Here is a 144,179-nt window from a genome sequence, read left to right as displayed (position 1 = left end):
GATAAACGACTGGTATGCATTATTTGGTCATTGTACATTTGAAATACTGAGTAAAGGTGGGTAGTGAACACTCTGGCCTGCATTACAGTTCGTACCGCACTATGTCTGGCTTTATTTTGTGTAAATAATCCTACGAAAGCTTTGTATTTATATGATCAAGAGGGACAAATCATGTATAGACCAAGATTAATTGTCTGCCTTGTACTTTCTGATGTAAATGTGTTTTTAAAACTAAAATGCAAAAAGGTAAAAATGAAAAAAATCTTTCAATGGCCTAACCACTACAGTTATTTTGTGTATTTTGCATCGAAATCTGAAGAACGTTACGTTTTACCATGCAGAAATGCGAAAACCTTTGTACAAGTATTCTCAAAGTATTTTTTTCTGTATATATTGTGCTAGCATGAATATATGTGGTGTGGATTTTATGTAAATACACACAATTTCTTTTCTTTTTTTCCTTTTCACTTAACCGCTGTGACATGTAATTCATTAATAATGCCTAATATTAAAGAAAATGTTTTATCGACAGATTTTTGTCTCCCTTTTCTTTTCTTTGCAGGTGTGATCAAGCCATTATTGTGTATTTTGTATAGACACAAAGAGCAATATCATCATGGAACTTTGAAATTGTGATTTCCAGCCCCGGAAAACTCATGACAATTAAAATAAATAAATCTTTAAAAATAAAATTGTGCTAACTAAGTGTGTAACATTAAAGAAGTACCAATTTTTTTTTTTTTTTTTTTTTTTACAAGATACAATGGTAATGGTATGGTATTTAGGACACTTTTAAAATGGTTTCTTTTTGTTTGTTTGTTTGTTTGTTTGTTTACATTTAAATAGACAGTAATACCTATTACCATCTTATACATGAAAAGATGTCGGAAAACCATGTAAATGCAAAGGTACGTGAACATGGTAATTTTTACACTTTTATTTCTCCCTGTGGGTCTGTTTTTAACAGTCATTTTATTTATAAACATATACCTTCTCTTGACTAAACATCTTTTGAATATCTTTTTAGATACGGTTAGTTTGTCACTTGTAATTTGTTGTCACAACGGAAGCCTGCTGTTTGACAATAATTTGAGAAGATAATATTTGTTTGAAATGTAAAATATTATCTAAAGTAACATTTTAAACGTTATAAAAGGCTATCAAAGTTTCATCTAAATGTTAACGGCAAAACAGTTACGAAACAAAACCATCACGGTGAACTACAAACATGGCGGTGGTGCAAACGACACGTCATCAGCCCTTAAATCGTCATCAGGAGAGTTCACCCTCAGAACCAATCAGAAGCCGCCAACTGGACTCACTCCCTGGATGAACAGAACACATCCAGTCAGACGAGAGTGCGTGTTTGGACGTCACGACACAGCCAATAGAATTACGAAGGGTGGAAACTTAACCAATCGTGTGTGAGAGCGGGCGGGCCTTTAGAATAGGAAGTGCAGTTGAATTAGTACATTGCGTGCTCCCGAACCGGTATCTTAAATGATCGTTCAAGACTGAGTCCTGAACTTTTTCATACTGTATTTAAGTAATTAGACGCGTTATTTTGCTGGTATAATGTTATGTTTAAGTGGTCTTTCGGTGGCACTGGCCCTGACGTTGGTGCCGAGCAGATGTGATGCTTTGAAAGATGGAGAGTGTGAAGGTGAGTACAATATATTCATGTCCAGTATGTTCACATTATAAACACGTGTTGGACAATTTCCTGTCAAAATCGTCTCAGATAAATTATATTTTTTAGTTAATTTGATATATTTAGTTTTACTGTTTCATATATATATATATATATATATATATATATATATATATATATATACATATATATATATTAGTATGTTGGCTCATATATTTTAAATATTTGTACAAATCCTAATATAAAATATTTTATATTTTAAAGGTATTTGTTATTTATTTGTATTGTGCATTTGTGGCAAATACTTTATGTACGCAAAGGGATTTTTTTTTTTATTATATGTTTATTGTCATATTCTAGTAAGCATTCGAATACATAATGTTACAGTATCAATAGAAACCCATGCCAATTAGCACACGCCTGTTAAAGGAATAGTTCACCCAAAAATGAAAATACTCTCATCATTTACTCACCCTCATGCCATCCCAGATGTGCATGACTTTCTATCTTCTGCTGAACACAAATGAAGATTTTTAGAAGAATGTCTCAGCTCTGTATGTTCATACAATACAAGTGAATGGTGATCAGACCTTTGAAGCTCCAAAAAGCACATAAAGGCAGCGTAAAAGTAATACACAACACCAGTGATTAAATCTATATGTTCAGTAGCGATATGATACGTGTGGGTTAGAATCAGATCAATATTTAGGTCCTTTTTTTTTTTTTTACTATAAATCTCCACCTTTGACCAGCCCCAACCAATAGGTGGCAGTATGCACGAAGAATGCAAATCACAAAAAACAAAAGAAGAAGAATGTGAAAGTGGAGATTTATAGTAAAAAAGGACTTAAATATTGATCTGTTTCTCAGCCACACTTATAATATTGCTTCAGAAGAAATGGATTAAACCACTGGAGTCGTATGGATTACTTCTGTGCTGCGTTTATGTGGATTTTGGAGCTTCAAAATGTTGGTACCCATTCACTTCCATTGTATGGACCGACAGAGCTGAAATATTCTTCTTAAAATCTTTATTTGTGTTTAGTAGAAGAAAGAAAGTCATGGATATTAGGATGAGAAAATTATTTTTCATTTTTGGGTGAACTGTTCCTTTAAAATAACACATGTTTAGTATATCCTATATACTATCCTGAGATGCTGAAATGTGAGCACACTTAAAAAATAAATTTAAAAAAAGACTAGTAAGATTTACTTAATTTTTATTTCGCAAGCTTATTAATTATTCAAGCCCAGTGCATACTGGGAACACCAGCTTTGAAAAGTTAAAATAATTGATTATTTACTAGTGAAATTTACTCAAATTAGAAAATAAATATAACAAAGTTTTCTACTTTAAGATTGATACATGATGACACATTGTAAATATCAAATATCAATCATAATTAATATTTATTTATAAGCTAGAGCATTCATTTTTACATGTTTGACTGTAGAACTTCATATTTTCAAGTTCACTCTTAAACTAACTTGTTCAATGTAGAAAGTACTTAATCTTTTCTGCTATATTTACTTCTATGAAATCTTTTTTTTTTTTTTTCTCGGTAGAGGAAAGATTGTTAATTAAGATATAGGCCTATAAATGACATATTCTGAAAATCATAAATGTGACCAATTTAATACTCAAATTTTCTAGTACAGCAACTACAAATAGTCAGGGAAAACCTGGAAAAATCGTGATTTCCAGACCTAGCAATTAGTAAAACCGTAGTGGACATTTCTGTAGTGAATTCACCTTTTTTCTAGTTATGCTCTGCTCAAATAAATGTAAGTTTTCACATTATTTCCACAGCAGTGCCACCTAATTTTGACATGTGAACTTTTATTTATGAATTTGGCATTACAGTTTGTGTGGGATTCCTGGATCGGTTTTACCAGTCACTTAAAGTCAACAACAATGTCAAGTTCAACAGTGAAGCCATTGAAAATGCTCTTCTGAAAGCTTGCCAAGAAGCCAAAGGGAAAGAAAACCGCTTTGTAAGTGTGTGTTTTGTGTGATTGTTTTATTCTGCATTATTTCAATGCATTTATACTGTATTCTGTTGTTGTGTGTGAAGTGTTATTATATAGGCGCAACAAGTGATGCAGCTACAAAAATAATCAATGAAGTTTCCAAACCGATGAGTTCCCATATGCCAGCAGACAAGATCTGTGAAAAGCTGAAAAAGAAGGACAGTCAGATCTGTGAACTGAAATATGGTATGTTGAAAAGTTCATTTGCTTATGAAAATAGTCTCCTACGTTGATTAATGTATTGCTGCTGTCTAGTGGTTGATCGATGTGGATATCAGAAACCAAGAATTTACATGTTACCATAAGAACTGTATGCCAGCATTTCAAAAATGGATTCTGTTTCCTCTAAACAAAAAAAATAAATAAAAAAATAAAGTGTGAAATACCTTGAAGTGTACCTTTGCGAAATACCTTTAAACAGCTTTTATAAAAATCCCTAAACCAATACCAAAATTATCAATTGCAACACCTCCCAGAGCTTTCAAGCTACATCCACCAAACTTGGCAGAAACCTTCAGACTATTCTTTCTTGGGTTGCCATGTCTTTTATAACTGATCGGACTTACGGTTTTCCTGTAATGGACAATGGAAAATCCTCAATCTCGTAGACTCTCATTGACTGTTCAAACATGCCAAGACTCTAATAGAATCTTTGTGATTTCAAACTCCAACTGTCGAAACTAACTAACTTTGCCACCTTTTCCCTGAACGCGGAAGCGCTCCGCGATTCGACTGTTTTCAGTTTCCGGTCTCCAGTGTTTTCACTCGCATTGGCGGATAATGCAACGTTTAAGGTATTACATTTGTAAAAATTGTCAAAAAACATGCCAATACTTCAGAGTCGAGATGACAGTTTTTTTTATAGACTGTGCCTCACCTGTGTGTAGATGACATGAAGTGATGGTGAGAGATAAGTTACGCTGATATCATTAATTTTTTGAGTTGTTATGACAGCCAACAGCTGCACAAGTTGAGCCTGAAATTCATTTTTACACCAAGTAACACTTAAATGGTTGTTGTTCTTCTCTGGATTGCTCATTTTGGCAGTTTTTACTTGGCGTCTCGAGACCAGAAATACAAAACAGGCAATTAGAATCATCATGGCGCTGCCCAGTGGTTGCTCAGGAAAACTGTGGATTAACTATATAGAACATCATAGCCATACCAAAGTCTTTCTAGCAAGTCAGTCCACTGTGGGACATCTTTGGAACACTCTCGGGAGGCTGTTTCCACTCATGCCAGTGCAGCTTCTATCTACTTGAATGGAGAAAGACCAAAATCTCAAAAACGGTTGGTCAAGATTACAATCAAAGAACATATTTCAAATCAGAAATAAAATCTGACAATACTGTTATCACAAATTGTGATTCTTTCCTGTTCGTGTAGCTAGTGTGCATGCATGTTCTAGAGTTGATTTACAGGTGATGTACAGTTGCAATCAAAATTATTCAACCCCCCTCACCAGCAATACATTCTGCTGATGTGAATTAAAACACATCAACTAAAACCTCAGTGAACAAAGTAAGTTTTTAATACACATTTGAGTGATTTTAGAACAAAGAGTTCAGTTTACCCAAATTTTAGAATAGAAAATAACTCATTCTCTCCACAAATGTCATGTCAAAAATATTCAAACCCCAAAGTCAGTCATTTGTGGAGCATCCTTTATCCTTAATAACAGCAAATAAATGTTTCAGGTAAGTGTTCTCAGGCTTCGGACACCTCACTTTTAGAATTTTTACACATTTCTCATGAGCAAAAGCTTCCAGCTCAATGACATTCTTTGGTTTCTGTGCTGCCACTGCTTCCTTAAAATCCCAACAAAGGTTTGCAATGGGATTTTAATGATGGACTGAAAGGGCCATTTAAGGACTTTCCACGACCTATCCCTGAACCAGATTTTGGACAACTTGGATGTATCCTTGGTGTTATTGTCTTGCTGGAAAGTCCAGTGATTACCAAGCTTCAATTTACACACTGAAGGCATCACATTTTTCATGCCAAAATGGCGTGATACATGAAAGAATCCATGGTGTCAGTCACATAGTCAGGATAGCCGTTTCCTGCAGCCGCAAAACACCCCCATAACAGGACTGACTCACCTCCATGCTTGACTGTGGGGATGGTGTTGTTCTTATCATCACCTTGACATCTTACTCCAGACGTACTGCTGACCCATGGGTCTAAAACTCATTTTCAGTTTAGTGTCATACATCTATAAAACCTTCTTCCAGGACTCTACAGGTCTTTCCAAATTCCTTCTTGAATATTCAAGTCAACATTTCCCTTGGTGAAGTTTTGCTTTCTTCCACACCACAAGAAGGTTGCTGCTGTACCATATAAAAAAAAAAATGTATGAATGTTGTTGCCAACTTTGTCTATTGGAAATTGAAGTGCCTTGGAAATGTACTTTTAGCCATGACCTTTCTTGTGTAATGAAATAATCTCCTCTATTAGCTTTTGAGACAGCTAATTTTTAATTGCATTTTTAACATAGAAATGCATTTTTGCTTACAATGCTAAACTTAAATTTTAAAACTTAAATAAGTGCCATTGCAGATTGATGACTTAATTTTGTTTTAAAACAATTACTTGTGTAGCCTTACATATTTAAGAAATAGCTACATGCAATAGGGGTTGAATAATTATGACATGGCTGTATTTTTAAAAAATCCTGCTATTTAGAAATATTAGGTTATATATTCACACTATGACTTTTAATGTGTCACTCAACTGATATAAATATAAAGTTTAAAGATTCTGGGTCATCAAAAGCTTACCTTTGTAAATCCTTACTGTCTTGTGGGGGTTGAATAATTTCGATTGCAATTGTATGTATCTAAAAAGTGATTGGCTCTTTAAAATGTAAGATGGGACTTTCTACATCAGCTGATCGTTGGGTGCTCAGAGCTGCTTGTTTTAGCGTTCCAATTTCTCCCATTCATTTTAATAAAAGTGGCCCATTTCTGCGAAATAATCTCTGGCTGTACCTAGAAACTAGCCAGAACACCCTAGCAATCAAATAGAACAGCTCAGCAACACCTAGCAACCATCCAGAACAGCCTGGCAATGCCTAGCAACCAGCCAGAACACCCTAGCAACCACTTGGTCTGTATGAATTTCTGTTGGCCTGTATAACCTTTAAACTGCAAATGCTTAAATCTATTTCAAACAGGGCTTTGCCAAGCTAATATTGAAGTTTGTCTTGACAAACGTAACTAGTCTAGTTGTAATTATTGTGCTTACAGTTTTCATGACCTCATATCTATTGAAAGACTTCATGGAATATTTGCACATTGAAAAATGAATTGTGAAATCAAAGTTCATTATGAATGTTTACCAGAATCTAAAATGATACACTTATTTCTTAAGGCCAAAGTATACTTCGGTTTTCCACGTGACGGAAATTTTGCCATCAGCTCAGAATGCGCGTAGCCCAGTTTTCAGTTTATCTACATATGCCTGCCGTTGACTGCACTAAAGCATATCACGAAGCGGTCGTAATGGATATGCGGTGAACACATCCATCTGGGAAAGGCTCAAGCACTCATGAGACATAACAGCACGCAGAAAAAAGAATACCCTAGCCTTAATTTTACTAGTTTGATTTGCCAACTTCACATTTACATAATGTATGATAACAAATGAGTCAAACTGACATTTATTTAACACCAAATGTACTCATTCCAAAAAACGCTCATGTGTTGACAAGGCTCTTGATAGATTTTACAAATGAGTTAAGAACTTCCTCTCATAGATATGTTTTTCTTCTAGATAAACAAGTGGACCTGAGCTCTGTTGACCTGAAGAAGCTGAAAGTGAAAGATCTGAAGAAGATTTTGGAGGAATGGGGAGAATCCTGCAAAGGATGTGTAGAGAAGTCTGACTTCATCCGCAAAATCAATGAGCTGATGCCCAAGTATGCGCCCAATGCGGCCAAGGCACGGACAGACCTGTAAACTCGCTGGAAATTATGGGACCCAGGCAGTGGCCAAAGGCATTTGGGGTGGAAGATTTGCGCTGTACATCTGACCAACCACCTAGCAGTGGGGTTCGCATTGTGTTGTCACTTTACCAGGTCTCCAGGGGTAAACTTCAAGAATTCAAATACACACATTTCCATGCAAATACAAGACCTTTAATTTATGACTTGCGACACATGCAGGCTAGTTTTGAGTAACATCCACCACAACCTGTGCTTGCCTCCTGATGTTATGGGTAATATATTTGACACACTTTGCATAGTTTGATTTGATATTTTTCTTTTTGAGGGTATAGGCTTTCTTAGTTGATTCGCATTATATGAAATAGCTGGGGGAGTCTCGCCTTCGAAATGTGTGGGCCACTTTGAGTGGACTTTGCTGTAAAATGTGTTTATTATAGTTATACTGTCTTTTTCATTAAAAGAAGAAAACAAATTTGTCTTGTCCTATTATTTTTTTGAGGTTGTACTTTGAACATGGTATCTTTTTACGCCTTTGTTGTGGCCATGAACTTTTGTATGTAAACCACATTTTATTATCCAAATTAAATTTCCCTTAGAGGATTAATAAAGCTTATTTGTCTACCTATATAGAATGTCATGTAAATATATTTGTAAAATCACGTTTCAAATACGTACTTGCACAGAATGTCGATTGATTTTACTGGCTGTATTATGTGGTCACACTGGCTATGTTGGTAATTGCGTAAGACTTACAAACTATATTGCAGAATCTGTATGCTGTGCATATTAAGCAAATTTTCTGTATTCATGCATACCCAGATAACCGAATGCATTTGTCAAAATGTGCATTATACAACGGAGAATACTATTGCAGCATTGCATATTGAATACTGTTTTACCTACTTTTTAAAAAATACATAGTAGGCAGGATACCATACATTGCAGTATGTAGTGTCCTTTTCCAAATATTGCCATTTTTACTCAGCTCTTTAATGAATGACACAATTATGAAAGTTCTTAATAATAATAATTTTGCGGCCTCAACATTTTATTTTTGATGTAATTTTTTTTTTTTTTTTTTTTTTTTTAATATCTAAATGACGTGTGTGTGTGTTTATACAAAACAATACAGTGTTGTTTAAAACAATTAATTATATGAACATGAGGTTTGGGAGCCAGGCCATTTCATAGTAATTTATTTATTTTCCCGTTTTTGCCATTTTATATTTATATGGAGGTTTTCCATAATTCACAACGTCACACGACGCACACAGACGTCATCTGAAGCTCCTCCCACTCATGGAACAAGCACATTCCTTTTGTCCAAGATGGCGGAATTGATGCAGCCTAGGCGACGCTAATGTTTGTGGATTTTATTTTTTTTATTCGTATAATTCAGCCTGCAGCCGAACACGTTTCCGTGCAAACCCTAGTTAAAGGCCTCCTCGCGCATGTGCAACATCTCTTGGAGATTTCACCTCGGAGCTGATTTTATATTTTTGCTGGAGCGGAGCATCACTGTAAAATGAAGCGGCAGGCCGAACGCGACGCGAGTCCGTCCAGGACGCTCGCCAAACGCGTCCGCGAGCGAGACCGGGAGCGCGAACTGAACCCGCCGCTCGCGCTGCTGCTCGCCGAAAGCCGAAATAATCACAAACGAAGCCGCAGCAGGGAGCGGGAAAAACCGCGGGTTCGAGAAGAAAGAGAGAGTCTCCACCGCCCCTATCATGAACTGGGTCTGTTGGGTCGAGCCCCGCTCCGAACAACAACAGTTCTGCCTAAAGGTAAGACCCCATCTGCAGACAAGGTGGGTACACGACTAGAATACAAGACACTACTTATAAGCAACCTTGGATCAACGCTTTCTGATGAACACATAGAGGACGGACTGTTTCATGAATTTAAAAAGTTTGGGGATGTGAGCATAAAGCTGTCTCATACGCCTGAACTGGGTCGTATCGCTTACGTCAACTTCCGACACACGGAAAAGGCGCGGGAAGCGCGCCACGCCAAAACCAGGTTGGTGCTGTATGACCGTCCACTTAAAGTTGAACCCATGTACATGAGGCGGCGCAGTTGCACGCCTCCTGATGTTAGTTATGTATCCATGCATGTTTCCACCTACACGTATAGGCAGCGGTCCCTTTCACCTGGTGCTGGGGGAAGTGCTCTCAGAGATTTGAGACCTAGACATTATGTGGATGGTGTGGGACTTAACAGGGACCGTGTTTTGGACTATTATAGTGCTTTGGAGGAGAGTCGTTGTGCATATGCATACCAGCTACCTGAGGATGACTTAAAACCAGAGGACGATCAGAGAGCCACTCGGAATTTATTTATTGGCAACTTGGATCATAACATTTCAGAGGTGGAACTACGACAAGGCTTTGACAAGTATGGAATTATTGAAGAAGTTGTGATCAAACGCCCTGCCCGTGGACAAGGTAGTGCTTATGCTTTTCTTAAATTTCAGAACTTGGATATGGCACACCGAGCCAAAGTGGCGATGCAGGGACGCATGATTAACGGAAATCCGATTAAGATTGGCTACGGCAAGGCCAATCCGACGACTCGACTGTGGGTGGGCGGACTTGGCCCAAATATCTCGCTGGCTGCTTTAGCCCGTGAGTTTGATCGCTTTGGGAGTATTCGGACCATAGACTACGTGAAAGGAGATAACTTTGCATACATTCATTATGAAAGCTTGGACGCAGCTCAGGCCGCCTGTGCGCAAATGCGTGGCTTCCCTCTTGGTGGTCCGAATCGTAGATTGCGTGTGGATTTTGCTAAGGACGAGGAAACAAGGCCATACCCTCAACAGTACCAGCCTCCTTTGCTCCCCCCTCCACATTTTGATGTTCTGCCCGATGGTTACGGACATCACCGCAGCTTGGAAAGAGAGCTACGAGCAAGGACTCGCTCACCATCGCACCCTCTGTTCATGGAGAGAGACCGAGAGCGCCTTTCTGACCGGGACTTGAGTCCGCTGAAGGGGCTTGAGCGGCGAGCGAACCCAGAGGTGTTTGGTCGGATTAAGCAGCGCAGTCGAAGCCGTAGCAGGGAACACTGGCTAAAGGAGCGAGACCTGGAACACGGCGTAGGGAAAAACTGGGAGGAACGGCGCAAACGAAGGAGCCTCAGTCCCATTGAGCGACCCATCGAAGAGCGCAGAAGGTCAAAAATCCGGGGAGGGGCACCCTCAACCCCTGAGGACAGCCCGGACCGGGGATGTGGTCGCCTTCCAGACTCCACTTCTGAACCTCTAAATCACACTCCTGACATCAGCAGACACTCCAGTGATGGATGTCCCCTGCAGGACGAATCTTTGCATCAGAGGAGAGACAGTGAACGTGATCGCAATCATCGCAAAAATGAGAGTGACCCTGACTCCCAGACTGACAAATCCAAAATGGACTCCAAAAAGCCCAGCACACTCTCTGAATACGCCCAGATGCTGAGTTGCGTATGGCATGGTTCTCTTGTCCTTAAAAACAGCTGCTTCCCCACAAACATGCACATGCTTGAGGGTGGTGCAAGCTTTCTAAACTCCCTCATGAGAGACAACCAAGCAGGCGGTTCCAAGATCACGCAACTTAAAATTGCTCAACGGCTAAGATTGGATCAGCCAAAACTGGATGAGGTGACTCGTCGCATCAAGCTGGGCAGCCCAGACGGTTACGCTGTCCTTCTCGCCGTCCAGGGGCCCATGGACAGGGACGCCCCTCCTCCAGAACCAGGCCTTCAGCATCGCCTTCTCCGCAACTTGGTGACATACCTCCGGAACAAGCAGGCAGCAGGGGTCATCAGCCTGCCCCTTGGAGGTCCAAAAGAGAGGGAAATGGGGGGCATGTTGTACGCCTTCCCTCCTTGTGACTTCTCGCAACAGTATCTTCAGACTGCTCTAAAAACTATCGGAAAACTTGAGGAAGAGCACCTGGTCATTGTGGTTGTTAAAGACTCATCTTAACACTTCTATTCCAACACTTCACTTTCCACAGATATTATGCATTTTTATTTTAGGTAGTTGTACCTTTTTACTTTAAAGGGATAGTTCAACCAAAACTAAAAATTCTGTCATCATTTACTAATGTTGTGTTCCACGGAAGAAGGTAAGTAGTACTGGTTTGAAGCAAGAAGGCGAGTAAAAGATTTTAAGAATTTTCCAGTATACTAAACCAGTGTTCCCTTCTTAAAAGGTTTTGAAAATTTGAATAACATTCCTCCATCAAGCTTTTTTTTTATATATAAAATAATACAGTACATTAGTTTTAAATTTGTTTTATGTCAAGGAATTTTAAATTTGTTTCTCTCAGCAGTGTTCCAAATTTTCATTGTGTCCTATTTACAAAACTTTTTTGAAGTTAAATCCAGAAGACAATTTGACTGAAGTTCTCCTACAGTGGTTCATTTATAAGGAATATAAAACAAATTGGGCCTTATTCCTGAAACAAAAAAAAAAGAGCATTACAAAATTCAGTGTAAATTGTTTTGTAAGGTCATTGCTGCGTACTTTGTCACAACCATTTAAGACCAATACAAGAATGGGTCTGCGAACGATTAATCTAATTATTTTTGCCTGTGTGTTATGCATCAGGAACAGTGACGGTATTCAAGTGCAATAATTATTTGTGGCTATTTAACTTCGTAACACATTCACCCAACAGTCCTTTCCTCACAAATTACATCCATTTGACCATTTTTACTTACCAGATGGGGGCCTAGACAAACGCAATGGTGCAAATCATATATAAATCCTTTAAGTAAATTGACTTGTGCAATTTAATGCAACGATTTATGTAAGAATGGTTTTACAAGCGATTTACACACTTGTTTGTTCTGCTTATGTTAAATGAATGCGGCCTAATGACTTCAAATTAGTTTTCTAATTGGTTTGTGGCTTTTTACTCTGCAACAAACTCACTCACATAACAGTTCTTAGCTTCTTCAGAAATATACAGTACTTGAGAAAGGCAGTTTTTTTTTTCTAATTCATGTCAGGTGAGGCGTTTGTGTCATAACTGATGGCATCTACCTCTTTAATCATGTAACGCATCAGGTATGTTCGACATAATGAAGATGACAAGCTGTCTTTGAGTCCACTGCAATTGTTTTGTGTTGTTTGTAATATGCAACAGAAGGTCATGTGACCATACGTGTATCTTTACTGATCAAGAACTGATTGGATTTATGGATCCAAACACACTAATGTTTGTAAACATTACGAACACTACGGTTTAAGCTTATGTAACGGTTTGTTTGTATACTGAAATGTCTGTTAAAGGGGTAGTTCACCCAAAAATGACAAATCTGTATGAGGGTTTGTAAAGGTGACGGAATTGAAACTTTTTTTGGTGTACCATCCCTTTAAGCCTTAAGTTTTTGACTGTCCTTCATTGAATGACTTTGCCATTTCATTTTAACCAGTGGTAAATTGAGGTAGTGTCCATTTTAAACAAGTGCTATTCTGGGAGTTTTAAAATGTCTAGCGATTGAGTTTTGTAATCATGTATAAACCTGAATCAAGCGTTATTTCTAGGTTTTCGCTATTAATGAAGGGATTTGAAAAATCCACCCACCAACACTACATCCCTTTGCACTGAACGGTTATTTCCCATTGTTTCCTTTTAATTGTGTTCTGCTATTTTACTCGCTCTTTTATTTTTTTTTTCTGTATGCAAAATATGTATAGCATATAAACATGCAAGTAAACATTTCATGTTCCTGTTTTTAAGTCTTACCTCTTGTCTTTATTTGCAAATCAGTGCGTTCTTTTTTAACATTTAATAGCAAAGATGTCAGACCTGCTTTCATAATGAAGATGAGCGGCCAACAAATGTGATTTCTCATTGCTAAGCATATGTCCTGTCTCCATAGTTACCTCTCCATCTCAAATATTGCCTACAAAACAAGTTGTGAAGGTTAAAGTGGTATCCAGGCAACTGCATCCATCATTAAAAAAAAACTTTCAGATTCCAGAGTTCAAATGAGGCCTAGCTGTGCGGATGCTTGAATAACCACTAGGTGGCATTGTCGTCATAAAAAAACAACACTTAACTCATCATATGAAACCAGCTCATCCCTGCTGTGCACGTGGGAAATTGCTCAAGGGAAAACAGTCATTGCTGTGCATATTAAACATGTGCTGAGACATTGTTGCCACATTTAAACCAATTCGAAAGCAGTCTTCATTTATGCGCCCTATGCCAGCATGCAAATTAAGCAGTTTTGCATTTGATATTTATGTTGTTTAATATGTAGATCTACATGACACCTTGAAATTAGCCTGGACTATATCCTTAATTAGCTCTTTTATCAATGGCAGATTGAGTGAATCTAAATTGAGCATTCTGCTGTTGTTGACCCCTGCTAGATGTTTATTCCTTAAGCTTTCCTGCTGACCCAACTAACTCAAGAAGCCTAAGAGTCACTTAATTGACTGGACCGCCTGCTCTCAAGGTGTCAGGCAATTCATGGAAATCAGTCATTTATAGTGGATTTTGTGTTAGCACATGTCCATTTGCCAACAAATGTACTAAAGCAGTCCTCTGACATCTGCTGTTCTGTGCTAGAGAACTGTAATTCATGGGTCTAAGGTTTTGATAGATAATGAACTGAATCAAGGCCATTGTTATTGTGATTATTTGATTAACAATATATACTTATTAGTGTAAGTATTTCGTTTTATAGTGCAAGGCATTTCCAATGTATTTTTGGCCATGCATAATAGCATTCAATATCATACGGTACAGGACGAGCATTATTTAATTTCTAACAGATATTTAGTTAGTTTACAAACATATAAACGTAGTATAAAAATAAAATCCATATATCATGTATATTAGCTAAATTACTTATTTGGACAATTGCTGTCAAATATTTTTGTGAAATGATGACTGCTAAACTGCGTAAAAGGCACAGCTACATTTGTTTGTCTTGGTAAAAAAAACAATAAAATAAGTAAATAAAAGAAAATAAAAGGCTATAGAAGATTATCACTGTTCATGCCCAGGAATTTTATTTATTTATTTATTTTTTAACACTGAACATGTTGACCTTTTGTACCAAATGCCCCAATAGCGGGTATATTGGAACTATATGGGGAAAGTTGTCACAATTAAACCTGTCATTAAACCAGTGGTGTAGGGTTAATGTGAACTTTGGGAGGTGAGGGCCCATTGTACATAGGGCCACTGTTTGTTCCTGGCAGGCAGTAGATGCCCTACCCAAGAGCTAAAACAAAAATATAATGATAGTGCAAATTTACTTTGGAGGGTAGAATTCACAAAGCTTATTCTAGTTTAAGAGGGCTTTGATCTAATGTTTAAAACCAACATAGACAAACTCTGCTAGAGAAAACCTACATTTGCACAATTGGATTTAAAACTCCAAATCTTATTGTTGCTGAGATGGCCCTTGCAACAACATCCCTGTGTGACAACTAGCCCTTGTCTCCCCAGTATTATTGGAACATCAGCTGGTAATTTTAAACTGGTCACTATTACACTTATTACATGGCTACATAATAAATAATAATAATAAAAAAACCTTGAAATTATTTTGTGTGGGGCGAAAGAGACTTCTAGGTTAAACGAGACGTGAAACTAACACATGGAAATCGCTGTCCTGGGACAACAGTCAAATATAGGGTTTTGTGGTCGTTATACAAAACTATTTTTCTGCTGATATGTTATGATTAAACAATAAGAATCAAGCATTCCAGAGATACATGTAATAATGTTTGTTAATGACATTAATAAAAGTTAAGATGTATAGATTTTTTTTTTTTTTCACTTATGCAGTTCTTCTGAATTTCTGATCCGCATCTTCTAAATTACACGGACACAAGATATTTTTAAATCTTCTTTCCAAACTTAAATTTAAAAGCACAGTGGAGGGCTAGACTGAATTCTCAAAACAACTATTTGTCACAGATGCCTTTTTTATTGACGTTGATGGATCCTTTGAAGCAGCACTTGAAAGGGTTTTTTGGAAAAGCATCTTTCCATGGTGTGCTGAGACAGCAGCTAGCCTGACCTGTATATGTCTAATCGTTTTAGTATGCGCTGTTGCAGTGCAATACATTAATGTCTACAGTTCATTTCAACCCAGTAATATAATATTAATCGAAATGGCGAGACAAACTAAAAATGTCACATTAAGGACTCGGGTACTTATCCAGATCATATGCCTGAACAACAATTCGTACCGACAAAATGAATTCTGTTCCTGTAACAATGGAACAGATTTCAGATATCCAAGGGCAAGAAAAATGAACTATTGAAACTCGTTTTAATGAGAATGCAATCATTAAAAATGTGTTTGAAATATTAGGTTGAGTAAACGGTGACAGAAAACCTGGGTGAGCTATTCCATTCCTCTAATTCCATCTCATTACCTAATTGTTTTGACCTTTTCTCGTCTCTGATCAATGCAAGGGTCACGAGTTTGTTCCCCCGGGCGAGGACAGGGCTCGGGTGTTTCGGGGGTTTGGCCAGTTGCTGGTAATAGTCCATCGACCCAGAGCACTTCACTGTAAGCTAGCCCGATGCTCTTACAGCCCAGGAAATGGAAGACAAAAGTAATGAAATATTAATGTGGAATCATGAGAAGTCCAATGAAATCCATTAAAGCAGGAAAAATCAATGAAACATGGCCCCACAGCATCTCAGTTCTGACCGGATCTGCCGATGTTGTATTCTTCATCTTTATGAACCCTTGGTAAGAACATACAGGAACAAACCAATTCTAAAACACAGCCTTTACTGACACTTGGGGCCTGCAACCAATTAAAGAGATTGTTCATCCACATTAAAAACTCTATGCCAAATTTCAAATTAACATCTGGGCTTGATGTTGACTGTTGTTTCTTATCATATATCCACAGATCAGCCAGAATATTTGACATCCAACATCAAAACTGATACCAAATCTGCTGCTGTAAACCCTATGATCCATGCAAATCATCCTGGAGTCATTTAGGTGGCAGGTGTGCCAGCACGGCTTCCTGGAAAAGCTCACTGGATATGGTGCAACCACAACATCACCAGCAGCCACAGTGACTCTTACGCCTTCCGGATGATGTCAGCTGAACCTCTTTGGAGCCTGGGCTTTGCATTCTGTTGAGCAGGCAGGCGGCCGGGTGGCTTTTGGCCATCGCTATCTGTGACATACCTACCTTATCGCTTTAAGCATTGTTGTACGACTACAAAGAAAGCTTCTCACCGTTGTCGAGAGCTTATGGCACTGTCTCACAAATCCAACTCAGTTAGGGCAGGGACAAGAGGAGGAATCTTCTCGAAACAATTGCCGGCTGTTTTATCCCAGTGAGGTTGCTGGTTTATTTTTAAACCATGAAGCAGCAGGCACAATAGAACAGGCCTATGCACTGTACAGATACAGCGCCTAAACAGTCTTCTTATTGCAGATGGGTGAGTCTCACGAAACATGCTCAGGTCTCATTTCACACCAAAATAAAAAATAAAAAGTCTATTTTCAGGACTATTTAGACGGTCTGCATTGTGACAATACTTACAAAAATTAAGATGTCCAGGCACTTTTTTTGTGTTATTCCCATATTTCTTAATGGTGATTCTCAATTGATTACCATTACTTATTTTTTCTTTTGTTCTGTGATTTTTGTTTTATTTCTTTTTTAAATCAGCATAACTTAAAGGTAGTACTTTAATAGTACTAATACAGCCATGGGGTGTAATTACTCTACAATTTATATATATATATATATATATATATATATATATATATATATATATATATTTTTTTTTTTTTTTTTATGTTATACAAATTTTTTTTTTCAATTACAGCCATGGTTTTCAACCAGTAAACCATGGAGAAGATATGTGTAAGTACATAATTTTCTAAAAAAAAAACAAAAAAACATGACTTCAATAACTATTGGAATTATTCTCAATTACTACTTACTACTACTTACTACTAATTACTCCCATTTACAATCTGTTACAAAGAAAATAGGTTTTATATAGGGTCCACGGGTGGGTTGAAAGTCTGGGTGGGGTCACGGGTGGGTTGAAAGTCCGGGTGGGGTCCCGGTATTATATATATATATAGAGAGAGAGAGAGAGATACTTCTGTCAAATGATCTTGATTGCAAATTAAAGACATTTAAAGATATATTTTTAATAAGAGATGATCACATTTAAGAAAAATCCAAGAAGCAGTTTGTGTCAACAGTTTGTTTTATGCAACACTGGTCTATCACTTTTTAGGTGGTCTTAGGGGGAGTGTATGGATCCCATCTCTAATTAGAAATAAATGTTTATAAAGCATGCTTTACAATAGGGAGACTGTCAGAGGGGAGCTGTTTGAACTTATGATACGGTTAGGGTTTTAAAAAGCGTAGGCAGTCTATAAAGCAGTTATTAGCTGCAATTAAGCTTATGTAATCATGAGTCAATGAACTCATGCTGTCAATGCTTTAATGAATAATTTAATAAATACTTTTTTATGAAGTCCTGGTTTGTCCCATAACCCACACATAGAATGGCAACAAAACTGCCTTTATAGTTGAATGACCTCAGATTGATGATCATTACAGTCATAGCACTGAAATGTAAGTTAACTTATGTTGTTGTTCGTTAATCTCTTGCTTTTAGTTTCATGTTACCTTGACGAGTGCTTTGACAGATAGCTTGTGCTATTCTTTTTTTTTTTAACCAAGTTAACATGGTCAGTGGCACAAATTAGCTTATTTAGTGACCTAGAGATCTTAAATATTTCTTATCTTTTTTTCATGTAACATTTCTTTGTTGACAAATGTAGAACTTATTTCCAGATTTAAATTAGATTGTGATTCCCGGATTTTCAATGTGGACTTCATAATATGACAATTTTCATTTTACACACCATCTAATACTTGCAGGAAGTATGCACTGAATATGTTTTGATGACACAGATTAACCTTAAATAGTCTGTGATAACAAAATGAAAAGAGGCCAATCATTTTGTTCACACAATACTTGTTTGTTGGACTGAATATATATATATATATATATATATATATATATATATATACACACACACACACAACGTGTAATGTTGTATTGGTAAGACAGAACAGTAACTTTAGCAGTACAGATCAGACATGTACATTGTTAGTTCATGATACCTAATTCATTTTCTAATGTTAAATACAACTCTATTGTAAGTGTTACCAAAATAACAAGTAGTCCTTTACATTAGGCAAGCTTCATTAAGAAAAAAAGTTATCTTATGTTATTAATGCACCTAACAATGCTGCTGACTGACTACTGATTTAGTTTATTATTTGTTTGTGTATAGAAAGACCTAAGATTTCCAAAGACACCCATTATTAAGTGCATATAGACACCAGTACATCTTTACATTAAAAGGTTTGGTCTGCTATTTCTTTCCCTGAACAGAGGCTCCAGGCGAGCAGATGGTGACTGGGGCTCAAGGTGCTCCACCTCCTCCTGTTTCAGGACCCTGATTGATCCTGGTTTCTGATTGTCCTCATGGAGAATCGGGGCGTGCATGTCCCTCTGGGACACTGGAAAGGAAACTTCTCAGGCCTTTGATTTGAGGTGAAGACTTTTAGGGTATTGGATTGAGGATCACTATTACAGAGACAAAGGGAGTGGGAGGGGTTTGCTGTCAGCACAAAGAAATGTCATTCAGCCCAGCTTAGTTCTGTAGAAGGCCTGTGTTGATAACCAGGTCATTCAGTGGTGCCTTTTACAGTTTGTTTTGCATGAATATGAATAGCTTGATAAATAAGCCTGTGTGTTCAATGGACTTTTCTGAATGAACATTTGGGACAGGCCCCTGTCACAAGATGAATGGATAATCACTTAACATGCACAGACCTCTGGCATTAGGCCTGTTTCACATCGCAAGCACAAGTGGCGTGTATTTATTTTGCTGCCCATATCAACAGGTGACAGCATTCACACTGTATATGCAAGCGGCACGCCACTACCTAGAAGCAGTGTAAGTGCAAGCATAATTTTGGCACTCAGTGGGCTAAGCTTAGCAGACAATACATTGAAAATACACACATTTTTCACAATATTTTCAATATAGGCTATATTGAAAGGAAATAAAAGTAATGGAAAAAATTACATACCCATTGGGCATTTTCATGAAACACAAGCAGAATCAATTTCTTTATAAATTGTATATTGTATGTAACAATAAATTGTATGTAAATCAATGAGACAATTTAGTTAAGAATTACGTCATGAACAATTTACACACAATTTACAAAAAAGTTTCATGAATAAAGCCCATTGTTTGAAAAAAAAAAAAAAAAAAATATATATATATATATATATATATATATATATATATATATATATATATATATATAATCAATGCAAGTTACATACCCAGTGAAAGGTACATAGACAGTTTCTATTAAGTAAATTTGACTGAATTTTGATGATTAAGCTGGAACTTTGAACCTAGTCTCATAGAATGAACTTACATTAACTATATTTTTGCATACTGACTTTTACATGCCACGTTCTGCGTTTCGCTGCAATTTCCTGGTGAAATGAACACTAGAGGCGCTACAACAACTGTGTGTTTTAATCATTTCCACACAAATCACGACTACAACGGCTGATTATGACATTATAAACGCATATTTTTCACACATCATTTGGAAAACAAAAAATTTTAACACTTGTGTTACAGACCCGCCTACATTTACACACTTATTCCAGCGTGATTAGCTTGCGCGGTAGCTCACCTCATAGTGTGTTGGACTCTTTGGACTCTGAAGACTGCAGTTCGAGATGAGTCAAGCACACAAGCTCACACATGAGATGACAGTGTCACAGAAGCAACACAAGTTGATGTGGTTGCTTCAGAAAGTGTGCTTTTTATTTCTCATTTTGGTTTAAGATGCTATTGTTTAGGTTTAGGCATTGGTTTAGAGTAAAGGATGTATGTTTTGTTGTTGAAGTTGATTTAAAACGATGTCCAAAGAAATGGTAGACCTGTCTTGACCATTGCAATGCAACAACTTTATCGATAAATATCTAGTATACATGGTATAGCAAAGTCTTTATCGGTTGACACTTTACACTGTCACCACGATATACCGTATATCGCCATACCAACCAGTCCTAATTTTAACGTAAATGTGATCTCCTGTCCATATGTAAACCAGATTTCAGAAAGTGTGCTTTTTATTTCTCATTTTGGTTTAAGATGCTATTGTTTAGGTTTAGGCACTGGTTTAGGGTAAAGGATGTATGTTTTGGTCACTTCTCATTTGATTTTAGATCACTATTGGTTAGGTTTAAGCTAAAGTTTTAGTGTAGGGAGGTTCGTTTTACTCATTAAAACCTCCATCAAATGTTCACCTTAAAACCATGTCTGATTATGACACCATTTTATTCGCTTTTGGTGCCCCCACTGGACACTGGAAAACTGCAGCCAGATGTGTAATAAGGCACGAAATTGCATTTTGCAAAACTGTTGCCATGATGAGCAAAGTAATGTTCATGAGACCAGGCTGGGAACTTTATAGCTACACTTTTGAGGTTTGGGTTCCTTTCATTGTAGAATCATTCCCATTTGGATAAGAGATGAGCGATATAAGCTAAAACACATTCTATTGCGATATTATTGATGATGCAATGTTTTTGGGTCAGTTGCGATTTTTAAGGAAAGTGATTCAAAAACTGAAATGTTCAAAGAAATGGTAGACCTGTCTTGACCATCGCAATGCAACAACTTTATCAATAAATATCTAGTATACATGGTATAGCAAAGTCTCTATCGGTTGACACTTTATACTGTCACCACGATATACCGTATATCGCCATACCAACCAGTCCTAATTTTAATGTAAATGTGATCTCCTGTCCATATGTAAACCAGATTTCATGATCAAGTTTGCTATTGTTGTCAGTCACCCACTCCCGATAACCATTTTATAATTTATTAAAGGAAATACTCAATGTAGTATCCCAGAAATCACTTTATTTTCTGGATTGAGCCACAGCTCTATTATGCAACATCAACACAGACAGTCTGTGCGTTTACAATTCTTTTTTTTTTTTTCATTGTTGAGCCACAGTCTTCCTCTGAATATCCAAGTACAATGACACAATGCGTTATTGAATAATTGAAGGAAAAATGTCCGGTGTGGTGGATTAAATACACATCGTGCACATAGACACACAACACTGAAGCTTTCACAATACATGACCTTTTAAAAAGATACATAATAGTTTTATTCCAACTGAAATTTAAATTTTAAGGTGCATTTAAACATACTGAGTGTGATAGCACAATGCGAGCCTGCTGTTGTAATTATGTTGCATCTGCGCCTACGCAATGCTAATGCTTGCAGTGTGAAACAGGCCTTAGTTGTCTTCATAGAAAACCCTCATTGTCTCTGATTGTAGGATTGCTATATAGTTTTCTGCAGTGTGACTCACTCTCAAAGACGCATAATTACAGAGACTACAAACAAACCCACACATTCTATGTGGTGTCTTATGGATCCTTTTAATGTATAGGAGAAATGTTAAAACAAAAGACTAATTTCAGTTTCAGTTATAAAGAAGAAAGAAAGTCATGGTTTTGAAATGACATGCCAGTGAATGATGACATGTCTGGGTGAAATGTCCCTTTAAATTTGCAGTAAAAAAAAAAAACAACAAAAAAACTGGCAACTCTGGTTGCCAAATCAGAGACAGTATTTTAAATTCTGAATAAATAAATAATAATTAAACACCTTTAGCACAGGGATGTTGATTCACATTTCAAAAGAAATATATTTAGTCCTATTGCATTTCCAGTCTAAAATGTCTCTATACTTCTAACACATTTTGTGGTAGTAAACATCGTGCCACAAATGCTGTCGATTGAGCTTATCTTGTATTGAACCCCAGGATATTCTTTTCAAGAACACTTTAGCTTGTTTGTCATTGGTGAGTCTTTTGCAGTTTTTTTTCAGTTGTGACTATTTGGTCATGCACAAATGGCTTACCTGCTGAAAATGTTGGGCGTTGGCCGGGCACTGTGAGCGATTTTAAGGGGAATTGGGTCATGAATATTAATGAGTTTGTGATGCCTTTGCTTAGCCTTTGTAGAGCACCCAGTCACGTGACCTTATTAATATTAATGAGCCAACCTGGGAGGGGTGCATTCACATTGGACCCTGGTGAGGCAGCTTAATATCTCCCTGCTTGTGAATTCAAAGCAAAGTATCAAATTAAACATCTGTCTTGAATAAAAAATGTCCAGTAATTCCACAAAAGTTATTGCGCAATGTCCTCTATGTATGCTGAATTTCGCCCAAAGGCTTATATCAAAGACACTGTTTTCTGCTCATGCAAAACCATTCCACTTTTAGCCTACTTACTATAAATAATATGGTAATTTATGGTAAATTATAATATAACTTATTATCTAATTTAAATATTATACATTTATGAAGTGTACATTTCATTGTTTTAAGAATTGGGAACACAAAATATCACACATTAAAATAACAGGCAGAAAAATCTGTCATTAATGAGTAGGTGGTTTGGGGTATTTTATGTACTGTATTGTTATCTCCCAAACATATTTACATTTTTTGCAAACACTAAAACTGAAAACCCTAAGATCCTCTTTAAAAATATTACACCTGATGGGTTTGCAATATCAATCCCAGTTGCCTCTTTTAATTCAAGCTGAACTCTGTGCTCTACATACATTTACAAATCAAGTCAACACATTGCAAAAATTAATTAAACCCATTAACAGGTCTTCTGCAAAATAAATTATTATTCCCCCTATTGCCTTTGATCCTCTGTTTTTGATCTTGGAGAAATCTAGGCTATTATACAAACCTTTAATTTGGCATTGAATTGCAAAAAAAAAAAAAAAAAAACACAATTACAAGGATGACTCAATTTTAAATGCCTGTTTGCAATGGATACACTCATGTAAAAAAGTGTTTGAAAGTGTAAAAAATGAAATTTTATAGAAATGTTCGTCAGTTTAGCAACTTTTTCACGATAGTTAAAAAATTAGGCCAGAAACATTAGGGGGAAAATTCACTAAACAGTTCAGCACATAAAACTGTTGCTGTGTCTGAATATCCATACTTCTTTACTATATAGTTTGCCAAAAACAGTATGCCAATGGAGTAGTACTGTATGTTCAAATCCACAGTATTCATGAAGCAGTAAGTGAGAAATGCCCTAATGACCTTCTATTTCTGGCGAGATTCTGAAGTGCAGATTGACTGGACACTTAACGATCCCATAATCCCTCGTGAGCTGAGGCAACGTCACATTCAAAACGCTGGATTTAAAAGAACGGTGGTGAACCGCCAGTCGGGCGGCTCTTCTCAACTCTAAGTGCTACATATGCCAAGATAATTGTTCCTTGTGCTTAAAGGGTGCTTGTTTAACAAAACCAGAGTGGATAGTTTTTGTGGTTGTTGTTCTTACATCATATATTCAGGTTATGAGACAATGCCCATGTCCCGGAATGAAGTATGTCCGAAATCTATTCATACTACTCGTGTGCATACCTAAAAGACTGTACTGTTTGGTGACACCAATGGTGCAGAAATTGCACACAGATCAATACAATCTGTGCCTCTTTTCAGAAATCTTTCATGTTGGGATTGAATGTGTAGATTTTATGTTGGTCTGTGTTTGCCTTGTTTATGTGCCATGAAAGTTGGCTAAGTTGCTGCAGTTTCCATTTTTGAAATTCTTTTATTTTCTTGCACTCTTAAATATTTCACAAGCTTTCGCATTCTCTCTTGAGAAGGTCACAATAAGTAAGAAATAACTGATGACAGACCATTGAATTATTGAAAAATAATCCACACCCGAGGTGATAATGCGGTCACGATGTGCAGCGGAGTAAATTATTCTGCTTATACCATGGTCATCACACATTAAGACATCGTTCAGGGTTTTATCTCAAGACATTTTCTAGTTTTCGCCCCTAAAACACTCTGATTAGTGGAACTACTTTCTTCCGCCATGTATTCAGTGTCTTACTTTGATGCAGTCCGAGCTTTCGTTGCTAGTTCGAAAATGTCACTTTAGAACTAGCAACGGAGGATTGCAAGGCTTGCGCTGCTTTACTGGAGCACTTACTGGAGTAACAAGGTAGTGCGCGCATGTGTATGTGTGTGAGCTTTTTTTTGAGTGATCGAAAGAGAGAAACTCAGAAACTGAGAGAGATTGCTTCTGGGAATACCTTTTTTGTTGCAGCTCTCATCAGACATCACTTCAAAATCACCAAGATGTAACTTTATGCACTTCTCAGCAGCAGCGAGTGTCGCCATTTTTGTGTAAAGCTTTACCGATGTAAACCTTAGCAACTGTTTTCAGCCCCACTGAGATGCAGGTGTGCGCTAACATTATGGCTCTGTTTTGTGTGTGTGTGTGTGTGTGGGTGAGACGAGAGTGAAAGAGAGAGGGAGCCCAAGGACGCTTTCCATCGAAATTGAAATAGATTTAGGATATTATAATACAGACATTTTTTGACATTCTTATCCTATGTACCTAATCAATGTCTTTGTTTTAATTGGTTTATTTTGTTGTGGTAGTCTGTAGGGCTCTTTGAAATAACTGAAATAATTTGATGAAGTGATATGGAACCGTTATGCGGTCAAGTCCTGGAACTACTTCATAGGCGTGCATTTACTTGAAAAATAATTGCACACCTTAGAACGTCCGTCAACCAATCAGAATCAAGCATTCAACAGACCCGTGGTATAACCCCAAATAATTTCTTTCTGGATAGCTTTGGGCTAAAAATACACTCTGCTTTTTGTGTAATGGGCTGAGCTGAATTTCAGTTTCCTTGGAGTTTAATCCGAATTTGATTGTTTTTTCCAAGTGCGTGGCACAAAGCTCATGCTTTCAACTACATGCCAGTCCCACTGGTGTCAGCTCCCACCACAGCCAAGTGACTATCACCATATAATTACTGGCTTCCATTTCAAACTACTTTGTCTCTTTAATTGTTGGTAAATTGTGATTTATTATTCCACTCACTGACTGTAGGAGGTGATCGCTTGCATAATTACTCTTTTAATGTATCCGCCTCAGTCCGTGGACAGTTGACATCAATGGACGACAGCGAACATGGTCGTTTCTGCAAGATGTTATGGTTTGTTGTGGGTTTGCAACACAAAGTTCTTTTGTGAGATATTGTGAGAGACTGTGTTCAGGGTGTCATTACACCCCCCACCTTCTTTCCTCGACAGAAAAACACACACTAACACACATACACAAAGGCAACAGAACCCCGCCTGTTAGAATTTGTTTGTGTTTGAGCAGCTGCAGTGAGGTGTAAGCTTTATTCATAGACTGCTTTCATCTCAGGCGGCATCGCATTAAGTGGCGTTATGGCAAGCCGCCAGTTGGGCGGCACTCTCAGCCCAGGTTGAGCTGGGATAGAAAGATACAGGGATGGCTGATGTGTCAGCATGTTATTATAGCTGACTTTGTTTATTATACACATGCATTTTGGTGATCGCTGGAGAAGTGCGCCTGGGCTATTCTCAAGGGCCCTTTCCTCAAAAATTAAAATACAATGTCTGCAATGAGTGACTTGTTCAAACAGAGTGGACATGTCTTATTTTAGACGGCTAATTTTAATGGCCTATTGCGCAATAGTTATTTAATTGGCTTTGAGAGGAAGCTAAACCTTGTAAAAATTTAACGCTATGCTTTGATAGAACAGAAAAATCTTCTAATGACAATGTGTTGGAACTCGGATTCTGCTAAATGAATGCTAAGCAAAGCTGATTTCAAGACTGTATTGAAATGTACTGTTTATTATTTGGAAGAAACATGTGATATGTGGCTAATTATAAAATAGAAACTTTTGATTTGGAAATTTCACATTTAAAGCTGTTGAAAATTAGTGACTGCACAGCAGTTGAATTGAATTCAGTATTAAAGGTGCACTCAGTAGTTTTTTCCCTATTAAAAAGTTTTACTCCTAAAGAAATTAATTGTAATTTTGAAACATATGTTTAAAATCATGACCACTCACATGAGATGAGGACTCTAATCATATCAGTAACCTTATAAAAGCTCTTTTATTCTATATGGGGCAGGGACACCCTCCTGGGGGGCTGCCAGTTTAGAAACACATGACCAGCTGAATACTACTAGCTTAATCTCAGTGACAATCTTATTATTGGACACTTTCACTCTTGGACTAAATTAATCATCAATGATTGTGAAAAGTGAATTTCTACAATGACATCTGTAACTGAAAAGTATTGATTTTGAATGATGCTGCATCCACACCATTAGGTCCACTAAGTCCAAAAGGACACAAACAAAAAGTTACTGAGTGCACCTTTAAAGTGGCAAGTCTACAAAATGAACTAAAGTTAGAATATTTGACTATATTAGCCCATGGCTTTCTTCAGTGCTCTCCATACAAACAACAGTTCCTCCCTTTTCTAGACACATGATTAGAGATTGAGACTAGCTGAGCTTAATGAGGGAACTGGTAAGGTAGCAACACTAAATTACAGAGACTTCAACGAAGTTTCAACCAAAGAAGTACAGAAAAAAGAAACAAAACAAACAATTCCACCAAAAATGAAACTAGTATCTCAGTTATTAATGGGCGCATTGTGTCCTCCCTCTATAGAAAGGAAACTGCAAAAAACAGTCTCTTACATGACAAGGGTGCTCATCCTAACTCTCTAAAACGGGGTCTACCTTATAGCCAGTTCACAAGACTTTACCATATTTGTTCTGACACAGATGCCTTTGAAGCCAAAGCTCAGACCTTATATTGGGATTTCAGGTCACGTGGATATCCTACCAATTGGCTGGATACTGCACTCGATAGAGTTAGTTCTTCAAACATTTCAGAACCACTAATTCATTCTCTGAACAAACTGACCCCCTCTCTGTGTCTACTCTAGGAGCTGAAATTTAAGGGACATGCCAATACCTCCATCTCCTCCTCTACATCCCTCACCAATGCCCAGGGAAACATTCTATGCAACAAATTTATTTCCTGTTCTTACGACGTTAAATGTAATGTTTTTACACACCCATGTACATCCAAAATGAATAAAATCAGACAACTGATCACCTGTAAAACTACACATATTGTACATATATATAATAATCTGTCCATGTCCCCTGTTATATATTGGCAAAACAAAACATGCATTATGCATGAAAATTATTGAACACATGAGTGCCATCAGTAGGCAAGACAACATCTCCTATTTTTCATCATTTTAAAAATCATTTGAAGTTCCTGGGCATTGAGAGGGTCCTTCTCCATAGGGGGGGATCGAGACAAGAAATTATTACAGAGAGAGAGGCCTTCTGGATTTTTGAGTTGAACTCTCTAGCTCCCAATGGCATGAATGAGGAGATGGACCTTGGTTGTTTTCTCTGATGTAATTTCTTCTGGTATTTTTTGTTTCATTTCTTGTGGAATTGTTTTTTTGTTTTTGTTTGTTTCTTTTTTCTGTACTTCTTTTGTTGAAACTTTGTTGAAGTCTCTGTAATTTAGTGTTGCTACCTTAACAGTTCCCTCATTAAGCTCAGCTGGTCTCAATCTCTAATCATGTGTCTAGAAAAGGGAGGAACTGTTGTTTGTATGGGTGAGCACTGAAGAAAGCTTCGTTCGCTGGTCTGGTTTTAACTTACACTGCACTTTTTCACTAAGCAAGTCTAAAAAAAAAAAAAGAAGAAGAAAAAAAAGAAATATACATATATATATATATATATATATATATATATATTTCTAGTTTGTTTAACATGCTCATATAAATTATTGAATATGATAACATTAGCTAATGCATTATGAACACACATGAAATAACAAACAATTGTATTTTTGATAAAATGTCATTATAAGTTCATGATACCTAATGAATTTACAAATGTTAACAAATAAAACCTTATTAGTATTGTTTGTAAATTATTACTATTACTATTAAAACAGAAACACTTTACAATAAGGTTGTATTCATTAATATTAGTTAATGATCTGAACCAACAATGAACAATACTTTTTAGGACTTATTAACATGATTAATTAATGCTGTAAAAATTTAGTTGATGCATGTCTTTTTTGTACTTTTTTTTTATCAGCTTTTGCCTTCACTAAATATATATATATATATATATATATATATATATGTATATATAGGCTTTATGGATTTCAATTTCATAAAAATCCATCAAATTGAATTGTGTAAACTTTAATCAAATTAAATAAATATTTTAAGTTTGATTCATTTGATTCATTTAATTTTTAATTAAGATTAACCAATTCAATTCGATGGAACTGTGTTATTAAATTGAAATGCATAAATCTTAAAAATAGGCTAATGTATTTTTTGGAGTGAATTGTTTTTTAAAAGTAGAAGTATTAATATGGTCATAAAAACTGCATGCATAATAAAACATTTTTTAGAAGGAGTATAGCATGTCACATATTTCAACATCCCAGGAGTATGTAAAGCACCCTTATTAAAGCAATAAATCAATCAAGGCCATTAATTGTTACCTTGATTGTCCCATGGCTGAACAACACCCCGTACCTGGTGTAAAATCACTGTAATGCATGGCCTTGAGTGGCTTATTACTTTAATTAAACACATTGTATATGTTTTGAGCTATATTTTAAGCTATTTTTTATTTAAAAAAAAAAAAAAAAAAAGCTAAGCTTATTTAAAATCTTAAATTTCAACTCTTATTAGTTTCTGCTTTCTTAAAAACAAAAGATTCTTAATAGTTATTGTCTGTTCTGTCTCCCCAACCATTAAAGTCAACATTGTTTTATTTCACTCAGCGAAGAGAGAACAAAAGAGGCTGGAATACGTTAATACAGTATTGGTTTTATTAATTTGTATGGCATTGATGAATGAAACTAAAACAGGAGTTTGCATTTATGCCAAGGCTGACAAACGAAAAACGTGTGAATCCAAACAACAGATCTCGGATAATTCAAGCATCTGAACAGTTTTCAAAACTCATCCAACTATAAGTTTCACTGTGAAGTGCAACAGTACATATCATTGCCACACTGTGTCATTTCAAAGGGTGTGAAAGGGTGGTTATGTGTTAGGCTTTGGAATGGGAAACATGGATATAATACAACATATATAGGTATGTAGATATATTATACATGGCATTGTTCATAAATCTGAGAGCATCATTGTCCTTGCCTTGGGTTCCATCTTTGCCGATAGCCCTTTTTCAAAGATGGTTTATTTAGGGCCATCTGTGATGCATGACACAGGATACTCGCAGAACCAACCCCCAAGATGTTTTGCATAGATGCCAAGTTAAATTCATGCAAATGAGTATGGGATAGACGTTTGAGAAAAAATATCTAAACAAACAAACAGTAACGATAAAGATAAAAATGACAAACACGAATCAAAGTTACACGACATCTACCAAATGAATGAGTTGGTGTAAGTGGTCACATTCAATTTTAGGACTCTAGGTTTAGAAAAATAAGTGTGATATTTCTATAGTTATTTAAAAAAAGAAAAAACAAAACATAGGAAGTCCACATCATATAATCTTGTGATCGAGGATAATAATGATTACTATAGCTACACTCGAAGCATATTTATGTCTAGGTCTGCTGTATATGTATGTTTTAGCACTCTCGAACCTATATTGCTCTATTTCAAAAGCCATCACCAAACAGACCTAAGCTGTTAACTGTCTGCTAGTGTGTGCGTGTAAGGGGCCAAGTCAACATGCAGCATTAGTTTCCGACTGGGGCAGTCACCATGCATAGTCATTTTCTTATCAGAAACGATGAAGGAATCCCCCTGAAACAAACATTACTTTCCGAGCTCGGCCACTGCCAGCCAAGTTTTGAAATGAAGTATCTAGCTGTAGCACATTCAGAATTTGGACACTTAATTATACCAGACTTCACCGTGGCATCATTCACTTTCACTGCAAAAAAACATGTCTTTAACTGTATTATTCTATCATTTTCCAGTAAAAATTATAAAAGCATCCTTTAAACAAGATACATTTAGTTTTTTAGAACTTGTTTTAAGAGTATATCATGAATTAAGTATTTGTCTTTCCTCGTTGGCATTTTGTTCCTTTTCTTTTTGATTTATATGTTTAAAATAAAAAAACTAATAATAAATTCAAAAGGGGTAGTAAAAATAAAACTTTGGAACATATTGTCTGAAAACAAGTCCTTTTATCTTACATAGTTTTGATTCTCAAGTAAATTTATCTTGCTTTAAGGAACTTGAGATATTTTTACTGGAAAATGATACAAAAATACAGATTTAAATAGTGATTTTTGTAATGATCCACAGAACAGTAAAGAAACACATACATAACTTCTAGATGTATTCGTATTTAAAATATAGTAAAATTTGCTCGTGGTTACTCAGATGTGTGTCTTTGTCAGTATGTGTGTAACCATGATTGAATAGAAGAAATCCAAAGAGATTTTTTTTTTTTTTTTTTTAACCTGCAGCCATTACAGAAAACAAACATTGACCATTAAAGAAAACACTCTGCACAATAAATAAAATAAATAACATTTCAAAACAAATGTGAACGAATCTTAAAAATGTAACACAACAGCAAGGTTTAGATCTGTTTTCGTTTTAAAAACATTTTCATTATTATTATGATTATTTTTTCTTCATATTTTGATTTAATACATCGTTTAAAGATTCCTAAAAAAAAAATCAGGAAGTTGTATACAGAAGCATTCACAGACATCATTGTATAAAAGCTGATACATAAGAGATTAGCATCAGTCAACAGTGTTCTACGTTATAAACTCTTTTACGGGAATATTTTGTCATTATCAATAAATAAGAGCAGACATTAAACAGGTGTAAAGATTTTGGGAAAATAGGAGATTAGGAATAGTCTATGGCTTTAGCGGCTATCCCAGCCAAAAAATAAATAAAAATAAAATAATAATACAATTAATAATAATAAAAATAAAAAAACAACAAAAATAAAACTCATTATGCCATTAGTTTCCTAAAATTTTTCAGGACTAGCTACAAAACCAAAAACACTGCAATAATTAATTTCTTAATCAGCATTTTTGTTTTCCAGTAAAAATATCTGAACATCCTTAATTCAGTTTACTTGAGCAGCAAAATTGTGTAAGATAAAAAGGAATATTCTTTGAAATTTATTTTTCTTTCCCCATTGGCAATTTTTTACTGGAAAACAAGGCAAAGATACTGATGAATAAAAATACTTGTTTTGCAGTGACGAAAATGAATTGGTACAGTCCCTCTAGACGGCTACATCAGGCTAGTAGAGAAGAACCCTGAAACTGTTCCTCTCCGGTTCTTGTCTCAGGAACAAAGGAGGTTCTTGGAGGGTCCTCTCGGCAAGCATCAGTAGGGCGCAAACTTCTGTCGCTCTGGTTTCTTGATGCCGTTGGCATTGGAGATCTTGGCGGTGTAGGAAGCCAAGGTGCCGTGGGCAGGGGCAGCAGCAGCGGCAGGGGCCGAGAGTGTCAGGAAGGGGAAGGATTTGATTCCCAGGAGGCTGGAGAGGGGGAGGGTATAAGGGGCGCCCAAGATTGGAGCATGGGGCAGGCCGCCCATCGCTGCCAGGGCTGCGGCAGAGGACGATGCATGGGGAGCAGTCTGGGTGAAGCTCATGTTGAGGTCTACAGGGGTCGACATGGAGGAGGACTGGGCAGTGGATTTGGCGGTCTCTAAACTGTACGAGGGAGGGAAGGAGGAACAGGAGGTGGAGGAGAGGAGGGTGGAGGGACGGGGGAGGGAAGGCGGATGGAGAAGGGTTAGAAGGTTAAATAAAAGACATGTTAAACAAAAAATTGAGAGAAATAAAAGGAGACCAAAAATCAGAAACGAAAAATCATAAGAGAGGTGTGTTTTGCTGGTGGTTGCAACAGATTATTTGAGGGGGGACCTTGGCACTCATGGGAAAGGAGCTGTTTAATTCGGGGTGATGGCTTGGGTAGGGGCTTAGGGAAAAGAAACAGAATGATTTCAATTTCAGTAGCATTTCCTTTATCTATAGCAAGTCGACAAAAGATGCATTTGTCAACATGTTACTCATTGCCAATGCATTAATGTTTGTTGTCACTAACAGCATACAATGGCCCCAAAATATTTGGACACTTAAGTTTGCATTACATAGCAAAATATCAAACCAAGTGCCATCTGCAAATAAATAATGCTAGAGTTTTCTTGACTGTGACAAGCTGATTTTTAAAGAGCACCTATTATGGTTTTTCAAATATTACCTTTCATGTAGTGTGTTATATAGCTGTTTGTGAATGTAAAAAAGTCTGCGAAGTTTCAAAAATCAAAGTGCACGACAAATGGAGTTATTGACTCCCAAATGAAAGAACCGATTCTGAACACCTGAAACGAGTCGTTAGTAATTCCAGACTTACTTCCTGTACTAACCCACGTAATTTGGTAACAAAAAACCCGCCTCTGGTCTTCATTGGCTGCTCGCGAACAGCTTTGACCCGCCCTCAAACACTACACTAAGCGGTAGACCAATCACAAGCGACTGGGACATCTGACCAATCAGAGCAGAGTAGGCTCTCTGAAAGGAGGAGTTTAGAATGAATCCTTTAGAACGGATCATTGAACGAGTCGTTTTTGACGCTGGGAAAAAAAGGTAATGCTGCAATTTAAATTATGAGCAAATTAAAGTGTTTTTTGACCTTGGATGCATGTAAATCTATTGTATGAAACCTTTAAAACAAAATTAGGCACGTTTAAAAACCATAATAGGTGCTCTTTAATACTGTATATCTCTATAGAATACTATTTCTTAGTATTTGACACGTCCCCCCTTTTGCTTTTATAAGAGTATGCACTCCAGCTGGCATGAACTCCACAAGTTTGTGCAAAACCTGTTGATCCATGCTATCCAGCATGATTTGAGAATGTCCCAAAGAGTATCTTTTGTCCTTGAATGGAAGCAAGGAAACTGGACCTTTTGTCTAACATGATCACAAATGTGCTTATTTCATTAGTGACCTAGAAATAGTGCATAATCTTAAATGCTTCATTCGTTTTACGGAAAAAATGTCTTTGTTTTAAAATGTTTAAAATCCTAAAATCATCTGTTTATTTCCAGGTTTAAATTAGACTTTGAATGCAGATGTTGTGAACTTCAAAACCCCACTGTATCTAATTTGTAATTTGAAACCTAACAAACTTCTTTTTTGTGAAAAGTTTTGCTAAAGTGTTGCACTACAGTATATTTCTTTAAAATAAATGCCACTTGCTTTAATATTTTGTTCAATAACGCACAGACAATCATACATTTTAAAATGCCACGCAAGTGTCCAAATGCTTTTTGGGGTCACTGTATGTTGAATTTGTGAAGTCAAAAGAAACTACCAAGTTGGGGGGTGTGTTCAATATGCAGAACGTTCTGATGCAATGCATTGAAGTGAAACGTCAAAGGATGTATACTTAGAAAGGGACACTAATTGGTGGTGACTTCTGCAGATAGGACTTCCAGGACATGAATTGTCATGTTTGATTTTAAGGGCTTGATCGAGCTGACTCATTAAAAATATATCGCAATGCTAGAGTGCCTTGGACTGCTCTGCACTGCAAAAGATCATTTTATTAATCAGTATTTGTGTCTTGTTTGTCAGTAAAAATATCTGAACATTCTTTAAAAAGATACATTTACATAAGCAAAATTCCATAAAATATTAAGACTTTTTAGAGAATATCTTGATTCAGATTGTATTTTCTTGTTTTAACTATAAATCTAGCAAAATGTATTACGTTATGTTTAAAGAAAAAAAAAAATTATATATATATATATACCACTGAGGTAAGAAAATAAACTTAATTCAAGAGATATTCTCTGACAAGTCATGTTAGCGTTTCATTTGATCTTGTTTTGCAGACATTTTTTACTGGAAAACAAGACTAAAATACTTATCAAGAAAATGATTTTTTTGCAGTGAGGGATCAGCGACAACCAAATACAGCAGTTATATTTCAACTGATGATAAAGCATTAAAAGCAATAATGTTAAGACATGAGCAAATCAACAAAAGCTTTCCCAGAATATCTTCAAACTAACCCCCCCCCCCCCCCCCCCATGCAAGATGCTTGAGTTACAGATTTCAAACAATATAATGAAGTGCTTCTCAGAATGAGTTTGACATTCTACACCAGTCTGCTTGTTGAACACACCTGAGACAGGCATAAATATTTCATCCAAGACCCAATTATTACTGACTGTCTGCTTGCTGACTCATGATTTGGTGGGAGAATTAATATATATATAGCTGTGCTATATACATGACTCTGTATCTATTAGGAACCTGCCTTTTTCTGTAATTTAATAAAGAATCTAAGAAAAAAACAGCCATAACAGCCTGTTGAATAAATAAGACACTCATTTGGAGTGGTCTAATTGGTTTTCTCATTATTATTCATAAGCGCATATGTTTGAGTCAAAAAAAGAATTACTACTCATTTCATTCTTTTCCTGATTCGAGCTAGGGCTGGGCAATATATTTACATTTTCCTGGCTATATAAAATTAAGCAACATTACAAATATTGCAATGTTTTTAATCTGCTGTTTTATTGGCCATTAAGTTTCTAGTTTTACAATCTCTTCTTGTTTTGCAACTCTTGATTTTAAGAGTGTTAAGACAGATGCTTTAATATAGTCTGTGATTTAAACTTCAGTAGCAAAGACGGTGTTAGTGTTGGTATGGTCGATTCATTGTTGTGAATCAGTTCAAATTGTCCATGTGAATTTACTGTATATAACTCAAAAATGTTCTCAGACATCTTAGTAGTTTTAGTATTTTAGAAGTTTTATTATAGAAAAAGGTACATTTGGCTATTTATTACTACAGAATGTATTGTTATATTGTTGCATATAAATAAATGATTTAAGATAATTTTACCTTGGGTTCAATTAGCGAAAAACATCTCACATATCAACTATCATCACAAGGCTGAAAAATATCCAGCTATATTGCCCAGCTCTAATTCAAACTTTGTACAAACTAAAACTATACAGTAAATTTATCTAGTTTAATCTCTCCAATGAGTATTCTACAAATTATACCTTATGTTAATTAAACTGACATTTTAAGTGTAGAACGATCATTTTCAAAATGCCTGGTTAAGGAATGGAACTATAAATTTTGTTACATTAGCAAATTAAATTTTGCCCAAGCATCAATCGCAAAGTCTTTGCCCAGGAACAAACCTGCCTGGAATGCACTGCTTTCTTGCCTGACACAACATTTGATCAAATTGCAACCGCATAGATCTTGTGGGAGAAAATTACAGTCTGTCTATGAGTCTGCCAAAATGCTCTGCCTTTGGCTCTAACAAGCTTCTAGCTTGAAACTTGGCCAATTAATTCCTCAGCTTGGCTTCTTTTCGCCACTTCTCCTCACTTTGTAGTTGTGCATTGCCTTTGCTCAAAAGTGCTTCTTTTTGGCCTGCAAACTCTGGGGATATTCTATCAGGGGATTTTCAGTCCAGAGGTTTTCATGAGTCAGGGCTTTTAAAAGGGATAGTGAGTAAACAGAAATTTGATTTTGGTTGAACTATCCCTTAAAATTGGGCATTATCTATAGTGTTACACCATAAAGAGCAATGCCAGATGAACATATGGAGTTGTCAAGTACAAACACCCTGGGCCTTTAATGAAGGGTTGAAGTCCAGGTTTGCTTACCAGGATGTGATTAGATACTGGGCCAGGTTGATACTGATTGGGGAGCCTGTGATTGTGACGTGTCGGTCACTGGTGCTGTCCAGTTGACTGCCAATCTTGATCTGAGCTCCTGATACTTGACGGATCTCATTGATTTTTGTACCCTGCCTGCCGATTATTGAACCAATCAGCTGTAAAGAAAAAAAATAGACCAATCAGATTGATGGATATGTCTCAAGCCAAAATGCAGTATTGCATATCAACATACATTGACCCCAAAAATTATTTGGACAATTTCTCCTTGTCAAATGTTAATAGAACACGTCCAAGCTATGAAGCCATTTCCCTCTAAGACACTGTAATATAACAAACTTTCACTGTGTCAGACAGCACGATAAACACTTTAATTGACTGACTGCTTTGAAGAAAACAAATTGTGTAGCTCTGATCCCACTTGTGGATGACCCTATAATTTCCTGGCGCTTGGTCAACTGCAATCCTGTCAAAATTCATAAAACATGACATACAATCCTACCGCCCATCTGTGTGGCTAAGTGACAATTGATTTTCAGAGAGAATGTTTGCGCTCTCATGCCCATATCTAATGCGTTCCTAGACAAACACTCCAATCTCTCTCTTTGTGCATGTCATATCTTGGCTCTATGTTACTGTGAATCCTCCTGAGCTCCGTTAAGTTCAAGGAGTCGAGAAGATGCCGGTTTATCTATGCATTCTCTTGGGTTTAAAATAAAAAGGCTGTGCCTGTGCATGGCATTGTTTCTGTTACATGCATCTGCTAATATATCTGCTTTTTCTGCAAATCCAGCTGGTCAGTTTTAACTGACAACAGGTGGAGAACTCCACTTTATCCTACTGTGGTGCATCAAGCTTTCTAAAACACTGGAAGCATGCACTACGCCCAAACACCCCGCTGAAAATATCAGCTTGTATAAACTGTATAAACAGCTTAAACCAGCCTAAGCTGGTTTGCTGATCTTAGCTAGTCTTCTTCGCTGGTTTAAAGGACTTTGGGGCACTTGTTAGCTGGTCAGGCTGGGAGACAATTTGGCTGACCAGCTAAACCAGCTGAACACAAGCTTGGCCAGTCCTAAAGACCAGCTGAAGACCAGCTTGGCCAGGGTGAAATACCAGCTAGACCATATTAAACCAGTTAAGACCAGCAAAGTGGTTTAGAGGGGTTTTGGACGCTTGTCTGCTGGTAAGGCTGGTAAACCAGCTGACTGACCAGCTAAACCAGCTGAACACCAAGTCGGCCACTCTTGAATAACAGCTGAAGACCAGCTTGGCCAGGCTGGGAGTCCAACTAGAGCGGTTTAAACCAGCCAAGACCAGTAAATTGGTTTAGAGTGGTTTTGGGCACTTTTCTGATGGACAGGCTGGGAGACCAGCTGGTCGACCAGTTAAACCAGGCTGAGAGACCAGCTTGCCCAGCTGAAAACCAGATTGGCCAGGTTTCATTAATTTTCATGATGGTCCCAGCTGACTTATGCTTGTTTGGTGCTAGCTCTTCAAACAACATGGTTTTTCTGGTGAAGCTGGTTGACCAAGGTTGTGTTGCTGGTTAAGATAACTGAACAACCTGTTTTCAACAGGAAACTACAACTGCTGTGTTCCTGGAGCTTTACTGTTAGAGCATGTCGCAACAACATGATCACACAGGAACTCGACATTTTGTTACTCAATGTTCTGGTACCCTGACATCAACCCCATTCAGCAGAGTTCCAGATGAGCACCGTGTTCTGGTACCATGGAAACCAGAAAGTAATTGCGTTCACATAATCAATGACAATCAATTTGGAGGTTACATTTTCCCTCTAAGGTAATATTTTCACTCCACTGACTGTTAGGTTGTGGTTTGGGTTAGGCCATATGGTTAATCAAATATTCATTCCTGTTGACTGTATTACATCATTTAAGCAGCAGAACTTTCGACTTACTGTCGCTGAATTCACAGTGAGATCAGTCTGGTCACAATCTCATGCCAACCGAAGTTCATGGGTTTGATTTCCAGGGAATGCACATAATTGTAAAAAATATACCTTGAATATACCTTGGCATCTGCCAAATGGATGCATGTAAACCAGCAAGCCAGTATCATGTGCTAAGTACCAGTATCTAAAGCATCTAAAACACAATATTCAGTATGCTGGTCTTTTTTTAACAGGACACACTGTATTACTCCAAATGACCTTAGTAGATACTCTAAAGAGCTGAGCTTGAAGCTGCTGTGGAGGTGTCCACAGCTTGATGGAAGGGGGTCAGGGTGTTTGGTTGACTCTTAGATCCAAGGGTCAAGCTTGGACAATGATAAAGTGGAGTGACCCATACTGTGATGAGTTAGTGGTTTATCATTCAAAGGACTGACAGCTTGTCTTGTGTTTAACCTGTCCCAACCCCAAACCCTCACTTTGAGAATGTGCTCCTATACAAAACATTCCTGTCCTTAGGAGTCACATGGACGTCAAAGCTCCTGATTCGTCACACTTTTCTCCCTGGTGCCGGGGGGCTATTATTGGCTCAGCTGATTGTGGTTATGGATGTGTAGCAGACTGCTACTCTGACGCAGATGATTCCAGAATGGCCTCTGCACCACACCACATATTTGCCCACTTACATCCTTCATTTCTAGAAATCTATGAATTATTTATCCATCACACACACAACCATCATTTGTGTTTACCAAATCATAACAATGAGTAAAAAATCTCTAAACATCCTTAGAACAAGGTACATAAACTTGAGGTTTATGCTTAAAAAAAAATTTAAAAAATAAAAATGCCAAGGGAATAACAAAATAACCTTAATTCAAAGGGAACTGTTTTTTTTTTTTTTGGTTGTTTTTTTGCATTCACCTCACAAAATTTGTGTTCGATTTATCTTAATCTTAAAGTAAATCGCTCTTGTTCAACAGGTGTTTAGAGATTTTTAATGGGAAAAAAAATAATTAACATATCTTGCAAGTTCTGCAAGTTGTGTGTAAAAATATGAGCAGATCTATAAAAGGCAAGGGTCAAATCTGTTGTGAGCAGAAGACAGGTACAGTATAGTACCCTTGCCAAGTTGGAGACAGTTCTATTTTAATCTCCACTGTAGGTTTTAATTTGTGAAAGTCTGGGGACCTGAGTGAGGACATGTCTCCTGCCAGCTAAAAGTGGTGTCGTCAAAAGTCTAGTCCGCCTCTCACAGAGTAGAGGTCTGCTGGGCTCTCAAGCTCTGATATCATCCCAATCTAATTGCAATGTGCTCCTGACAGTTTATCAGGGTGGTTCTAGACCAGCACTAACCAGCATAAACCATCCGGAACCAGCATGGCATTTCATGCTGATGCCCCTGCTGAAAAAAACAAAAAGGATTAAACTAGCCTAAGATGGTTTGCTGGTCTTAGCTGGTCTTCTAGACTGGTGGCTGGGGTGGTTTGCTGGTCTTTGAGGGGTTTTGGACACTTGTCAAGTCTGGTGGACGAGCAGGCCAATCAACTAAACCAGCTGAAGACCAGTTTGGCCAGGATAGGAGACCAGCTAAAGACCAGTTTGGCCAGGCTAGTAGACCAGCTAAAGACCAATTTGGCCAGGCTGGGAGATCATCTTAAACCAGCCAAGAGCAGCATGAAAATCTCCAACCCAGGCTTAATTCTTGAAAGTCTGGGGGCGTGAGAGGACATGTCTCCTGCCAGCTAAAAGTGGTGCCTCTGAATGGCTCGTCAACCTGTTACAGAGCTATCTCTAAGCAGGTAGAGGTCTGACTTATGCATCGAGCAGCATTTCCTGCAGTTTTTGCACACACAAGCTCTGATCTGATCCCAATCTAATTCCAACATGCTCCTGACGATTTAGTGCGATGGTTCGCCACGGTACGCAACAGCTTCTCTGTAGAGAGAAATCTGATTGCAAATGATAAACAACTAAGTCTGCCAGACGTTTGATGTCTGTTTGATGTTGCATTGCTTTGGAATCACATTGCTGTGAGGGTTTTTCAATAATACATGCTCTCCATTTCCCTGTTTAGGGGGTTTACGCAGGAATACAAATGTACATGCATGCTGAGTCGGCCCTTGATTGGAAAAATAAGTGCAGTTTCTTTGAAGTTTATCATGTATGGTTGCCAAAGTTTAGAAATGAGGTCTACCGCCTTATGAATACATTTAGGAAGTCAAGTTTCATTTAAACCTGGTGTCAATCAGATAAGAGTCTTAGTCTATTCATGTGCTTCAGGGTAATCGAGGATTAACATTTAAATGGAATCTCTCTAGATAATGCATCCACTCAATATGCCAGTAACTACACAAGTGCAAAAGAAACTGGTCCTTTGACTAGTCCATAATTTCTAAACATTTTTTAAAAGCAATACTGGAATACGAGGATACGAATTCTTGAACTGGTTTCAGAGAGATTGCGGAGGACGATATTATCTAAATGTGCAAAATACAAAGCAAAAACAAATTGGAATTACTTTATTCGAATTAAAATAAATCTGAATTTCAAACCCCAAACTATTACTTGAAGACAATAGTAGATCATTCCATCAAGTTTGCACATTTTAATGTCTTTAATAAATCAGGGCCTTAGTGTTTTAATAACAAAGTATAAACAATTATTTAAAAGCATGTACAAATCTGTGGATGTAGTTCTGGCTTCTGTAGGAGTGATAAACTGAAGCTCTGACAGAATTCAAAACCAGCAATTTTACTAAAAAAACAAACAAAAAAAAAAAACACTACTTTTACTAGGCCCAGTATCATACACCATACAACAAGATTGTTGCTGGTCAAGCACACGGCCTTAAAATAACATTGAGGGGAGTTGGAATTATAGATTGAGTGTGGTCAGAGTCAGGGCTGGGCCCTCGGCCAGTCCATTAATCCTGTGATCTCAGGGAGACGTGTGGGCGAGAGGGTGCCTCGCACAGCAGGCATGAAGGGAATGTCCTGCAGGCCCCTGGGGTGCAGGGTCTGCGCTAAAACCTACAGCCCAGACAAAAGGCTGTGGCTTTATTTACCATCTCTGTTTTGACAGCAGAGGAGCGCTAAGTATGTCAGTCAGACGCCACGACGAGATTGAACTGGTACTTGTGAAGCTCTTCAAAGGCGGGGGGGTCGAGGCAGACGAAGTGTTTGATGAAATATGAAAAGCTTGAGGAACTGTACTTGGTCATTGTTTGCCATGCGACACGCGAGGACAGTGCTCTCAAAAATGTCCAGAACACAAAAACTTTTCTAGAGCAACCAGGATTCCCGCACCATTTCACCAACAAGTTTCCATGATTGTCATTACTTGATAATGTATTTTTTTTTAAATAACTTTGTAGACACTGCATTCACAAAGAACAACTTCTAGCCCATTAAATATGAAATATGATATACAGTATACATACATTATATATATATATACTGTATATACTAGATAGATAGATTGATAGATAGACTGATTGATTGATTGATTATGACTTTTTAGAAATTGTATTCATTACCATGGCTTGGAACTAACAATTTTAAACTTCCCTGATAGGTCAAGGTTTCCTGAGAGGTGGGAACCCTGCTAAACTTTGACACCTGTCCTAGCCAGACACAATGCGATAAGATTCAATTCTATTAAATTAAATAATAAAGGTTTTTCCAAACTACTTATGTCAAAATTTATAAGATATGCACAAAAAAATAAAAAGAAGTTTTGCTCTTACATCATTTGGAATGAGAAGTTCTTGCGATGCTGTCTGGGAACTGGACTCCATGCCTGCTAGAAGATGAACATGTAAGTTAATGAACCATAGGAGAATTCAGTTTGTTTGTTTGATAGAATAAATGAAAGAGAAAGAAAAAACTTTCTTTCTTTGTGTTCTAAGAAATTTGATTGAAAGAAGCTCCTGAAGAACCTGTGCACAAGAATGTCTGTTCTTTCTCCCGAAAAGTGCATTTTCTTATGCCTCCCTCCTCTTTTTGTGTTTATTGTAAATGACACCCCAACAGAGGACATTCAGTGCTACACTTTAGACTGATTCTACGCAGATGTGTAGGGTGAATTGAGGTGAACTGCATTCATTTTGAACAGCACGGCATAACAATACTGACTCTGCTAACAGCAAGAGTTTGGGACAGGAGTAGCTGTTTGTATGAACAATAGCAGATGGGGGGAGCTTTTGAATCTTCTTCGATAACAGTGATAATTTTTCAATTGCATTTGGTGACACTAGTGGCACAGAAATTACACACTTTTAAATCTGTCTTTGAGGGGCTATAAAGGTTCTTTCGCACTGCCTGTTGATGTAAAACTTACTGATGTTCTTTTTCATCTATGCAACCCTGGAAAAACAGGTAATATTGTACAGCCAAAGGTGGTCAAGCTTTGGTCAATCCCTTAAAGTGGTGTTTTCAAACGACAGCACTAGTTGCATAGCACAATTAATGTAAACTGAATTTCGTTTAAAGAGATGCTTGTGTACATTTTCCAGCAATAATGGCAGCAGTATTTCATCAAATCATGGAGAAGAGCATTATAACCGGGCATTTATGCAGACCAGCAGTGCAGTTGAGCACGCGTTCGTCTCTTTAAAGAGATGTTTAAAGTGCCTGTATTGCAATGGTCAATGCTGTATAGTCCCAGTATGTCAGATTGTGCTAGTTTGCTGCATCAGTGTTTGCTGTGTTTGTATTGTTACATGGTGTGCATAATTCCTTTAGTGAATAGGGTGTTAAAACAATGCAGACAGTGTACAATTCATTCATAGTGATTTCCCCCATTAGTCTTAGATGCTAGAGTACAAACCCTTGCTCTCACTTCAAAAGACAGATTCAAGTGTCTTTTGATTTCGACAGGTCTGTTTGCAATGGAACCATTCTGTCATATTTTTTTTTTCTCCTATCTGTTAGCTGAACCTGAATGCTATCACCTAACGGTTAATGACGCACTCAGAGCTAGCCTGCCTCTCTTCTTCACTTCCTGTCTCAGTAGGAGGCCTGGCCGCAGTGCTGCCTCCCAGCCCAACAGGGGCCAATTTAATAGACTGAAACATTGCCCTGACTGATGAGCTTTTTACCTCAGACATAATTGAATTCCCCAGCCATATCATGAGTGGATGTGCTCTCTTAGTTTTAGCGGCAGGAGGGGCAACTATTACATTTGTTTCGACTTTTCAATTGCTCGGAGGGGCTTTTCGAACATCACATTAGCAGCAAAAGTACTTATTTACCATAATGTTCAACAGTCTGTTGGCTATAAGTGTTCGTGCACTTATTTTGCTCAACAAATGTTAGGAATCTCTGGACAAGTTAAAAGACTTTGCTGAACGGGGTTGTGTGGCATTCAGAATTTAACGGAATGCCTTTTAAATTCCTGAATTTCAGTTGATTTGAGGTAGCAAACTGAATGTGGAACTAAAATTTGAAGGAAGTGAAATGGAAAATGAAATGCAAAAAAATTCATATAAGTTTTACACGTAATTTTTCAGTACAATTTAGAATTAACTATAAACATGCTATCATACACACAACATATGGGGGATTTCCAGAAACATTTGACAAATAATTAAAATCAGTGTTTGAAATGCCATCTATAGAAAATTGTATGACTAAATAATCTAAATAATTACAATACTGATAACAATTTTAGTATTTGTGTAACATCAGATTACATTTCAGAAGTAATCTACCTAACATTGTATATATACTGTAAATTCAGTAAATCCCTCTTACCGTCTTTCCAATTAAAATTTCAATGCAACATCTTGTGGGATGTGGCCTATTCTATTCAAATTCCAACTTTTGAACTTAAAGGCACCCAATTTTGCCCAACCCTGCTAAAAATCTTGGGAATCTCTAGACTAGTTCATCGCTGAACAACTTGAGATGGCTATATAATTGGATGTCTGGTTGTGTGGAAAACAGAGCGAGAAAAGGAGAGAAAGAGTCCCTCCTTTTGCTTTAGCTCGAAATTTGTAATGGCTCTAAGAAGCCCCAGGAGCTGACTCTGAAAACTTGTAAAGCTTTGCCCCATTTTTGCGGTTGTAATCTACATGTGCCATACACTCCATGGAGCTCAGGTGCATTAACCTGAACTTGGGTGGCCTCTGGTGCTTTGGGAGGCATGTTTAAATCTAGGTACTTAAACTTTAGTACTCCAATGGAATTGTGACACTTCTTCGACTTTTATGCTGAGATTGAGCACTCCCTAAAGACTAAATGTGTTTCCCTCTTTATAAGAAACTCAGACCTCTTTAAGTGGACCAAAAATGAGAAAATGAACCCAGTTCTCTTTGCATTCACACTCTTTCTGGCTTTAAAAGCAGTCAAATCTCATTGTGGTGCATTTTAGTTGTGACTGGGTCTCGGTCTACTTTCCATCCACATTGTAGTTCTTTAGGAACCTGGACTAATACAAAATTATTTGTATTACTCTATTAATTGTTCTTATTAATCTTCTGATTATTATTACATTTTATTATTAAATATGTGATCATTTTATTATTTTAAGTAAATTACTATTATTAATTTAAAAAATACTCCAACATTAGCAATCCTGTTGTCATTTTTTCACTTTGATGTAACATCACAACACTCTCAAGCTTTCATAAAGGGCAGTCCTGCTTGTTGGACCAAGGTGGTAAAGAGTTGACTGAAGTGCAATCCCTGTGTATCCCACAATTTGTGTGATCTGCCTCCATCCCCACCCTTATCTTCTTCCCAACCCCCATCTATATGAAGATCTTCCTCTTCAAAGAGGACTCAGACTGGGAAAACTTACCAGGCAGGACCTGGGTGGCCATGGGCTGTGCCATGGGGGCAAGACCCTGCTGCATAGACAACTGATGCAACTTCGCCAACTGCGATAGAGAGAGAGAGAAAGGTAGATCACTTTAGTTTATGTGAAAGGGTTTAATTACTCTTATCAGAAACCACAGCTGAGGTTTGAGTCATACAGATCTTCATTCAAGCAAGTTAAACAGGCTCATCTAATTCACAGAAGGATACTTAACATTTTCTCAAGTTATTCAGTACAAGAATTTTCTCCACTTACCTCTGAGTGTGGAATGCCATATTGGTTTTGTACAGTATACGCCTGGAAAAGGAACAGAGACAGGTGTTGAAATGGACAGGTATTGGGAAAAACTGATTAATTTACTAATTGTTTGTGAAACACAGCGTGATAACTGATTTATTGGAGTTTTGTTGCTTTTAGTCCCATGTCTGAGAATTTACCCTAATTACTTTCTTAATAACCGTTCCTGGGACTCAACATCTTATCCAATTTTTGTGAGAATGCTAATTCTAAGTGCAATTTTTGTGCCAGCACAAAGCGCAGTGAGCATGGGTGGGAGTGTTTGCGCTATCAGTCAATGTATGCGCGCAAACTGTTGTTGTATTTTATGTTAATGAAGCGGCGCAAAAGCACTATTTATTACATGGTGTGCATAATTCCTTTAGTGAATAGATTCAACCAGCATAAGATGATATCATCTGCTGGTTGAATCTCCAAACTGCAAATGCAGGAACTGAGTTTAGACTTTGCGCCGAGAGCAGACATGGTGCTGAATCATCATAGCGCAATGATCTGTTTCTCAGGAAAATACCAAATAGTGCTTCTGTGCCGCTTCATTAACATAATATGATTTTTGTCAGTAGATCAATATGATTAATAATAATAATAATAATTTGTTCTGTATAGTGCCTTTCCAAAGCTCAAGGATGCTGTACAGAAATGAAAATAAAACATTAAACAGAGAAACATATAACAAATATACATAACAATACAATGAACAATGGGAGAGAAGCAAAGCATATTTCAAGCAGGTGAGACACGGGTTCGCAGGACGAGAGCCAACAATCCCAGAAGGGCCAATATAAAACACATACAACAAATACAGTACATTACGGCCCGCAACAGCGCAGGCGACAATACAGCCACAGAGCAGAGAATACATTGCACACAGCCCATTACACTACCAATTTCTTTTTAATGGGCTGTTTTCATTTATATTGACGTTGCTTGACATACTGTATATAATGAGGCACAGGTGGTGCAATAATCGGAGAAGAACCTCAGAATTAAATTGCACTTAACCCTACCCATCAATACTTTGCGCGCATGATTTCGCCAACTAACTTGCGCCTAGACTTAGTGCATCTAAACTTAATGGCCATGGCCATTGACTTTGTGCATCTTATGTATCAGATATCACTTCACTTAAGGCATAGCGCTCTTAAAATATGGCCCCTGGACTTATTGTGAATGATTCATTGGTGCAAGATAATCAAAAGAAAAGAAAAAGTAAATATGTAATACCTCACCTATGAAACAACTTTCCTTTTTAGCTAAAGCCCAATTTTTGTCAATTCAATCAATTCCTGATTGATAAAATAAAGTCATACCCTTCATTTTTTTTATTGAATATCCTGTCTCCCTCGGAATTCACATTACTGAATTAAATAGGTAGTAAGTTTTAAGACTTCTGTATGTTGGGGGCCTGTGTAGCTCAGCAAGTAAAGACGCTGACTACCACAGATGGAGTCGCAAGTTCAAATCCAGGGTGTGCTGAGTGACTCCAGTCAGGCTTCCTAAGCAACCAATTGACCTGGTTGCTAGGGTGGGTAGAGTCACATTGGGTTAACCTCCTTGTGGTTGCTATAATGTGTGGTTCTCACTCTCGGTGGGGCACGTGGTGAGCTGTGCATGGATGCCGCAGAGAATAGCATGAAGCCTCCACATGTGCTACGTCTCCACATGATAAGATGTGAGGATTGACAGTCTCAGATGCGGAGGCAACTGAGATTTGTCCTCCACCACCCAGATTGAGGCGAGTCACTTCGTCACCATGAGGACTTAGAGCTCATTGGGAATTGGCCGTTCCAAATTGGGGAGGAAAAAAAAAGAAGACTTCTGATACGGTTGGCTAAATTATTTCAATGTGAAAACTATCGGCGTAATTCCCATTGTCATTCATCTGGGTGGGCCAATTTGCTGAATATTTAATAGACGTTCATGTTATATATACAGAGGTGGGTAGTAACATGCTACATTTACTCCGTTATATTTACTTGAGTAACTTTTTGGAAAAAAATAATTTATAGTGTAGGTTTAAAAGTGTGTACTTTTTACTCTCACTCAAGTAAATTTCTAATGAAAACAAAATTACTTTTACTTCTTTACAATGGGCGGCGTACCTATCGTTACATTACGGGGTTTAATTTTAGTTAATGTGTAATTTATTGAGAGATTACTGAATGGGACTTTTACGACAGCGGAAGTTCACACAGCTGCGCGCGCTGTCACACACTGTCCCTCTGAGTCCATCACTGTGCAGCATCATGCTTTTCAAGGTGAAACACTATCTTCACTCCACACAGTGAAAAAGAATAGTTTCGTCATACAGTGCCTTCATTTAACACCAAGACAAGCGGTTATTTCAAGATTAAAATTGAAGCTCCAACTTATGTAAATTTCTAATGAGGTAAGTTGTGGCGATCATATGGCGAAGAGAGTGGCTGTGTCCGAAATCATTCACTCATTCACTATTTTCTATATAGTGAATGTCAGTGAGTGCACTATATCTCAGCAGTGAGTGAACAAAATGAGTGAGTGAATTCGAACGCTGACGTATACACCGAGCATCGGACCTCCGGGGCTGTCGCAGAAACAACATCACATATGAACTTTTAAAATACTTGGGCCTTACTTGTTATTTTTATGAAATAATATATTAATACAATAAATCTTCATTGTGTTTGTCATTTTTAATAAATATGTTAATATAAAAAGTAAACACATTTTATCAAATGTACATTATTGTATTCATTTGTTATACTTTAGTGTCTTTAAACTCCAATACAAGCTGGGTAGCGTTTCTGGGCGAATCATGCATTCATCCGACCAAAGTTATCATAACCTACATGTTTTAACTGAATATTCAAATCATCCACAGAATTATCATTTCCACTGTGTGCACTCTCCTGAGTTAAAATAATATTAGTAAATAAATAATTCAGCTTAATGGCAAAATTCTGTATAAATATAAATAAATAGTACATTTCAAAATGTATCTGTATTTTTTGCCTCACTATATGTTATGTTATTTTAATCAAGTAATGATTTGTCAAAAAGTAATTTATTACATTCAGCATGAAATAAAACATTGCAGGAGTGAAGGAAGCAGTAAACTCCCAACTCGTACGTCTTCCCCGTGGTGGATTATGGGCAATTAACTGTCGTCGAGTGTACATCAATTGTACACTCGAAATTAGAGTGCATTGTTGTAAGAATGAGTGAACAAAAGTAGGGAACGAGTGGCTCACTCAAAATTCAGACACTGCTACAAAATGGCGTACACCCGAAATAGTGCACTATATAGTGGATAGGGGGCGGTTTCAGACACAGCAAGTGTTCTGCGACCGGGGTTGGTGCCCTACGTAGGCTACGTACTCTGCGTTTAGAGAGCGGCGGTACTGCTGTACAGAACTAATGATCTAAATTCTTTCAACACTGAAAACTGTAACTACACTGAAATAAGAATCCACATATGACTTTTAAAGCTATGAAATAGCAAAAGTAGGCATTAATAAAGCATGATCTTGCTTTGGTTTATATTTCAGCATTATATATAATGTACTTGTGGGACATTGTTCCTGTTTTCACCATAATAATTACTAGAAAGGTTTCCAAACCTCTCTTCTCCTTGACAAATTCATCCAGATCTGACAAGAGCCCTTAAAGGGATAGTTTACCCAAAAATGAAAATTATCTAATCATTTACTCACCCTCATGCATCACAGATGTGTATGACTTCCTTTCATCTGCTGAACACAAATGAAGATTTTTAGAAGAATTTCTCAGCTCTTTTGGTCCATAAAATTCAAGTGAATGGGTGCCAACATTTTAAAGAAAAAAAAGTCAGCATAAAAGTAATCCATAAAACTCCAGTGGTTAAATCAATATCTTCAGAAGTAATGTGATATGATAATGTGTGGATGAGAAATAGAGAAACAGATCACTTTCACATTCTTCTTGTATTTTTGGTGATTCACATTCTTCTCTGCATATCGTCCCCTACTGGGCAGGGAAAAGAGTGTCTAGCAAAAAATGACAAATATTGATCTGTTTCTCACCCACACCTATCATATCCCTTCTGAAGATATGGATTTAACTACTGGAGTCTTATGGATTATTTTATGATTCTTTTATGTGCCTTTTGGAGCATCAACATTTTGGCACCCATTCACTTTGTATTGTACTGACCTACAGAGCTGAAATATTCTTCTAAAAATCTTCATTTGTATTCTGCAGAAGAAAGGAAGTCATACATATCTGGGATGGCATGAGGGTGAGTAAATGATGAGAGAATTTTCATGTTTGGGTGAACTACCATTTAAAGTGATAGCTCAGCCAATATTATATAGTAATATTCTGGCATTATTTCCCTACCCTCATATTGTTCCAAAACCATGTGACTTTCTGTATTCTGTGGAACACAAACGATGTTAGACAGAATGTTAGGGACTGACAGTCTCAGTCACCGTTCACTTTCAAAATATGGAGAAAAAAAATATATGTGAAAAACACATTCACTGAAAGTAAATGGTGTCTCAGCAAACATTCTGTCTAGTATCTACTTATTGTGGTGCATGGAAGAAAGAAAGTCATACGGGTTTGGAACAACATGATGGTGAGTGATGACAGAATTTCCATTAATAATAATAATAATAATAATAATAAAAATTCTGTAACACATGTTAAATGTGTATTATGTAATGGAATATAGGGGAGTTATCGACCATTATGTCATTTGTAAAAAGTAACAAGTTACTACTTGAGTACTCTTTTAATTGGATACTTTCTTAATCTTACTCAAGTAATTATTTACTATATATACAGTACTGTGCAAAAGTCTTAGGCACATAAGATGTTTCACAAAAGCATTTGTCTTAAGATGGTTATTTATATCTTCAGCTTTAGTGTGTCAATAGGAAATATAAATGTTAGACTTCCAAACATTACTTTTGCAAATAGAAAAGATTAGAACATCATGTCAGTCTGAGATTACATAAAGAGACAGCTGAGACAGCCTAAATAGATAGAAGAGCTTTGGCAAATTCTCCAAGAAGCTTGGAACATCCTATCTGCCAACAACCAAGAAAAACTGTGTCCAGGTGTACCTAGGAGAATTGGTGCTGTTTTAAGGGCAAAGGTGGTCACACCGAATATTGATTTAGCTTTTTTAATGTTTACTGGACTTTGTATGACATTAAGTGATAAATGAAAACTATTTATGTCATTATTTTTGAAGATATCCTCACAATGCAACATTTTTCACAAGTGCCTAAAACTTTTGCACAGTACTGTATATATGTTAATGAGCTCATGTTTGTCGCATCAATATCATGATTTGGGAAAAACCTGTTTTTGCAGCCTAGTTGCAGTAAATGTTCTCAGTGGACTAGAGAGGAAGCTTTGTGTTGTGAACATGAAAGTATGTCTACACAGTACATCAAACTCTTAAAAATTTTAAAACAGCAAATAAAATCCTGATTTCCATGATATGTCCCTTTAAATCATCACAGATGCAGCTGTAAAGAGGGCAGATAATAAACGAGGAGAACTCTGAATCAAGGCCTCAGCATCAAAGAGAATGAGAAGCCAAATAGCCAGACTCAAAAGCTATGCAGAATGCAATGTGCTGTTCCCATAGGTCTTGCATAAGCCTGTTCAAAAGTTTAAACACGTGGAGAAGAGAGAAGGAGAGAGAATGGAGAGACACAGAGAGAAAAACAGAGGGAAGGATAAAATACTCTAGGTGTATAAATGAAAAAGATCAGTGATGCAGAAATGGCAGTTCGTGTTGAAGACAAACCTTAGTTTTTGTCTCTGGCAGTTGAGTTAATGGAAATGATTGGTCACAGCTCTCAATGGCTCTCAATGTTGTTTGGGGGAAAAAACATGACCCTTCTTTGTCAGGACGGATTTAGCCTGTCTCTCGAGGTGAGTTTAGAGTCCTGAGGGCAGCTGGGAATAATTGGTACGTAATTGCCACCCCTTTTGCTATCTCTGTCCTCTATGTCCCTCTTTTCTCTTTCAATTTAAGCTGAACTTTTTTCACTAATTTTTTTGTTCCATCAGACATCTGAGCCTGAAAGCAAATCTATATCTCCAAGATTTATATTTATTGTGGGCATTTTTTAGGGGTGTAAGGACAATCTGAAAAAGAATCAAGATGTTTCTATGTGGAAAATGCAATTTTGAGAGCATTCTCTGTTGAATGTTAGAACAACGTTACACTTTATCATCAATTTTTATGTTGTTTTTATGATTATGATTTTGCAGTTTTGGGTAACAGAAAAAAGGGGGCGGAGCTTCCATGATTTAAAAAAAAAAAAAAAACCTCATTATTTCTTCCCTTCGTTGAGCTCAGCACATTGGTAAATAATGTAGAAAAGCATTAATCGCCTGGCTAAGGTACTTAACACTGTGTAATCCTCACACACACACGCACACATGTGGGGCCTTCATTAGCAAGAGCTGCCGTGATGCTGTCAGTCCCCTGGCAGACAGCACTTATATCTGCTCATTTAAGAGAATGCCAGAGCTTGGGCCTGCCACCTCGCTCCAGACAGCTCTCGAGGACAAGCATCGTGTGTACATGAGTGTGTACTTTCACATGGTGGCCCTTTTTAGCCCTCAGATCAGAACATCAGTCAGAGAGTACTGAGAAAGGGGTCATTCCAAACCTGTATGATTTTCTTTCTCCATGGAACACAAAAGAAGATGTTCTGAAGAATTTTCACATTTAAATTCACACTCAAACATATATAAACACAATATCAGTGTTTTGGCCTTCATATTTTGAGTCTCCAGGCCATGATAATCATTCTCTCACCTGCATGCTAAACTGCTCGCTGAGGGATGGGTGATGTTATCAACCCAGTTGAACTACTCCTGTTAAGCTTCAGAGCATTACACATACGCTGATGATTGTGAGCCCAAAACACCTCAGCGGCAAGTCGAGAGATTATCAGTAAAATATACTGTCACAGTACCCTGAAATGAACTTTCTACATCTGCATAGAATTCTAAAGCTGTGAACCATCCAGAAAGGATATTTTCTCCTCACAGAAACTTTAGTGATAAGCGCCTAGTACAGTTTGAGAAAAAAAAAAAAAAAAAAAAATATATATATATATATATATATATATATATATATATATATATATTTTTTTTTTTTTTCTGCCCTGTAAATAATACTTCCAAGTCTGCAAACTCAAAGAGCAAGATGAAATATCAGGATGGGGTGATTTTAAGGCCCCATGAAATGAATTTGTTAGTTTTGTGGCTATTAGCTTTGAGGCCATCTATAAGCTAGTGTACTCCTAAAAGTTGACAAAATTACCCCTTAGCAAATATTTGCATTTAAAATGTAGTCTTTCTCTTCCATGAAAACAAGCCAATAATATTGATGACTCATGTTCAACTACACAGATTTGTGTCCACTCAAATGCTCTCTAGAATGAAATTTTTGTTCCTCCCAATACCATCCACAACCGACTAGCAAATAGCAAACACTGGCCAAAATATTTTTTACTAAGTATTTTCCAGTAAAATCATCTAAACATTCTTAAAACAAAATAAAATGTACTTGAAAAGCAAAATTATATCCCATATAGCACATGTATATCACTGAGATGTCTACGTAAGAGTGTTTCATCTGGAAAGCATCTGCTAAACATCTTAAAAAGATCAGATTTACCAAAATTTAAAATTATAAATGTCTGAAAGACATCTGCTGAATGTCTTATTGAAATCAGAGAGGAAATGCCTTATAGATGTATTGCAGATGAGCAAACAATCTAAAAATGACATCTTGCAGATGTCAGCATGATATCATTGGATATTCCCTTCAATATGTCCTGCCAAATTTTCTGTTCACAGAATCAGAAGCAGTGCATGTGAAGCAATTTCATGGCATCTTTAATACTAAGCTATTCATTTTATAAATGTCAAAGGGCCTAAGACCACCTTGGGGGACACCATTTACTGTATCTAATGCCTGTACGGTTTACAAAACATTACAAAATCAAGTCCAGATTTTCCACAAAAATCAATACATTTGCAAGGGGTTGGAGGTAAAGCCATGTGCAAATGGAATGTCAACTACAAAAGCAAAAAAATCTCAAGTCAACAGTAATTAGTATATTGTCTCGCTCCATTGCTCAAATGGGGAGGACACTGGCTGCAACATGCGGCAAGAGGAATGACAGAGGGGAACGGAATTCCCACCTCCATGCAGGGGCGGAAGAGGCAAATAAAGAAAGAGTGGGAAGCATGTCTTCCTGTATTAGCCTTCATGGATAAATTATACTCACTTGTTGCAGATCCAGCCCTCCCTGAGCCACTGAGAAAAGCGGGTGAGACGCAAACTCTGATGTTTCGAAAACCTTAAAAAGGCAAATAGGGGACAGAGACACAAACCTAGGCTTCATTGCATGTCATCACTATTGTGCATATACATATACGCATGTGTATTAATGCATGTTTTGTTGTTATTGCTTTCATAGAACGCAACAGTGACCATTTTTCAGCGGCAATGGTTCCGGAAGTATTTTTTCCATTCATTCAAAAAAGAGTTTTGTCTTGAATGAAACCAACCAGTCCTGAGACGAATCTGAGATTAATTAGTACCTTTGATTAGTATGCAGTCAATGTTAAGCTCTCTTAGCGAGATTCCCATTTTCATGGGTACAGTGACTTTTCTGATTGGTTGAGATCTCTTCAGGATTCTGGGTAGTGTAGTTTTCTTTATCAGGAATTATGAAGTTGAATCAAGCTGACTTCGGGCTTCTACAGAAGCATGTCATTATTTAACAATGTAAAGCCCATTAAAGTTTTGAAAGTTATATGTGTAATCATTATTATAATTTTTTTTCTATGGAAAAAATGAATGGGATTTTTATTTTTTGAACCCTACTGTTGCGCTCTATTACCATTAAGCTTGATTTGCATACAGAGAGAAAGGCGTTAATGTGGAAAAAATATGTTCTCTGACATGAAGCAATGATCATTAATTTCATTATCAGACATTAATCTTGCTTGTGTCTTGACAGACTACTGAATATATCAAACAGACACTGTGTTATTACTACGCAAGTCAAAGTTTTTGCCACTTCGATTAATTACACCGCTGGTGAATGACTCCACAGCACTTTTAATGGTGAGAAATATTAATGAGTCTGATTGATCTTAATACTACTGTTGTTAATGCATAGGCGTGCTGATAATGAATAGCTATGTCAACATGAATAAACATAATGACTGCTCTACTCTCTTCTAGAGATGTGTTAGAGAATTACGTGAAGTGAATAATGGGACAAACAGATGGATTAATGAACGAAACAATAGACCTTGGTCAGAATAGATGCCATACTTAATTTGAAAACAAGGCTGTGAGGGATAGATGTACAGTCTGTTCAATGGGCATTCGATTCAATGTGGCAATTTACACAGTAATTCCTTCTGCATGTGTTTACTGAATGATTCCCATTAGGTCGTTCTGTTGTGTACATGGGTGTCAATCATTAAACCATCGAAACATTGGAAAATATGTCTTCCACAAAAGCAGACGGAATGTAGGAACATTTGGGTAAGACAATGCAACATGTTCGGCCTAGAGCAGAATTAATTTCTTAACTAAACTAGAACAAAACCAATGTTGATTATTCATAGAACCATTCTTGCATAAATTGTCACATTGAATTGATAGCAATAATTAATGCAAGGACGGTGTTGCAAACAATTTATAGAAACAAGCTAAATTAATGTCTGTTTAAATAATTCATAAAAACTTATTTTCTTACATAAATTGTTGCGTTGAACTAAAAGTGGGAATTAGGTAAGAATGGTCTTATAAACAATTTAATGAAATATGTGCAGAATTAATTTCTATGTAAATCGCTCGTAAAGCCATTCTTATGTAAATTTTCATATTCAGTTCAAGCCAACAACCAGGCCCGCATTAAGGTACTGTTCTGTAGGGCCCTGCCAGTCATGACGGGATGTTGTGAATGGCTAAGAATGGTTCAGTCAGTTCAATGCAACAATTTATGTAAGAATGGTTTATAAGAATGATTTAAACAGAAATTCATTTTGCTTGTGTAACTACATAAAATCGATTCCACGAACAGCTTTCACCGTTGCGCAACATCTTGGTGTTTAATACAGCATCTTCCACTCAACGTGTTTACATGCGCATCCTTCCGCGAACGTCGACAATGGAGAATAGGGTGGCGGATGCCATGACTTAGAACCCAACTGCAGCCACAGGCCCTGGGGCTTAAGCCCTGGTAAGACCCTGCCTCCAATGTAAGAGTAGTTTTACAATTTTAGTTAGTTTGGAAAACCATTATTACATAAATTGCAGCATTTAACTGAATCTGGCAATTACGTCCGAATAGTTTTAAAAATGATTTCTTAAAACCCAAGCACAACATTTTTTTTTATTTGTAGATCTTCGTAAAACTTGTTTTACATTGTCGGATTCAATATGGCAGTATATGTAGGACTGGTTTTATGAATGAATTACATGAATGGACTGTACTTCCATCCCTCACCACCTTGTTTTTGTTCTTCCTAAATTAAATACACCATCTAAGACTATTAAAATATGTGTTAGATAAAGACAAGAAGCTCCTACAGTATGGTATTATGAAAGTGTTAACTAATAATTGGGGCTGTATTGTTATAAATTGGTCAATGAATGTCACATTTATACATTGCAAGCTACAAAATCACTATATGAGTTTTGCAATACTTGGATAAAACTTTTGTTTTCAGTCTATGACATTAATGAGAACAGACACAACAAACAAGCTTCAAAAATATTTCATAACACAGACAGCCCCTCTACTAACACTGTTCATTGATGAACAGACTCACTTTATTAAAGGAAATAGAGGCTGCTTGCTGTCAGCTGTATGAAGCTGTGCAGCTGTACAACATTTGATATCAGCTGAATATCAACAGTTTCAGCTCACACAGCATGTTCAGAGGTGGGGTTTATGCTTTTGTAAATGTTAATTGTATCTGCTCTGTCCCAGCAATGATAATTTTGAATGAATAAGGATTACATTTTAGACACTTGGGCTTTGTTCACACTGCACACAAATCTGATTTGGTTTTGAAATCTGATTTTAGGACTGACTGTCCTCACTGTCATTTAGCAAGTCATGAAATCTGATCTGTTTGTTCAGACAGTGTAGTTATTTGGTATATCTACATGTTTCTCATAGTGATTTTTCAAGTGTCAGAACAACAGCAAGAGACATAAGAGCTGCCATTGTGGAAATAGAGGACAGGGAACTGAAAGATTTGCCTCATGTCTATCGTGATTTCTTGCCATTGTGCTGAACTCATAAGATGCATGAGAGAACATAAGTGACAGCATTTATGCATATATTTTGCATTCATGCACTATTCACATATTGTACTATGTAACATATTTTGCTCTATGAGGAAAGATTGAGCGAAAACGAGTATATTTGGTTCAGGAACTTTGAGCACGGTATACAGTATATACGTGTTGTGTCTCAAATGACAAAAAAACTACCCGAAATCTGACCGTTCAGATTGAGATGCATTCCAAAAATCTAATTTACTTGGATTTCGAACAACATCTGGATGTGGTTTGGATGGGGCTTTAAAACAATGGATTTCAGACTACAAAAAAGTAAATGCCAAAAAATCAAATCTTTGCTGGTGATTGAACGAAGCAAGAAACAGTTTAACCCAAGATAGAGCATTTGTATTCAAATGAATTAAAGAAATTAAAACACCTAATATGGCAGGTGTACAAAAAGAAAGTCCTGCCTTAAGGTAAACAACCCAGTCACCTTTTAGGTACAAATATCGCCAGTCTGCTCGAGAACGCACACACACATTAGCTGGACCAGCCTGAAAAATATTGTTTTTAGCTTTACGATACCATTGTTGTTTGATTTTACTGCTGATTTGAAATATGTTCCTTGAGTATAATCTTGAACAAAATCTTTTTAGAGATTTTAGTCTTTCCCCTTTTTTAAGTAGATAGGAGCTGTACTTTTATACTGCTCCATAGAAAATAGCTGCCCAGGAGCATTCCCAAAATGACCACCGAGTGGACTGCCTTGCCGTGAAAGGGACTTTGACAAAGCCATAGAATCAGGAAATTATGACTGCAATTGATGTAGATATACTGAATACTGACTACACTGTCTGAACAATTGGATCATCACTTGATGATGAAAACAACAGTGTTGTAGTCTAAAGTCCTAAAGATCAAATTTGAAAATAAACCAAAATTGTGTGCAATGTGACCAAAACCATAAACATACTCTCCACAAGTGCACAAAAGCAGATGCGAATGATTGCTCAACACACCGTAAGGGGGCGGTAGAGTTACCTTTCATTTTCTGTGCCATTTCACTAAATGCACTATTTTCCTGGAGTTATAAACATAACACTAATGCCTCCAATAGTGCCCCTTGTGGCAACACTGAGAATGCAATGCATACTTGTGTTACGGTATTTGAAAACAGCGATGTGTGAAATCAAGTTTGTATAGCTAGAAGCATGTGTGTTAACGTACTTGCATAGAATATGTTTCAGGTCTTAAAAATGAATGTTGAAAATGAGAAAAAGTGCACTTGGTACAATTGGTGAAAGACATTTTGCCAGGTTTTACCTGATTTCCAGCAAGAAGAACTGCACCTGGAGCAGGGCTTGGGCGGTATGGAATTGTAGCACCCTTTGGAGGAGACTGCAAACAAAGTGAAGCAATTGTTCATTTAAACTCAGGACCTTAAAGATTCAACCTCACTATGACTTTCATATTCATCTCATGTAGCAATAGCACTAAAAGTACTTGCGCAATTCAAAGTTTCTCTTTACCTAAGGCATTTGTACTGCATTAAGGACGGAGGGTCATTTGGTCATATTATCTTAATGAGTTGAAATGCTGACACGGTGCACAAATGCAATGCATTTATCGATCAGCTCTTCATCGGATCTCTTAAAAGCATACCATTATCCTCTCACAGGAAGTCATTAGGCTGGATTATTTCATAATGCTATTGAGAGCATTAATGCTTGCTCATGATATGGAAAACTTGCAATGAAATACAGAAGGGTTTCTAAACTCACATGCCTTCTGTGGCTTGGGGAATAAAGTGTGCTCCGAGCATGTTTTCTCTGGTTAACGTCAATGATGGAACAATGGAATTCTAAGAGCCTGTTGTTCAAAGCCAAATTATGGCTCTGTTCCAAAACCTAGTGAGCTGTTTTTCTACTTAGGAAGCTGCCTTCTAAGTCATCATCCAAACTGAAATGGAATAAAAGAACCATTTGGAACACTCTTCATATGCAGCAACTCAACATAGCACACGCTCCCCACAAAATGGCGCTAATCACTTTAGAACATTTGAATGAACATTAGCATGTTGCTAAGCTAACAAAGTAAACAAAACAAAAACAAAAAAACACTAATATTGGGTAAAAATTTTTTTTTATTATTACATTCAACTATTTTTATTGATAATTGTAAACTACTAAGGGAAGTGTCTGCTAGCTATTTCTTTTCATATGCAGTAATTTGATTAATGCAATCCAACAATAAAACATAAGAGTTCAAGAGGCCTGATCAGGGCTGATGTGATGAAAAAAAAAACAACAAAAAAAACAGTAAAACACATCCCCCACGACTGCCCAACCAAACAAAAAGAATCTTTTTAAATATTCATTGAGTGACTTTGCATAATTTGCATCCTGGAGCAGACAGCTGAGGACTTCTAAAATGGGGCATGTAGCCGTCAACAATAAGCCCACTCTTCCAGCCCTTTAATAATGAAACAGGAATGAGCAGGACACATGCAGTACAATTCCACTGCTTAAGAAGTCAAATCTTTTTCTTAAATCATCTGTATGCAAAGAAAACCATTTAAGAGCAAATCTATTTAAAGATCTAAAAAAGCATTACTCATAATTCATCATTACTGAAATTATTTTTAATGTGTGGTAAGTTAGATTCAAGTATTTGTCAGCTGCAAAAAAATCAATACAAAAAAAAATCCGTTAAGCTATAGAAAATGATTTCATACATTCTGTTTGAACCATATTAAAAGCTAAAACAGAAAGCCAGTATGCCGTCTTTGATGTATGGAAGCCTTTGAAGTCTTGCTGATAAAGAATCGCAGACAAAAGTCTTCCACTATAATTTTTCAAGGCCAATGCATGCATACGAATGCTGTTATTTAAGAAAATGGATCTGTTATACTGTAGTTCAATAGCTGTAGAGTGTAATTACCTCAAGTATTACAGTGCAGATGAGTTTGACACACTGTATAATAGCGTCCTGGCTGCCAGATATCGTCACTCCTCTCTCTGTGGAGTTAGGGAGCAGATCTCCCGCCACCTGTACCTGAGCCCCTGTTTTCTGCCACAGTAAAGAAGAACTGACCGTTAGTAAACACATTTGCCTAGTATCCAACTGGGGACCTATCATAGTCTCATATTGTTTTAAATGAAGGTAATTCAAATACTAAGACCTGGCAAACTCTAATCCAAGCCCTAACCCCACCCTGGTAAGAAAACTTTTAACACTCAAATTCAGATTTTTTCTTCTCCTCCAATAACTAACATCTCATCGAGTTTTTCGTTCCTTGCCACAGTCAACTTTGGCTTGCTCACTGGGGTCCTAAAGACAATTATAGCAAATAATAATGTAATAACAAAGCATAATCTAACAACTGCACATAATGTAATAAGTTAAATGTAATGAATGTTCATAATGTAATATTTTATCAAAATGTAATAAAATTCTGAGCATTTAATATAATAAAATTTTTCGTATTATATATATATATATATATATTCAAAATTGAATAGGTTATTCAAATAAGAGAAATATATGCTTATGTAACCAGCCCTGCTCGACCCGCTCTAAGCAGGATTCGAACCGCCGTCAGCTGGCATGAAACTGCTCAATGGTACTTTAAGATCATTTAAAAGATTAGACACTACAGCATGACTTTTTGTAAAGCTGCTTTGAAAAGATGTGCATTGTTAAAAGTGCTTTACAAGTAAAACTTGTTTGGCATGAATCATTTGTGAACCAGTTTGACCAATTGATAGAAAGCACCAACTCAAGAGAATGATTCTTTCACAACTTAGGCATCAGTATGGCTCGTTTATCTTAATTTTTCAGTAAAAATATCCTTAAAACAAGAAAAAAATTACTTTAGAGGCAGAATGGCATAAGATATTAAGTCTTGTTTGCAGAGAAATCTACCAAAATTTGGTGGGGTTTATGCTTAAAAAAAAAAAGTCAATTTCTTTTAATATATTATATATATATTTCTAATCATAAACCTTACTAAATTTTGTTAGATTTCTCTTAAATTTTTACTGGAAAACAAGACAAAATACTTTCATTTTTCATTTTTGACATTTCCAGGTTTTTTATGACTGTGGGAACTCTGCTTTGAGGCGGTCCACAAAAGCAGGTTTTGCTGCATTTTGCTGCATTTAGCTCCTAACTTTTAATTATTTTAGAAAATTTGTCTCCAAAGTATAGCTAGGTAAGAACACACTTATACATACAGTACATTCATACTCAAAAGCACTGAGAGTTTCTGTGAAAAACCCTATTATCTAAAATTTGCTTTACCAAATCTCATGAAGCAAAAGGAAAGAGCTAAAAACGCATTCTGCCGTGTTACTTGCCACTGCTAATATGAAAGCTTCTGACAACCCAACAAACTCACTCCCATTCAAAACTGACATTCGTGCTTTGATTAGCTTAACATACTTCCTATTCCCCAAACTCTAATCCACACCCACACCCCAAATGCATTAGCGAACACTCCACATTTAGCGCTGCGGACCATTCAACATTACCTCATACCATACTGACAGCCTAGAAACCATAAATGTAAAATAAATGGGCTTTTACTGGCATCCAAACTCATGAAATATGCAACGGAGCAAGCAGTCCTAACATATAAGTCCTCTATGGGCAGGAGGGAGAGACAGTGAATTGGAAAGCTTGTTATACTGGCACTCACCTCTCTGATCTCTTTGATTTTGGAGCCACCCTTGCCGATGAGAGAACCACACTGGCTGGCCGGGATGACCAATCGCAGCGTGACTGGAGGCTTACTGGTGACTGTGCCGTTCGCCACAAGAGCAGCCAAATCCTTGAAGGCCAAACACAGAAAATGGACAATATGTTTAATTGACAGTCCTGATGCAGCAATTATGGCATCCTACAAAGAGTTCAGATTTTGATTTGGAGCGGCATAACACAGTGGTTAAAGTTCTGGTGTGGTAACCAAAAAGTTTCAAGTTTGAACCCTGTAATATGGGATATACAGTATATGCTATCACCATTGTACCCTTGAGCGACAACCCCACACAACCTGAAAACAAAGTCCTGTTTGCAAGGTACCAGGTTGAAACTATGACTGCGGAAAAATCGAATCATTTGCCAGTTTGCCTAGTTAATGGCATCAAATCTCCATTCACTACCATTCAAACGCATCCGAATGCTGGAGACCAGAAACATACACGGAATTTTGCACTACGCTGCAAAGGAAAGTTCAAGTTTAGTTAATTATGATCTGCGAATCTGGATGACGAGATGACGGGTGACCAATAGTAGATAAAAACATCACACGCTGACCACTTTAGTTTTTAGTTTAGTTTTATTTTTTCAGTATATTTTATTTTTTATTTTTTAGGTCAGTTTAAGTATGAGGTTAAACAGCCATCTCTTATTGCTGTCATGGAGCATTTTCACAAGTTTAAAAGCCTATAATCACATTACAACAATAAACGGAAACTAAAATAATTCTCACAAAACCTGTCAAGAAAATGTCCTGGTCCCATTTTACTCCAAAATCAAAAGAAACAAATAGGAATTATATTTTGCAAATATACAGTTGTGCTCAAAAGTTTGCATTGCCTTGGAGAATTGGTAATATATGTACCATTTTTAAAGAAAACATGAGTGAGCAGGCAGAACACATTTCTTTTATTTCTTATGGGATTCATATTCAACTGTAGGTTATAACAGAATGGCACAAACATAAAACAAAACATGGCAACAAAGAAAAAAATGAAATGACCCCTGTTCTTCATACCCTTAGTTCTTAATACTGTGTATTGCCCCCTTTAGCATCAATGAGTCTTTTGTAATAGTTGTCTATGAGGCCCCAAATACTTGCAGGTGGTATAGCTGCCCATTCGTCTTGACAAAATGCCTCCAGGGCATCCAAAGTCTTTGGTCGTCTTGCATGAACCGCATGTTTGAGATCTCCCCAGAGTGGCTCGATGATATTAAGGTCAAGAGACTGTGATGGCCACTCCAGAACCGTCACCTTTTTCTGCTGTAACCACTGGAGGGTCAACTTGGCCTTGTGCTTAGGGTCATTGTCATGCTGGAAAGTCCAAGATTGTCCCATGCACAGCTTTCGTGCAGAAGAATGCAAATTGTCTGCCAGTATTTTCTGATAACATGCTTCATTCATCTTTCATTCATTCAGCCATCAACTTTCACAAGATTCCCCATGCCTTTAGAGCTCACACACCCCCAAAACATCAGTGAGCCACCACCATGCTTCACAGTGGGGATGGTATTCTTTTCACTATAGGCCTTGTTGACCCCTCTCCAAACATAGCACTTATGGTTGTGACCATAAAGCTTTATTTTGGTCTCGTCACTCCAAATTACAGTGTGAAGCGGTGAGGCGTGTCAAGTTGTTGTCGGGCATATTGTAACCAGGCTTTTTGGTGGCATTGGCGCAGTAAAGGCTTCTTTCTGGCAACTCGACCATGCAGCTCATTTTCTTCAAGTATCCTGGTACTGTGCTCCTTGAAACAACCACACCATCTTTTTCCAGAGCAGCCTGTATTTCTCCTGAGCTTACCTGTGGGTTTTTCTTTGTATCCCAAACAATTCTGGCAGTTGTGTCTGAAATCTTTCTTGGTCTACCTGACCTTGGCTTGGTATCAAGAGATTCCCAAATTTTCCACTTCTTAATAAGTGATTGAACAGTACTGACTGGCATTTTCAAGGCTTTGGATATCTTTTAATATCCTTTTCCATCTTTATAAAGTTCCATTACCTTGTTACGCAGGTCTTTTGACAGTTCTTTTCTGCTCCCCATGGCTCAGTATCTAGCCTACTCAGTGCATCCACGTGAGAGCTAACAAACTCATTGACTATTTATACACAGACACTAATTGCAATTTAAAAAGCCACAGGTGTGGGAAATTAATCTTTAATTGCCATTCAAACCAGTGTGTGTCACCTTGTGTGTCTGTAACAAGGCCAAACATTCAAGGGTATGTAAACTTTTGATCAGGGACATTTGGGTGATTTCTGTTATCATTATGATTTAAAAAGGAGCCAAACAACTATGTTATAATAAATGGCTTCATATGATCACTATCCTTAAATAAAAGACAGTTTTTGCATGATCAGTCATATTTTCAAAATCAATGCCAAAATTTCACAATTTCTGCCACGGTATGAAAACTTTTGAGCACAACTGTAAAATTACAACTATTTATGGGGCCACAAAGATGTTTTACATTGTGACATTATTTTCATGACAGTTACGTATATTTTACATCCCATTTTTCATTACCACAATGAGAAAACAAATATATATTCAAGCGTTCAGCTTCACAGACAAAGTATAGGTTTTCAGCTTCATAAACAAAGAGCAGGCTTTTCAGCTTCACAAACACCAAACAGGCTTTTCAGCTTCACAAACAGCAAACAGACTTCACAGATACAGAAGTGGCTTTTCAGCTTCATGCAACTCTCTCCCCCTCACTGGCATTCTCGGCGGCCTTTTCAAGCCCATCTCCGTCGTCACTGTAACGAGAAACAGGTGTTACGCATCATTAATCACCAGGTGATGGCCCTTACCGCTTCCTCTCTCCCCAGTGACAGACACACGACCATGTCCCGCGCCACATACCCCCACCGCTCGTCTCAGGCCCGGGCAACGTCCGGCCTGCCAACCACCCCCCCATTCCTGGAGAGGAAATCAGCCACAACCATCTGTGGCCCCGGCCTGTGGACCACCTTAAATTTGAAGGGCTGAAGTGCCAAGTACCAACGAGTGATCCGCGCTTTGGTATCCTTCATGCGGTGGAGCCACTGAAGCGGGGCGTGATCCGAGTGGAGGATGAAGGCCCGCCCCAGCAGGTAGTAGCGGAGGGTTAGGACCACCCACTTGATGGCAAGACACTCTTTCTCAATGGTGCTGTACTTAGTCTCTCTCAAAGAGAGCTTACGACTAATGTCCAAACCCTCCACCTCCTGTGAGAGCACGGCCCCCAACCCCCTCTCTGATGCACCCATCTGTAAAATAAAGGGGAGAGATAAGTTAGGAGCATGTAAAAGCATCCCACCACAGAGTGCAGATTTTACTTGTTTGAAAGCCTGTTGGCATGCCTCCATCCACTGGACCAGATCTGGTGCCCCCATTTTAGTGAGATCAGTCAAGGGACCGGTGACATCAGAAAAATTAGGAACAAACCTTCTGTAATAGCCAGCCAGCCCCATGAACTGTCTCACCTCCTTTTTGGACTTGGGACGTGGGTAGGCCGCTATCGCTGTAGTTTTATCAATTTGGGGACGTACCTGCCCATGACCCAAGTGGAAGCCCAGATACAATACTTCCACCCATCCAACTGCGCACTTTTTCGGGTTTGCCGTGAGCCCCGCCCGCCTCAGAAACCTCAGAACGGCTCTCAGATGCTGAATATGCCTCTGCCAATCACTACTGTATATAATAATATCATCCAAGTAGGCAGCAGCATATGCAGTGTGTGGCCGGAGGACCTTATCCACATAGTGGGAGCCCCAAACAAACCGAATGGAAGAGTGATGAATTGGTGTAATCGGAGCGGTGTGGAAAAGGCCGTTTTTTCTCAGGATAATGGAGTTAAGGGGATCTGCCAATATCCCTTAGTTAAATCCAGTGTCGAATAAAATTGAGCTGCACCCAACCGATCGAGCAGTTCGTCAATTCGGGCATTGGGTACGCGTCAAATTTACACACCGTGTTGACTTTCCAGTAATCAACACAGTACTGGACTGACCCATCACTCTTAGGTTCAAGAACAACCGGGCTCGCTCAATCGCTGCGTGATTCTTCTATTACCCCCATCTCAAGCATTGCCTTTAATTCGTCCCGAATCACCTTTTTCTTGTGTTCGGGAACGCGGTATGGCCGACTACACACTACCACTCCAGGTAGGGTCTCGATATGGTGTTGTATGTGGTTAGTCCTACCGGGAAGAGGAGAGAACACATCCGCAAACTCGTTTTGCAACCTGGCCACCTCCGTGAGCTGTGACGGTGGGAGGTGGTCTCCACAAGGGACCAGGGTGAATGGATCGGCTTTGAACTTCACCTCTGGCCCGAGCTCCGGACATGGGGACCACCTCTCTCCACAATTTAAGGAGGTTGAGGTGGTAAATTGGACGTGCCCCTCCTCTATCCGTTCGTTTAACTTCATAATCGAGATCCCTGACTCGCCGTGTAACCTCAAAGGGTCCTTGCCACTTGGCGAGTAATTTCGAGCTCTATGTGGGAGTAATACAAGTACTTTGTCTCCCGGTGCAAATTCCCATAGCTGGGCACCCCTATTATACAGCCGGCTTTGTGTCTCTTGAGCTTGGAGAAAATTCTGTTGTGACAACTGACCCAGTGTGTGTAGCTTTGCTTGAAGATCAAGGAAGGACTGAATTAAATTTTTGCTCTGGGAAGGTCCTTCCTCCCACGCCTCCCGTATGACGTCAAACACTCCGCGGGACCAGCGTCCATACAGGAGCTCGAAGGGGGAAAATCCAGTGGAGGCTTGCGGGACCTTCCTGACTGCAAATAATAGGGGGTCCAGCCATTTGTGCCAATTTCTAGCATCCTCGTGTACAAACTTATGAATCATGTTTTTCAGGGTTCGATTAAATCGTTCCACCAGCCCATCAGTTTGCAGGTGATAAACATTGGTGTGAATCAATTTAATCCCCAGCAACTGGGGACAGTGTATGAATGTGACATCCAACTGTTGCAAGTTTTAAGCATTTGCTGGTTATTCCTTCTCTACACTTTACCCGGAAACTGGAGCTGACATGTGCCCACACCCCCAACAACACATACCACTGGCCACTGGGGGCAGTGTTTAGCATTTCAGTAAGCACAGACCGATATTAATTAAAGAAAAGTCAACCTACTGTTTCCAATTTCACTATGAGATCAGTCTGGTATACTGCAGCAACTTTAACATAAAAAGCAACCTCAATACTTTCTGACTTTCAAGGTCCACTCGATATTAAGGCCCCAAAACTTACCTCTTCCCTGTTAATTGTGTCATGTATCGTCCCAAAAAATAAATGAATATTTATAGGCAAAACATTTTTTGGATCAAAGCTGGGCTAGACCTTAATAGAGCACCTTGTAAAATTCAACCAGTAATACTCATCATACGCTCAGCAAAACTAAACCCCATCACCACCTCAGGGGTTTCAGTGGTGACTCTTCCTTTATGGGCATAAGGAAACGGGCTTGTATGTAGTACAAGGAGTGAGAGAGGGAGATTCCTAACAGATGTTTAATGAAAGGCACCCTGCCTGCTATGAAAGAATATCAAATGCATAATAGATTTAGCAGGAGTGAATGGATTCATTATTACTTAGTGGAAGTAGAGTAGACATGCTGCAGGCAGGCAGATACACCTCATTGACTGGCAGTTATACAACTCTACTGATGCCATTAATAAAAAATATGGATGTGTGAAGCAGTCGTATGTATATATCTCTAAACGTCTTAATTTCTTTGTTTATGCATTTACTTTTTAATTTTTTTTATCCCTGTTAACTTTACTGACTTAATTACCTATTAAAAGTGAAATGTGCTATTTCAGTGCCGCTATTGTCACCAAATGGAATTGTGATAATAATCACTGTTTTCAAAAAGGTTTCCCAAATATTCCCCCAGTCTAAATTTAAGTTGTTCTTCACTAACCCCATCTCATGAGTGGTTGTAACAATAGTACAAGATGAGAAAAATGAGAACTGAGAATCATAGAGAAAAATTAACAAACTAACGAACAATGTTATTACAATGTTTCCTAAGTTTCACCCCTAATCCAAACCTAAACTTAGCCAAGATATTAATACAAAAATAACTTTTATGTACCATGGAAGAAAATACTGGTGTTTGGAACGAGGCGAGGAAAGTGATTGTTTGGTTTAAAAGTCGTACCTTTCCATACGAAACAAGTTGTACGATATATTACGATTTCGCCATCTCGTACGAATTACGAGTTGTTATTTTCTCTAAAATTGGATCATTAATAAGGCACAAATAAAAATCAAATATGTTGGCTAAGTCAATAATGTCAAATCTAACTGACTCTTGCAAAATTATGTCATGACTTTTATTCATGTGACATAGCTGCCATATTTGATTTACAGAGTTTTTCTTAATGATTTGATAGTGAATAATGACTTAAATTCCATTCTGTCCATCACACAAAAGTGATCATTTCAGAAGATTTATTGAGTCATATTGATTACTTTTACTGTGGTTTATGGTGTTTTTTTTTAGTCCTTTTTCAGTCTTGACAGCTATAAAAGGTTGAGTGAATAATTACATAATTTTTTATTTTGGGGTAAACTATTGCTTTAACAGTTTTTTTTTTTTTTGTTTTTTTTTTACAACGTACTGGGAGATTGAAGTCTAGCACCTGTTTTGTCAGAAAGCTGTATGTCCCTTTTCAGCAATCGTTTACTGGAATCACCAAGGGAATGTAACGCTTGTGGAGGCACATATTATTTTTCTGAGATTATCCCACCACAGACAGGCACCCCAGTGCTATGAGACCTACAGAAGATTTATGAAAACTACCCACGACTGCTTCACCCAGATGTTCTTACAAACGCAGTTTTAGAACTGCTGAGATTCAAACACACATTTAAGGGTTTGCATCTTTTTTATTGTGCATTTTTACTGTGAATTCTGATTTTCTCTTAAAATGAACTTAATATTGTCCATCATCTCACATCATATCAATATCAGCTAAAAATATTTATAATTTTAATGTTCACATATTAACAAAAGCATGTGAACTACATGACACTGCAAGGTCATTGCTCTGTGTGTATATTTGTTTATGTGTGAGAGTAGTTTTCCTGTCCTTACCTCCTCCAGTTTGATTGTGATCATAGTGAAGGCTCTAAACACACACTCTGTGGCGCCTGTGATGGTGATGATTCTCTCTGGGCACGAGCCTTCTGAGATATTGATACGTGCACTGCTCTGTACAGATGGAAAGATAGGACAAATGAACAGTCAGTAGGTGCTAAAAAAGAAAATCAAAAATAGACAACAAACAGCAACCTAAATTTATTGCCAAAGGGAAAACAAGTTTATTTTTTTCTTGACAAAATTTTGTTCGATTTCTCTGAAAACGAGACTTAACATCTAATGGTGATGTTTTGCTTCGCAAATACATGTATCTTATTTAATAGGATTTTTAGATATTTATTAAATGAAATAAGAAAGGAATGCATAAGTGATGTTTTCCAGTAAAAATATCTAAAGATCCTTCTAACAAAATCCATTTACTTGCGTAGCAAAATTGCATGATAATAAGACTTATTTTCAAAGATAATTTTTTTAAAATTATTATTTCTTTATTTCTTTATTTAAACATAACTAACAAAATTGTGTGAGGTTTATGCTACCAAAAAGTACAATTTGCCAGTGAGATAAGAAAAAGAAACTTAATTCAAAGAGAAAGGGTTAAATGTTTTTTTTATTATTATTTATTTATTTATTTATTTGACATACTATACACCTCACTATTTTATTTTTATTTTTTATATTTCTTTGAAAAAAAATACTGTATATGTTGTATGATGTTTTGATGTTATGAATATGGCATTTTGCTTATCAAGTAAATGTAACTTGTTTACTGTGAGTTTTAGAATTTTATTTCAGGAAAACAAGACAATAATATTGAATGAGAAGATTTCTTTTTTTTTTTTTCAGTATAAAGATGTTTACATGCATAGGTCATGTTTTTCAGTAAAATAATCTAAAAGATCCTTCAAACAAAATACAATTACTTGAGAATAAACATGGCACAAAATAATATCTTGAATTAAGTTTATTCTTCTTACCCAATTGGATTTTTGTTAAGTTTAACTCTAACAAAATTTCATGAGGTTTATGCTGCAAAAAAAAAAAAAAAAGGTAGTGTACAAACACAATTCTGCTGCTTAAGTCAATTTTTTTTTCTTGATTTAAGGATGTTTAGATAATTTTACTGGAAAATAAGACACAAAAATAAAGATTTTTTTATTTTTATTATTATTATTTATTGTAGTGTTCTTGTGACCTTGCATTTCTTTTTACCTCAAAATTTAAATTTTCAGGAGATGTTTGTGTGTGTTTTTAAAAGAGGCCTCTGGAAAAAATGCATCTTTTGAAAAGATGTTTGAAGCTGTTTGCACAGCAGTGTGCATTGTGTGTGTCTGTGTGTGCTTTCCGAAGCGCATAAAAGATTTTCAACTTTTTAGCCTCAAAAATGAAATATACAGTATGGACGGTGCGTGTGTGGTTTGCTTAGCTCTACTTCTGGGTCAAAATATGAAAAAAACCTCCCTTTAGGATCATTCAGGGACATCCTCATTTGACAAAAAACAACAACACAACAAAGATGCAAAACGTTTCCTTTTAGGGTTAGGGTGTGGGATAAGGTTATCTTTAGTTATTACAATTAGCTTTATTTACAGCAATAGAAGTCAATAGCATGTCCACATTTAACCAAGTAAACGTGTGTGTGTAGAGCACCAGCGCAAGACAACATGCTGATCTAATTTTACATAGATGTCTGTGTACATGTGTATATACTGTACATGCATTAATCTTATCATACAGTAGTTAATGGGAGTGTGTGCATGCATCTGTGCATATATGTGTGCGTTTTCACCATGTGTGTGTATGTCTCCTGCAGGGCTCTTAGTCTGTCTGCTTCACTTAAACTGATCTTTCTATCAGTCACACACAACTGCATGCACACACACGATACAAAATGCCTTCACTGAGAGTTGATGTCATAAAGCATGTATTAAAGCTCTAATTTGCAATGTCATTACTAAATGTAGGCACTAATAAACATGCCAGATTACTAATAAATTTTGTTGCACGGTCTGTTGCTTATGAGAGCACACAAATGAAATATTGTTTACGATTTTATTCTAGGCTGTGTAGCGTTTTAAAGGAATTGGTTATCTTAAAAATATGTAATTTATCATTTACTCACCTCCATGTCATTCCAAACCCAAATGGCAATCTTTTTTCTTTTTTTTTTCTTTTTTTTTGGTGGAACACCAAAGGAGATATTTTGAACAATGTTTACCACTGCTGCAACTTCCTAGTAAATCAATCAGTAAAACAACAAGTATCATTAAAATAGTCTATATGACTTATGGCTCAATATCCTAAGACTTCTGAAGCCATACAATGGCTTCGTGTGAGGAGCCAACTGAAATTTAAGTGTCATTTGTGTTTGTGTGTATTTAAAATTGCTGTGTCATGATTGGTAAAATTGGGCATTATCAAACTTGATATAACATGTCTGGATTTAAAAGTATTTTAACTTAAGTTAAAATATGCACATTGTATGGCTTCCAAAGGTTTGGAATTTAGCGTAAAATCACATAGATTACTTTTATGGTGCTTTTTTTGTTGTTTTAGGAGCTTTACAAACCCTGAAAAATAAAAATAAAAAAGCCAAACAGCAGCATGAACGTTCTTTAAAACATTTCCTTTTGTGCTCCATGGAAAACAGAAAGTTGTATGGGTTCGGGCAACATGAGGGTGAGTAAATGATGACAGAACTTTCAGTTTTGGGTGAACTATCTCTTTAAGCTCAATCAATTAATAATAGCAGATGGCAATTTATTCTTTTTCTAACATCGTGAACGGGCCCAAGAGGGAACCTTGCGGTATCCCTACTAATGCAATTGAAAAGGCCACACGTGATGGCTAGTGTTCACATTTGCCACTCCACAAACCATTAATTAGAGTAAAATAACACAGTTTCTTTGACATTTTATGTTGTTAGGAAGCACAAACCATTAGCCAAAGGCAAGGCAAGAGAGTGAAAGAGAGAGACAATATGTGGATTGGTTAGCTTGTGAAGGATTTCTACTGATCATCAGTGTCAAGACAAAATAATTTGTGTGTGAGGGACACGTATGCTAACACAAGTGTGGGTCTAGCTCTCTCCTTGGTAACCCACTTCAATCTTTATCAAAAAGCCATTGTTGATAGCAACCTTGAAAATACCAACACATTCATATGAAACTAATTAATTTACTTGTGTTCGATGCGTATGCGCATGTCAGAGGCCCTTGAGATGAAAGGCTTCATTTAATTATTCATATCATCTCTATATTCATGTCCTCAACAGTCTTTCATCTTTAATGTGCCGGGCAGTTGCTGTTTGTAGGATGTGCACTGTAAAAACTATTTTTCTTAATCAGTATTTTTAATCTTGTTTTCTGTAAATGTAAATCTGCTGTGTGGAGTATAGACTTTAGTCATATCTAAATACTGTATGTTAAAAACAAGATAAATGTTTTTGAGAGGCAATATAGCAAGATAATACTTATAGAGAATATATTTAGGGCATTATTTTAAGCATAAAACTTTCAGCATTATGTGAGGTTTATGCTTAAAGAAAGAACAAAACCATTTGCCTGTGGGGTAAAAAAATAAAATAAAAATACATGTTCTCTGAATAATATATTCTCTGAAAATAAGTCTTGTTATCTTTGTATCTGTTTGTTTAAGCATCAGAACCACCCCGACATATATTGGCTCAACCAATGATTTGAATTAAGGACGCTATGTGTTTGTTTTGACCAATTGCAGGCAGGGACGTTTTTAGTAAACCTGTTTGAAAACAGTTTTTATTTTAGCAATTCCATTGGTGACACAGTATACATTATATTATATATACTGTATATATTGGTGGTATGTGGGAAATAAGGGCGGCTTGGTGTCTTTCCGCCAGCTTGAAACCACATAAATCAAATCAAAATTTCATGTGGTGTGACGTCGTGCTAGCTTCAAAGTATCACCATCTGCTTTGCATGTATGATGCATGCTGGGAGGCTGAGGAAGACAATAAATAAGTATTTAGCATGTAGCTTACCTCCTCTCGTATCCTTTTTACAGTCTCTCCTTTCTGTTGGGGACAAAAATGAAAGACGATAATAACTAACTCAACTTCCATTGTCTTGTTTGTTTACTTGATGTTTTCCCCCAAGTGACTGTCTTTCACAATGTCCTTATAGCTGAGGATGAAGTGAGTTTGACTAGTTGAACAGATAACTCAACTTAATATCAATTCTACTTCGCTGCACAGCAATATGGCATCTGCATGGATAGGCCCCAGGGGAACCAGTTTTCCAATCGAAAGCTCTGCAATTGGACTGACTAGGGAATCAATAGTCCATAAATCACTTAGATGGTCTAAGATAGTGTCCTGCTATCTCAGACACAGGAGCTAACGTGTGCTGCAAAGACATGACTGCAGATTCAAATGCCTGCTTTTGCATGGTTGCATGTGCTTTTTGGAGCATCAACATTTTGGCACCCATTCACTTGAATTGTATGAACCAAAAGAGCTGTGATATTCTTCTAAAAATCATAATTTGTTTTCTGCAGATGAAAGAAAGTCATACACATCTGGGCTGGCATAAGGGTGAGTAAATGATGAGAGAATTTTCATTTTTGGGTGAACTTCCTTTAAGTTTTAAATAACTTAGTAGCATGAAAATTCCTATTGTCACAAGATTTAAGCGTGGTCTCAAAGAAACGCCTTTGGACGAACTATCCCTTTCACAGTCCCGTGCAAATACCACTATTTGCAGATGCTGATAAAATAATTGGTTGATTGGGTAACATAACAGAAATTATAATATGATGGTTGTCTAATGTGTGAATAATTCCATTTTCTGTGTTCCAGAAAGTGTTGTGTTAGGGAAAGTCAGAGGAAATGCCACATTCAGTTTGACATGAATGAAAGCAAGGTCATGAGGGTTGAAAGTACTGTCCGTTCAATGGGCTTTATTAATGAAACACAAGATTACGATAATTTATAAAAGAATGGTTCAAACAGTTCCTGAAACATGAGTTGAACATATCACAAATGCAGCAATTTACGTAAGGAAGGTTTAATGAACGTTTTATGGAACACAATCAGAAGGAATTCATGCATTGCAGAGGCAAAACTTTTACGTAAGAATGGTTTTACGAACGATTAATGAAACACTGGAAAATTGATTTATGAACTGCATATTTGTCAATTTACATAAGAACGATTTTATGAATCGAATCATAAAACACAAGCAGAAAGAATTTACTATTATTTATTATTCAACGATTTACGTAAGATCGGTTTTACAATTCGATTATGAAACAAGCAGAACAAATTCACGCCACACATATGCAACAATTAACGGAAGAATGATTTTACCATCCAAACATGAAACACAAGCAGAATGAATTCATGAACTGCATATGCGTCGGTTTATATAAAAATGATTTTACGATCGATTCATGAAACACGAGCAGAAGGGAATCATTAATCCCAAATGCGACAATTTACGTAAGATAGGTTTTACAAACGAAACTAGCAGAACAAACTCATGAAAGAATGATTTTACGATTGAAACATGAAACACAAGCAGAACTAATTCATGAATAACATGTGCAGCAATTCGTGTTAAAATGCTTTTATTGAAGAATGGTGTTACTAAAGAAGAAACTAGCGTGAACAAAAATTCTTTTACAAGCATGAAGCACATTCAATGGACAGTACTTCCGTCCCTGGCAGTATAGTTTTCGTTCACATTCAATTAAATATGTTGCCTACTCTGAGGTCTATTACTGCTTATAATTTACCATGCACCTTCATTTCTTTCGCCTGAAGATGCATTATGATTAGTAATCAATTCAAGTTTGCCCCCCTCCCCCGCAAATATCTCTAATGGAGACTTTTGTGATGGAGGACCATCAATAACAGCAGAACATTATTCTTAGTCTGGGTTTAATCTGTGTCCAGGAAACCAAGCGTTGGTGTATTGATTTCATTATGGGGAGATCTATCATATCCCTTCATTCATTTTGTGGTGCTTTGGAGAAAAACAAGACAACAGAGGATGTCAAAGGCATATCAGATTGTATAATTTAGCTAAACTTAAATTGGAACGTGATCAACCATTGTATCATCATTCCATAAATGCCATCCAAAAGCTTTGGGAGAGCTGCATATGATTACGATAAGAGAGCAAAATATTCAAATTAGTATGAAACTGTGGCATTCATTAATGTATCAAACAGACGAGAGGGCTTTTTATCTTTCTTTTTATTTAGGAATGTTACTACTACTGTGAAGTATACTAAACATACTCTATTCAAGTACGCAAACTCAGATGTGAATACTTTCATAATAAATTATGAATAAATGAGTTTTCATTTCTGGGTGAACTTTTTCCTTATATATATATATATATATATATATATATATATATGGAAAACAAGAAGAAAAAAAAAAAGAATTTAAAAATTCACTTTTCTGTGTTCCACTTAAGAAAGAAAGTCATTTGGGTTTTGAACAACGTGACAGGGTAAGCAGAATTTGAAAATATATCAGAATGACAGTACTTTAATTTTAGACAAACTACATTGAACCATCTAACACAGAGAAAAAAATGAAACCAAATAACAACAAAAAAACATCAAGACACAAACTGAAGATGCATCCAACAAATCTAGAATGTCAACAGATGGGACAACAGGAACGAAGATTCGCTCACCTTGCCTATGATGCTGCCAACCTCCTGTGAAAAGAGAAAGACATAGCAAATGTCAGCTTATTGATTAGCGAGCACACTCCCCAGTTGTCTGTCTGTGGATTTTGATGAGACAGGTCAAATCCATATTAAACCAGGATCCTGCAGGCCCTGGAAGCACTCCGTTCCTTTCCCTCTTGTTTAACTACTACAGTACGTGCTAAAAGGTGCTTTAAGGATTATCATGCATAGAATGTCTTTATTAACTGTTAGATGTCACTGAAATAGTTGTCCTGAGAAATCACACTTGTCTCTGTAACAAACCTAGGCACTGTAAACGTTACGGGAGCTTTTTTTAGCTAGTCAGAAAGCTATCTCATCCATTAGCGCATTCGGGATTGCTAACATTTATTTGAAGGGCGGGACTCTGGAAAGAGGGTGTGTAATTAAGAAAATGGCAAAAGTTTGCAAAATGTACAAAATCGCTGACAGTACCTCTAAAGTCAGCATGAAACGCAGTTTGTAACCCATTTTATACAACAGTTACTTTCTGTCCCCAAATCTGATTGGACGCACGGCATTCCAAGAGTGCTGATATACAATCCAAACACACTGTGACGCTTCACTCTTTGTATCAGTTTGCTTCTCTGTGTTCGTAGCTTTCCAAATAGTGGTGGGGACTTTATTTCATTGTTCATTTTGATTGCCCTGATTCATTTAGTGACCGTTTCTGGAGATTTCATATTTACACAGTAGGTGGTGACAAATGAGCGTCTTTTATGTTACTAGTGAATCATACAATCATTGACTTAACTGATTCGCTGTTCAGCACTGAAACAATGGAAGTAAACGAGAATGATTTGTTCACTTAAAAGATTTTTTGAAAAATACTAACTTGTTTCACAAACGAAACACCTAGTTTGAAACCAGCGTTTCGAAACCTTCTCTTGGAACTATTTTTGCTGGCGGAGAAGATATGAACAAAGTTAACTGGCCAGTGATTTCAATGATTTAATATTATTTATTTATTTGTTGAACAGTTGCATAAAAGCACTATCATGCTCGAAAATTGTGCTGTTGTTCCGTATTGCTAAATTATTTTCATAATCTGATGTATTTCTGAGTGAAACATGTTGTGCAACGAGAAAAAGCGAGACTTAAGTGTATCTATAGTGAATTGATTGGATCGTGAAATGTGGCCTCCTTATCACTGGTGGTAGGAGGGGAGGGGTTGAAAGTTGGAGGCGGAGCAAGTTGTTACATATTATTGAAGACAAGCATTTAATTTTTATTTTATTTTTTTTGAATAACATACACCAATGAATCATTCACCATAAGAGGACTAACATGTATTAAGAAATTAAATAGGGTACATTTTGCATTCATATTTCATTACTTCATGGGCTTAAAAAATGTGATGCATATTTTATGAGTGATTGTTGGGTAATATTTGATTTGTTGAGTGTTGCAACTGGCAAGAGTTGAGAAAAAAGTCTGAAAGACAATGTTATGGATCACGTATTTCCCTGTGACATCAGTTTCCAGAATAGATTTCATGTCTTCTGAGCTTTATATGAAGGAAATAAAGATCGCAAGAGCTGCTGAGAATGACAGGCATCGCTCTAATATGAATGATGTCTGTGTTTATCATCAGTGAAAGTGTCTTTAAAACATCAAATCGCAATCTGTTGATGGTGATAGAGAATTAAAGTAAACTGGCACATAAATCATATCAATGTGGCAGTATATTAACAGTTCGTTATATCTTCGTGGGTTTTTCATAACTGTTTTTAATGACTCATTCATTTTTACTGGCATGCAAATGTGAAAGATTAAGGAGTTTTTGGCGCGTGGGACGAAATCTGTCATTGGCAGTTTGTTCACAATTAAAAGCACATGTTGACATACTGATGGCATAGCAGTGCTATCTACAACCGTTTGTTTACTATAAACTTCAGCAATAATGCCTGAATTAGGGCTGGGTGATATACAGCAGAATATATATATATTTATATATAAAGAACTGAACCATACAATAATAATTGTCAGTTTTAAGTTCAGTTCAGATTTTTCACTAACTGAACACAAGGAAGAATTATACTGAATCATTTTTTTATAACATGCACCAATTTAACAATACATAGTAATAAAAAGCTATGTTTATTACTATATACACTATATGGCCAAAAGTTTGTGGACACCATATGTGCTTGATGAACATTTGATTTCAAAACCTTAGGCATCAATTTCCCCCTCAGCTTCCACTCTTTTGGGAAGGCTTTCCACTATACTGTATGTAGTAACATGGCTGCAGGGATTTGCTCTCATTCAGACACAAGGCTATCAGTGAGGTCAGGAACTGATGTTGGTCAGTGGGGCCTGACTTACAGTTGCGGTTCCAGTTCACCCCAAAAGTGATCAGTGGGGTTCGGGTCTGGGCTTTGTGCAGTCCAGTCAATTTGCTCCACGCCAGACACAGTAAACCATTTCTTTATGGACCTCACTTTGTTCACAGGGGTATTGTCATGCTGGAACAGAAAAGGGCTATCCCCAAACAGTTGCCACAAATTTGGAAGCACACAAAGCCCAAGCCATTACATAAAGAAACATTAAGATTTAACAAACTTTTGGCCATATAGTATATATATATATATATATATATACTATATATATTTTTTTTTTTACTAAAACATTTCACAGCATGTAAAAGGCCACATTGAGATTCCCAAGAAAATGTATAGTGATGATGCAAACAGATCGTCAAATCATTGTTTTATACTGCTACATTGAAACAGTAAAAAAATGGAGAAAAAAAATACAAAAAACTGATTCACCTAAATAAACAAAAACTTCTTCCCAATATTCACGTTAAGGTAAAATTTTATATTTTCAACTAAATACATTTAAATATATTGTAAACTTACAATCTATTGCCTAGCTAGACTGCCTCGGCATTACTGCAAAATTAAATTATGTGATTCTTTACATGATGGTGGCAGTTTTGAGGTGAAATGTCCACTGAGGGGCACTAAAACCAAGTTACATTTTCTCCCAAACAGAGGTTTTAAAGATTGACAATCTATCGAGTTTAAATAAACAAAACCAACCTCCCAACCTTAAACCTAAACCTATCCGATAGTATCATAAAAAGCAAATGTGAAATGAAAAACATAATTGCTGAAGTAACCACGTCGAATATATCTGTTTGCTTAAGAAGTTTCAGTACAGTTTAACATTTTGAAATGTACAGGTAGGATTCCTTCACCAATAAATATTCAGCATCATCTCCTGCTCTATGAGCTATTTAAAAGTTAAATGTTTGCTTGTGAGTGTGTTTACCTTGCCGTGCATGAGCAGTCGGAGCGTTAGAGTGACATTCATGCCTCCATCTCCAAAATCCTGCTCACAGTTCATCCTGACGTGGGAGTCAAGCCCAGGGAGACACATGAAAGATGCTCTACGGATGATGGAATGGGTGGGGAGGAGGGGGGGAAGGGAGTCAGGACTCTCTCCTTCCGCTCACCTTTCTGAAACGAGAACACAGCAAACATAAGTCAACAACTTAATACCTCATAGCCTAATCAACATCTAGATGTTAGTTTAACAAGGCAACTGATGCAACACATACTATATTTGTTCAAAATGTAACCTTTTTAGTGTTATTTTGTGCCACTTTTAAGCTTTTTATTTTCAGGGACAGGAAACAGATGACATGAAATGATGCACAGAAGAAGAGAAAAGAGGATCTGGTAATCTCACACTCTTGGTGCCACAGCTCCAATGACCATACATTTGTTTAAGAGGAGAGGAGGGATGACATAACCAAAAAATCAACAGTATTAGCACGTGTCGGCTTTTGTTTGCCTTGATAGGAGTCTGCATGTCTCCCAGCGGTAAATAAGTAGATCTGTGATGAGCCATGTCATCTGTTCTTACATGCAAAGTAGTCAGTTGTTAAGCATAGACACGCATGACGTGACACAGATTTAACAATGCCTCAGCAGCTGAATGATGACAATGAGGTGTCCTGTTACAGCGCATACAGATCGCAAACCAATGCCAGTATCACCAAATAAGCCAATAGCACAAAGAGGAGGGTAAAATTATAAGAAAAGTGCTTGCTAACATGGTTCCCACTGAGCTTTCATGTTTTTTGTTGGCAGCCCAGATGTGGTGAAGTTGAGTAAGAGAAGGTGCTGGTTTCAAAGAATTTTTCTTTTGGTTAGAGGAAATTGCTGGTTTCGTGCACACCGTACCTCTGAAAGAAACATTACAGGCCCTGTTGAGATTGTCTGCTGGCTTTTTTAGGAGGTGTAGTGTACATTCAATTGGGAAATATTAAGGGACAAATATTTGAAGTACTGTAGCTTTAAATGATACATTTGCCATAGTATTTCATAGTATTTTATGCACGATACCAGTAAGTATGGCTCAGAATAGGACCGTTCACACACGTCTAATTGCATTCAAAAAGAGCTTCACAGTGGCCTCAAGATGCATTTTTTCAAACTACTTCTGACTTGACACTGTTTTAGAAAGAAAGAAAAAATAAATTTGGAAGGAAGTGAGGGATGAAATAAGGAAGGAAGGAAGGGAGGGAGGGAGGGAGGAAAGAAATGTGAAAGGACAAATGTAATGAAGGGAAGATAAAAATAGTAAGGAAGGAAGTGAGGTAGAAAGGAAGGAAATAAATGTTAAATATGGTTATAGAAACATTATAGTGTCATGAAAACATTTAGGAAAATTTGTGAAATATGATACAACGGCCAAAAACAACTGTGTGACGCATTTATCCATAGACCAAGTGTTAAAAAAAAATTGTTCAGACAGAACACAAGTATGGCTCCTCTTTGAATGGCTCCTCTTCGCAGGGACAGTTGGATGTTTTGAAAGTTCATTTATTCATTTGGAAGAAAGTTTGAAAGTCAATTCATAAGGAAGGGAGGGAATTTGTAAGGGAGGAAAGAAAGAAAGAAAGTGAGAAAAAGTAAGAGACAGAAAGACAGAAAAAATAATTTGTAATGAAGGTAGGAAGTGAGGGAGGAATGACAGAAATGTGGAAGGAATAATGGAAAATAGGTAAGAAAGAAAAAAGTGGGAGAAAGGAAGGAAGGAAGGAATGAACAAACGAAGAAAAAATGAAAGGAAGTAAGGAAATACATTTGTAGGAGTGAAGGTAGAAAGGAAAGAAAGAAATTTGGAAGAAAGGAAGGACATTTTCAAAACTGATATGGCAAAGTGTTTTAAATTGAATTAAATAAGCTCTTGGCTCAAATGTGACATTCATGTGAAATAATAGAGGAACTGCCACAGCAGCATGCAAATGACAAATTTGCTTGCGCACGTTGATGACTCCTAAAAGCAAACGTTACAACATCTGCTCGCCCTGCAAATCCATCCTCAGTGCAATTTCTGCCGACAGGTAAATTAAATGCACCATTGTTCCACCCGCTCAATTATAGGTGTGGATGTGTGTGTTTAGATAGCATCGAAAGCCATCCAAAATTTGAACAGGGCGACAAGTCTGCAAAATCGGTTGGAGCACCAAAAAAGTAGGTCACAAATCCAAAAAGCTAAGCAAAGTGACATAAGACACATCGGTAAGCCATCCACGGGTGTGTAGGCGTTTGGCAATGTGTCATTTGGATAGTCATGTCTACGGGTGGTGATGGTGGTGTGTGCATGTCATTAGTGCAAAGCAATCGTTACTTGCATCTGTCTCATTTTTTCACTTCCCTCAATGTGAGCCAGCAAACAATTAGAAGAAAAGACAGAGAAAGGAAAGAGAGATAGATGGTGCCTTGTAGTTTACACCTGTGGTCACCATGTTTTTGCCATGAAGTAGGATATGTTCAAAATCATTTGTTGGTCCTGGAACAACATTCCTGTAACACAAACTCTCTAACCAGTTCTATCCCTAATCCCAGACCCTATCCCAGAAGGGAAAAATCAAACTGAATGGAAGGTATGATAAGATAAGGTTCATTGAAATGAAAGGTTTGATAAGATTGTTACCCCAGTTTTAAGCCTAACCATAGTACTCGATGTTGTGTCGATGTAGTGAAACTAGGGGTCACTCTTGAGAGCCCCGAACACCTCAGATCTTTGAGAAAAGGCCAATGAGATTTGGCGAGTGGAATTTGCATGCCACTCCCCGGACATACGGGTATAAAAGGAGCTGGCTCGTAACCACTCATTCAGATTTTTTCTTCGGAGCTGAGCGGTTGTACTATCAGCGAGCTGAATACTACTGCTGTTCCATTCACCTCTTAAGAAGCGTATGCTGTTGGATATACGGCGCATTTCCAGCTTTCTCTTCTTCCGCACGATGAGTGCAGATTTCGCCCCTGGGCGCTTCGACAGCACTAAAGAGTATACTGTATTTTCTCTATTAGAGCACACACATTGACGTTGAACATCTTTTTAAAGATGTGTCTTTATAAAGATGCCTTTCTGTCTTTGTGTGATTCCTGGATGCGGTCACTATCTCTCCGCTTCCGACGGCCATGGGTGCTGCCTCGCATGTCTGGGCAGCGATCACACTGAGGCAGCATTCGTGGATGGTTCATGTTCTCATTGCGAGAATATGACCATGGCAACGTTGCAGTCGCGGCTTTCCTTCTTCCAGGGGAAAGCCACTCTAGCCGACACCCGCACTGTGCCTTTTACCTCCGGGTACGAGGCTGGCCCGGCTGGCGCTGGTGGTGATTTGGGGGCTTCAATGGGCACGGCTCCGCCGGGTAAATCCCCGCTGACCTCCCATTCCCCAGCATGCTCGTTTGCCCCAATGAGTTCTGAGAGGAGAGCAGGCTCGCCTCAGGGCCAGCTTAGTGTCCCTTTCAGAGCTCCAGAGTGGGATGGGTTCCTTTTAGTGCAGCCACGAGTTCGAGACGAAGCGAGGCTCCTCGACGTGGCATCCCTTGCTCCCTTCCGCCGCGAGGCCCCACCCACAGGTACGTTAAATGCGATTGTCCCCTTAGTGCCCCTCACCTGGAGCTTGGACGCGTGGCTAGCGCTTTCCAACCCATCACGGTGGTTGGCCAGGACCATCTGACTCAGCTACGTGATTCAGAGAACGCCGCCACCTTGAGTGCGGAGATCGTGACCCTTCTGCGAAAGGGCGCGGTAGAGCCTGTCCCTCCAGCTGAGATTAAGAAAGGGTTTTACAGCCCTTACTTCATTGTACCGAAGAAAGGTGGTGGGTTGTGGCCAATCTTGGACCTGCAAGTTCTGAACCGGGCTTTGCACAGACTCCCGTTCAAGATGCTGACGCCAAAGCACATTTTGGCGTGTGTCCGGCATCAAGATTGGTTCTTGGCGGTAGACCTGAAGGACGCGTCCTTTCACGTCTCGGTTCTACCTCGACACAGACCCTTCCTATGGTTTTCTTTCGATGGCCGGGCGTATCAGTACAAGGTCCTCACCTTCGGCCTGTCCCTGTCCCCTCGTGTCTTCACGAAAGTCGCAGCGGCAGCTCTTGCCCCGTTAAGGGAAGTGGGCGTCCGCATACTCAACTACCTCGATGACTGGCTGATTCTAGCTCACTCTCAAGAGTTGCTGTGCGTACACAGGGACCTCGTGCTCAGGCACCTCAGCCGGCTAGGGCTTCGGGTCAACTGGCAAAAAGAGCAAGCTCTCCCCGGTTCAAAGCATCTCTTTTCTCGGCATGGAGTTAGACTCAGTCTCGATGACAGTGCACCTCACGAGCGAGCGCGCGTGGTTGGTGCTGAACTGCCTGAAGTAGTTCAAGCAGAGAACAGTGGTTCCACTGAAACACTTTCAGAGGCTCCTGGGGCATATGGCATCCTCGGCGCCGGTCACGCCACTAGGGTTGATGCATATGAGACCGCTTCAGCACTAGCTTCAGACTCAAGTCCCGAGATGGGCATGGTGCCTCAGCACACATCTTGTGGCCATCACGCCGATCTGCCGCCACTTGTTCAGCCCTTGGACAGACCTTGCATTTCTACGGGCAGGAGTTCCCCTACAGAAAGTGTCCAGGTGCGTCGTCATTACGACAGACGACTCCAAGCAAGGCTGGGGCGCCGTGTGCAATGGGCATGCAGCCGCTGGCTCCTGGACAGGACCGCGACTGTGTTGGCACATCAACTGCCTTGAGTTGCTGGCAGTATTGCTTGCCCTGCGGAGGCTTTTGCCATTGATCGCATGTCGCAACTCGCCTGCCATCTCCTCCTATGGAGTCAGCGGCAACTGAGGTCGTTGCGGGCCACTCACATCCCGGGCAACCTCAATGCCACAGCGGACGCGCTGTCGTGGCAGGTGATGCTCAGGGGAGAGTGGAGACTCCACCCCCAGGTGGTCCAGCTGATTTGGAGTCGGTTCAACAAAGCACAAGTAGACCTATTTGTCTCCCGAGAAACCTCCCACTGCCCGCTCTGGTATTCTCCGACAGGGGCCCCCCTTGGCCCAGGCGCACTGGTACACAGCTGGCCCTGGGGCTGTGCAAGTATGCGTTCCCCCCAGTGAGCCTACATGCACAGACCCTGTGCAAGGTCGGGTTGGACGAGGAGCAGGTCACCCTCGTGGCCCCGTATTGGCCCACCCAGACTTGGTTCTCAGACCTCACGCTCCTCACGACAGCCCCTCACTGGCGAATTCCCCTGAGGAAGGACCTTCTTTCTCAGGGATGGGGCACCATCTGGCACCCGTGCCCAGACATCTGGAACCTCCACGTCTGGCCCTTGGATGGGACGTGGAAGACCTAAGTGGCCTACCACCAGCAGTGGTAGACACGATCACTCAGGCCAAAGCTCCCTCCATGAGGCAGCTTTATACCCTGAAGTGGCGTCGGTTCGCGAATTAGTGTTCTTCCCGAGCTGAAGACCCTTAGAGATGCACAGTCAGGTCAGTGCTTTCCTTCCTGCAGGAGAGGCTGGAGGAATGGCTGTTCCCCTCCACCTTGAAGGTGTATGTGGCCGCCATAGTGGCACACCACGATACAGTGGACGGTAAGTCCTTAGGGAAGCACGACCACGGCTTGCCCACTGGGTCATGGATGCCATCGCTATGGCATACCAGGCCCAGGCCATGCCCGCCCCTTCTGGAATACGAGCACACTCCACAAGGAGTCTGGCATCCTCGTGGGCACTGGCCCATGGCACCTCTATAGCAGACATCTGCATGGCAGTGGGCTGGGCGACACCTAATACCTTCAAGATTACGAACAGGTAAGTTCGGGAATACAGACAGCTGGCCAGGTGTATTGCTTGCATATAGTGCCTTTCCCCTCCAAAGAGGCGAAGATGTGCGCTTCTTTTCCCATGCGAGTTCATGAACCCGTGAACCCTGGATGTCCTTCCTCCCAAGCCCTGTGGCTCGGAACCAGTACGTGTGCTAATATGCCCTTACTGAGGTAGGTGCTCCACAGGTGCCGGTTACTCCGGTAACCCCCTGTGATGTATTTTCCGCAGCACGGTCCCCCTGTCGGCAGACCTGCATCTCCCTTCGACAGTGCCCTCTCTGTCCTGGTCGCCGTGTTTGTAGAGCTCCTCCCCTTTCAGGCAGGACCTACCACCGCGCCTCTTCCATGTGCGGCTCTGAGCCCACATGACGTGCTTGCCACATGTTACCTCCCCTCCGGGCAGGATGTGGTCTCTGCGGGCTCTTTTCCCTCTGAAAGAATAGGATAGGAAAAGAACAACTTCCCAGCGCATATATTGAGGGTTAAAATGGCCCCAGCCGAATAACTGAATACTCTGTGGAGAGAAAACCTAGAGAGAAAAGGCTGGAGTGGCCTGCTTCCATACTAGATACATCTCCCCCCCCCCCCTGAAATGGCCGGGACCCTGTCTCGGCTCCTCAGCACAAAACCTGAATGAGTGGTTGCGAGCCAGCTCCTTTTATACCCGTATGTCCGGGGGAGTGGCATGCAAATTCCACTCGCCAATTCTCATTGGCCTTTTCTCAAAGATCTGAGGTGTTCGGGGCTCTCAAGAGCGCCCCCTTATTGTCACTACATCGACACAACGTCTCGTTCCCTCCATCAGGTAACGGAGGTTTCGACAATAACCTAGACGTCTCACATAGCCAGACGTTTGACTTGAGGTATAATTTCTGGTCCATATTACTGCTTATTCTGGCAAAGAACCATCCACTTAGACAGGATGAGAATGTAAGATCAACTTGTTATACAACACAGAACACAAACTCAAGGTTTCATTCAAAGCATCTGTATGCAGGCAGGCGTGCTGGGTCACGGCAGAGTGCTGCTATTTGCATTGGTCTGTTTCTCTCTCTCTCTTTCTCCATGTCTGACGCGCAACTCAAATACACACCCTGCCAGTCAAGGCCGTACACGCTAATGTGTCAGTTCACTGCATGCACCCCACCCCCCACCTTCACCCCGTCAACATTCATAATGGCGCATTCCATGAATACATGCACTGTTACAGGAAACCACCATACCAGGAATGAAAGGGATGCCCCAGACAGACCCCAATGATCACTTGGGCCTTGATGAATACTTGCCCGTTTTATTTCATACTGCATTGTGTGGCGCTGTTTTACATGCCTTAGTTATTTAAAGGGGCCATATCCTACAATTTGTCATTGTACTTCAGTTTTATGTGACCATTTTTCACCCCCCCTCTCTTTATTCTTTAGGCCGAAACATTAGGTGCGGTCCAATCGACTGTTAGGATCCTCCAAAATGCACTTAATGGGGGATTCCAATCCAAAGGGAGCGTACATATTCATAGTGTGGCTTCAATAAATGCCAAAATAAAATAAACAGGGTTTGAGATGCTGTCATTTTAATTAAGCTTTATTCACCTCAGGTTTGCTTTCTAAGCGGTTGTGCGTGAGTGTAAAGTGCACAAAATGCGACCATTACATCCATTATCATGACAATTGGTCCTATAACAGTTAAGAAGACATGCATATTATAAAATAACCACATAACATATATTTTATTACAGTATATTAAAAAAGCAACAGTCATGTAACTTATGGGTTACAAGTGTGTAGAAATATATTATTTAAATATATAACAAAATTTTTTATATGTATACACATGGATGTATCCTATAAATTTATATACAGTATATAGATGAAAGCACTTACAAAAAATCTAGAGTTCTGGCAAACTAGCCACAAATTTGCCATTTATAATTTATACTTGCAAATTAGCTTGTGATTTGCCGCAAATGTTTGCCAGAAGTTTGCAGCTCTTGAACCTGCGGCAAACCTTTGGCAACAATGGACAATTTGCCGCAAATCTCATTTGCATGTGAAAATGATCCGTGGCAAATTTCCCACCAATTCGCCATGAACTCTTGATTTTTTTAAAGGAGGTTATTTTTTGTACATTTATATGCATTACACAAGTATCTTGTGTCTTTGTACTTGAACCATGTTATTAGCGTGACTCAAGCGTTGTCTGTGTTTGATGACGTTGCAGGGTATTCCAAACTATGAACTATGTTGCGACCCTGCAGATTGGAACACTCCTATAGTCTACGAAAGTACTTGTGTATGCTAGGTACACAAGCTTGATTTCGTGAATTGTTGCACTCCAAAATGTGTCAGACCACAATTTGTTACACATTGCAAGTAAGTGTTGCATTCTCAACATTGCCGCAAGGAGCACTCTGGCAGACATTAATGTGAACTGTCAGATTCTACGGTGAGTTTTCTCTTTCAAGCCAACTACTGTCCTGGTGGAGCAACGCTTTAAAGACAACATTGCAGAGCAAGTTACAGTCAATATATGTATAGCAACTAACGAGAATAATAACACATCCAGTTTAATGGCACTGAGTTTTAAAGGTAACTCTATCGCCCCCTTGAGTACTGATACCACCACAGTAACGCAAGAATGATATTCTCGCATAGCATATGCGTACTTGCCTAAAATATGTTTTTTTGGTTTTTTTTTGCAATCATACTTTAAGACTTGCACTGCAAAGAAATAATTTGCTTACAGAGTATTTTTTATCTTATTTTCTACTTTTCTTTAAGTATATATTGCAGGGCGAGTCACACTGCCACATACAAACACACATGGTCTCCATTTAAATCAGCAGAGTGTAGGAAAGCAACATGAGTCTGCTTTTACAGGGCTTTGCCATCGCACAAAGAAAAAACAAGATCATGCAGTTTTGCCTTTCCTCCCACCACCCACTCCATCCATCCGCACATCTCTCCCTCCCTCTCCTTCCATCACTCATCCTGCGCTCATGATCACTATAATTATGCTGAGTGGGGTTGCAGAGGCGTTCAAGAGCTCTCGAAAGAACCAGAGTTCTCCACTCTGAAGTGCGCGTGCTTAAGTAAAAAGCAGTCAGACTCAATTTAGACTGATTTCTTTTGTGACTGTTGCATCACAATCTTATATTATTACGTTTTGTTACGATAATTGCTGGTGCCTTGGCATCTCTGCAACTGATGCCAGAAAAAAATGCTAGAGTGGGCGTGTTAAGGATGAATTTGTAGTGATGGGCGGATTTTATGATATCTGCAATCTTTTCCCAGTCAATTTCCTCGCTGACAGCTTGCACCACTACAACAACTTAAAGGCCAATAAATGTAATCACGAGCCGCTGGGGTAAAGATAACGCAACACTATCAGGGAGTAGAAAGTGTTTATACTTTCAAAGACTTCAGGTGTGTTAGCATAATTACAGTGTTGCTTTGGGAGCTGGAGGGGTTTTAAAGGAGTAGTTCATCAAAAAATAAAAATGATGTCATTATTTACTTTGTGGTGTCATTACAAACCTGAACACTGTTATTTTTTTATGTGGAACACAGAAGGATACTTTTTTATCTCACAATTATGACTTGCTAACTTGCAATTGAGAAATAAAATAGCAATTGCGAGAAATAAAGTGTAAATTGTGAGCGATAAAGTTGCAATTTCTTGAAATCAGCTCGCAATTGCAATATATAAAGTCTATGAAACCTATCAATTGACTATTGACTGACTATATTCATAAAGTAAATTACAAGTTTATATCTCGTAATTGCAAGATATAAAGGCGCAATTGTGAGAAATAAAGTTTAAACTCACAGCTGCAAAATTATTTCTCGCAATTGTGAGTTTGCCACAAAATTTCGACTTCATATCTCAAAATTGCCAGTTTATATCATGCAATTGTGACATTATATCTTGAGATTACAAGAAATAATGTAGAAATTGCAATTGCATGATAGACACTTAATTGTGACTTTATTTCTCACAATTGCCAGTTTATGTCATGCAATTACAAGAATAAAGTCATAATTGCAAGCTATAAAGTTATACTTTAATTTTGTGATATAAACTCGCGACTGCATGATTTAAACTAAATGGCGAGTTCATATCTCATAACTGCAAGAAATATAAAGTTTCAATTGCTAGAAATATCATTTCAACTCACAATTGTTACTTTATATCTTGCAATCATGAGAAATAAAGTCAGAACTGTGAGATATAAATTAAATATTTTTTTTTTTTTTTTTTTTTTAGCTCGACAGACACTAAACTATCTTTTTATGGAATAGAACTAGGTGAAGATCATTCAAAAATTCTCCACAGAAAAAATAAAAGCAAATGGGTTCGGAATGAAACGAAGGTTAGTAAAGGACAAAAAGTTTATTTTGTGTGAACCATCCCTTTAACCAACAGTTTATGTGGGTTGAATTTAAGCACACACTGAAGTGACAGTTCTTTTGTTGCAGTGATCGTATTTACTCTCTCGCTTCATTTCTTTATGTCCCTCTCTCTCGGTCTCCACAGAGAGCTAAGTGTGCAATGCAGGAAGACGTTTGCTTTGTGAAAGCAGCTCTGCTGAATGACTGACAGCTAAACAGCATCGGTGACCTTGGCCGCCGAGGGGCTCGGGCCCATCAGAGATTTATATGACAGGTCTGAAAACAACAAGGCAAAAGGAGTCAGACCGGTCAGCGAGGACTGGAGAGGGAATCCAGCATGTTGCTGACAACACCTCAACCCCACAAGTGGCAAATGTGCAGTGGTGCACACGGGAAAACACTGTAAAAATTGGACATGTGAAGTTGATACCTTGTAGAGTAGCTGTTTCTACTTGATCTTAACATTTAAAAATGCTTTTGATGTATATTTTACATACAGTTATTTTTTTTTTTTTAATAAAATCAGTTGATTAAGATGTTACAGCATGAAGCATAATACTTTTAGGAATATAGGTCATGTGTCTTATCTCATAAGATCACAGCAAAGCTGTGTTTTGAGTCTCTTCAAAAGAAACAAAAAGCCATACCTGATAAAACAGGATTAGCAAACATACTGCTGACCTCAGATCAGTGACCAAGAGCTGCTTTCATAAGCATGGAATCTGAGTTGCTGTTTGCACAAGAACAGAGACAGCAGAGTGCTGGGTAAAATTCAAAAGCTGGACTTTGAATGGTCGAAATCTTCTGCAGCTGTCGGACATAAATAAATGGACATGTTCACAGAGTTATTCCAATATCATTTTAAATTAAACCCACTGTGTAGTTTCACAAGTATTTTATTTTTATTTTTATTTTTTTATGTGGATGAGGTACTATTGATTGTCTGGTGCTCGAAATGTCTTCTGTTGCCTTTACAGTCTTTTATTACATCTAAGGAGATTTTCCTTGATGAATGTAGTCAAATCATGCACTGAATAAAGCTAAAATAAACCTCAATAAAACTGTAAATGGCAAGGGATACCTAAAACCTAAAGCATTAGCTAGCTACTTAGCTTAAATGCTTATGCAAATATAAGGTTTATTGTCTTTGCTTATTAATATTAATTGTGTTTGTCAGAGTACCATCCTATTTGTGTTTTTGAGTTTGAATCTCTCCTACAAAAGAGCAACAGCTAATCAAAAGCACTTCTTAATGGCTAGTGCCGCCAACTAAATTAGGCTGCATTCTTTTATTGCATTTTAAGACATTTTCCTTGACAAACATACCCTCCCTTGTCATGCACTGCATTAAGATAAAATGCAGAATAAAACTTGACACAAAACAGACCTTTAACACATAAAATCTAAACTTTAGTTAGCTACTTAGCTTAAATGCTAATAAACCTTTTGCTAAGTTTTTTATTTTATTTTTTATTTGTGTTCTAAATATCATCCTATATGCATTTCTTGGGATTAGATTTGGCCTGTGCGGGTGGCAGGATCTTGTGTACAAAAGAGAAACAGACAATTACAAAGACTTCTTCATGGCTCTGCCACCTAAAGTCTCTTTTGCATTTGAAGACATGTTGGTCAATGAACATACGCTAATCACGCACTGCATATCACTAAAACAAACCTGTATAAAACTGTGAAAACTGTGTTTACCACACATCCCGAAGTCTAAACATTTAGCTAGCTACTTAGCTCAAATGCTTATGCTAACAACAGTTTTATTGTCTTTAGATTTTGCCTCTGATGGGCTTCTTGTGTCAGGATGTCTCCTACAAAAGAGAAATGGGCAATCGGATGAAAATACGAAAGTTCCCAAATCATGCACTACCTATAGCTAAAATAAATCTAAAAAAGAGCAAACAGCTAATCAAAAGCACTTCTTAATGGCTAGTGCTGCCAACTAAATTAGGCTGCATTCTTTTATTGCATTTTAAGACATTTTCCTTAACAAACATACCCTCCCTTGTCATGCACTGCATTAAGATAAAATGCAGAATAAAACTTGATACAAAACAGACCTTTAACACATAAAATCTAAACTTTAGTTAGCTACTTAGCTTAAATGCCTTTTGCTAATTTTTTTATTTTATTTTTTATTTGTGTTCTAAAGAATGAAACTTGACATAAAACTTTAAAAAGATTTAGCTAGCTCCTCAGCATAAATGCTTATGCTAATGACAGTTTTATTGCCTTTAGATTTTAACTCTGATGGGCTTCTTGTGTTAGGATGTCTACTACAAAAGATAAAGTGCAATCAGATGAACATTCCCTAATCATGCATAACATATTGCTAAAACAAACCTGAATAAAACTGTAAAAAGATTTAGCTAGCTACTCAGCATATATGCTTATGCCAACAACAGTTTAATTGTCTTTAGATTTTGCCTCTGTGTACTTTTTGTGTCAGGATGTCTCATGCAAGAAAGAAGCAGCCAATCAGAATGACTTCTTTGTGGCTTGTGCCACCACCTAAATTACTTCTCAGTAACCTGGTGATGTAATTACAGGGTTAGTGCAAATGACGCTAATGTCATGATTCAATCAGTCAGTGGATGGATTATGATGTGTGTGAGAATAGCCCATGTGGTGAGCATGAAGTGCACCTGTCCTGACCTCCAATCTAATCCCCATAGTTTTCCCCTCAAAATATAAGTATGACTCAGATGGCCGATTAGCATGCACTTTTAAGAGTGGCCTATAATTAGCAATTCCAGATCAGCACAGCTTTTATTTTTTTACAATTAAATTTTTTAAAGCAGAAAGGACTTGCAATGTTGTTGAGGTTATTGATGCATACTTGGTCATAGCAAGTGGTTCCAAGAGTGATGAAATTGTAATGTTGTACATAACAGAAGTAGTTAACAAAATTAAACACAAGACCACTAACAGCTAGCATATGAATGAAAATCTCTACTACAAAACAAAAACAGACAATCAGAAAGACTTTTTTTGTGGCCAGTTCTGCCCAAGTTACCATTCATTCACCAGGCATCAGAATTACAAAATTTGCATGGATCACAGTCAAGTCGTTGTTCAATCAGTCAGAATCCTAATTGTTTCGCTATCAAAAAAAAAAAAAAAAAAAAAAATTTAGATGGATTATTGACATGCAAGTTTAGAGTGTGCAGGCCTATGATTCTCAATTTCAGATTAGCATGCTAATATGTGTGTCTGAATTCTGGATTCTCCTTCAAAATAGAAATAGGTAATCAAGAAGACCTTACGACTAGTACCACCACCTAAATTGCAGTTTAAAAACCTGGCTGTGGAATTATAGGGTTAGAATGGATCATACTCAAATTGTGACTTCCTAGTAGAATTGTAATTTTGAACATAATAGAAGTGGTTAACAAAGTTAAACACAGAACCACTATTCCAACTGCTGTGACTAGCATATTAATATTTCAGCAATTACATTGATGCTTAAACCTAATCATGCTCTCTCATAATTTTTTCTCATTTTTTGTAAAAGGTTCCATCTGAGTGTCATTGCTGAATTAAATTTGTTCAGTGATCTCAGACTCCGAGCAAAGCTCGAAGTACAAGGACTGGGTAGGTACTTAATGAGTAGAGGCAATAACCTGAAACTGGCCCTTTTTTGATTTAATTAGATGCTCCTCCAAGACACTAGAATTTTTTATCCTTCTCGGGGCTCGATGTCTTGAGTTCCTGGCAGGAAACTCTATTTCCACTTCTTTTTTCTCAGCTCACATCTCCTAAGGCCATCGCCTGACTGGCTTTCTCCTCTTTTGCCTGGGTGAAGGTCAGTGACCGAGAATATTGGCAGAAGAAAATTACCAGGGCTTGTTTTCTCATTCCAATCTCTGACCCAAGTTCTGAAGTGCCAAAGGATTACTGGCGTACCCAAGAATTGCAGTGTAAATACAACAGAGATTGGAAAAAAAAGGACTAGAGGAACAACATTTAGGAGCTGGCTGCAGAGTTATTGGATTTTGAGTGTTTTGGAGCTCAAAACTGATGAGTTTAGTCTACTAGTTAATTGGACATTCGTAAGTGCTTCCTCTTGACAAAAGCCATGCTGCATGAGCTTGTAATTGCAACAGTGCAAAGTTTGGGAAGCTATTTTGAAACTCTTGCTTGTCAAGCTACAAGCTGCCCATAATTTATAGTTCAACTACAGTCAAATTACCTTTTTGTATGATGCCGTTTTACTGCCACATAAAAAAAGACAAAAAAATCTCACGAGCAGAAAAATGAATTTGAGAATAAAGTCGTTTTAGAATAATCTATAATAGGTCTTTTACAAGAATAAAGTCATAACATTACAAGACCGCAGTAGTAAAATTTTGAGAATAAAGTAAAAATTAGGAGATTAAATAGGTAATATTATGATAATAAATTTGTAAGGGAAGGGAGCATCAAATTGATCTATATACTTTATTTTCTAGAACATTTCTAGTAATGAACAAACAGATAGTCCCACCCCCCAACTCATGCTATTGGTTGAGTCAATGTTGTTTTGTCGGGCTGGACGAGCCACTCAAATTTTTATTGTGCCACAAGAACCCAGTGTCTACAGTTTTCGAGAAAATTAGACTGAATGGCTTACATATAGTTGTCTCTGCACATTACGATGGGATAGGAGAAAATATTTAACACTGAAAAAGTTACACACTTAAGTTTTAAGTTAGTAGCATTGCTACTTTTAGTTATTTACACTACAACATTATTTATGTGGAGGATTTCAGAGAACAAATTATCAAATGTACTTGACACTTTCTTCCTGACTGTTTTTAAAATCAGACTTGAAAGATACCATATCTTGTTTCTTTCATTACACAGAGATTATGAGGAAAACCTCACTTGATGAGCCAACCTCAGCTTGACTGACACAAACTGACCCAAATAAATAATATAACAGAACTGCAATGCATCTTCCATTTAAATTAATTCGCGACTGATGCCTTGAGTTGCCGTCACAATTGCTGCTTCTCTTTATTCAAGGGCTAAGTTGTGATATCCGAGCCTCTAAGGGCTTGTGTCAGGCAGCCCTTCCAATGACAGATATGTGTCTCGGACATAGCAGGTTTAGGGACTTGACTCCTGAGCCCAGTAAAGCATGGTGCTAAAACAACACTAGCATGCCACCCAGCCTCCACAAAGGGGTGGATTCCAGGACTGTTGCACAAAGCAGACTGAGCGAGGCTGGAGGAAGGGCTGTGGCAGGGCTCTTGTCAGCTGCACAAGCAGAGCACTTCAGGTGTGTACCTTTGATCTTCGGATTGGACTATATAAATGTAACATTCATTCATTCATTCATTCATCTTTGGGAAGCTCCTCAGCTGTTCCATGTTGGACTGCTGGACACCTGAGGGAACCAGACGGCCGGCTAGAATTAGAGGACAGACAACAGGATGCCACACATTTCCCCTTGGTCTTGCTTTTGCTGTACACAATTGTAAAAATTCCACCGATAACCACATTTTGAATTATTCAAAGTGCATAATTAGGCACCATGTGATTTCGCCAAGTAGGACATGTTTCTGGATCAACGTCAAAATGCACATAAAAAACATATGCTCCCTTAAGGTGGATACATTTTTTATTCAATAAGAATACATGCACATAAAGTATGATGAAAACACATTTACAGAATATATTTATATTGAATTTATATACTGTATACTGAATATACTGTAGATGCACATCAAAAAATCATGTGACTATGCACTCTTAACTGCAAGAAGGTATTTATCACATTTAATAAAAGAGCGACAGAGGCTTCAACGTCCATTTCATTTCTCTTTTGCGACAATTTCCCCAGAAGTTACAATTTTGTTCTCTTAAACACGGGATGGAAACACTACTTTATTCGCAAATTGTTTTTGCAATATTCCAATTTTTCACATAAATTACATTTGTAACTTGGATGAAAACATGACTACTCTCTGTTGTTTTCAAAATATTCTTTTGTTTGAGCATCCTGGCCTGGCTGGCATATGTCACACATATTGAATTCATGTGAGACCCTTCTTTTGAAGTTTTGAAGAGACTCTTAGTTTGAAGTTTTGTATCTTCCTCTGTGATGTCAGTCTTTCTGTTCATTGTCCTAATTGTATCCCAGGTGTTCCTCTCTCTTCATATATATTATTAAATAAATGTTTACCATCATCGTTGTATCCTCTTCTTTTGTTTACAATTAAATGTTCTGCATTTGGATCCTCAATCTCTCGTCACTTCCTTTCACAAACCCTGACAAAAGAACTGACCTATGCATTATGGATCCACTAGAGCAGATCAAGCAATTTTCCCAAGGGTCTACTCCTATGATGGAGTACTGCTTAAGTTTTGGGAAATTGGCAGCTCAATTGAACTGGCATGAGAGATCCCTCAGGACCATGTTCTGGATTGGACTTTATGACCCTGTGAGGGAGCTGGTCCCTTCAGACTGTGAGCATCTGCCTCTTAAGAATTTTATCGCTAACATCATAAGGGCTGACCTTCTGCTCTCTACTCCAATGGGCAAGGAGCTTTCTTTGAAAGAGGCCTCTTTGCTCTTAGCTCTGGTGGTGCCGGAGACCCCCTTGATGGAGGCCCTTCCATTTCCTCCATGGTCCCAACCATGGGGGTCCCTGCCTCTGTGATCCCTACCTCATCCTTATCCTTCAGCTCTCCACCTTCTGAGTCTTCCATGGCTCTGCCTCCTGAGAATCCTGAAGCTCCTTCTGCTCCTCTTCCAGTGGCTCCGCCCACTCCGCCTCCTGTGAATCCTGCAGCTCTGACCACTTTGCCTTCTGAGACTCCTGTGGTTCCGTCACTTCGCCTCCATTCGGACCTGATCTTGATAACTAGAATCTCTGCCATTTAATCCCTTCCTAATACAGAAATGTATACTCCATATCATAGCCATTTTGATTGGGGGCGGGTCTAATGAAGGGCACATCCTTTTCTAAAGTCTTTAGATTAAACAAATTCAAAGATTGTCCATTTGATATACTGCACAAATTTCATATCAATTGCTTTTCAGCGTGCTTTATTTTGCATGTACAAAAAGCAAGTGTGTGTGCGCTCTAATGAAATAAAGACAGACTTCAGATTTATTTGCATTACAAAGCAGCCCAAAAACGACTGCAATCCATCAAAACTAGGCAATCTGATTCTCCAAAAAACATTCTTCAGATACACAAAATTTATGAGAGGCCTTTTAAAACTGAATCAATCTCTGTACAAGAGCTCTTTTTGCCAGAGTTATAAATAAACCTAAATTATAAATAGAATTGCTTAATAAATGTGATTAAAAAAATGTGTTTTTATGAAGTTGCAAATGATTGTTTCATCACTTAGGAATCTTATTATTCCCTCAATTTGGTTGAAGGGTAGAAACCACAAACCCAAGGTGCATTAGCCAAATCCTAATATCCCGGATCCTGGTGTGATTTAATAAATGTACTGCTGACATATCTTTATCTTATTAGTATAACAAAATATCAGTCTTAATTGAGGTACAACATAACAAACCACCCTTACACAGTGCCAATTATAATAAGGGGACAAATTATCTAACTATATCATCATAATTCTGTGGGGGGGGGTATGCAATGACGGGCACAGAAGTAGGGACAGGGATGCTTGCTAAGCCATGTCACCCTAATTATGATTTACAGCTTTGTTCAGTCAATGTGTGTGTAAGCGAGTTTGATGGAAAAGTCTGACAGGCTGAATGGCCTGGTCTCATTAGTAAATGTCTCCCTTCATCTGTACCAAATAATGGAAAGCACTGACCACTATATATGATGGCGTCATTTGACTAACCATCCAAGGCTCTGGGCAGGGCCTGAGACTGGATTCACTGTTGGTTTTGTCATCAATTACCAATGCCGACGAAGCAGGTGAATTTGAGCTCAGTTGGGCTTGACAGGAGCGTGTAGTGAAGTCGGACATGACTACACTGCATGCTACACTGCATGGCTGACTTAAGATGTTCACGTAGTAGTGTTATTCAAACAGCAACGTACAGACTCTTAACAAAGGGAGATGTTAGCCCTTGTGAATACACGTTACTCTGTATAACATCCCAGTTTGTGGCATTACATTTCTCTTCACTTCTGTAGGCAAACGGATGAAAATGCGAATTGCTCGGCGGTCTCCTTCGGATCCGTTAGAGTGTTCGGTTGAACACAGAGTAATCTCAACTCGTCCAGCGAGATGGAGAATGTATGGCCAGAGTTTCAAGTCGGACGTTACTTCCTTGTGCCACAAGGTTGCACCTGAGAGCAGCAAAAAAACCTACGTCTATATTCGGTGAAGAAAGTCGCTGAAAGTAAATTCTGGAAGCATTTCAGAGGTATTTCAACTCCTGATGATGTCATGTTTGAGGGACGTTCTGTTGTGTGCCACATCCAACAGGAGTTGAGAGATCGATCCTTTAGTGAGCAAGGCTTCATGGGATTTGTAGTCTGTTTTGGACTCCCTTTGTTTGATTTTGGCGCGATTTTTATCAGTAAGATTTACGACTTAGAAGGTGGGGGCTTGAGTTATGTTTTTACGACTATGTTAGGCCTGCCTTTGTCTTCTATCTGAATACATGAGGCCCAACACCTGCACCAACTGCACCTGACAGTGTAGACAAGGCTAACTCAGCATGCCCATTGCATGGAGTGTCGGGGAAGATCATGAAACGGAAACGTATCAAGATACAGGCCACTCATAATGTAAATTATATAATTTCAAGTATACATTTAAGTGGTTAAACTACAGTCAAGCTATCCTTTTGAGAAAGTGGTTAGCTACACTACAACAAAGAAAAAGTAGCTAACTACATTGAAGCTAGCAGATACTAGCATGCAGTGTTATGGAAGATCAAGTTGAAACTTGCTTATCAAGCTACATGCTACTCATAGTGAAAAGATTAAAAATTTTAAGGAGTTAACGACAGTCTAGCTACCCTTTTGTGAAAGTTGTTAACTACACTACAACCAAGAAAATGTATCTACATTGAAGATATGACTAGCAGAGAATAACATGAAGTGTTAGGAAAGATACAGTTGAAACTGAAGCTTATCAAGTAATAAAGTATTACAGTACAATGCTAAGTAGTTCAACTACAGTCCCGAACTACTCTTTTGAAAAAGTATTTAGCTACTAAGAAAATGTAGCTAACTACATTGAAGCTATAATTAGCAGTGACTAGCTTGCAGTGTAGGGGAAGATAAAGTTGAAACGGTTATCATGCTACACACCACTGTTATTTAAAGTATAATTTTAAGTAGCTCAACTAAAATCATCACTTTTGAAAGGTGGTTAGCTACAGTACAATACAGTAGCTAATTATATTGAAGCTATGACTTGCAGTTTTAACAACTACTAATAATTTTAAGTCCCATGAAGCTACCCTTTCAAAATATTGGTTAGCTAAATTACAACTACAAAGAAAAAGTAGCTAACTACAGTACAGATATGTTGGTATAACATTATAAAGACCCCATGAAATGGCTTGAAGAGAGTGTATTTTTCTTTTCTGTGTTGATATATTTCCTATTGAAACAGGAAGTTGGGGGAGAACATTCAAAGGGTTTGCCCTTTTTTAAATAGCCAATAGCCTTTAGTTTACAGTGATAGTCCCATTTAACTTAATGTTGTAATATTTGTAAAATTATTGTAATATTATTTTCTGTCTAAATACAAAAAAATGTAAAATGCTGTGCAGGTGTCTGAGACTCAATGAATAATTTTTGAACTAATTAATTTTTATTCAGAACGAGCCACTAAACTTACTTCCCAATGATTTATATGAGAGAGAGAGAGTTTATACTGTCTTTTAGGTGTGATTTTATTACGGGGTTTAGATTACCTCATTCGCTCGGCTATAAAGCTTCAAGCACAATACAATGTGACAATAAATTACATTTGTAGCGTTTTGTTGCATTACACCACTACTGGTTAGAAAAAGTAGCTTGTTACTGGAAAAGCTACACTGTGAACTACTGTCATGCTGCTGAAAAATGTAGTCAAGTTTGTACCATTGCTGCTTTTAGTTTTTATTTTTTCCCAACACTACTAGCATGACTAGCGCTGGGCTCAGCCGGCATGTCCGTACTGGGCCAGAGAGTGTCAGTCCATGTTTCGTCCACTCAGTGAACACTCTGTCTTGGTCCGCAGGGGGTCTGTTGTGTGTGCTTTCAACAGCCATTGTGCTAATTCCAAGTTACAAGAGCTAACATAATGCTGGGCTTCCTGTGTCTGATGCAATTCACAAAGACAATGAGTCAAGATAATTAAGTCATCTATTGGTTCAATGCAGAGATGGCAAAAGCAGTATTTAAGGACTGTTCTTTTCCTTGGCTTTTCAACAATTACGTTTCTACTCATTCTGTTTCAAACAATGAACACTGTTGAAATGCCTGAAAGATCATGGTCAAACCAATATTTTTCTCATGATTGGAAGTTTAGACAAACATTTGATCTAAAACTAGCTTGCCCATTTTAAACCATATCAAACCATTTCTCAAATTTTTATCTTTACTGTAGTAATGAAATGCTGATCTTGTGTGACTGAAGCATATGCAAACAATTTAGTCTAAATGTTCTATTATTCACAGTGTTTGTTCATATAATGCAGCTTTTAAAATATTAAAATGATGATCTGGATGAATGAAAAGCAAACCTTGCAAGGCTTTAGTGGTTGTAGATGGATAAAGCTCATTGTTTGTATCACGTTTTTAGTAGGCTAAGGGCCAAAATACTGTAACCACCGTAAATCAGCCTGGCCCTAAAACAAAAATTGCAGTGCAATTCATAAAATAATTTTGTTACTTGAGCTAAATTGTTGGTGTAATATTCAATAATGGTATGCTGCTGCAGCTGGTCACAAAAGACACAAGAAGGTTTGTGTCTCATTTTATTTTCTTTGATTAAAATCATATTTTTTTTTTTCAGGCATTTTAATCATTAGAACCAGAACTCCCACACTTACTTTGACTATTAATCAGAAAAAAATAAATAAATAAAAAAAAAACAGCTTTTATAATTTCTCAAAATATGAAAGCCTTGAGCGGATTAATTCACAAGTTAATTAAGGGGGTGCAATTTATTTTCAACGGGAAAAAAATGTCTCATGCAAAACATCTACTTTGCCTGCATTCTTAATGACATTTGCCTATATTTTAATGGATTTACCTATTAAAATCCACTTATTTCTGATTTTCCGTATGACCAGAATGTTTAAATCACACAAACATTGCAAACCACAGAACCCAAAAGAAACAAACCAGGGTTCAAATGCAGCTACGACAAAGTATCTTTTAAAACAAGCGACCGGGGTAATATAAAAACCACAAAAAACAAAATGAATTACCCTGAAACATCTGAAACATTCCCAACTATAAGACTGTTGGGGCACGGAAAGCCTTCTAAACAAATACAAGGCTCTGTCGCTAAGCTTAGTGTCTCCACCACCCAGACGACAGTGCCATGAGGGCTACACCAAGTCATATAAAAATACCCTTTTGACGGACCAAATGACACTGGAATGAAGCATGCCCTTATGGAAGGTAACCACAGTTTCTGAGCTCAAACAGAATCATGACTGTCGCAGTCGTACATGACCAAAAGTGGTTCAAAAATGGCTTAAAGTCAACATGGACTCTTTACTTTCTAAATACATGCTCCTGGTCTTATTGTGCACAATTCATCAGTGCACTTTATTGCAAAGGAAGGAGAAATGTTTCATCAAATTGTAATAACTTGCTCTGCCTCTGAAATGACTTTCCTTTTCATTTGATGTCACATACACCGCACAGGCTATACTGATTATTGTTAACCAATAGCCAAATTGTTTTAGGCTACAGTTAACGATTTTAACCTTCCTAAAATCTTTCCAATAGTTAATGCAATAATTTAATTATGTTAACATTAATTTAATTAAAGTTAAGGCAATATGAGCAAATAATGATATATTTGAATCATATTCATAATCATCGTGTTACCAGTGAGATATGTTGTCAACTTCAATTTCTAATGTATACATACTGTATAAACACAGTCCAACCATACATTTATTTTAGCTAATTATCCTGTCACTTCAGAAAAAGTCACATTACGGTAATAAAATGGGTTGCAAATGCAGTTTCATGTTGACATTCAGAATGTGACCAACTGCAGTAACACACCACTGTTGAATATTACACCAGTAATTTAGCTCGAGTAACACAATTACACAAAGCAATTTTTGTTTGAGGGCCAGGTGACTGATTTACGGTGGTTATTTTGGGCCTAGCAGGTGATAATGTATAAACAATGAGCATCATCCATCTGCAACCAATAAAACCTTGCAAGTGGTTGCATTATTTTAGCAAATCTTTGTTTTAATCTTTAAAAATCATGCATTTTGTGAACAACATTGTAGAAGATACAACATTTAGATTAAATAGTTGCCTGTCACAAAAAAAAAAAAAAAAGAAAAAAGAAAGAAAGAAAAGAAACACAATGAACATACAGAATTGAGAAGAAAAAAAAAAGTGGCAAATTGAGGCAAATAAATAAAGGTCCTATTAAGTTCAGTTAGGAAACTGTACATGGTGCAGGCTGATAGGTTCAGTTCCTGACACGCCTCTATGTAAACCAATCGTAGGTTTCCTGAACCTTCTCTTTTATAAGCTACTCTGAGAATTATCCTAACTAAAATATATTTAAAGCTGATGGGTGTTTTCGAACAGGTTTTCCGAACATTCGTCCTGTCTATCAGTGATTAGACAAACAGATAGCCCACCTAAAAATAATTGCCATTGGTTGAGCCAATATTGCTGTGTCAGGCTGGTTGGGATGCTCGTATAAACAGAGTGATATTTTTGAACGCACCAGTGTTTACACTTTTGGGAAAATCAATTTAGGAATAGATCTATCTCTGGATATTAAGCTGGGATAGGACAAAGTATTTTATCATTTACAAAAAAGACACTTTAGCTATAACCTAAACTACTTGGAGGCTTACTTCTAGTGTCTGGAAACAGCAAGTGGGATCTCATTACATTTTATCAAGAGAGGAGATATTAATGTACCATTGGGAATGCCTGGATCTTTCTAGCACTTAGAAACACAGACAAAGTGGAATGTTTGGACCAGGAATAGCTCCTCATCCCTGCACTTTACCTCTTCCCGTCTTATCTCTCTTTTTCTCCATCTACAAGCTGGCGGCCTGCTGTTCTTTACTCTCAATTACAGTAATGGACATCTGGACAGAAATCAGGATGGCCCCTCCGGGTAAAAACACCCACAAAGGATCTGTGTGTCTTGACAACTGCTAGATAGTAGGCCTTAATCAATGAGCTCACAAGACCAATTGTAGAACATGCTACAGCATTACAGAATCCCGTTAAGATCCAAGTCATCAATTCTTCCCATGTCTCAAATGAATTTATTCCCAGGCCCATTTGTGGGTCATTTACAGTGTCTGTTTATTAGAAACAATTAAAGATGCATTGTTCTGTTCTTGCCTTCCTCAATTTTAAAAGACAGCAGCTCTGAAATACTGCTCACGAATTCATACAGTGCTTAGCTTGAGTAAATATTTCTTCAAATATCACAGAGGCCGAAAACATGCTCTACACAAGTAAATAAAACACAGACGCTTCTAGCTATGCAAGCTAGGTTTCAAGCATCTTTGTGTTCTGAAATGTGTCAGCGTGCAATTTATGCAATGCAATACATGCAGCATTCTCAGCATTGCAGCTAGGAGCACTATAACGGGCATTAGCATAGACTAGGCAAGACGTATTCTCTGTACAAATATGTGAACACGAACGCTTCTAGCATGCAAGCTTGATTTTTGTTACAATCTCAGCATACAGTATAGTGTACATTAGCATAAACTGCGCCAGAAACATGCTCTATGAATGCCAATGCTTCTGGCAAGCTGGATTGTGTGGATGTAAGCATGAATTGGCCAGAAACATACCAGATTCTCACATGTCATTGTAGTCTGAAATGTTTCAGAGTGCAATTTATAACGCAACACAAGTATGCTTCATTCTCGACATTATCACAAGAAGTGCTATTGTGTAGATATTACCATGAACTGGGCCAGAAACTTACTAAGTTTGCAAATACAAACAGTTATATCTATGCACTTACTATTTCACATGCCATTGTGATCCAAAATGTGTCAGAGTGCAATTTATAACACAACACAAATGTGCTTGATTCTCAGTATTACCACAAGAGGCACTTTTGTGTGGATATTAGTACGAACTGGGCCAGAAACATACTAAGTTTGTGAATGCAGAAATTTATAGCTACGCACGTTCTATTTCACATGTCATAGTGGTCCAAAATGTGTCAGAGCGCAATTTATAACGCAGCACAACTGTGCTTCATTCTCAAAATTATCACAAGAGGTGCTTTGTTGTGGATATTACCACAAACTGGGCCAGAAACATACTAAGTTTGCGAATTCAGAAAATTATAGCTACGCAAGTTTTATTTCATGTCACTGTGGTCTGAAATGTGTTAGTGCAATTCATAATGAAATGCAAGTACACGTTAAATTTGCGCTCCCATATGGCGCACTATACCAGTCATAAGCGTAAACTTGACCTCATAGTAATGACTCATTTTTCACCACACAGACTTCCCCAAATACCACTTGCAGATGAGTACTAAGTATGTTGATGGCTGTGATATAACTACAGCTATTGGCAACTTAAAAATTCTACAATGTCCCGCCCAAACCTCCTGTTTAAACAGGAAATCTGTCAAAACAGAAAGCTATTCCTTGAAGTCTTTCTTTATGTGCATACAGTGGGACCATGCTATTGGAATGCATTCCAAACATTCACGTTTCAATACTGGCCTAAGAGTGATATAGGCAGTATTGTGTCTTTTCATTATTGAAATAAATGCCACAATGTTAAAACAAGCCTCCAGAGTGTGTCTTCTCAGAGGACACAGAGCCACAGCTTGCTAATGGCACATACCCCTCTTCAGAATCCTCTTTATGATGGAGTAAATGGGCGCACCGCACAAGGGAACAGTTTAAGCTCGTGGGACACATTGGCCCCTCAGGCGGGACCTCTGCATATGCTGCCGATTCTCTCAGATTACTACAAGTTTCTTGACACATTCTGCTACGATGCCAACAGGCATGGTATAGCTAGAAAGCACATCTAAAAATGTGTGTGATACAGTCCTTTTTTGAATTATGTTTTGCGAGTTTGTTTCTTAATCATTTTGTAAAATATTAGAGGCTTTTTCTAGCTGTTTTTTAAATATACTTTCCTGCTATTGAATTGGACCATAATTTCTTTTTTTCTAGTAAGACCTTTGATATTAGGGCAAAAATTACATTTTTGATAATAATTTTTGTATTGTTTTCCTGTAAAAATATCTAAAAATCCTTAAAACAAGATCAATTTAATTGATCTTGTTTTAGAAACAACACTGCATAAGATATTTAGGTTTTTCAGAGAATGTATTTTTAACGTGTATTTTGTCTTACTGTACTGGCAGAGTTTTTACAGTCAAAACAAGTAAAAAAATCTACCAGTGCTGAAAAAGTAATCCAAAGTATTTAGAATTTAGAATCTAGAATTTAGAATTCGAGATGGACCAACGAAGCAGAGCTGGAACTACAAGCCTGCTTTGACTGCACGGATTGGAGTGTTTTTGAGGCTGCAGACACCAATCTGGACGAGCTCACAGATACTGTTACATCATATATCAGTTTTTGTGAGGATATGTGCATTCCTACTAGGACTTATTTAACATTTAACAACGACAAACCATGGTTTACAGCGGAACTCAGGCAGCTTCGTCAGGCCAAAGAGGATGCTTACAGAGTTGGGGATAAAGTCTTGTACAATCCGGCCAGGAACACACTGAATAAGGGAATCAGAGTGGTTAAAGGAAGATACTCTGAGAAGCTGAAAAACAAGTTTTCAGCTAACGACCCTGCATCAGTGTGGAGTGGCATGAAACAACTCACAAATTACAGGACTCCTTCCCCCAACCCTGTGGTGGACCAACAACTGGCTGACGACCTGAATGTGTTCTACTGAAGATTTGAAAGGCCCAATCTCACACCCCACACCCACTCTGACCTTCACTTCACACAAATACCAACACCTCCTGCAACCCCCCTCCTCCCCCCTCCTGCTACTCAACCTGCCCTTAAGATCTGTGAAGATGATGTGAGCCGCGTCTTTCAACAACAAAGGATAAGGAAAGCACAGGGCCCAGATGGTGTTTCACCTGCATATCTTAGATCCTGTGCTAACCAGCTGGCCCCCATCTTCACACAGATCTTCAATAGATCACTGAAGCAGTGTGAAGTCCCATGCTGCTTCAAACGTTCCACTATCATCCCCATCCCAAAGAAACCAAAAATCACAGGACTAAATGACTACAGACCTGTCGCCCTGACGTCTGTGGTCATGAAATCATTTGAGAGACTGGTGTTGGCCCACCTGAAGAACATCACTGGACCCTTTCTAGATCCCCTTCAATTTGCTTATCGAGCAAACAGGTCTGTGGATGATACAGTCAACATGGGATTGCATCATATCCTGCAACAGACCAGGGACATATGCAGGGATCCTGTTTGTGGACTTCAGTTTGGCTTTCAACACCATCATCCCAGCTATACTCCAGAATAAATTACACCAACTCTCTGTTCCCATGTCTATCTGCCAGCTTTCTGACAGACAGGCAGCAGCTTGTGAGACAGGGGAAACTCACTTCCAGCACCTGTACAATCAGCACTGGTGCCCCCCCAGGGATGTATGCTCTCCCCATTACTCTTCTCCCTCTACACCAATGACTGCATCGCCAAGGACCCCTCTGTCAAGCTCCTGAAGTTTGCAGATGACACCACTGTCATAGGCCTCATCCGAGATGACGATGAGTCTGCATGCAGAAGGGAGGTTAAACAGCTGGCTGTCTGGTGCAGTCAAAACAACCTTGAGCTGAACACGCTCAAAACGGTGGAGATGATTGTGGACTTTAGGAGGAACACCCCCAACACTGACCCCACTCACCATTCTAAAGCACTGTGGCAGCAGTGGAGTCATTCAGGTTCCTGGGCACTACCATCTCACAGAACCTGAAGTGGGAGACCCACATTGACTCCATTGCGAAAAAAGCCCTGCAGAGGTTGTACTTCCTTCGCCAGCTGAGGAAATTCAACCTGCTGATACAGTTCTACTTAGCAGTCATTGAGTCTGTCCTCTGCACTTCAATAACTGTCTGGTTTGGTTCAGCTACGAAATCAGACATCAGAAGACTACAAAGGACAGTTCGGAATGCTGAGAGGATTATTGGTTGCCCCCTGCCCCCCCCCCAAGCACTATACACTTCCAGAGTGAGGAAAAAGGCTGGAAAAATCACTCTGGACCCCACTCACCCTGCCTACTACCTTTTTGAACTGTTGCCTTCTGGCCGACGCTTCAGAGCTTTGAGCACCAGAACCATCAGGCACAGGAACAGTTTTTTCCCTCAGGCTATCCATCTCATGAACAGTTAAATTGCCCCATTGAGCAATAACTACGTGCAATACATAGTTTAGTCTTTCATATATTTATTCAACACATCCAACCTCTTCTGCCATTTCATTCCTCTGAAAAAAAACAAAAAAACATTTGCACTGTACATAACAGATTTGTATTTACACTGTACATAACAGATTGTATTAGATTTGCACTACCCATGTGTATGTGTGTATGTATGTATGTGTGTGTCTGTACGTTTGTGTATAATTATTTTTTCTTTTTTATTATTATCTATGTCTTGCTGCTGTTTTTGTATTGTTTTTGTATTGTTGTACACTGGAAGCTCCTGTCACCAAGACAAATTCCTTGTATGTGTAAGCATACTTGGCAATAAAGCTGATTCTGATACGCTACTGACCTTGAGTAATCTAACGGAATACATTACAAATTACATTTTATAGCATGTATTCTGTAATCTGTAGTGGAATACATTTCAAAAGTAACCCTCCCAACCCTGGTGGAGGCTCATGCTACTCTCCGCGATCCACACACAACTTACCACACACCCTATTAAGAGCGAGAACCACTAATCATGACCACGAGGAGGTTACCCCATGTGACTCGACCCTCCCAAGCAACCGGGCCAATTGGTTGCTTAGGAGACCTGGCTGGATTCACTCAGCACACCCTGGATTTGTTATGCTCTGCTCTAAAATATTTTAATTGCTTGATGTTGCTGATGTTGAGTAAAACCTGCTCACAATCCATAGTGAATCTGTTAAAACGCTGAAACGCTAGAAGTAGAGCAAAAATAGAGGAACTTTCAATATGCAATACTGGGAAAAATCTTGCAGTTACACATTGTTGGAGTCTTTGTAACCTAACCCCAGATGTAAATACATGTAGTTTGGCAGAATTAATCCCCTACCTCCCTTGTTTTCATTTATCCACTGATACAGTAATAATTTTTATTTTCATCATACTCTAATCCTTGTATCAGCTCTGACCTTGGTTATGTCATTGTGTCTTTGTATGGCCTGTTACTTAGCAGAATCGCCTCTCTGGACCTTTGACCTCTGTCTGGGTTGAAGGTTATTCTATCAGTCTGTCACTTGACTCTGGTTCCATTGGATGATGATGAGGCAAGCAATTCGAGAAGCCACTAGAGATGCTGGGATGGGGGTGTTGAGCACGATGATCGATAGTTTCAGTCAGGCAGGCGGTTGAGGTTATGGATACTTGCATTACTCGCCGCTTACGGGAATCCTTCCTGCCTGATAAGCCACTGCAATGCATACTGCAGATTCATATAGAACCATTTTTTTTGTATTATTATTTATTTATTTTTTACACGGTGCATGCAAAGGACAACATGGCAAAAATAATTTTCTGTATCTGTATTTTTGTCATTTTAGAACTCTAACAATATTTAGAGGGGTTTATGCTTAAAACAAGAAAAAAAGATTTGCCAATGGGGTAAGAAAAATAAACTTGTTTTTCCTATGAATCATTTTTTTTCTTACCCCATTGGAAAATAGTTTTTATTATACACACTATAGCAGAAACATGAATACATTTTGTTAGATTTCTTTGAAAACAAGACAGATGTTTTTCCTCTAACGGACACTTGGAAACAAAAGAAAAGTACGAGTTTTTTTTATTTTTTTTTACTGCAGAGGTGTTGGAAGCTTTTCTAACAGGACATTTTGAGCCTTGGGCAGAAAGATAAAGCTATTAATTAGCATATAGATTTCAGAATATGACTAAGCAAGATAAATGTGTAAATTAGAGGCCTGGCGTCTCTCATCTTTAATATTTATCGTATAGGCCTGTCAGAGCGCTTTCTTCCCTGCTGAGAAAGACTGTCTGTAAAGACTCAAAGGTTAAGAGGAGGATAAGAGCGGATAAAGAACGGTGGATTGGGATGAGACTTTCAAAGAGTTAAAAAAGTGATTTTTCTGTAGTTGCTCTCTCACGATTATCTCAGTGTAACTGATAAACTAATCCTGTACTGAACTTTGAAACTTTTAGTGAAGTAAACTTTCAGAGGATTAAAACAAATGTGTAGAGTAAAAAGTAACTACTGTAGTCTTGTATTAAAGTATCTAACATCTAAACACTCTTAAAACAAGATATTTTGATTTCTTAATTTAAGTTTATCTTACTCCATTGGGCATTTTTGGTCCATTTGTTTAATGTTTTAATACAAGGGTGTTCTGGGTGTTTGATAGGGCGTTACTAGGTGGTTGCAAATAAGCTACGTGATTTGAGGCATCACTGATGTCTAGTGTGGAGTTACACACTAGTTTAATATATAGTGTTAGGGGTTTATTCAAATATGAACAATAAAAATCTATTTTTTATCTTACTTTTCAGTAAAAATTTAAAATACAAGAGAAGCAGAATGAAATGAGAAATTAAGTCTCATTTTTAGATAAATCTAACAATAGTTAGTGGGGCTAAGCTTAAAACAAGAAACAAATATTTGTCAATGGGTTATAAACTTGTTTTCCCTTTAAAACAAATTGTATTAATTAATTAAATAAATAATTTGTAGCATAAACGCTGTGCTGTAGCATAAACGTTACTCAATTTTGTAGGATTTCTTTGAAAACACAACAGAACATCTTATGTAATTTTGCTTCATATGTAAGTGTATCTGTTTTTAAAATGCTTTTCTCACTTGAAAACAAGAAAAAAAAAATTTCTTGCAATGAAGAAAATGTTTACATTTCACTTTAAACTCAAAAGAAATAATAATAATAATAAAAAAAATTATGTTTTGCATATATAAAATAAAGCCTATTTTTATAAGCAGTATCATAGCAGTTTCGCACATTGTACCCCCAATTATCATTACCACAGTAATAAAATAATAATAAATAAATAAAAAAAAGATGGTCATAAGGATATTCTTATTACTGCATTCTGAGAAAAAAAAAAAAATTAAAACAATTTAATTGTAAATTATTTAAATTTCATAGTAGTACTCCCTTTGGTATTGCCTTTCATTTTACAGTAAAAAAAAAAAAAAAACTGTGTTATGGTAATGAGAATTATCGCTAAAAATAATGGGAATAGTAAAAGTAAAACATCCAGATGCATTACCGTAATGAGAATTGGGAGGTAAAATGTAAAATATGTCACTGCAAAAAAAAAATCATAATGGTGTAGGCTTCATTTTCCTTATGCAAAATATTATGATAGAATTAATGATAATATATGATACTTGTAGATATTTGTATTGATTTGGGATCATAATCAGGACATTTACAGGGCAGGTTTCATGAGAAAACCCCAAAGTGATGCTTGCTTAACACTGCCAGTCCCTCTCTTTCTGCTTTCCTTTGATTTGTCTGTCACCTGATCACCGAATGGCTCCACAAACCAGAAAATGTTATAAGGACACATTACTGTTACGTACATTTTGTCCTTGCGCCTAAATTGGCAGTAATTTGAGCCAAGCTATTCTTAATTTGATTACATCTGCAAGTCTCTGTTGTTTGGCTCTGCTGTTCTACCACTTAAGCCACTGCATGATCACTAAACACTGAGACAGCTAACAAATCATTTATTTTATTACATTAACAATCGGCAGACAGTGTGTCATGCTATTTTTACATTCGGGGCACTCGGCTCGCCTCAAACACCGTAATGGCATGGTGCTGCCGTTTTCAGTATAGTGCTTTGGTTTATGACAGAGAGAGATAGGGGAATGAAAGGGTACGGGACAAGACATCTCCATCTGGCTTTTGACAGATCTCTCATGAAGGGACTAGAGCCCCGTGGAGTGGTCTAGGTGGAAATTAAAAATGCAGGTGCATGAAATGTCTTGGATGTCAAGATCTCTCTCTCTTAGGAGCTTGCAGACAGAGAATCACATCTTTTTTATTGCTATATTTTTGTTTTATTTGTGTTTTATGTCACAGACAAGAGCTTAGCTGACTACAGTCACAGAACCATCGCTGTGGTGGAAAAAAAATTGCTTCATACTGTAACATCGAAATTAATGGTCTTGATTCCAGTCAAACAATATTATTTAGCATGTCTGAATCAACCTGAAAACATTAGGCTACACCATCAACAATATTAAGCGTTAGAGCAGGTTTCCACTTTTTACAGTGCATGTTATTGGCACTTTCGGCACTGCCTTTAAACACAAATTTACACATTGTGAAGCATTCACCCCCTGAGCAAAGGCAGAGCTGGGCATTGTAACACCTATTCATTTATGTTGGCGAGAAACCACACTGATAAAATAGCAGATCTGCATAAATGTTTAAGTGTTAAGTGTTTACCTTGCCCGGAATGCTTCACTGAATGCCAGCACTCTAAAACGGGCACCCAGATTGGTAACTCAGAGTGTCAGCCAAAATAAGAAATAAAAATAATAGATATGCATGATTCTATCGTGACCTGCCATTCTTGGCTGGGACCTTGAGTTCCTGTCCCAGTGAGTTACTGTAACTCACATGTAACCCATGAGTAGCATGTGTTTTTCAAATCTGAACTCATGTCCTTTTCCCTTCACCACAAAAATTATTTTCTTATTCAGATTTTTTGTCTTGCTGTCCAATAAAATTATCTAAACATCCTTAAAGACCCATGAAATCACAATTTGAGTTTTGTGGCTTTTAGTCCATGTCTATGATCACTGAGGTCATCTATATGCTAATGTGTATTCCAAAATGTTGACAAAATTGCTTTTTAGCGGATATATATATATACGCATTTCATTTGACAGTTTTTCTCTTATGGGAAAACTGACTAAAATTCTGATGACTCATCCTGCATTACACCACTTTTTGACCAATCAAATTATCTCCAGAATGTAAATGTCCCTCCCCCTCATACCACCACATGCAACTGACTAGCAAGTAGCAAGTCACTGCTTAAAACATGACTAAAGCCTATTGGCTATTTCAGAAAATGGGGATGAGCCCTTCTATAAGTCGCGCCTCAACATCCTGTTTCAATAGGACAACTGTGCTTGTAAAGTGAACTCATGGGGTCTTTATAAATAACATACATTTAATTTAAGACTTTTTTTCTCAGAGAATATATCTTGAATTAAGTTTAATTTTCATACCTCATATGCAGAGGTTCCTTGTTTTAAGCATAAATCTAACAACATTTTGTGAGGTTCATGCATCAAACAAGAAAAAAATGCCAACTTCAGGATAAAATATTCAATTTCTATGCTCACAAAACAAGTTTTATTATCTTTTACAGTTTTGCCTCTCATTTGAATTTATCTTACTTTAAGGATCTTTAGATATTTTCACTGGGCATGTTTTACTCTACCCTAGCCACGTACAAATAACAAATACAAATTCAAAGTACTCCATTTAATCTCTTGCTGACCAATAATAAATGTTTTACCAGCAAAAGAGTGATTGACAGTCTTGATGTCTGACTTGTTTTGCCAGGAGAAATAAACGTCATGGTTACTGGTGTAACCTCCGTTCCCTGATGGAGGGAACGAGACGTTGGTGTCGATGTAGTGACACTAGGGGTCACTCTTGGGAGCCCGAGACACCTCTGGTCTTTGATAAAAGGCCAATGAAAATTGGCGAGTGGTATTTGCATGCCACTCCCCCGAACATACGGGTATAAAAGGAGCTGGTATGCACCATACTCATTCAGGTTTTACACTGAGGAGCCGATATAAGGTCCGGCCATTTCAGCGGGTAGTTCAGCGTTGTGGCAGGAGGGACCAACGTCTCGTTCCCTCCATCAGGGAACGGAGGTTACACCAGTAACCATGACGTTCCCTATCTGTCACTCACTCGACGTTGGTGTCGATGTAGTGACACTAGGGGTCCCTATACAAAACGCCACAAGGCTGAACTGTGTTACGTGAACTGGCGGTGTGTGGTGGGCAGACTTGCTGTGTGCCTCATAGCCAGCACACCAGGTCGACACGTAACCTCCCCCAACACAGTTATGAGTGTCGAACGGCCCTTTTTGGGGACAAGTCGACTACCCAGAGATAGAGACAGGCTTAACCCAGTCATGGCCTCTTTCCCCTTCTCTTTTTCCACTCCCTAAAAAAGAAGGGGGATTATCCGACTGGGCCGCCAGGTCTAGTCGGGGGTGTCCCTCCCAAGGGGAGGACACCACGGAGACCACACCTCGCCCCAAGAGAGGGGGGGATATTTAAGTGGAAAATACATCACATGGTCTTTCCAACCATGTGGAGAGCCTTCAAGGTAGATCCTACCCAATGGGGGAGGAGTTACTACAACATGGAGACTGAGGGGCTCTGCCCAAGGAAGACGCAGTTTGCCAGTAGGGAAACGAACTAGCGGAAGATATAGATCGCATGGGGTTAGCCTTACAGGGAACCGCCACATGCGGAGCACCTACCCCAGAACCGGGCTCTTAGTTAGCGCGTGTACTGGGCCGGCATCGAGTCTCTCCGAAAACTCGACTGCCACAGGGCTCGGAGGAAGTCAACCAGGGAACAACCTTTGTGAACACTACTGGGAATTAACAGCGCACGTCTTCAGCTCAAAAGGAGGTGGAAGGCGCTATGTGCAAGCGATACACCCGGCCGGCTATCCCGGGCTTATCCGCTTGTGTTGCGTGCCACTACCTGGGACGAAACCGGTTCCACCCGGAGGTTGTAGAACCTTGCAAAGGTGTTGGGTGTTGCCCAGTTGGGGTCTCAGGATCACGTGAGAATAGCCCGGACCGAACTCCAGGCACGTTTCGCTGACAGAGAACGCTTGCAGGTCACCTACCCTCTTGATGGAAGTGAGCGCAGTCAGGAGGGCAGTCTTCAAGGAGAGTGCCTTAAGCCCGGCTGACTGCAAAACTCAAAGGGGGCTCTCTGTAGACCCTGAAAAACTACAGAGGTCCGATGAGGGAACAAGGCGTGGCCTGGAGGGATTCAGCTTCCTGGCGCCTCTTAGGAACCTGATGATCAGATCATGCTTCCCTAAGGACTCACCGTTGACTGCGTCATGGTGTGCTGCTATGGCAGCAACGTACACCTTCAAGGTGGAAGGGGACAGCCTCCCTTCCAACCTCTCTTGCAGGAAGGAAAGCACTGATCTGACTGCGCACCTCTGGGGGTCTTCCTGATGGGAAGAACACCACTTAGCGAACAGACACCACTTAAAGGCATACAGGCGCCTCGTAGAGGGAGCCCTAGCCTGAGTGAATGTGTCTACCACCGCAGGTGGGAGACGGCTTAGGTCTTCCACGTCCCGTCCAGGGGCCAGACATGGAGATTCCAGAGGTCTGGGCGCGGGTGCCGGATGGTGCCCCTTCCCTGAGAAAGAAGGGCCTTTCTCAGGGGAATTTGCCTGGGGGGAGCTGTCACGAGGAGCGTGAGGTCCGAGCACCACGTCTGGGCGGGCCAGTAGGGTGCTTACCAGGACGACCTTCTCCTCGTCCTCCCTGACCTTGCACAGGGTCTGTGCGAGCAGGCTCACTGGGGAAAACGCATATTTGCGAATGCCAGGGGACCAGCTGTGCCAGCGCGTCTATGCCGAGGAAGGCCTCGGTGAGGGCGTACCAGAGCGGGCAGTGGGAGGATTCTTGGGAGGCGAACAGGTGCACCTGTGCCTGACTGAATCGACTCCAAATCAGCTGGACCACCTGAAGGTGGAGTCTCCACTCTCCCTTGAGGGTAACCTGTTGTTACGGCGCGTCCGCCGAAGTGTTGAGGTTGCCCGGGATGTGAGTGGCTTGCAGCGACTTGGTGCTGCTAACTCCGTTGGAGGAGACGGCGGGCGAGTTATGACATACAGCGGGAGCGCAGACCGCCTTGGCGGTTGACATATGCTACCGCTGCCGTGCTGTCTGTCCGAACTAGCACGTGCTTGCCCTGGATCAATGGCCGGAACCTCCGCAGGGCGAGCAGAATTGCCAGTAACTCGAGGCAGTTGATGTGCCAACGCAGCTGCGGACCCGTCTAGAGGCCGGCAGCTGCGTGCCCATTGCCAACAGCGCCCCAGCCCATTTTGGAGGCGTCTGTCGTGACCACGACGCGCCTGGAGACCAGTTCTAGCGGAACACCTGCTCGTGGAAACGAGAGGTCGGTCCAAGGGCTGAAAAGACGGTGACAGACCGACGTAATGGCCACGCGGTGTGTCCCGTGGCGCCATGCCCGTCTCGGGACTCGAGTCTGGAGCCAGTGCTGAAGCGGCCTCATATGCATCAACCCGAGCGGGGTGGCCACCGCCGAGGACGCCATATGCCCCAGGAGCCTCTGAAAATGTTTCAGTGGAACCGCTGTTTTCTGTTTGAACGCCTTCAAACAGGCCAGCACCGACTGGCGCGCTCGTTCATAAGGTGCGCCGTCAAGGAGACTGAGTCCAACTCCAAACCGAGAAAAGAGATGCTCTGAACCGGGAGGAGCTTGCTCTTTTCCCAGCTGACCCGAAGCCCTAGTCGGCTGAGGTGTGAGAGCACCAGGTCCCTGTGTGCGCATAACCCGTCTCGAGAGTGAGCTAGGATTAGCCAGTCGTCGAGATAGTTGAGAATGCGAATGCCCACCTCCCTTAACGGGGCAAGGGCAGCCTCTGCGATCTTCGTAAAGACGCGAGGAGACAGGGACAGGCCGAAAGGGAGGACTTGTACCGATACGCCTGACCCTCGAACGCAAACCGCAGGAAGGGTCTGTGTCGAGGAAGGATCGAGACGTGAAAGTACGCATCCTTCGGGTCTACCGCCGCGAACCAATCTTGATGCCGGACGCTCGCTAGAATGCGTCTTTGCGTCAGCATCTTGAACGGGAGTCTGTGTAAGGCCCGGTTCAGTACTCGCAGGTCCAAGATTGGCCGCAACCCACCGCCTTTTTTCGGTACAATGAAGTAGGGGCTGTAAAACCCCCTCTTCATCTCGGCTGGAGGGACAGGTTCTATCGCGTCCTTCCGTAGGAGGGTAGCGATCTCCGCGCAAGGTAGCAGCGTTTCCATCTTTCACCAAGGTGAAGTGGACACCGCTGGACCTGGGCGGATGCCCAGCGAAGTGAATCGTGCAGCCGAGTCGGACGGTCCGGACCAGCCCTCGCGACGGACTGGAAAGCGCAAGCCATGCACCCGAGTTCCGCGCAAGGGGGACCAAAGGGACAACGTCATCGGATGTACCGGCGGGTGGGGTCTCGCAGCGGGGCGGAGCTTGAGGTGCCACACCCCATCGTGGCCGTGCTGAGTCCGAGGACATCGAAGCACTTACCTGGCTCCTTGTGACCACCCCCGGAACAGCCTGGGACGGGGGAGGAAGAGGCCTGTCCTCATGACCCGTGGAGACTGTCACATCGGGGGCGGATTTGTGCCACAGCTGGGCGCTCAGGGCGGGAGACCGCCGCTGGAGCGCCAACCTGCCAAATGGAGTGGTGGACGGTGGTCGTGATGCCAGCCGTACACACCGAATATGTGACCCAGGGAACAAGGAAACCACTCTTGCGGAGCTCTTGAGTACTGCAGCCACTTGGGCATGCAGCGCAATTAAATGCAAAAGGTAACAAAAAGAAGATCTGCTTACCAGCTCCAGAGCAGCGGGTTTCGTTGTCCCTGGGTCGCCCGTCTCAGGGGCGCTTCGAAGACCTCCGTGGGTTCTTTGGTGCCGGCTGTGAGACGGGTGGCGTCGGCTTCCTGCGGTGGGCTCCACGCCGGGGCCGGGCCGGAGGGGCGGGCTGCGGCGGAGCCGGTGCAGTCACCGCAGGGGGACGCCCTCGGCGATGAGTAGATGGGGGGATCTTGAGCCACGCCGGGGCAGGACAAGCCGGCTAGCATCCATCTACTGCTCTACCATCGAGAACTGCTGGGCAAAGTCCTCGACAGTGTCGCCGAATAGGCCCGCCTGGAAAATGGGGGCAGCAAGGAATCGTGTCCTGTCGGCCTCACCCATCTCGACCAGGTTGAGCCAAAGGTGGCGCTCCTGGACCACTAGTGTGGCCATCGTCCGCCCGGGAGACCGTGCCGTGACCTCCGTCGCTCGGAGAGCGAGGTCGGTCGTCGAGCGCAGTTCCTGCATCAATCCTGGGGCGGAACTACCCTCGTGCAGTTCCTTTAGCGCCTTGGCAGACTTGCAGGAGAGCCATGGCGTGCAGGGCGGAGGCGGCTTGTCCAGTAGCGCTGTAGGCTTTGACCGTCAGAGACGACGTAAACCTACAGGCCTTGGACGGGGGCTTTGGGCACCCACGCCAGGTGGCGGCGCTCTGCGGGCATAGGTGCACCGCGAGCGCCTTTATCCACCGGGGGATTGCCGAATAACCCTTGGCCGCCCCACCATCGAGGGTAGTGAGAGCGGGGAAGCTGAAAAGATCGGGACCGGGCAGTAAAAGGTGCCTCCTGCGATCTTGTCAGCTCTTCATGCACTTCCGGGAAGAAAGGAACGGGGCGGGGCATGGCTTTGAGCGGCGCCGCGAGCCCAGGAACCAATCACAGAGCCGCGAGGGTTCAGGGAAGAGCGGTGAAATCCACTCTAACCGACGCTCGCGGCTGTCCGGGAAAGCATGTCGTCATCTCCGCGTCGGCCTGTGACTGGGCGATCGACCCCGAAGGGAGGAGCCCAGCCGAGGCTTCCGACTGGACGAGCCCGCTCTCCGATGCTGCGCTCGAGAGCTCATCACTTTCGCGGGCTCCGAATAAGAGGTCGAACTCGCCGTGAGACGAGCCGGCGGACTCACCCGGAAGCCCGATCGGGGCAGACGAGCGTGCTGGGGAATGGGAGTTCCGCGGGGGGATACCCGGCGGAGGCAGTCCCATTGGGGTCCCCAAATCGCCCCCAGTGCTAGCCGCGCTGGCCTCAAACCCGTGGGTAAAAGGACCGAGGCGGGAGCCTCTGGGGTGGCTCGCTTCCTTACGAAGGCGAGCCGCGACCGCAACGTTGCCATGGACACATTCTCGCAATGAGAATGTGACCATCCACGAACGCTGTCTCCGCGTGAGCAGTGCCCAGACACGAAAGACAGTGATCGTGACCGTTAGAAGGCGAGAGATAACGAGCACAACCAGGAATAACACACAATCGGAAAAGCATCTTTAAAAAGACGCGTCTTTAAAAAGACGTTCCGTGTGTGCGCTCTTTTAGAGAAATATATACTCTTTTAGAGGGGAAAAATGCTCTTTCAGAAAATATACTCTCTAGTTTTTCTGCCGAAGCGCCCAGGGGCGTTCTCTGCAGTGCACCAGTGCAGAGGAGGGAGAAGCCGCTGAAATGCGCCGTCAGATCCAGCAGGTGAATGAACAGTAGTATTCAGCTCAGTGAGCATGACCGTTCGGCTCCGAAGAGAAAATCTGAATGAGTGGTTGCATACCAGCTCCTTTTATACCCGTATGTTCGGGGGAGTGGCATGCAAATACCACTCGCCAATTTTCATTGGCCTTTTATCAAAGACCAGAGGTGTCTCGGGCTCCCAAGAGTGACCCCTAGTGTCACTACATCGACACCAACGTCGAGTGAGTGACAGATAGGGAACTAGGACACTAAGCTGTATGTAACTGAAAATGACTAGGTTGTATAATCTCTCGTTCCGGTAATCCAAAAACAAAATCTAAAATGTGTAACATCTTGCCGCTACTGCAAAAGTAAAAAAAAAAAAAAAAAAAAAAATCGATAAAATCTGCCAGTTGTATAATAAATAAAATAAAATAAAAAACACCCCACTGATACAACAAGGCCTTTGTGTTGGGCGTTGGGTAGCCATGTGTAGAAACAACGTAATCCTACAAGCTGCTCTTCAGTCAATAGGGACATGTCATGGCAGGTACTGAAAGCTATTCCTCAAACTGGTCTCTCCCATCTCACCATAAACAGCGTGCTTTTATCGATGTACGACCTTTGAATCTAATCCTAGACAGTATGTTTGTAGGAACTGGGAGTGTCGCAATAAACCTGATTAGACTGGGGTGCTATGCCTGGGTGACATTTGTTTTAAGGCATGCACTGGGTGCAACGAGAAAGGACAGGCATGAATAAGATCACAGATCAGTTCAAAACACTAATGATCCCTGCTAGAACCACTAGCCTAGCTGGTCACCAGCACATGTTTTTGGATGCTGGTCCCGTACATGGGATGCTAGTTTGGTGTCCCCAACTGGGTTGTGTCTAGACGGTAAACCTTATTCTGTAACATTCATTCACTGTTTATTTGAGGAGCTTTTTCAACATAGGGCTGAAGGGTTCTGAAGGTTACGGTTACTTTTTCCACTTTGGTGCTGCGAAATCAGGAATAGGATGACTGGCTTGGCAAGTGACTAATTTTGAGTAACCACATCAACAAAGCCATTCCACCGGCATGGTTCTCTACCCTGAGTTATCTAACCATGCTGAGTAATCCAGAGTGGGAACGGTTTGTAATCGTACATGCTCAAGTGGAAAATGCTGCCGGAACCATTATTCATCATTCTCATAATGGTTCGGCCTGATGGTGGAAAAACAATTTTGGCGTCCTGCAGCAACCGTACACCCTAAACCTAACCTTGGCAGCAGCAAATGTGAATCTTGCGAGTTTTGCAGAACAAGGTTTACCATCAAAACACAAGCTTAAATGCTTAACTAACGTAACCTTTCTTCCGTGGTCAGCAAACTTCATCAGAAATATCATGCTGGTTAATCAGATTTACCTCTCAAGATTTGCTGGTGAACAGCTTACCTACTGTATGTTGTCTAACAACTGGACCAGCACCAAACAATGGCCATAGGACTGTCAAGGTGCGAGCGTGGGCCAAGGTCATGATTGGGTGGGTTAGGAACCCTATGGAGCCAGGCCTGACCTAGCTTGAACCAGCATAGAAAATTATGCTCGTCTAAGATGATCTGGGATGATATAGATGTCATAAAATAACATCTAAAATCTTAAAATTTAAGATATATTGGGCACAAACAATATTTTAACATTCACCATTAATATTGAGAACCAAAGCTTCCAACCTTTCAAACAATATTCATCCATCTCATGGACATGTGTCAAGACTTGAGAAAATCCTTCAAGAAATAATGAATTCACATCGACACCATGCTTACAAATGACAGCGAAGCAACAAAGATCCAACCTTTTGCCTAGTGGGAAATAATTTCAGAGTAGACGAACTGTTCTAGGATCAGTTCTGATTGGTTAAGGCATAGAGGCTAAGAGCATTACAGCAGAATCTGCTCTTAGATTAGCTTTTTCTCGCCAAGATTTGTCTCCAAATTCAGGACTTTGGTCTTTACTGTGGGGACAACAGCAGATTTCCATGCTTTTTTTCTTTCTGTTTCAACGCACATCCCATCTGTCTGTCACTGTGATAGACAGATGCACAGCAGGGAGAGGAGGTGGGGGAGGGGGGAGGAAGAAAAAGGTGAAAAATAGACAGAGATCTAGGATGCATTGAAAGTGATTAACATACACACTGAAGGGATCCCTGTCCTTTGGTGAATGGTGGCACCTGCCAAGTTCTGCAATATGCATGCTGATAATGATGCATTCTAAGCGCATCAATTTAAATGAAATTCAATGGCCACCATGCCATTTCTAAGTTTGGGCAATACGGCCAAAATCTTGCATCACAGTAATGGTAAATATCAAAATTTGTGAAAGAAATTCAACCCTAAAGTGCTTTATTTATTACATAACTACATAGTAATGGCTAGTGATAGAAAGGTCCATCAGCCAGGCCAAAATATTTGTTTAAACCGTCTTCACTTGGCCGATAAGCAGAAATGTTAACATTCCCTTGTGTCAGTTTCAAAATCTACCAATAATTTGTCAATGGATAGTGAAGTTTTTATTTATTTATTTATTTCACGTTTGAGTAAATATTGTATAAAATAAGTGTTCGTCTCACTTTAAAAATATGTTGTATTGTAAATTTGTTGTACATCTTGTTTTTGTTAAATTGTATGATGTATATCGGCTTTTATATTGGTCATCCGCCATTCTGCTCTGTAACTATTGGCATTGGCCATTTAAAAAAAAAGAAAAAAAAAAAATATATATATATATATATCACCCAATTACTTGTAATGCCTATTTTTTTATAGTCCTGTAAATTAAATATTTTATAAATGAAAATTAGGCTACTTCTCATTTATCTCATTATTGTTTTATTTTTATTTGGAAGTTGATGGATACAAACCAAAAGATAAGATTAGTCACAACACTGAAGTCTGGCATCAGTTCATAAGCTACTTTACATTATGCAACACTAGAGTTAAAAACAAAAGACATAAAATTGTTCAAACTTTATACATATAAATATGTCACATTTGAAGGCATTGTGAAATAGTTGATGTATGCGCACCCTGACCACACATCAGCTGTGTTAATGTTACTTGGCAACCAAAAACAACCTACAGTTACTCCATGTCTAGACTGGAAGCGTTCATCTGAGATACATTTTGCAGAGCAGACTAATGTTTTTTTAGCTTTTTGTCGGAATTATTATTATTTTTTTTTTCAAATGGCACATTGGATGTACCCCAGTATAAACGTTACAGCAGAATCTATATTGGTTGACACATTTCTATCATCTCACGATATGTACCGGGACACTGACCAGTTTTACTCTCTGTATGTACTTTAAAATGCCATAAAGTGCTTCCAACTGAAATTCAGGAGTTGTATTATAACTGTAAAGAGGAAGTAGAAAAGGAACACTCAGAAAGCATGAGCCTTAGGCCAAAAATAGCACAAGCCTTGTTAAATATTTTAGGCACTCGGCAGACAGAAAGAAGAAGAAAAAAAAAATCCCCAGCCACAAACAAAAACACTCGAACGTTGAATGATTAAGTCTAGCATTAGAAGTGCATGAATACATTTAGCAGGCCGCATCATGTCGCGACTCTATTTAAAAGCCGCTGATTTATCCACAGCAACCACACAACGCTCTCACTTTTGATTGCCGGCCCATAATTTCCTCTGCCATGGCCCAAAAGCCAGTGAAGTTATTTAGGTATAGCTTTGAGAAAACTAGGAGCTTGGCGAAACAAAGTAAGATTAGCCAGTGCTAGGAAAAGCAGGCTACTTTTAGCAACGGTTAGCGGTTGCTACTGTCACGCCAGCAACAAACGGCTTAGTGCGGGGGGAGGAAGGGGTTGGTGGTTAGACCGACGGGTGGGGGGATATTCTTAATGCTCAGCATTTCTCACCCATTCATAACCTATGACATTCCATCAACCCCCCTTTGGCGTCAGGCTTTTTCATGGCAAGCCGAGCAGAGGTGGAGCGGGGAGGGTGTCTAGAATTAGGATTTGATCAAAGCTAGGGAGGTAACCAGGCTCTAGAATGATAAGCAGCTCAGCACTGCGTAAAAATGTTTCATGCCGCAGAGGCACGCAAACACTAACATTGAAGTGAATAGGCTGTGAAAATAAAAGTGCTTGCTCAAATGCAAGTGTGCCAGCTCTTATTGTCACAAAGCACTGGTGCCACCATTCTCCGCTCAAAATAATCAATGTTGCATGAAAAGATGGATAGTCAAATATAACATTAGATACAAACAAACAACAGTATGTTTTTAGCCTCAAATATCTCCTGTTTCATCCATTGGTGCACACTTGGGACACCCTATGTAGTGATTGTTTAGTGAAATTTATTTCCCTATTCCAGGAAACATAATTAGACTATTTCTAAGAGCTACACAGGGTACGGCCTATATCCTGTAACGACCAGAGAGCTGCTGTTAAAATGCTAAGCCGTAGCACCACAACTCCGCAGAACCATTCCATCATCACGCCAGCATGCTAGTGCTAAAGCTCTACTAAACCTTCTGCTGTTAATAAACCACAAAACAAAAACTAGGTCAGCCAAATCGATTTATTTCAGAGAATACTGCCGGGTTAATAATAGCAATTAGCTTGCATTTTAGCATAAAGAATATGTGGGGACTGGAGCACGTGCTGGTGGAGCCGCAAGGGTGGATGATTTTATCTTCAAAACGAGTGCAGCTATCAGCTGCAGGGCTGTCTCATCCCTAATTCATACTGACACCACATCCTCTACGCTAGATAACAGAGCGATCTGCGCAGTAATTACCAGCACAGACATGTATATTCACGAGAAAATAAGGTGATCGAGAGAGAGTAAGAGAGAGAGAGAGAGAGAGAGAGAGAGAGAGAGAGAGAGAGAAGTGTGTGCAGTAAGCCAGAGGAAAATTTAATTGCATTAAGGTTGGTCTTTCATAGCTCAGGAGTAGTTCTCAGTTATGTTTCATTTGAAGTCAATATGAAATAAAAAATGGCCCTATTTACTTCCTTGAAACACATTCATGGTCTTATTATGTACAATATAATAATAATAATAAAAAAAGTCTTCTTAATCTTTTATCAAAATGCAATAGCTTGCTCAGTCTCTGAAACAACTTTCATTTTCCGCTGATGTCACCTAGGCCACTCAGGCAATTTGATAAATTCAACCATTAACTAAATAACTAATAAGACAATTTTATTTAAGAAATCAGGTCTGACTCGATTCTGGTATGGAATGGCCACTTTTTTAATCCAATACGTATCTTGTTTCACTTGGAAATATGGCTCATTATGAAATAAAATGGGTTGCAAATGCCATTTCATGTTGAATTTAAGTATCAACTAAGAAGAAATAAAAAAAAAAGGAATACAAATTAAACAATTGTTGACATACAATAAGGGCTATTAATAATATATAAATGCTTTAATATTTGATAAATCTGAGCACAGTTTGAGACAGTGTTGAAATCTCTTCTGAAACTCTGGAGGAGACACTCCAGGAGAAAAGTCCTGAAGCAGAAGACTTAAATTAAACATGAAACTGCGTCAGCAACCCATTTGACATCAATTTAAAGAAATCTTGTTTGTGATTTTTCTTTCCTTTGCAAGAGAACTACACTGTGGTGTCTTAAATGTCCAAATGTGTGCTATGGCATCGCAATCGAAACATTGAACTATACAAAAGAATGGGATAAAGAAAAGGGTGTTGGAGAGAGAAGGAGAGAGAGAGAAACAGATGAGCAGCCGGGTATTTCTTTTGAACTCGTCAGATTGAGGTTCACAGTCAGCAGTGCTTCAGTCTTGAATTTTTCATCCTGCAAAGCTCTTTTTCTGCTCCCGACTGCAACTCCTGCATCTTTGCACTACAAATAAGTCCAGATATTGGCATTTCCAAGAGCTTTTGGAGACGTGCGTGTCACTCTCGGTCTCTGTAATTTATTTTAGGCCTTCACCCCTCCCTTCCCGCAACCTCTCTCTCACTATCTTCATTGCTTGAGAGATTTCTGCCCAGATTTCATTACTGAAAAGGGCCACCCTCCTTTTCCCCTCCCTCCCACTCACTACATCTATTTCCTTATTAGATCTCTGATTCCAAAAGCGCATTAGGATATTAAATTCATGACAGGAATGGATGCTGCCTGCCGACTTGGCGAGACCGCGTTGCCGCCTCTCCTTTCTCACTGCTTCCCTTGCTCCTCCTTCCTCGCTTTTTTTTATACCGGTCAAATCCAGAGAGACAGAGAAGCTCTGTTCCAAAACACAGTGAGCTGCCTTGCTGCCCACTGTCAGCAACGGCAGCCTCCTTCTTAGGCAGCATCCTAACTATCATGGACCCTCATACGTGACTGATTTGGAATGTTATATGTAGGCAGCCACTCCACACGCCACACAAATTGCACTCCTCACTCCTCAAGAAAACAGAAGACTTGACTCACAATTGATATCAATCCAGTTAGATGTTAGCATGCTGCTAAGCTAAAAGCACAATACTCTAATAGCATGCTGCTAAGCTAAAGGCTGTTGCACTTACTATTTAATAATAATAACAATAAATACCCTTTCTTTGTCTATCTCTTTATTCTGCTCTTTATTCTGCTCTAGCTTCTGTACTACTCTAGATACCACTGGAACTTGGCAGTGCGATACTCCAGATTGTTGACTTTTCTCTGACAAATTGCTCGTTATGTTCCTCATTTGTAAGTCACTTTCAAGAAAAGCGTCTGCTAAATAACTAAATGTAAATGTAACAGCACAATACACTAATTCCATGTTGATAAACTAAGAGCACAATACTCTAATAGCATGATGCTAAGCTAATGGTACAAGACTCTAATAGCATGTTGCTAAGCTAATAGCACAAAACTCTAACAGCATGATGCTAGGCAAATGGCACAAGACTCTAATGCTGCCTTCAAGTTAACCTGGGGAGCTCGTACCTCCAAGTCGGTCATACGTTACTATGACATGTCACGCGTTCAAGTGGGAAACAAAATACAGAAGAAGCCAAACTCAAACAAAAACACAATGAACGTTCCGGTGAATAAACATAAGTGAATAAACCTGCATCACCTATACACAACATATATGATTTATTCATGCATGGTATCTAACAAATGATCAGTTAATTTGCTTAAAACAAACCGCGAAGGGTGAGTCTTAGTTGACTGTCATATAAAACAAATTAAATTTTTTAAATAAAGTACAGAAGTTAAAATAATTTTGCAAATCATTGCTTCCCATCATCTTCCATGTCAACATGCCGGTATCATCTAGAATTCCGACTTTCCCATTCGTAAATATGACTTTGCTGGGTCATTCATGTGCTCAGATGTAGTAATTACGATATTTCCAATTCCAATTGTAGGGCACATAATAGCATGTTGCTAAGCTAATGTTGCACATCTCTATTAGCATGTTGCTAAGCTAACAGCATAATACTCTAATAGCATCACGCTAACTACCCGCACAGTACTCTAAAAGCATGTTGTCAAACCTACAGCACAATACTCTAATAGCATAGGCTGTTACACTTAAAATGTAATAAGAAGAAACCTTCTCTTTCTTTGTCTCTTTTTTGTGCACTACTCTAGCTACCACTGAAATTTGGCAATACGATACTGCAGATATTGTTGACTTTTCTATGACAAATTGCGTACAGTGCTCAATACTCTATATATAATTAATTTAATTAATAAAAATACATTGTACACACCAATGTTGGGGGAAATAAACTTTTTTTATTTAATTAGCTTGAACTATATCAATATTTTTGAGTAGTGAATGAAATAGGTTTATTTGTAATCAACATAAAAAAAAACAAGTTTTTTGTTTGCTTGCTAAGCTTAGCTGGTTTAAGCTGGTTTCCTAGCCTGGCCAACTGGAACTGCCCAAAATCCACCTACAACCAGCAACCAGACATTGTGCTCCAAGCACGCCTATTGTCCTGTTAAAGTGTGTGCAAATGATGACCAAATCTGGGGAGAATTATCCCTTTAAAATGCTTCCCAGGTTTTTGAATGCAGCAAAAATGTGGACATCTCTCACTGGATAGGTCCAGCTAGTCATGTCCTGCTGTACGGCCCTTGTGCTGAGTCTGAGGCACAAAGCAGCCACTTGTGAGCGGGAAGCGATGGCGGGGCCGGCACAGTGGCTACCCTGTCATATTATGAATCATTCTGACATGATCGTTGATAAAGACATGCATGCATGCACCCACACAGCATAACACCCACTTCTTGCACAGCCTTAGGAACATTCCTTGTGACATGTGAGCTTCCATTATGACAGTTCCTTCACCATTGTTATTTATTTTACTTTGGCGAAATTGTCTCTGAAACAAGGGCATATTTTTGTCAGAGTTATGTAAATGGATTGTTGCTGGGCAAAGCACACAAAGATAAAGGTGAAAGAGATGAGCTGTCCCGTTGGACAGCATGTAAAATTTATGAGATTTTTACATTTCTGAAGAAAAGGAAAGTGGTACTCGTCGCAAAGATGCTAGGGCGTTCTGAATGGTTGTTTCTGTGTTGTGCTTTGTAAACTAAGTCAAAAGGGCCCACTGTCAAGCCTCTATAGCCACTTTTTCACCATCGGGCCGAACAGTTCTGAGCATGGTACAGAACAGTTACAGTAGCATTTCCACTTGAGCACGGTACGGCACGGCACAAATATAAACTGTTCTCAGACTGCAATTCTTGGCACGTTTAGCTAATCGTACTCAACCGTGCTGGTGAAAGGGATTTAGTGGTGACTTATGATTGTCAATTTGTCCATGCCAAAGTAACTTAAAGTGCTTTAAATTGTTTCTAGCTTGCCAAGTTCGCGAATATTTTGCTAAAGTTAACAAAAGTTAATAAAAATAGTGTATGTTTAGTGTATCTTCATGATTTTTGATGATGGTTTTATTAACTAGAATCCAAGTCTTCATTTATTTTTCTACATACAATGCTAATACAATATTTTGTCAATAAATATCATTTTTACTTAGTTTGGGAACTTTTACCTTTCTGTGTGTTTGTCTCCAGTGGCATACACAAGACCTCAGCAAATGATGGTAAACCTCTCGCCTTTCTCTCTTTGCTTTCATTTTTGCAACATGGAACATGTCTTTCCTGTATATTAGCAGAGTAAAACCAGGGGGAAAACGCAGTCCTAAAAACTGGAAAATGCGATCATCCTCCATAGTGCACTCGCCAATGTTTACCTCTCATGTCATCGCCAACAGATGGATCTGTTACATAGATTCTCTTGATTTCACTGCACCACAGTAGAAAAAGAAACGGAAAAGAAAGGAAAGGTACGGTTTTGGGACGAAAACTGTTCAGCGCTATGATGCAAAAGCAGCTTATAATATTCTTATATTATGGTAACATGGTACCCTTACAAAAAAGGACCCTCACAGTAGAAAATACCATGGAAATAGAATGTTATTTTGGACATGCTCCATGGGTTTTTGGATATATAATATTGTAGCACAATGGAATTTTTGGTACTGTTTGGGTAGTTTTGCTTAATGCCATGATTTTGGACATGGTACCATGGTAATGCCATATGGTGTATGAATAACCATCTACTGTACTGTGGTAATCCTATGTTTTTTTTAGATGTATCATGGTAATACCATATTGTTATTTGAAGTATCTCAGTGTATCATGGCACATGAATATGGTTATCGTCCATGGTATATACAGTATTAAAGTACTACATTAATACCATCGTATTCTTTGATGTACCTGCCCTTACAAAAATCGTGAGATCTGGCAAATTTGCAGCAAACTTGCCATAAGTTTACCACTGATTATTTTATTTTTGTTGCCATAGGTTGCCACAGAAGTGTTTGCCTGTAGCTGCAAATTGTCCATTGTCGCCAAAGGTTTGCTGCAGGTTCACCACTACTAGTGAAGAGCTGCAAATTCTGGCAAACATTTGCGGCAAATCGAAAGCTAATTTGCATGTGAAAATAATAATTGGGAAATTTGCGGCAAGTTTGCAGCTGGTTTGCTGCAAGTTTACCAGACCTCTAGATTTTTTGTAAGAGTTGGGGTACCATGTAAATACTGTGGTACTTGAATATGGTACTCTTTAAAGAATAACATGGTAGACATATACCATATACAATGGTAAACTTACTATTCTTGAAGGATCCGGAGTACCATGTACAGTAAATATGTACATGGTGCATGGTGCATGAGAATGATAATTGCCCATGGTATACCGTATATCAAAGTACTACGGTAATACCATAGTATTCTTTGAAGCATTGTAACTTGGATACATGAATATGATACTCTTCAAAGAACAACATGGTAAGACTGTTTTTCTTACCATCTACTATGGTAAACCTAGTATTCTTTGAAGCACCATAAAAATGAAATGGTACATAAATATTGTAATCATTTAGTACCATTGCATTACCATCTGATACCATTACTGACCACCTCAGTACTTTTTTTAGGGAATGTGGATTTCACATTTGCTCCTTAAGCAACATTTTGCATTCTGTTCCTCGCTCACAAATCTTGCAGTCACTTCATTGTATATTTCAACCAATGTCCAACATAATTAAAGTGAAATCAATGAGTGGTTTTTCTCTCTTCCTCTATGTGGCATCTCAAAGTGACCTCATTCACACTGATGCCAACCTGCCCAGCTCGCAGGCAAAAAACTTGACATTTAGTCTGCTGGGGTTCCCTGATTATAACATGAGATATGTGACGATGATGCAGGATTGGTTGCATCCATAGAACATAAACAGATCCAGATCCCCTGTATACCTATCTGATTGAAGACAGGTGGGGGACTTGGGTTTGGATTACATGAACAAATACACCTTATCTAAGCTCAAGATATGAAGTTTCATGAGCATATGATGGGTTTTAAATAATAAACCACTTCAGTTCCTCTGCTACTGTATGCTCTCTACGACCAAGTGAACCATTCATACATTTGCTCATACAAGGCATTGCTTGACATATTTGTGCAGCCATGCTTGAGAGGGGAAGGCTGGATAAAAGAGAATGGTTTGCTTTATTGTTTGGGGTTGATGGGGGCTAGATCATTTAAAATAAAGGGAGGGCTGGGTTAGTGGCAGTTTCTTTCTCTTTGGTGAGACAGTCTTTTTGACAAAGTTCTTTCGAAAATGTTTGTGCATTAGATGCGAGTTCGCAGAACATGTTCTTGTAAGACTTCATTACTTGGAAGCGCTTCTAACTCTTGGTTGCTCGATTGTCTCACTTGTCTAATAGATTGTCTAATGGCCGCTCTATGTAATTCACCCTGACATTCACAGTCGCAATGGACAAACATGTAAGAGGTTTGTATCTTCAGTACCAATAAACACTGAGTATTGACATGTAGCCTTTGAAAGTTACCCTGAAAACAATCCCATTCTGCCGAATTACTGACAAGCAGCAACCACGATCACCTTTCCCTCTGGTGGTACTGATAGCATGTTGTGTGAATAACTTCCGAGACATGGGTTCTGGTCCAGTGGAAACCAGGAAGTAATCACATTCACATAAACAATGGAAAGCATGATTTTGAGGTTGCATTTTTGCTCTAAAATTTTATTTTTACTCCACTGACAATTAGGTTTAGGGTTTGATTTTGGGTTAGGGGTAAGAGTTAATAAAATATGCATTTCTGTTGAGTGTATTTCATCATATACAACTATAAATACTACTTTTGTTTGGCGCCACTCTGTGGACATTTCACCCGGAAACTGTAGCTCCCACGTGCCCATTCATTCAACAACAACTTTCAGCTTCGGCCACTTGAGACAGTGATTCAAATTACTGTAAGCATAGAACAATTTCAGCAGCAGAACTCTCAACCTCCTGTTGTCGAATTCACAGTGTGATCAGTCTGATCACCATATAAATATAGTTGATTACAAGTGGTAATTTAAGCAAAGAGATTCATATATTATGGTTAAAGTACCTGCTGTTGGGTAGCAGATCAGCAAAAATGATCTGATATAAAATAAATAATGAATGCCGTGCAACTTTGGATGAATCATAACTATACAGAAATGAATGGTCTATTTATATTCAGCTTTCCTGTGTTAGTCACTAGAGAGCTGATTCATGTAGAATTGCAATGTAATGCTTCACTCATGCTTAAACTCATAATCTAATACTCTGATAAAATGTATAAAGATACAGATATTGTATGATACTGTACGCTGTAAACAGAGATCACTGTCATCCAACTACATTTACAAGTTTGTGCAAATGGGATTAAATTGTGCGGTAGCTCAACTGAAACCGTGTTGAACCTGCAATGCAAAGGACTGGGGTACAAGTTTTGAAAAGTATGCGAGTTGAAAGTGTCATAGAAGTGCCATAAAATGACGTAGGGACATAAGGGTTTAGGGTAGGGAAGTCAGTTTTGCTGATTTAAATCTCAATAGTGCATAAACCTTCTAAACGAATTTGTTTGGGAGAAAAAGTCAATTCTCTTTTAGCGGCACTCGATATGTATAATGAGCCACTAAATATTATTTTGCAGAAATGTCGCCACAGTCGTTTTTTTTTTTTTGTTTTTTTTAAGATCAGGTTGGGCGTATTTCCAAGATGAACAGGATATTAAATGAAAAAATATATAAATATAGGGCAGGACTTGGTTGGATCATGAAAAGTGGGCGTTCCCCACTAAAATGGAGCCCGATGGTTGGAGGGAAGGGGCAAAGTCTTTTCAGAGGTGGAGCAAGTTCTTACAAATCATTTTCAATCGGTCACAATAAGACCAGGAACATGTATTAAGAAAGTAAACAGGGTAAATTTTGATTTCATGTTGATGTTAACATCCTGGTGTAACAGCCATTACCTATTCCCCTTTGCTATATGTTCATGTTTGTAAGACCCAAGTTTCACTTAGCTCAAACGCCAAAAAGCATTCATTCTCCTATCCTATTTCTCAGTCAGTTATTAACTCATAACCTTTCAGTCTGATAGAGTATTTCAACTCTCCCCCTATGCGCTTAGCCATCCCTCTGAGAATACAGAGTGCTTTCAAAATGAGCACTCATTTTTTCTCTTTTGTCTTCGCTTTTCCAATATCAAACTTTCAATGAGTGGTGGAGAGTCCAGAGGTCCCTTCCCTCCTTTTTAAGTACTACTTCAGAAAGTGGCACTGTTCTGAAGGGAAGCTTTTCTCTTAATGTAAAGGCAACATGCCAAAAGCACCCGCAATACTCAGGTACATGTGTCTTTCCGAAAAGGACATCATTTGTGTCTGTAGGGGTGGATATTGCATCTCATAAATATTGTTATGGGGGATCTTTCTGCAGAGCTGAGATACTGTAGATCTGTGCCTGGTTTTCTGGACTGTGTAAGAGGTGGTATGTCAAGCACACCATGACGGTTTTCCAGTAGCTGATTAAAATGAAGGGTGGCAGGCATTCTGTTTGGGGAAATCAGGTGTTTGATACACATGTCAGATTGGTTATATCCCAAAAATCAGCATGGAAGAAATGTTTGGTCGTCGAAAGGAAAGGCTCTCCTTTTGAAATTAATTACTTAAAGCTTTATTAGAGCAGACCAGTAAGCTTTTCATGGTATACAGTTGCAATCAAAATTATTCAACCCCCCTGACCAGCAATACATTCTGGTTAATTAAAACACATACACTAAAACCTCAGTAAACAGTCAAAGTAAGTTTTTAATACACATTTGAGTGATTTTGAGAACAAAGAGTTCAGTTTACCCAAATTGTATAATTTCGATTGCAACTGTATTTAATTTGACTTCTTTCTGGTCAACTTTGAAATGGAGGACAGTTTTTAAAAATAACACTTAAACAATTCAGTTTACACTCCTTTAGTGTCACTCATAATGTAATATGACACCAAGGCTGCAGCTTCAATCATCTTTAAAAAAATTGTGATTGTGACACTTTATTAGAAAGGGAACAAACCATCATTCACTGCATATAAAGGCCATGCCCACACTAGTATGAAAACGTATTGATTTTGCTACGTTTCTGCTTCTAAAGGCAATTTCCTCAAGCAAAAACAGAGCGTTTTGAAATTTTTGTCCAATACAGCATACTTTGGAAAATAATGACATTAGAAAACTGAAAACTTGTGTGGATTTGTGTGGATGACATCATACCACTCATTTTTATTAATTTTATATTGAGATATAGTGACCATTTAAAGTGTTAGTTTATCCAAAAGAGCAAATTCTGTCATTGTTTCTGCATTCCCATGTCATTACAAACATTCCATGGAACACAACTGGAGAAGGAAGACTGTTTAAAATGTTATTTTCCATACAATGAAATCATATAGTGTCTCCATGCTCCAAAAGGTCAAAAGAGCACCTTAAAAGTACCATAAATGTAGTCGTATGAGATATATTCCAAATTTTCCGGAGCCAAATGATTCCTTTTGTGTTCCACAGAAGAAAGTAAGTCATGTGGGCTTGGAATGAGATGACAGTGAGAAATTGACTGAATTTTCATTGCGGGTGAACTATTGCTTTAATTTCTCTTTCTCTTGACGAGCACTAGCTTGCAGCAGAGACAGGAACCAGTAATTAATTGAAGGACATCGTTAGTCAGAGAGATTCAGGGGAAAATATCTCACACTAATTTACATGTGTCTGTGTTTCAATTAACAATGACCTCAATCTCTCAGCAGAAAAATAAGAAGATGCTTGTTCTGAAAAGTGGGCTGTGTACCACGCATTCCCGCTCACTAGAATGCATGAAATAATATACCTATTCTCTCTCAATGAAAGAACTCTACTGTTGGAAATTATACAGAGCTAGACAGTAAAAATTGACTGAACAATTACACAATCCTCGCCAACTCTAACAGTCGATATCAACAGTAGTAAACTGCAAATATCTTGCCATTCTTTCATCAAAATGACAATGTATTCTATTCTTTCACTTTTTATAAGCAGGTCATATGCGTCGCTAACATTCTCAAAAATAATTTTTCAGCTTTTTGACTGCAACTGTGCCAGCTGGCTTTGAAGCCGTCGGGTAAGGGAGGAATAGAGAAATGCTATGTCTTGATCTAAAAATTCTCCGAGCTCTAAATTGCAACACCTCTCTTCCAATGGAACATATCAAAGACACTGTGAAAAATGTGGAAGCAAAAGCACAACATTGACAGTGGGCGAAGAAGGGGGGGTGTTGTGACATTGATGGGAGAAGAATTTCAACTGAAGCAGAGATGAATGTCAAACAACTTGCACAACAGAGAATCGCTTCTAAGTTTAGATACAGTCTCTAGACAAAAGAAACAACCTAGACGGTGCATTTGAAGCTAACTGATGTTAGACGGTGGCAAAATAGTGAGATATAGTAAATCAGAGATTTTTTTGTAGTATTTTAAATTAATATTCATTAATATCTATCTCTAGTTTCTAAAACTACAAAATAACTTTTTGTTTCCTGAGTTAAAGAAGACCAATCCTAACATTTACATTCACCATTTACAACACCACCATACAGTCAAGATCTGGAACATGAATGCAGAATAATAATAATAATAATAATAATACAATAATATATATATATATATATATATATATATATATATATATATATATACTGTATGTTGGGCATTTTCTGTATTAAAAATAAATATTGTCAAAAATATATGTAATATATGTATATTAATTAATTCAATAACAGAATATAGACTGTTTCTAGTATATTGTCTCTGTTCATTTACACATTTTAATTAATTTGGCAGACACTAAAGCAAATAAAATTGTGCTTTGTTTTGACAAAGAGATACCAATGGACCAATAACATAAAAGATGTCTTTAAATCTGGGAAGTGCCTTTCGTCAAAAATAAAATACAGAACACTACCTATAAATGTACCAGATGGGAAAAACATACTCATGTTAGTCTGAGTTAGATTTAGCAATTGGAAGCACTATAGGAGGATAGTCTGGTGGAAAAGTCATTACAGCACCAAACGAGAACAAAACGACAGCATTTTTTTTCTCAATGGAGTCAATGGATCTAATTTGTTTACCTCAAACGACAGATGTTAAGCCATTATTACACAATCAATCTGTCAATAACCTGTTTTTTCACCTAAAGTTTAAAATAAGTCTTTATTTACTCTTCCTCATTTTTAATATGCCATTTTTTTTTTCGTGGAACACAAAATGAATCTTCACACAGCTCTTTTGCATACAGAAACAGCTCATAGTTAGTGACCACGATTGTAAAAATAGACCAAAATACTGTTTTTTTTTTGTTTTGTTCTCCAAACAGAACAAAAACACCATTAAAGTATCATTAAAGTAGTCAATATTACTTATGCACCATAGTCCAAGTCTTTTGAAGTCATACAATAGTTTTATATAAGGAATACACTGAAATGTAAATCTTTAATCTATGATAATCTTCCCGCTGCCAAGGCTTTACATTTTCTAGCTAATAACTACTTAAATATGGGTCAGTTCCTCACACAAAGCTATTGTATGGCTTCAGAAGTCTTACAACATTGTGCACAAGTTGTATGAACTACTTTTATAGTGCTTTTATCCTTTTTTGTTTTTTGTCCTTTTTGGAACTATAAATAAGTGGCTGAAATAATCTGTTGTTATATGGAAAACGAAACTGTAAACTGAATTAAGATTCAATGTAAGATCTAAAAATCTATAAGGTCTAACCCCACCAAATTCGCCAACACCACTGTACTTGCAAACGGACGATATCCATTCCAGTCTTTATTTAAATCTCAAAATCCATGTATGATCAGCTCTTTTGCCACATGCCCGAGGTCCCAGAGATTCATCAGTCGAAACAAACAAACAGTAGAAACAAGGCAAAAATTTGCATGAATCACGTGCATGTCATGCAGATAAACTTAGCATCCTCGTGCACTGCCAAGTGAGCCTGTGTTCTTATCTTAAATGCTGGATTCCTCGCAGACGCCTGCAGCGTCGCTGTATTTGTGGGGGGAGCTGGATTGTTTTAAAAATAGTGCCTTAGATCAGAATGTTGAGGAGAATAGGGTCTCATGCAGATTAAACTGCTGTTAACTGCCTGTCTGCGGGCTAAATTGAAGTGTGTCTGTTATGCCATTGTGCGCTAGGTGCCGCTTACATGTTCAACCTCAATGGAGAGGTTTCGGAAGTCTGCCCAGTTAAGCTACTCTTGGTTTGAGGGAATTTAAGCATCATCCACACTCTTTCTGGTGTCATTCATCACTTTTTGTCTCCTCTCATTTCCTCAACCAGAGAGGCAATTTGTTTTCCTATAAACATGTTTAGAGAGAATATCAGTTTGAGGAGTCTTGAGTTGCCAAGGGACTAAATCAAAGAACAAAAACGAATGTGCTTTGGTGCAGATCTGTCAAAATTTTAATGGCAACAATTACAGCGCCACCTCTTATTTTGTAATAGACTTTATATGTTTCTTGGAAACCAAATTAATGCAAAACTTGATGACACTTTGAGGTTAGAATCAAATGTACTCATGTTGAGGGATATAACATGGTAATGTTCTTCAACAGGCAATATGGACAGAGCATTTCAGTACACCCTATTAATATCCAAAGTTAACTTCAAAGGTAGTTTGAACAGAGAGTCAAAACAGCAGCAGCAAATATCTCTTTTCACTGATTCAGAGAATAAGAATTAGCATTCTTCATTGTAAATACAAGTTGAGTTGCTGCAATAAAGGTTTTACTTGACAGAAAACTATTTAACTAAGTTATCGCCTACATTATTCTACCATAATGGAGATAGATAGATAGACAGACAGACAGACAGACAGACAGACAGACAGACAGACAGATAGATAGATAGAGTTCTCATAAGCACTTCTTTACCACTGGTTTGCAACAACAAATATACATTAGTTAGGTATGATTAACAAATTGTTTACTAAGGATGGATAACCATGATCATACTGCTCATATATGAACTTATTAAATAATAATAGATTATTTGCTACAGTGAAAAAAAAATAAATAAATAAAAAACATATTGTATGTAGCTAAACAATGTATAATTAAAACGAAAACAAAAAATTATAAATGATCAGTTAACTACAAACTGATGCTTTACAAATACTATATACCATATAGCTAAAGTGTTACTTGATTAGTCTGTCTGTCTGTCTGTTGTTATAGCTACTTATTAATGGTAATTAAAGTTATTATTAGGACAGACAGACAGACAGACAGACAGATAGACAGATAGACAGATAGAGTTCTCATAAACACTTTTTTATCACTGGTTAACAACTACAATACATTAGTAAGGTATGATTAACAAATTGTTTACTAAGGATGAATAACCATTATCAAACTGCTTATGAACTTATTAAATAATAATACATTATTTGCAACAGTGAAAATAAATGAAAAACATTCTATTTGTTTGTAGCTTAACAATGTATTATTAAAAAGAGAACAAATATTTATAAATGGTCAATTAACTATAAAATAATGCTTTACAAATACTATATACCATATAGCTACAGTATTACTCCATAAATCTATCTGTCTGTTTTTATAGCTGCTTATTAATGGTAATTAAAGTTTTTATTAATTCAGACAGACAGACAGACAGACAGATAGATAGATAGAGAGATAGAGAGATAGAGTTCTCATAAACACTTTTTTTATCACTGGTTAACAACTAAAATACATTAGTTAGGAATGATTAACAGATTGCTTACTAAGGATGAATAACCATTATCAAACTGCTTATATATGAACTTATTAAATAATAATAAAATATTTGCTACAGTGAAAATAAATGAAAAACATTCTATTTGTATGTAGTTTAACAATGTATTATTATAAATAGTAAAAATATTTATAAATGGTCAATTAACTATAAAATAATGCTTTACAGATACTATATACCGTATAGCCAGGGTTGGGAGGGTTACTTTTGAAATGTATTCCACTACAGATCACAGAATACATGCTGTAAAATGTAATTTGTAACGTATTCCGTTAGATTACTCAATGTCAGTAACGTATTCTAAATACTTTGGATTACTTCTTCAGCACTGGTAGATTTTTCACTTGTTTTGACTATAAAAACTCTGCCAGTACAGTAAGACAAAATGCACATGTTAAAAATACATTCTCTGAAAAACCTAAGTATCTTATGCAGTGTTGTTTCTAAAACAAGATCAATCTAATTTATCTTGTTTTAAGGATTTTTAGATATTTGTACAGGAAAACAATACAAAAATTATTATCAAGAATACGATTTTTGCCCTTATATCAAAGGTCTTACTAGAAAAAAAGAAATTATGATCTAGAAATAGCTAGAAATAGCATTTTAGCTTAGCGTAAAGATGACAATTTACACAAGGTTTATTTCTATTTCTTCTGCTCCAAACTTACTTCAAACTTACTTCTCTGTCTGCTCGTATGAATGTAACACATCATAAGAAAGTGTTTCACCGCTGTTCAAATGCACTTTGGATTGCATCATTTATATGTAGACATTATTGCATCTGAAAGGACTAAATATTAAATGAAACAAATGACAATAAAATGCAAAGTAATCTCTTCAGTAATCAAAATACTTTTTGAATGTAACTGTATTCTAAATACCAATGATTTCAATTGTAACTGTAGTGGAATACAGTTACTTATAATTTATATTTTAAATACGTATTCCCGTTACATGTATTCCGTTACTCCCCAACCCTGCGTATAGCTAAAGTGTTACTCCATAAGTCTGTCTGTCTGTTTTTATAGCTGCTTATTAATGGTAATTAAGGACATTATTAAGACGGACAGACAGACAGAATAAAAACATACTATGTCTAAGGAGAACTGCTGTATTTTTTTGGACCACAAACAGCCAAAACACTCTCCCTATTAAATTCAATTACAAAGACGCTCAGTCAGTCACTGACCCGAGCAAATGAGTATTTGCTCTAATTGTGGGGGGTTCGAGTCTTGGTCAACCTCATCAATTAGAGCAACCAAAATCAAATCAGATGTCCTGGAGCAAGGAGTGATCACCCAGACCCCTGGCATCCTACAACATCCTTAATGACGTGCATGTTGGCTTTAATCTATTTCTTCACATCACTAAGTTTCAATCTGGCCACATATTATAATTTATAAACTTCTGACCAGACCACAGCCATATGTCATCCGAATAAATACTGTAAAAAAAAAAAAAAAAGAAGAAGAAAAAAAAAAAAAGATTCCAGTAAGATACAAAAAGGGTTTTACCAGCTTATGTCATAGGAGAACCCTTTTAAGGTCCACGATTTACTTTTAATGTCTAGTTCTGCAAACATCTATGGACTCTTGTTTTAACCTATAATATACATGAACTTTATTGCAACTGCAACACAAGAAGGGTGCCTAAAGTTCTGCAAAGAGCCATTAAAGAGCCTTTATTTTGAGTGTAGATGAGATTTAAATCACTGCATTACCTTGGTAGGCTCTAACTTTGCATTAACTTAACCAGATTAACCAGCCATCAAATTCACAGAAAACAAGTCTTGTATGATCTCCTGTTTACCATACTGTATAAAGACTGTAGATATTGCGTTGTATGCGGTTAAATGTCACTTGAACGACACATTCAGAAAGCTGCGATGTAAATCGTTCATAAAACGTCCACACAGCTGTGAAGTCTTTACAGTCTTGAGCGTTCGGATCTAGATTAGTTGTTTAACTTGTGTTAGTATTGCTGAAAGAGAGCCGTACGCAACGCGTATCGCTTTATTGCCTTAACAACAGCAGCAGTTTCCTACGGGATCTCAGTCTTTGCCATCCCTCACTTGTGACCCGAGCGTAATAATATCGGATGCATTTGCCAAAAGCTACAGATACGATACGTGGAAAGAATACGATTTCTTGACATGAGAAATTCACTCTTACCTGGTAAGAATGCAGCTGAATGCGCTGATAATATCTACGATGCGAATTTAGATGATATCCTATATATTCCTTGCTGATGTCCACATTGTCAGTGCCAGGCGCTTACTGTAAGAGAGAACCTCGATGACAGAGAGAGAGAGAGAGAGAGAGAGAGAGAGAGAGAGGTGGGGGACCATACTATCCAATTACAACAGACAAATCGGGGTTAAAAAAGAACAACAATGCACAACCACTCCGAGGACAAAACAGCAGATGCTGCATTATATGTTTTCGTTTTGAAACACTGTCTGTTTTGTTTTTTTTAGATTCTTTCATAAGAATCTTGGACTGGTGTTAAACTGTCACATGACGCTAATATTTGACTATCATACACAAGTGGTGTATGGAGTAACTGCCTTCTTGCCAGTGTTGGGTGCATTACTAAGTAATTAATTACTGTAATTAAATTACATTTTCATTTCAAAAAGTAAGGGATTACTCTTAATTTTTCAGTAATTTAATTACAGTTACTTCTGATGCAATTGCGTTAAATACTGTATAGACTTTAGAACAATTCTATTTAAAACAATAGTGAATTTAAAATCGAAATTTAACGTCTAGTGTGAAAATCTGTTTTAAAAATTAAACGCTTCCCCTTTAAATTCTTTGGCCAGTTCATGAATAATTTATTTGATTTTATATGATTTATTTGAATTAATTAAAAGAACAGTTTCATGTCTATCCTTGTATTTTTCATCTGGCCCAGGTTGATAAGGGTTTTAAAAAGTAAGTAGTAATAAGTAATGCAATTACTTTTCATACAGAGTATTTAGTACAGTAATCTAATTACACTGTAGAAGATGTAATTAGTAGTTAGTAAGTAATAACTTTTTTAGAGTAACTTACCCAACACACGGAAAAAAAAAAAAACTAACAACTAACGCGTTGTTTTTTATTTATTTATTTATTTATTTTTTTATATTATTAGATGTTTTTTTACAACATAGCACTGCGTTTAAAAAACATGGCGCTCCTGTGCGAGAAGCTGAAAAATAGGCTACCTGAGACGCGGCGTAATGGTTAAATACGTCCATCCAACAAATATTTATGTATATACGAAAACAATTGAAAAACAGCGCAGATGGACACAAACACGCGTTCTGTGTTAACGCCTAGTGATTGATTGAAGAAAAAAAAATATTCCGTATGAAGATTCGATTTGATTAGACAGGGATTGTCTGACGAAAATAAAATATTGGATTCCGTACAAAAATTCGATTCTGACTGATAAAGTCAATTAAAAAAAATATTTGATTCAACAGGGGATAGCATGATGAAAAAAGGGTTAGGAACAAACTACGATGATTTTATTCGATTCTGACTGATAAAAAAAAAAAAAGACAAACATTTGATTCTATTCTTCAGTGGTAGACAAATAAAAATATTACGTATAAAGAAATGATTTAAAGATACGATTTGACACTGATTTGAATAAGAAAAAAAGAGATACTATTCCATAAGAATATACAATTGGAAAAAATTTCCTAACTAAGCACAAACGTTTTCCACAATATTCCCATGACGCTTTGCGGGTGATGTGGGCAGAACGTCCGGTTAAGCATAAACAATCGTTATGTTATGTACTAACGCAGCATTAAAAATGACAGAAACTTGAGAACAAATGATCACAGAATTATAGCGAGGCTATATTGTTCTTCCTCACCTATCTGTTTATGATTATGGGTTTCAGAATGATGGCCAAATATCACAAGTATAGAAGCATTTTAGTTCATTTGTTGAGTTTATCCTTTGATGAAATCTTAACCCTTGATTGAGTTCTTGAGTCAACAATTTACCAGAAAAATCAGTGTTATAAGCATTGAGTGGTCACATTCTTGAAACATGATATTTATTATGGAAAAAACAATAGTTTTACACAAAACTGGCTTTGTGAAAACTTTCACAGATTGAATTTACTCAGTTTGATAGCTTCTTGCATACTGATATTGTAAACTACTAATTTTCTAAGCCATAAAACAAATAAATGTATTATAATTCTACAAAATGAGCAACTAGACAGGTCACACTAGGCTTAAATAGACCATCCTGATTTGTAAATTTTTTCACAGATCAGTTTTTGTCATTTAAACCTTTTTTGAGTTTTTGAGTCATCAGTTTACCTGAGAAATCAGTGTTATAGTCTTAGTGTTATAATTGCTCTGTGTTTTAGTCTTTCCCATTCATTTCTGATGGTGGGTCAAAAATGACCCGGAACACCACGAGTGTTACTTTTTTGTCACGGGGGCTAAACTCATCAAATCCAGTCCAATGTTTTTTGTGAGTTCAGATGGCAAATCAGAATCAGAATCAGAATCAGCTTTATAACTGTTCCTGTGCCTGACGGTTCTGGTGCTCAGAGCTCTGAAGTGTCGGCCAGAAGGATATGTTGCAGGATATGATGCAATCCTATGTTGACTACATCATCCACAGACCTGTTTGCTCGATAAGCAAATTGAAGGGGATCTAGAAAGGGTCCAGTAATGTTCTTCAGGTGGGCCAACACCGGTCTCTCAAATGATTTCATGACCACAGACGTCAGGGCGACAGGTCTGTAGTCATTAAGTCCTGTGATTTTTGGTTTCTTTGGGACAGGAATAATGATTGAGCATTTGAAGCAGCATGGGACTTCACACTGCTCCAGTGATCTATTGAAGATCTGTGTGAAGATGGGGGTCAGCTGGTTAGCACAGGATCGAAGACATGCTGGTGAGACGCCATCTGGGCCTGAAGCTTTCCTCGTCTTTTGTTTCCGAAAGATGCGGCTCACATCATCTTCACAGATCTTAAGTGCAGGTTGAGTAGCAGGAGGGGGGAGGAGGGGGATTGCAGGAGGTGTTGGTGTTTGTGTGAAGGTCAGAGTGGGTGTGGGGTGTGAGACTGGGCTTTTCAAATCAACAGTAGAACACATTCAGGTCGTCAGCCAGTTGTTGGTCCACCACAGGGTTGGGGGTAGGAGTCCTGTAATTTGTGAATTGTTTCATGCCACTCCACACTGATGCAGGGTCGTTATCTGAAAACTTGTTTTTCAGCTTCTCGGAGTATCTTCTTTTAGCCACTCTGATTTCCTTGTTCAGTGTGTTCCTGGCCTGATTGTACAAGACTTTATTCCCACCCCTGTAGCATCCTCTTTGGCCTGACAAAGCTGCCTGAGCTCTGCTGTAAACCACGGTTTGTCATTGTTGAACTTTAAATAAGTCCTAGTAGGAATGCACATATCATCACAGAAACTGATATATGAGGTAACAGTATCTGTGAGCTCATCCAGGTCAGTGGCTGCAGCCTCTAAAACACTCCAATCCATGCAATCGAAGCAGGCTTGTAGTTCCCGCTCTGCTTCATTGGTCCATCTCTTTACAGTCCTTACTACTGGCTTGGTTGATTTTAATTTCTGCCTGTAGGTTGGAAGAAGATGAACCAGACATTGATCAGAGAGTCCCAAAGCTGCTCTAGGGACAGAGCGATATGCATCCTTTATTGTTATGTAGCAATAATCCAGTATGTTCCTGTCTCTGGTGGGGCATGTAATGTGCTGTTTGTATTTGGGCAGTTCACTTGTGAGATTTGCTTTGTTAAAATCCCCAAGAATAATAATAACTGAGTCCGGGTATTGTTGTTCTATGTCTGTGATTTGATCAGTCAGCTGTTGCAGTGCTGTGTTCACACAGTATATCGTTTGGCGCGATATACACACTCACCAGAATAAACGAGGAAAACTCCCGCGGCGAGGAGAAAGGCTTACAGTTAATAAAGAGCGCTTCCAAATTAGGACAGCACATCTTCTTTAACGTTGTTACATCTGTACACCAACTTTCATTGATGTAAAAGCATGTTCCACCGCCTCTCATTTTCCCTGTTAACTCAGCAATGCGATCCGCACTGACCAGCTGGAAGCCCAGCAGATGTAATGCGCTGTCCGGAATGGCTTCAAGCAACCAGGTTTCTGTGAAGCACAAGGCAGCAGAGGTTGAAAAGTCCTTGTTTGTGCGGGTGAGGAGATGTAGTTCATCCGTTCTGTTAGGAAGAGAGCAGAGATTCGCAAGATGAATGCTCGGCAGCGTTGTTCGAAAGCCCCGCCGACGGAGTTTGACCAGCGCACCGGCTCGTCTTCCTCACCTGTGTCTCCTGAACAACAAAGTCGGCCTCCAACTAAAATGTCTAGCAAAACGTCTGAATATTCAAAAATTGGGAAAAGACTGTATGGTAGAAGCTGTCGAATGTTCAGCAGTTCGTCTCTGGTAAAACTGACTGGAAAATGATTACTAAACACAGGACAAACAAACAAAAACAACAAAACAATAGGAGCGCTCTACACCAAGGCTCCACACCAAGGCCATCCGCGACACCATCATGATATATATTTGTATATCTATATATGTATAAATGAAAGAAAAGTAACCAAGCCTTGGCCCACTGAGATGAATGAAAAGATTTTTTTAAAGAAACCAAAACAAAATGGGTCAAAAATGACCTGAACACTGCACAAGGGTTAAATAAAATGACTAGCTAGTTGACATATCATCCATATCAACATTTTATTTTTCAACAACAAACCAAAGCCATCAAACTGAGTCAAATCAATCTCTGAAATTTTCACAAATCCAGTTTTGTGTAAAACTATTGTTTTTCCATCATAATTATCATGCGTTTCAGGAATGTGACTTCTCAAAGACTATAACACTGATTTTTCAGGAATACTGTTGAATTCAGAACTCAGAAACTGGTTAAATGACAAAAACTGATCTGTGAAAAAATGCACAAATCATGAAGGTCAATTTGAGCCTACTATGACCCGTTTAGGTGCTCAGTTTTTAGAGTTTTAGACCTTTTATTACATTTATGGCTTACTTCCTTAATTTTTCACAATGCCAGTATGCATGAAACCATCAAACTGAGTCAAATCAATCTGTGATTTTTTCACAAATCCTGTTTTTTGAGAAAATAGTGTTTATCATTCATAATTATCACGTGTTTCAAGAATGTGACCTCTTAGTGCTTATAACACTGATTTTTCTTGTAAAATGTTGACTCAAGAACTCAACCAAGGGTTAAGAGACAAAAACTGTACTGTGAAATAATTCACAAAACAGGATTGTCTAATTAAGCCTAGTGTGACCCATCTAGATGGTCATTTTGGAGAATTATAAGACGTTTATTGGTTTTATGGCTTAGAAAATTAGTATTTCACAATGCCAATATGCAAGAAGCTATCAAACTGAGTAAATTCAATCTGTGAAAGTTTTCACAAATCCAGTTTTGTATGAAACTAGTGTTCATTTATCATGTGTTTGCAGAATGTGCCCTCTCAAATCCTGTAACACTGATTTTTTAGGTAAACTGTTGAATACAGATCTCAAAAAAGGGTGAAGAGTCAAAAACCGATCTGTGAAAAAATTCACAAATCATGAAGGTCTATTTAAGCCTACTAATGACCTGTCTAGGTGCTCAGTTTTTAGAATTATAAGCTGATTTCTCTGATGGCTTTATCCATTGAAACAGCCTATATTGTTATTATTACACAAGGCAATGGGGTTAGAGCAGTAAGACACAATCAAACGTGACCAAATGTGATTGTGAAAGTTTCACAAATCAGGATCTATCTAATACAAGTGAATTTGCATGAACCCAGATAGCGTGTTTACTGGAAATAGCTGTTAAAAGTGAAGAGCGCTTATTTTTTACCTTCCTGACTCATGGACTTAAAAAGAGTTGATGTGAAAACAAACTGCTGTGAAAAAAAATTCACAAATCAGACTGGTCAAGATGAGAGTGATTTCAGTTAGGTGTTCATCTTTTGGAGCTATTTGCATTAG

The 144,179-nt window shown here is 38.6% G+C and overlaps 4 protein-coding genes across 19 annotated transcripts in view; 3 read left to right on the top strand and 1 right to left on the bottom strand.

Moving 5' to 3' along the window:
- Nucleotides 1–529, top strand: part of LOC127438663 (dedicator of cytokinesis protein 3-like) — a 260,066-nt gene extending 259,537 nt beyond the window's left edge. For all 12 annotated transcript variants that reach the window (XM_051694383.1, XM_051694390.1, XM_051694385.1 and 9 more), the window contains one exon: nt 1–529. This exon is cut by the window's left edge and continues 4,306 nt beyond it. The gene's annotated coding sequence lies outside the window, so the exon portion shown is untranslated.
- A 910-nt stretch (nt 530–1,439) lies between these two features.
- Nucleotides 1,440–8,100, top strand: LOC127438740 (mesencephalic astrocyte-derived neurotrophic factor-like). The gene is made up of 4 exons (XM_051694563.1): nt 1,440–1,663; nt 3,516–3,646; nt 3,727–3,868; nt 7,457–8,100. Exons 1-4 carry the CDS (start codon nt 1,576–1,578, stop codon nt 7,639–7,641), a joined length of 546 nt encoding a protein of 181 aa, XP_051550523.1. The 5' UTR covers nt 1,440–1,575; the 3' UTR covers nt 7,642–8,100.
- A 747-nt stretch (nt 8,101–8,847) lies between these two features.
- Nucleotides 8,848–14,567, top strand: LOC127438688 (putative RNA-binding protein 15B). The gene has a single exon (XM_051694456.1). The coding sequence runs from the start codon at nt 9,154–9,156 to the stop codon at nt 11,593–11,595; it is 2,442 nt and encodes an 813-aa protein (XP_051550416.1). The 5' UTR covers nt 8,848–9,153; the 3' UTR covers nt 11,596–14,567.
- Nucleotides 14,568–29,470: 14,903 nt separating this feature from the next.
- On the bottom strand, nt 29,471–138,452 carry LOC127438709 (poly(rC)-binding protein 4-like). Of its 5 annotated transcripts, none has more exons than XM_051694516.1 (14): nt 138,331–138,452; nt 78,554–78,741; nt 75,239–75,262; nt 72,571–72,603; nt 68,544–68,660; nt 61,387–61,518; nt 59,628–59,756; nt 58,011–58,085; nt 53,662–53,733; nt 45,332–45,373; nt 45,059–45,137; nt 42,003–42,058; nt 36,327–36,496; nt 29,471–32,335 (listed from the first exon to the last, which is right to left on the bottom strand). In XM_051694516.1, the coding sequence occupies exons 2-14, from the start codon at nt 78,659–78,661 to the stop codon at nt 32,005–32,007; spliced, it is 1,368 nt and encodes a 455-aa protein (XP_051550476.1). In that variant the 5' UTR covers nt 78,662–78,741; nt 138,331–138,452; the 3' UTR covers nt 29,471–32,004. The 5 variants fall into 5 exon arrangements, with proteins under 5 accessions (XP_051550476.1, XP_051550477.1, XP_051550478.1 ...); XM_051694517.1 differs by having other exon boundaries at nt 42,003–42,055; XM_051694520.1 differs by having other exon boundaries at nt 32,209–32,603.
- Nucleotides 138,453–144,179: the final 5,727 nt, after the last annotated feature.

The sequence above is a fragment of the Myxocyprinus asiaticus genome, chromosome 50 (assembly GCF_019703515.2).
Source record: "Myxocyprinus asiaticus isolate MX2 ecotype Aquarium Trade chromosome 50, UBuf_Myxa_2, whole genome shotgun sequence".
NCBI lineage: Eukaryota > Metazoa > Chordata > Actinopteri > Cypriniformes > Catostomidae > Myxocyprinus > Myxocyprinus asiaticus.
This window is presented reverse-complemented; position numbering and strand designations above follow the sequence as displayed.

Excerpts from the sequence above, each read along its gene's own strand:
- LOC127438740 (XM_051694563.1), top strand. The coding sequence starts at position 1,576 with ATGTTATGTTTAAGTGGTCTTTCGGTGGCACTGGCCCTGACGTTGGTG. Across the intron at positions 3,647-3,726 it reads AAGGGAAAGAAAACCGCTTT|TGTTATTATATAGGCGCAAC; the intron begins GTAAGTGTGTGT and ends TTGTGTGTGAAG. Across the intron at positions 3,869-7,456 it reads GATCTGTGAACTGAAATATG|ATAAACAAGTGGACCTGAGC; the intron begins GTATGTTGAAAA and ends TTTTTCTTCTAG.
- LOC127438688 (XM_051694456.1), top strand. The coding sequence starts at position 9,154 with ATGAAGCGGCAGGCCGAACGCGACGCGAGTCCGTCCAGGACGCTCGCC.
- LOC127438709 (XM_051694516.1), bottom strand. The coding sequence starts at position 78,661 with ATGTGTCTCCCTGGGCTTGACTCCCACGTCAGGATGAACTGTGAGCAG. Across the intron at positions 45,138-45,331 it reads ATGGCATTCCACACTCAGAG|TTGGCGAAGTTGCATCAGTT; the intron begins GTAAGTGGAGAA and ends TCTCTATCGCAG. Across the intron at positions 36,497-42,002 it reads AACTTCTCATTCCAAATGAT|CTGATTGGTTCAATAATCGG; the intron begins GTAAGAGCAAAA and ends TTTTCTTTACAG.